Source organism: Orbicella faveolata, unplaced genomic scaffold, assembly GCF_042242905.1.
Source record: "Orbicella faveolata isolate gen_17 unplaced genomic scaffold, um_ofav_v1 contig_25, whole genome shotgun sequence".
In the NCBI taxonomy this organism is placed as follows: domain Eukaryota; kingdom Metazoa; phylum Cnidaria; class Anthozoa; order Scleractinia; family Merulinidae; genus Orbicella; species Orbicella faveolata.
The window spans coordinates 29945971-30072500 of NW_028301553.1; the positions used below are offsets into that span (position 1 = coordinate 29945971).

The 126530-nt window shown below is 40.3% G+C and overlaps 11 protein-coding genes, 2 long non-coding RNA genes and 2 pseudogenes across 21 annotated transcripts; 7 read left to right on the forward strand and 8 right to left on the reverse strand.

The window, feature by feature from the left end:
• Window positions 1-1370: 1370 nt before the first annotated feature.
• LOC110059290 (uncharacterized) lies at window positions 1371-8155 on the reverse strand. Its single transcript, XM_089294088.1, has 4 exons — window positions 8020-8155; window positions 4768-5605; window positions 2467-3585; window positions 1371-1862 (listed from the first exon to the last, which is right to left on the reverse strand). Exons 2-4 carry the CDS (start codon window positions 5578-5580, stop codon window positions 1602-1604), a joined length of 2193 nt encoding a protein of 730 aa, XP_089150214.1. The 5' UTR covers window positions 5581-5605; window positions 8020-8155; the 3' UTR covers window positions 1371-1601.
• A 1426-nt stretch (window positions 8156-9581) lies between these two features.
• Window positions 9582-27403, reverse strand: LOC110059256 (serine/threonine-protein kinase SIK3-like). The gene is made up of 9 exons (XM_020765958.2): window positions 27208-27403; window positions 26845-26961; window positions 22489-22552; window positions 21190-21305; window positions 19988-20033; window positions 18384-18508; window positions 15638-15761; window positions 13635-13846; window positions 9582-13105 (listed from the first exon to the last, which is right to left on the reverse strand). Exons 1-9 carry the CDS (start codon window positions 27343-27345, stop codon window positions 10535-10537), a joined length of 3513 nt encoding a protein of 1170 aa, XP_020621617.1. The 5' UTR covers window positions 27346-27403; the 3' UTR covers window positions 9582-10534.
• A 5511-nt stretch (window positions 27404-32914) lies between these two features.
• On the reverse strand, window positions 32915-35931 carry LOC149109826 (uncharacterized). The gene is made up of 2 exons (XR_016208871.1): window positions 35517-35931; window positions 32915-34854 (listed from the first exon to the last, which is right to left on the reverse strand). It is a non-coding gene; the product is annotated as an uncharacterized LOC149109826 (long non-coding RNA).
• A 4121-nt stretch (window positions 35932-40052) lies between these two features.
• Window positions 40053-44796, reverse strand: LOC110059185 (uncharacterized). Its single transcript, XM_020765884.2, has 2 exons — window positions 44328-44796; window positions 40053-43385 (listed from the first exon to the last, which is right to left on the reverse strand). The coding sequence occupies exon 2, from the start codon at window positions 43351-43353 to the stop codon at window positions 41950-41952; it is 1404 nt and encodes a 467-aa protein (XP_020621543.2). The 5' UTR covers window positions 43354-43385; window positions 44328-44796; the 3' UTR covers window positions 40053-41949.
• Window positions 44797-44854: 58 nt separating this feature from the next.
• LOC110059283 (uncharacterized) lies at window positions 44855-48318 on the forward strand (annotated as a pseudogene). The gene is made up of 2 exons (XR_016208870.1): window positions 44855-44960; window positions 46342-48318. The product of XR_016208870.1 is annotated as an uncharacterized LOC110059283 (transcript).
• Window positions 48319-48419: 101 nt separating this feature from the next.
• On the forward strand, window positions 48420-51223 carry LOC149109827 (uncharacterized; annotated as a pseudogene).
• Window positions 51224-55162: 3939 nt separating this feature from the next.
• Window positions 55163-57988, reverse strand: LOC110059286 (uncharacterized). Its single transcript, XM_020765986.2, has 2 exons — window positions 57682-57988; window positions 55163-56768 (listed from the first exon to the last, which is right to left on the reverse strand). The coding sequence occupies exon 2, from the start codon at window positions 56734-56736 to the stop codon at window positions 56002-56004; it is 735 nt and encodes a 244-aa protein (XP_020621645.2). The 5' UTR covers window positions 56737-56768; window positions 57682-57988; the 3' UTR covers window positions 55163-56001.
• Window positions 57989-65174: 7186 nt separating this feature from the next.
• On the forward strand, window positions 65175-66772 carry LOC149109828 (uncharacterized). Its single transcript, XM_089295054.1, has one exon. The coding sequence runs from the start codon at window positions 65376-65378 to the stop codon at window positions 66384-66386; it is 1011 nt and encodes a 336-aa protein (XP_089151180.1). The 5' UTR covers window positions 65175-65375; the 3' UTR covers window positions 66387-66772.
• A 184-nt stretch (window positions 66773-66956) lies between these two features.
• Window positions 66957-68143, forward strand: LOC110059287 (uncharacterized). Its single transcript, XM_020765987.2, has one exon. The coding sequence runs from the start codon at window positions 67007-67009 to the stop codon at window positions 67610-67612; it is 606 nt and encodes a 201-aa protein (XP_020621646.2). The 5' UTR covers window positions 66957-67006; the 3' UTR covers window positions 67613-68143.
• Window positions 68144-72495: 4352 nt separating this feature from the next.
• LOC110059186 (uncharacterized) lies at window positions 72496-77303 on the reverse strand. Of its 2 annotated transcripts, none has more exons than XM_089295051.1 (2): window positions 76933-77303; window positions 72496-75363 (listed from the first exon to the last, which is right to left on the reverse strand). In XM_089295051.1, the coding sequence occupies exons 1-2, from the start codon at window positions 77006-77008 to the stop codon at window positions 73979-73981; spliced, it is 1461 nt and encodes a 486-aa protein (XP_089151177.1). In that variant the 5' UTR covers window positions 77009-77303; the 3' UTR covers window positions 72496-73978. The 2 variants fall into 2 exon arrangements, with proteins under 2 accessions (XP_089151177.1, XP_089151178.1); XM_089295052.1 differs by having other exon boundaries at window positions 72496-75394; window positions 76933-77298.
• Window positions 77304-79817: 2514 nt separating this feature from the next.
• LOC110059282 (uncharacterized) lies at window positions 79818-83580 on the forward strand. Its single transcript, XM_020765982.2, has one exon. It carries the CDS (start codon window positions 79960-79962, stop codon window positions 82561-82563), a length of 2604 nt encoding a protein of 867 aa, XP_020621641.2. The 5' UTR covers window positions 79818-79959; the 3' UTR covers window positions 82564-83580.
• Window positions 83581-85085: 1505 nt separating this feature from the next.
• On the reverse strand, window positions 85086-90498 carry LOC110059284 (uncharacterized). 2 transcript variants are annotated; one of them, XM_020765985.2, is made up of 5 exons: window positions 90321-90495; window positions 88063-88374; window positions 87077-87268; window positions 85687-85775; window positions 85086-85255 (listed from the first exon to the last, which is right to left on the reverse strand). In XM_020765985.2, exons 1-5 carry the CDS (start codon window positions 90441-90443, stop codon window positions 85213-85215), a joined length of 759 nt encoding a protein of 252 aa, XP_020621644.1. In that variant the 5' UTR covers window positions 90444-90495; the 3' UTR covers window positions 85086-85212. The 2 variants fall into 2 exon arrangements, with proteins under 2 accessions (XP_020621644.1, XP_020621643.1); XM_020765984.2 differs by lacking the exon at window positions 85086-85255 and having other exon boundaries at window positions 85718-87268; window positions 90321-90498.
• Window positions 90499-90519: 21 nt separating this feature from the next.
• On the forward strand, window positions 90520-95854 carry LOC110059288 (large ribosomal subunit protein mL41A-like). Its single transcript, XM_020765988.2, has 4 exons — window positions 90520-90704; window positions 92235-92273; window positions 92777-92841; window positions 94008-95854. Exons 1-4 carry the CDS (start codon window positions 90617-90619, stop codon window positions 94125-94127), a joined length of 312 nt encoding a protein of 103 aa, XP_020621647.1. The 5' UTR covers window positions 90520-90616; the 3' UTR covers window positions 94128-95854.
• A 3939-nt stretch (window positions 95855-99793) lies between these two features.
• On the forward strand, window positions 99794-124094 carry LOC110059158 (serine/threonine-protein kinase SIK1-like). 6 transcript variants are annotated; one of them, XM_020765847.2, is made up of 10 exons: window positions 99794-99811; window positions 116985-117132; window positions 117292-117408; window positions 117616-117679; window positions 119323-119435; window positions 119994-120039; window positions 120680-120804; window positions 120959-121082; window positions 121658-121884; window positions 122235-124094. In XM_020765847.2, exons 2-10 carry the CDS (start codon window positions 117013-117015, stop codon window positions 123558-123560), a joined length of 2262 nt encoding a protein of 753 aa, XP_020621506.2. In that variant the 5' UTR covers window positions 99794-99811; window positions 116985-117012; the 3' UTR covers window positions 123561-124094. The 6 variants fall into 6 exon arrangements, with proteins under 6 accessions (XP_020621506.2, XP_020621507.2, XP_020621511.2 ...); XM_020765848.2 differs by lacking the exon at window positions 99794-99811 and adding an exon at window positions 109788-109951; XM_020765852.2 differs by lacking the exon at window positions 99794-99811 and adding an exon at window positions 111135-111507.
• LOC149109829 (uncharacterized) lies at window positions 106970-114665 on the reverse strand. Its single transcript, XR_016208433.1, has 2 exons — window positions 114558-114665; window positions 106970-107195 (listed from the first exon to the last, which is right to left on the reverse strand). It is a non-coding gene; the product is annotated as an uncharacterized LOC149109829 (long non-coding RNA).
• Window positions 124095-126530: the final 2436 nt, after the last annotated feature.

Here is a 126530-nt window from a genome sequence, read left to right on the forward strand (position 1 = left end):
AACAAAAAACTCAATACTCAATGCTAGACCAGGGTCAGTTAAAAATTTCGGGTACCGTTCATATTTCATCTCCAACTGACCAACACTACACAATAATTGCCTGTCTTTAAACAAACAATCCCTTGTTTGTTGACTTTTTTCGACTTTCACTTTTGCCATGTAACTTAAGTTGCGAATGAGTGATATATCCTCCACAATTTCTCCACAATTTTGTTGTGAGGATGTATATAATTATTACCCAGGTACTAATTGTTGGATATACCTTTGTCCAAGTCAAGAAACGTCGAGTTATTCTACTTTATAGCGAGATCTTTGAAAATGAGTAGAGTACACAAGTAATTGATTATTCTTTACAAATAAAAAAAATTGCTTTATAATCTTTCCATCAGTAGGCTTCATTCGGAGAGCACATCTGGATGTAAAACGTTCACATTTTCAAATAACGCACGCATGAATCTGCGTTTTTGATTTTAATTAATTTAAATTGTGCTCTGTTTTGTCCACTGCAGTTTTGTTGTTTTACTGTGGTTATCATTGCACTTTGAGGTTGAATCTCAGGGAATCAGTTAGTTCCCGTTTCCAATGATTTTCTCTTCTGCTTCAAGTGTGCTGAGGGAGCTTACGGAAAAGAGTCGGAAAACGAACTCACGGTTTTCCTTGGTGCTACTGTACTCGACATATATCGGAGGTAAAAAAGATGTAATATATCAAACATGAAAGACCTTGTTTGACCACATTTCCAAACACCGAGAAAAGAGTTGAAATTACGCCGCGCAGCGAAGTATTTTTGACGAAGTTCGAGGTGTTTGGAAATGCGGTCAAACACTGTCTTGAGTGTTTGACATATCTTCTCAATCGAAACTAAAACAAAGGAGAAAACGGAGAAATAAAATCGTAAAACTCTATGCTAATTAAGATCAGATATCCAAACACTCAGTGTCACTGTCATGATTTCCCTTGTTTAAACTTGATGAATTATTAAACTTGATGAATTAATGAGTTTGAGAAATATGTTTACAAATTTGGGCAAACGTGAAGGTAAAAAGCTGTTCTTTTTTAATAGGGATTTGAACGGAAGGCACATAAGAGGTGTGTTTTTTATATGAACGACCTTTGGTAATCCAACATTGTTTGCTCAGTCTTTTAATTTTCTTACCTACGCATTTCACTTCAAAAAGGTTAACAGTTAAAAGCAAATATTCAAGATGGCAACACGTGGAATAATCAGTCCTGATACGTTTTCACTTAGACTTGTCTTGGAGCAAAATTAAATCGCGCAGCTCTGGAAAACGTCTATCGGTCGGAACCAACGAGTGACAAATAAAAATTGTATAAATTTGAGTAAGCCAACTATGAAAAACACGTAAACGTTTCAATCAATGATTTGTTTTAATTTAGCATTTCCAGTTCCCCAAAGAAAGTGAAATTTACCTTGTACTTTTATATCTAAAAATTGCTTCTTAATATAGAAAACAACTTATTCTCTACACTGTTAGAAATTCACGGTACAATCATAAAATTAATACAGTCATTCAATATTAAGGACATCAACGTTTCGTTCAAAACATCTTTTGTCTGTTTCCTCCTGTTGTCGACGTTTCTCACCACTCCGTTTGAAATGACCATACGTCTCCTATGTAAGTAGTTTCATCGTCAATTTCAGCATCCACCCGCCAGTAATAGATGGAACCTGGTTCGAGACTTCCGGAAAGGTAATACACGTTACCATCGCTGCTGATTTTCTCGCGGTATTCGGGTGACATCGGTGTTGCTTCGGCAACTGTCGCCTGGTTCATGCCAAAATATACGTGATGAGTCGAGGCACCGAAGGCGTTTAACCACATGACAGCGTCTCTATCAGACTTTGAGAGAAAATAACAAGGGAAAGTTGCTGAGAAATTATCCTCGGTATAAAGGTTGTGATGTGTGGGGGAGGAACGTTCGCTGTTCTCCCCTTTTAATCATGGACCAGTCATTAAATGCCACACATTTTAATTGCCGCCATAGCTTTAAGCAGATTTTCAATTTTTTTGCAGGGATGGTTCAGATCTATTGAACGTTTGAGGACTCAATTTGAGGACTAAGATAGAATGAATATTACGTGAAAATTTGATTACAGTTCTGCTCGCAAAATACGCAAATGTTGTATAGAAGTATGCACCGCAATTAACATCAATGAACGTTACGGTAACCCATATATTTGGTGTGTGGTTTCCCCACAGTGCGCTCATAATACTATCAAATGTTGCTATGCAAGGTCCGAGTCCCGTTGGATGTTCCATATTACAATTCCGTTTGTTTTCAAAGTTCGTTCAGGCCCTCTCCTTAGCGAGCTAAACAATAGCATGACTCAAAAGTTCCGGCAACTTAATGAGCCACCCCTATCAGTCATTAAATCTCTTTTTCAGTAAATATCGGCCCTGTATCACCTCCCCCTAGAATACAAATCATTTCAGTCGATTTTACCTTAACGGTGGTACTACCATCCGGGGGAACAGGAGTGCTGGACTTATAAAGCTGCCTTCCAGGAATCCAATAATATCTGCTGTAAGGATTGTAAAGGTAAGGTCCAACATTATGCTTGTTGTACTTGGAGCCTTCCCGGGGCCGGAAGTCCAAATTGTCCGCATCCATGACTTCTTTCCGCACATCACCGATCACGTTAAACTTGACCCGCCGCCCCGGGAAAGGATATCTAACCCGTTTAATCTTGCCACTGCTTGCAACGTCCGCGGCGTTCCTCAGAACCACAGACTCACGGTTCATCGCAACCGCCTTTTGAGGAAAGCGCCCAAGAACACACAAAGTGCAGCCACCAACCGTTTTATCTCCACTGTAATCGTTTCTTTTGTCGAAGGCGAGATTGTTGACCACTGTCTGGAAATTGCCTTTAACCATAATCCCGCCACATTTCCATACCACGTTTGCCTTCAATGTGCCGTTATGTCCGAAGTGTGGGGGCTTCCCTGCGTCAAAGCGGAGACCAAGCTTAGGGCTTGAGTGGACCCAGTTGTTTTGCGAAAGACCATTCGTCTGTGCGTTTCTCTGGAACTGAACACCGGCTCCGTCATGCTGTAAAACTCCCCAACACTGATGGTGGATGTGGTTCAGTTTGACAACGGGATTAGGTCCATTGGGACGGAATGCATTGATGGCGCCGTTGAAACGCAACGTGTTTCGAATAAACCGGTCGTTTATGCCGTTCGATATCACAGTTCCTAACCCACCATTCGGCCTTTGCATGAGGGCCACAGACCAATCATTGTACTCAAACAGATTGTTCTGTATCAGCACTCCGTTTCCTTGGTACTCCAGCGCGACCCCGTCGGTTCCGAAGAAGGTGCTGTTTATTAACTGGAAGCTATTACGGCGGTTTGGCCGGATGACTGTCCATAACGGAGGAGCGGTATCACCAAGCATGCGCTTGGAATAAGAGGGAAAGTTAAAACTGATCGAGTGGAAGGAGAGGCCATGTATCACATCTCGTCTACGTTTTGGTTGCGCTTTTAAGGTGGTGCCAAAGAAAGTCAACTGCTTGAAATGCAGATGCTGACAATTGGAAATGGTGAAAGCATACGTCTGTACCTGTAACGTTGAAAGGATTATATTAAGAAGCAATCACTGGATGGTAATGAGAAAAATATTGTTTATAATTTGTTGGAGGTCAGTTGTCTTTTTCTTGGCAAAGATAAAGATAAGATAAGATAAGAACTTTATTAACGTGTCGAAGTCACTAGCATACAATGTATACTAATTGGGGACACCTAACTACGATTACTTATCTAATGAGTAATAAAATATGAATTACATGAACGTATGTAAGTGTTTTAAAATATATATATAAAACAGTGAGTCATGCAGTAAGATCAATTGTTAGTTGTTACATAAAAAACAGTCTCTGCAAGTACTGTCCAGCAGGCTAATGAAATCAACCAATTTAATGCGCTTTTTAAAAGTGTGCAATGATTCAGAAGATCGAATAGATTTGTCGAGTTTGGACCAAATGACAGGGCCAAATGTCGGGCCTGAATGCATGAAAGCCGTTACAACCTGCTCATGTACCCTACCATTTGCGGTGCAGGTGAGTGCAGTAATATTCGACGGATGCCTAATACCAGCTACCCTAGTGCATTAAGAGGAAAAAGAAAAGAAATACTTGTTTTCGGCTGCATCTTCAAAGTACAGAAAAAAAAATTTCAATATAAACTCACCAATCAAACAGTTGTTGAAATTATCGTGTCTCCAAAATCAAGTAATTTCCTTTATGTTGCCAGTGGGATTGACGCTTTAAAGAAGGGGTAATTGGAGCCATTGGAGGATATATATATGGTTTCACAAGGTTTTTCCAGATTAGTTTTCATGCTAAATACAGTTTGAATAAAGGGGGATTAAGCCTTGAAAAGGCTGGAAAATGCTAAGGTAGGTAAGTAAATTCTGCATAAGAGCCAAGTAGCCTATCAGGTCGGAGCATATTCTTTTTCTGTAACATGACTAGGAGTATTTCTACTCTCCCCTGGATGGGATGCTAGTCCATCGCAGAGTTACCCCCCAGCATTAAATTCGTTGGTACCCGTTTACACACTTGGGTGGAGAGAGGCACAGTGAGAGTAAAGTGTCTTGCCCAAAAACGCAACACAATGTCCCCGACTAGGAGCCGAACCCGGGACGCTCGATCCGGAGTCGGGCGCACTAACCATGAGGCCACCGCACCTCTACAAGAAAACAATGAGAAAATGCTCAAGAAAAGGAGTGATTGCCTTTGTTTACCTTTCCACGTATCCTTCCTTCAGGACTTTTTCCATCCAGCGTTTTCACGTAAACAGTTTTTGTGTTCTTGTTGTAGAACCATTCACCAGCTTTATTAAGAAATTCTAGTTTATCTTCCAGGAAATACTGATTCTGGAACGGCTTGAAGTCGATCTTACCAAACGTGTCGTGGTAAGTGAAAAAGTTCTGCCCGGTTGTGTGGCTTTTTACGATAGCAGTGAAAGTATTGAAGCTACCGATGTTTAGAATAGCCATGGCTCCTGTCGCGTTTAAGCCACTTCCAGCTAAGTTCTGCTCGCCATTATCGATCATTTTTCCACGCCTTGATCTCTTGGCAGACTTTCCCCAGAATTTGTTCAAGAAAATAGTTTTGTCCGACCACAGAGAGTCTGGCCATCGAGCGTTGGTCATCATTTTACCATCCACGAACAGCTGCCAGATATCCCGCTCTATTTGGGCGCTGTAAATCCCATCTTCTCCAAGTTCCCAACCAGCTTCAGGCGTCAGCGGGATTGTTCCATCGATAACTGGAATCTCGTTCTGATAGCCACGAATGAGCATGGGTTGATCTGCACTGCCATGTTTACCAGAAATCTGGAATTCTGATTGATGGTAGCGGCCACTCCGAATGTGGCATTCGTCACCAGGATTCGTCAGAGCGTCAATGCAAGGCTTGATGCTTGCGAATGCAGAGGAAATGCCTTCCCCGTCATTTAAGTCGTCGCCGTTATTTTCATCGGCATAGTAGATGGTGCCACTGACGCACAGCGGTAACAGAATGAGTATTACAGTCAAAACAATAATTTTCTTCATTTTTAAGGACGCAAATTACAGTTGTCTGTAATGCAAAAAAAATATATAAATACAAATATTTATTACATGACTTGTGTTTGTAGCCGATCTAACACCCGCTCTGATTGGCTAACTGCAGGACATCATTCTCCCGTAATACCCACGGGCCGAATACGGGCCTGTAAAGACAGAGCAAAAAGCCCTAAAATAAGCTACTTATTAACTTCGAACGTTCGGCCTTTACGGGAAAAATCTCAAACCCCAACCTTGACGTACGTTAGCCTCGCTATCACTCGGTCAATAAGACTTGGTCTCGGTTTGCGATTTTCCCTCAAAGACCTCATCATGATCATTAGTTCTGGCCCGCCTTTGGGAGAATAGGGCCATCCTTTAAGACCTCACTTTTGCTTAATAAGTAGTTAATGAGTACTACTTAATTATGCAACGCTTTCGAGTGGCATACCAAGGAACATCCGACGAGTAAACTTGTGTTCTCTCCGTATACACACAGGCCTTTAGGTGAGTGTGTATACCAAGATACAGGTGACAAATGTGATATTGCATGGCATACCACAAGAGAGCATCGCATAACTATTTTATACCATGCCATAGAAAATACAGTGACCAACACGATCGATGCGACGTACGCGCTGCGCATGATGGGAAGGTTAGGTGTAATACCGTCGATTATAATCTATCAAATATTTTCGCCCGCGTGTGATTGGTCTAAACGCGTCACGTGACTGAAATTCCCGGCGAAAACTGGGGAATATCCGAGTGATATTCTACGATTTTCAAAATCGCACGTGTTGCGAAAAATGTTTGAAGCATGAGAATAATAAACACAATAGCCTCTATTTGGCGCGAAAATATGCTCGGATATTTGTCCTTGGACATTATCTGTTCCTCAAAGCTCACAGTTTTCCACGAGCCACGCTCTCGAAAAACTGTTTACCTCTCGGAACAGATAATGTCCGCAGACAAATATCCGAGCATATTTTCGCGCCAAATGGAGGCTATTTAACAATTAGATCCGTAGCCCGCAAGGGCTACGGATCAATAGCCCATGAGGCGAAGTCGAATGGGCTATAGACCCGTGGCCCTTAAGGGCGAAGGGTCTAATTATTTTAGTATCACCCAACTAGTCGGACAGAAAAGGCAATAATAAAGTTAGCAGATGCAAGAAATATTTATTTGGGAATAAAACGAATGAAAGCGTCACGCTCGATTGCGCCAATTTCGCTACTCGAGGACTCTTACTAATAGTCCTCTAGTAGCGTAGCCAATCAAAATGCAGGATTTGCATTAATCTACTAGTTGGGTGATACTAATATTTATATATACGTACAGCGGCGTTCTGTATTCTTATTGGCTGTATTTTCTAAGGCATGCTATAAACATATATATGTCGAACCCGCTATGTCTTCAAGATCTTTTTTCCTCTGATATTTCTCAGTATTAAAAAGCAAAAAGCAACAAAAACAGCAATAGCCGTATGTTTGATGCTAATAATTTTCTAATACCCTTTCTAGTCACATTGCATTACATTGGAAACAATACAGGTGAAATGTCGTGAAAGTCAAATTTAGCAAAGTAAAACCAAAACTTCGCCACTGTTTCCAGTCGCGAAATACGAAGTCAAAGTCAAAACACAAGAAAGATTGGAAAGAAATAAAAATTGGAGAAGAGAGAAGTCACGCTTTCAACCGAGTGTCACGACATGTTATATCTACTTAATGACGTGACGAATCAGGTGACTTTTCATCCTTCCTTCCGGCAAAATTCAGAAAGGTCGATCGGTACAGAAATTTAAATAACTTGTTTTATATCACAAGAGGTTAGTTCGTTCACAATCTCCGCGTCTAAGCATAACTCTTTACAGTGCACATGAATCTAAAGCTCCAAAAGAGGTTAGGTTCATGCGTGCTTGTAAGCAAAGGTTCTATTCCGCAGTGAGTCCAGAATCTTCCCGGAACCGATTTGATTTTTTCCGCTTTGGTGGGATGTTATTTTTATTGTTGATAATTTCGCTTTGATTTCAAGCCAAGTTTCTTCGTCGCAATACGTTGGTGCCGTAACACTGCTTATCCTACACGTACAAAATTGACCGTGAGAAGCACGCTACCAAATGTCCGTGATGGTCCGGGATGTACGCTACAAGACCCCGAAATTCCGACAGTCGTGAAAAATGTGGAAAATTACAAAGAGGAATCACCTTTGAATGGTGGTTTTGGACGGATATATAATTCATCTTCGGTGCAATAAAAGAACCTTTTCACTTCATGAACACTTGATCACCTTAACACCCTAGAAAGATCTAGAAATGCCACATTCACACTGGGAACATTAAGATTAAGGCAACCAGCACAAGCCTTGGAAAACTGAAACTGTACTCTGGTTTTCCTAAAACGAATTTGCGCACTTCATAAAGCAAAAAGGCTAAAAGAAAAAAATACTCACGATTCTATGTATCCACGCTGTTTTTTCCTAGTATAGGAACCCTCTGAAACCCAGACTAGACAAGTATTGAGAAGAAAATTTGTTCACTACTTAACAGCTTAACTGTTATTTTTAGTCAGTTGTCTCGTGTTAGCCTCGTGACCAGGGTTAACTTGTCAACCGAGGTTCTCAGTTTCCTCACTCCTTTTGTCTAGAAGGTTTAGTTTTCGTGGTTACTGGCTTAAAGCCAGTAACGCACTATTTTGTAATTAGTAATTAACATTTCGGAAGCACGAAGTACAACCGACAGCGTACCGATAGCGTACCGATAGCGTACCGAAATGGCTCGAGGTGTTATAGAGTTCTTTCAATCCCTTTTTACAACTAAATACAAATGAACATATTTTCAATAGTTATGAACTGTTAGGATTTCCGGAACTTGCCTTGATGCAATGTTTGTTTTATTTTTAGAAATACTTGTTCCTATTAGAGATGGAGATTTAAAGCTAAAAAAACATCTGAACCAGGTCGATAAGATCTTTCGTATAATTTCATCATTCGGAATTCTGGATTCCGTTATAAACACTGACAGCCGAGATGTTTGCTTCACTTATATAAAATAGAATAAATTCAGCGTCGTCTCTTTTGTTCACCTTAATACACAGGATAAGATTTCTACCTTCTCTAACGGGTGTCATTAATTTTGTGGAGCTTTTACAAAGCTCAAGTTATCGACGTTACCGTCCTATATGAAAATGTCGAAAATACACATCTTAAACGTTTTGTCTTTGGCGACATGACGGGACTAGCGAGAGTTTCCCGCGTCTATGCCGTTCCTGTCCTGGCCTTCCCGCCCTGGTTACATATCACAACCAATCAGTGCGCACCATCCATGATCAAAGTTTTGTAATAAATAATCGCGCGGTAAGCCCGCGTGTTTAAGGTCAGCAGTGACCGAACACCTTGTCAAACTTTATTTTGCGCATGCGTCTAGGCTCGATATTAGTTTATAGGGCAACCTCCGTGATTACTGCGGGCTCACCTTTCGGTTTCGCCCAGGTCTCGATTCTTGCCGCTGAACGAAAGCATCGTGGACTCTGGGAACGAGTTTGCTGCCAGGGCCAGCACAGCGGTCATCATGACGTCAGCGTTTCGGAAAGAATCGCCAACGCTTTTTCTCTAATACATTTTCAAATCGCATCAAAAAGTACGTCTTTACGAATAAAAATGCACCAGTGTGAAGAGGGCATCAAAGACCAGTCCACGCTACGCCTTAGAAATTTGAAAACGCAGCTATATTTCTACGGTCAAGCCTACCGCCCACAATAATCCGTCTCGAAGACGAAGCTTTACGAAAACGTTGTTCAAACCGGAAGAATTTGAAAACGCCGGCTTTGAGTTTTAGCGTGGACGGAAAATTTTTTAAAAAAGGAGCTTTTTGAAAACGATGACGTCACGATAATCACGTGATTTCCTTGCCCGAGTTGTCTTCAAACATAAATCCAAAATGGCCGGTGATTGTTGCGTTTTCAAACTTCTCCGGCGTAATGTGGACGGAAACTAAAACAATCACTACACAAGACTATGGAGACACATCGATATTCTTTACTGTACAAAGATTCTATGGTTGAGAGATACAATTCTTTACCTCGATGATATTCTTCGAGGCGAAAATATATTACATTATTTTACTTGGGCAAGCAAGAGATTTCATTACTGTACAAATATCTATACACTGCACAGACCTCCCACACTTCGTGTCTAATCGCAAGAACACGAGAAGATACGAAAACTGCCGAACATTTGCCGAGTCACTTTCCACAGCTTCTCGACTTCGTAATTTGAGAGTGATCGCCCTTTATAAGGCCAACTCAAACTTTCGTTCAGGCATGCGCATGCGATTAAATCAAAGTCAGATTAATTACATTTCTGAGGAATACTATACTTTTAGAAAATTCCATCACATTTAGAAGTGGTGACATGGAAAACAATAAAGGTGAAATGTCGTGAACGTCAACTTTTGCAAAATAAAAGCAAAACAGTTGTCGAATGCTCGTAATTTACGCTACAACTCCGACATTTTGTCGTGAAAAATGTGGAAAACACCTTTGAATGTTTTTGAACGGAAATATAATTCATCTTCGGTACAATAAAAGAACCTTGTCACTTCATGAGTACTTCACCACAACAGAAATGCCACATTCACGTTGCGAACATTAAGATTACGGCAACTGCACATGGAAAGTTGAATCTGTACTCTGGTTTTCCTAGAACGAATTTGCGCAATTCACGAAGCAAAACGACTAAGAGGAGAGAAAACTCACGATTCTAACACGCTTTTCTTCCTGGTTTAGGAATTACCTTTGCCCTCTGAAACCAAGACTAGACAAAGGAATAAATTCGCATAACGAAGCAACTAAGATTGAGGTCACGCAAGTGAGAGATGCATAAAGTCACGCTAGCACAACTGTCACGCAATTTTTATCTACTAAACCAAAAAGAATTTCTTAATTCAGTCCACTCAGCTCTGCTTCAGTCACAAATTCATTCCGGTCAATACCTCATTACAGAGTCTCTTGTACTGCCATGGGTTGCCGCTAACACGTCGCAGGCGTAGTCCGTTGAGATTCCCCTGGAGTGGGCACACCTCAATTTCAGCGCACACACCCCCCTGTTGAAGGGTGAATGTTTGATCCGACTGTTCGTACGCTATCTTGGCGGATCTCTGATCTAGCGATCGCCTTATTTCACTGATAATATCGGGGATACATTTGTTAGAAGTCATATTAACAGAGAACGCCATGCGTAGCGTGTTCGCTTGGGTCAAGTCCGGCGCCACGTCTCCTTTATTTGGAGATTTGAGAAAAGAGTCCTGATGGATCGTCCCGTTGGGAGAAAGAGTTCTATACAACAGACCGTCCCTAACCCCAAGCCCTTCTTCCAAATTGATATTGTTGTTTAACATATCTCTGGCGTGGTTTTGCGACAAGACGTTGTTCGCCGTCGCTCTTCTCAACAAGTCCATGGAATTCCACGCATCCTGCGCGGACGGTACCGTGTGATGTCGACGGTGATGCACGGGGGACCTCTGACCGACGTTACCCACGAGAAGCGCGGCCGCGGGATTTGTCCCAAACGTCCCAAGAAGCGTTGTCGGACTTAGCGGAAGCGTTCCCGCACCCAGTCCCCATCTAGCTCTCGCCAATTCTTCGAGATCATTTTCATTTATGATCGCATTACCCATCACAACGCCCGGCATATTGGCGGGTATTTGCGGGATATTGCCCGTTTCCGGCCCAGTTTCCACTAAACTTCCGTTCGATGAGGTCCTCGCAGCGGTGGTGATGTTAGGAATGGGGTACCGCTGACTCAGAGGTACCGCGGATATGAGAGGAGATGGCGGCGGAGAGGGAACTGGGGAAGACAATACGCCGCCGTCGGGTAAAAACGAGGACGTGTTGGCCTGCGATGATAAAATATTCTGAGACAGAAAGTTCGACGTATCTGTGGAAGAAACGGGCGACGAATCCTCGATAACAATGCTGTTTCTTGGTGAGTTTGACGCGAGGTTTGACGCGAGAGAGGACAAAGCGGCCCCGTCCGGGCCGATTCCTCCAGAAGACGAGTGGATAATGCCGGCAGAGTCAAAAGGGGATGGCGCGCAATGTTCAATGTTCAAGCGCTGCATCTCCTGATGAAGGACATCTTGGTGCTCCATCGTTGGCTGGGTGTGCGTTTCCTCTAAATCTTCCACATCCGACCTTTGACCTTCCAGGTCCAACTCCTGGCTTGTGTGGGCGGGCGTGTACTGTTGCTGGAACTGTGCTAGCGTGGCAGCTAACGAGTCGGCCCCGTCTGACGCCCTTCTGCTGTAAAACTGCTGCTGTAAGTGTTGCACATGCTGCTCCTGTTGCCTTCGTTGTTGTTCCGCTTCCGCTACTCGGCCATACTGTTGCTGCAGTTGCAAGCATTCCTCTTGTAGCTCACGCAGGCTGTTGCGTTTGGACCCGCTGCCACCGATGCGCTCTAAATGCTGCTTGTAAGCAAGCACCGACGCTGCACCGTCCGAGGCTCGCCTTGACGTGTTATATCGCATTCCTGTTGGGGTAGGGATGAATGTCCCTTCTCGCCCTGCAGCTCCTCTGCCAGGAGGAAACACAGTCCGTCTCGTTTTTAGTGGTACCTGCAGTAGCCGAAGTTGTAGCTCGTCCGGCATTTCATTCGGTGACGTGTGACGTTGCCGCGATCCACGGCAAGCCATGTAACGCGCAATGGCGTCCTGGTCAGGCTCTTGATCCGACCCGCTGTCGTTTGCTCCTTCGCTTATTTGCGGGCTCGAGGGTCCTGGTGACACTGAAAAGGGTGACTGACTTACGATAGGATTGCAACTGTTTAACGGCGAACCACTCAGCGAGCCGGTATTACCTTGACTGTCGTCCGCATACCCGGCCATAGCACGAAGCGCATGGAACTGTGCGATCCCAGCCGCTAAACTCGTTGGTCCGTCGGAAGCTCTTCTGTCCATGGGCGGTCTCAGTTGGAACACCGTAGGCACTTGCAGAATTTGCTCCTTGTAGGCCAGAGAGAGGTCTAACGTGGGGGAATAAGGAGGAAGAGTGGGGTTCAATCCTAGAGTAGCTCCAGAGAATGCATCCTCGGTAGCCTGACCCAGGGGACTTAACGGCCGCTGAACGAACTGCTGAGAGAACACCTCACGGAGCTCTGGTGATATCTCCATCAACGGGTCCACCGCAGTGAGGGTGTGTCGGCGCTTTTCCAGGTAAGACTTCAAACTGGGAAGGATGTCGTCTGGCATCTTATCATCTTCCTCGTCTCCCTCTTGGGTCAGATCCCACTGGTCCTGCTGGGGTTTGACTCGTCTCGTGGGCGAGTCAGGAGTCACCTGTACGGTAGGGACTGTCATGGATGGCTTCTCGGAGCCAGCTCCTTCCACATCCGTCTCCATCATTTCCGAATCAGCCGTGGTACCCGGTGTGGAAGTAATATTGGCGCATGGGTCGTGCGATGAGCTGGCAGATTTCTTGACCTTTTCCAGAAGTGTGTAATAAATCCCGGCAAACTGGTCGTAATCTTTTTGGCAGAGAGACTGCAAAGAACAATAAGGACACTACTGTCAGACTGTACATCCAATAGTCCCCTACAAAAACGTTCTATAGGTTCGTCGCGCAGTCCTCTTCCACCTCGTCATCCAGTGGCAAGTGAGCAAGTGGTAAGGAAGAAAGACTGCGAGACGAGACCACAGATCGCCTATATCGGAGGCTGTTCACTTTGGAGCGGACCACACTTTTTTTTGAGAGGGAGGGGGTTTATGCAATTTCAAAATAATGAAATTCCTGCAGAGCAAAAACTCGTGCAATGGAAGCCATAGGGAGAAAAATCTAGCAAGTGCTTTCTTCTATTCTGGTTATGTTTTTGCGTTAACAAAATTCTTGCACAAGGTATTACCCCCCCCCCCCCAAAAAAAAAAAAATCATGCAAAACCTATGGTGAGAAAAGCATTTGACGCCCCTGAAAATTGCCACCCCCTCCTTCCGCTTAAGAGCAAGATAATCTTCCACAGCGTCATATTTGCATTCATTAGAGTCGCAATTAATTATTGGACAGAAAATCAGCACCTGAATGGTCTTTTCTCGATCAATTCCTCTAGCAAGCATCATCGTCAACACTTCTTCACTGAACTCTGAATCAGGCAGCGTGTCGGTGAGGAGTGCGCTCGCCTTGTCTTCTTCGTCCATCTCATTTATCCACTTGTGGTTCATGATCTGTACCATGGTGTACCTCTTTGCCACGTCACGGACCAGCATGTGACGAATGAGGTGCTCACATTCTAAAGAAGAATTAAAATGTTACAGGCAATTGAGCGAGAAGCGCGTTTTACAAAGGCTAACGTGTCAAAAATCCCCACTATTTATCTAACCAATAACAACAAAGACAACTTGTTTTCAGCCAATCATTTGCAGAACTAAAATCGAACTTTCATGCTTTTTCTGCGCTTTTCAACCGTTTCCTTCTTCTTTTTTTTTTTCTCTTTTTGTTTAGTTATATTTTTTCTCACGGCTCGGCCACTTATGTGTTTCCTTGGTTTTATTGTAAGTTAAATGATTCCAGCTAGGGTTACGGTTGGTTTACTGCAATTTTTTTTCAACAGGAGACGGGCATGGAATTCTGAACATTACCATTTTTTTCTCTCTGAAGGCGGTCGTTAAAAAGAAAATCACGCTAAAACTCATATTAATGCAGATTGAATAGTGCAACCACCTAAAACTTCACGCATAAAAATAAATATTTTTTTTTTTTTACGGTCTTGTCAGAAACCACTGAATACATTTGAATAAACAGCATCTATGGAAACGTTTCGTCGAGGGAGAACATGACGTTCTGATGTGACTTAAGAGAACCACGATAAACAACGTTCTCACGCGTGAAAAATACATCGACCATAAATTTCACGAGGTCATGGTGCGAGTGGACGAGTTCTCACGCAAATTTTCGCGTGTACGTCCCACGATCCGCGAGGCGAGTTTGCCTGGCTTCAGCGGTCTACTAGACTGGAACTGATCGGCGTTATTCAATTAAAATACTTTCCCAATCTATAAAAAATCAGCTGATTGCTTTCGAGTTGACCCTCGGACAGCAAGGGCAGTTTGATCGCAGGGTTTCGCGTGCGTTGAGCGGCTCACTGAAGTGTGAACAGCGGAACTTTGTGTGACTACCCGCCTAATAACTAAAATATGAATCCGTGAAACAAACTGTTTTACACTCTAACTCGAAGAAAGCAGACATGGGAATGATGTTGAGAAAGGTGATGATTTTAATATCAGAAATTCACCAGTGCACAGGAATGGAGCTGTTCTAACAGCAATTAAATCTAAACATAGATCACCTGATTTTCAATTGGGATTTTTTTTTTTTTTTTTCATCTTTTTGTTATTTTGACCATTGCTTTACCAATCTAGACTTTAATTAGACTGCAAGAAGTCAACTTTAACAAGACCCGATGCATGCATGTTGCAGGTACTGCTTGCCGGCACACTAATTAACAACAGTGGTACAAAGAAAATGAAAGCTATGGAACAGTTCTTTCATGTGGTACTGTTTATTATGCTGTGCAAGGTGGTTCTAACTTTTAATTCTGTGGATGAAACCCTAGTGTATGACCATTCAAATGAGAGCAATTGAGCAGTACTTTCATGTGGTACTGTTTATTATCCTTTAAAAGGTGGTTGTAACTTTAACGTCTGTGGATGAAACCCTAGTGTGTGACCATTCAAATGAAAGCTATTGAGCAGTACTTTCATGCGGTACTGTTTATTATGCTGTATAAGGTGGTTCTAACTTTTAAGTCTGTGGATGAAACCCCTGTGTGTAACCATTCAAGTGAAAACTATTGAACAGTAATTTCATGTGGTATTGTTTGTTATGTTGTCCAAGGTGAATGTAGCTCAACTCTGTGGATGGAACGACATTTAGTCGTACAGGATTTTCAATTAAAGGGTTGAGATATCGTTTATCCCAGGAAATTTTGCTCCCGAACCAGCGAGCTTTGGGAAGAAAGCGTTCACGAGTTCTTCCTAATGACAATGGCGGTAGCAAAACGTTAACTAAAACATTCACTGACCTGTGGACATGAAGAAAGGAATTCTGAATCGACCGTCCAAGACGCGTGAACGCAAACTTTGCAATGTACTCCCGTCAAACGGCAAAGCACCACACACCAGCACGTAGAGTACTACTCCCAAACTCTGCAAAAATACAAGCTCGTCAGTCTACAGTTTCTCCCAACTAGCCCTTTACATTTCGTTTGGTACGTATTTTGAGAATTGCTTCAAATATCGACTGAAGACAATTTATCTTTGCTGATCACTGTCTTGATTCTTATATTCCCAAAACTGAATTTTGTATGGACGCTGTTTGGAGAAGTAAGCTCTACATCATATGTAGGTGTCTACCTTAGAGCCGTCCGACTGAGAAAGGTCTGCATCAAAGGTGTGGCTGCCTAAAAAGGCAAGGGCCTCTGAGTTACAGGTGTCTGGCTTAGAGAGGTCTGCCTTAGAGGTGTGCGTCTTAAAGAGATGTCTTTCTTATAGAGACACCAGCTTCAAAGAGGTGTCTACTTAAAAAAAAAAGTCTGCTTATAAGCAGTTTGTCTCAGAGGGGTGTTCACTTAGGACAAGTGTCCGCCTTCCCGAAATGTCCCACATAGAGAGACGCGTCCCTTAGAAATTTATGTCTTACAGACGTATCTACTTAGAGGGATGTACAGCTGTATGCCTTAAAAATCAGTTCACCTTGCAGGCTGAAGCACAAAAGGCACATAGTCTACGTTTGAGCTTTAATTACCAAAGTGATCGTTATTCAAAGTTGGTTGGACCAGACATTGGCAAACAAATGACTACTTTTCACTGCGTCAATGCCATGCAACAGTAAGTAAGAACACATGGCTAGTGTATCAAGCGGGACACCTGGTGATGTCTAATATGACTGTTTATGCATGACGGCCTCTCGCTGCCTTCAACAACTTGCGGAGTTAGAGGACGTTGTTCTTGTTTCACAATTTACAAACTTGACGAAAATCAGCAAAGTCTTCAAGTACTATTCACCTAAAGCAAACCCAACTTCCTTAGCTAAATGTTTCCAACGCACGCTGTGGTGTGAACAAATCTTTCCATGCATTGTCGTTTTACGGGCCGCCGTCGGGTCCCGGTTCACTTGTTTCTTAACAGCCTGAAGGTATTTCACAGCAGGGACGCTAATTTGAGCGTCGGAAAAAACAGCCGCAATGAACCTATCGACGTACAACTGAGGGCGTTTTAAAGTGCCATATCCACGAGCTCTTCTGCAACTTCTCCCTGAGTCCCGTAAATAGTACATGATTGATAAAATCCTCAAATTTGGTTCCTTGCACGAGAAAAATGCAAACACTGGCACGCGAATACATGGCAGACAAAAACGCGCGCGTCGCGTGGGGACGCGCGTGAGAGTCCGTTTAAACTGAAAACGCGCGAGAAAGCCCACTCCAAAGCTCTCCGTTTTGTACAGGTAGCATTTGAACAGCATCTGGTAAATGCAAAAGGTGCGACATATAATACCAGCCAAAAGGAGTGACTTATACCAACGGAAACACTGGCGGAGTGGGAGTTAAAGAAATTAAATTTCACGCCCCTCACGTCCATTGCCCTTGACGAGAAAACTCACAGCAAACAAACACACGCAGAACAAAAGATCAATGGAAACTTAATTTTCTCCGACAGAGGCGCTTCCAGTCATTAACCTTAAGTGACCTGCTCACGTTCAGTGATTTTACTTCCAAAATCAATTACTATGCACACTTGTTTGAATCAATCTCTCAAGTCTATGGATGAAACCCTAGTGTGTGATCATTCAAATGAAAGCTACAGAGCAGTACTTTCATGTGGTTCCATTACTTTTGCAGTGCAAGCTACCTCACGGTACTTTCAAGTGGTGCTGTTTGTTTTTCAATATATTGCAAATGATTTTTTTTTCTTTCAACTTTGACCTTCAGCACCCCAGGAAATAACAGAAATTCACACTCCGAGTTCTTAAAAAATCGCAAGGAATCTTAGCATAAGCAAAGAGCACAAAATCCCAATGGGTTTTCTTCGTTTTTCCCTCCAAGGAAGTTGTAGACTACGTGATGTGTGGGCAAACACAGTGCACTATGTTTCTACGCCTACTCAAAAGGGGCGTTTTATGACTATCACATGAAGTCTCTTCCGGACACACATGAACGTTCCTATCATCAGCCGCTGAACCCATAGCCCCTCAATATTTCAAGATCAAGATAAAAAAAATTCTCATAAACTTGCCAATATGCGGACTTTTCGTAACACCAGCTATAATTTCTTCATCTGTTTGGGCGAATTCTTTTGCAAAGAGTCATGAGTCAAGACCAGAACGGAAGAACCCGAACGGCCGCCCTTGTTATCAAGGTTGACAACCAGCTGCGTTTTTTTCCTTTATTTGTTCGCTGATGAACCACAAGCTTCATCAGAAACTGACAAGATCAGAAAGCAACATATTTTTTTCAGAATATCAATTGTTATAATCCATCAATTGGAAATATTTTCGCTCGCGCGCCACTGGTATAAACGCACCACGTTACAGAATATATTTCCCAACTTTCAAAACTGCGCGTGTTGCAAAAATTATTTGAAGGATAATAAACACAATAACCTACATTTGGCGCGAGAATATGCTCGGATATTCGTCCTGGGACATTATCTGTTCCTCAAAGCTCGGAGATATTATCCGCGGCAAATATCCAAGCATATTTTCGCACCAAGTGGAGGCCAATATATCTTTTAACCAGCGAGTTTGCAGGGCATACGTTACGTAACACCTACCCAAATGTCCACTTCCGGTCCACAATACGCCTTTCCTTCAAAGAGCTCCGGCGCTGCATAAGGCGGACTGCCGCACCAAGTCTTGAGATGTTTTCCTTCTTGGAATATGTTACTGAATCCAAAATCTGTGAAAATGAAGCAATAACTATAATATAGATGATCGAAGGTCCATGAAGTTGAAAAAAAAAAAAAAGAATCTTGAACGAGACCGACTTTATCACGAGACCTAATACATGAATAACTTTCCCCAACTGGGACCGACTAATTAAACAAACTTCTTGATATCCTACTAATATTAAATTGGTTCTTTCACATTCTATGATAAACGGGACATGGATTCTCCGCATTTGCGCGGGACAATAAAAAGCACTTTGGAGCTTGCTTTCCTAGACGTTTAACTAAAAATTGTCTCCCAGAAGTAACTGAAATAGGTTTTTCTTATAGAAAACAGTTTCCTTTAGAGCAACACTTTATCACGGCAGATCGGTGCAAATAACTCACGCGCATTCCGTATTGCTTTACATAGGGACTACTTAAGTTTCTTTCACTCCCCTATGAGTCAATGTATTATTATAATATTAATTATGATAAATAACATCAGTGCGTTTTAAGCCAATGCCTATTTTAACTATTCGAGACAATGTTCATGACAATCTTTTCCTTTTTCTCTTTTTTTTTTTGAGTCTTCTATGCAACTGGGCATACATTTTCTGATTTTGCAGTTTTTATTGCAGAGAGCAACATTACAAGCTAGTTTTGTTTCCCCTCAATATTCAATATTCAAGTGGAAATCACTCTTTGTACTTTGTCTGAAGTCTGCCAAAGAACAAAGAGCGCTTTTCACTTGAATGTTGAAAGTAATTCTTGTTTGTTCTAGTTTTGCATTGTTACGGGATGTCATTGGGATGTCGTTGTTACGGGATGTCAAAGCTCACAGTTTTCCACGAGCTACGCTCTCGGAAAACTGTTCACTTCTCGGAAAAGATAATCTCCGCGGACAAATATCCGAGCACATTTCCGCGTTAAGAGCTGTAAATAAACTTGTAGCTTAGGAGTATACCCCAACTACAGGAGAAGATTTTAACATTTTTCTTTTTCGTTTTCAGTTTAAGCTGTGACTTGCTCTATGCTTCTCAAACTTATTAATAATTCAGCAATTTTAAACAAAGGAAATCAAGACCGTGACGGTGTTTGGATGTCTGATCTTAATTAGCATAGAGTTTAAGATTATATTTTTCCATTTTCTCCTTCGTTTTAGTTTCGATTGAGCAGATATATCAAACACTCAAGACAGTGTTTGACCACATTTCCAAACACCTCGAAGTTCGTCGAAAATACTCCGCTGCGCTTCGTATTTTCAACCCTTTTCCTGGTGTTTGGAAATGTGGTCAAACACGGTCTTTCGTGTTTGATGTATTACATGCAGGACTATTGATATGATATGGTATTCCACAAACAATGCCTTTCAACTGGTATATAATATGTGTGGTCTTAGGGTCTGAAATATTGCCATTTCACAAATATTCCCCCAAGAGTGAAAGGTATAACTCTTTTATGGTGTCTATGTACAGTGCAAAGTACTCTTTACATAGATATATTCTCACCTGCTATTTTAATATTAAAATTCTCATCTAATAAAAGATTCTCTGCCTGAAAAGGGAATAAAATGCCAAGTATTAACACCAATCTTTACTGAGGATGCATTCATGTATGTCGCATGAAAACTGGAAAGTTGAAACTAGTTATTAACAGCAATTTCATGATTAATCAAGAAAAATGTTATGGAAAGCTTCCAGTGAGCATGTCTTAAAGCTACAAATGATGTCTTACACATTTAAGCATTCAAGCGTATACCCAGCATATTCTCAGCACATAAATAATATTGCATCATTCTGGGAAGCGTCTCGCATGGGTACCCTCATCTCAGATGTGCTTTCCCTGTTTGAAATTATTCTCTTTTCTTTTGTTTTTATTTGTTTTGTTTGTTTTTTTTTTTGTGTATTTTTACTATTTTAGATAAATTTGTACATATACATTCCCAAATAAAGCTGATTTAAAAAACTTCCGATCCGATTTTAACAACAAGGAATGCAAGTCTTGCCATTGCAGTCAGAGGAGTTTAGATCTGCGCATGAGCCAGGATTCCACGTGTTCTTGAGCCACAAGGCATTCAAGTAGTTTTACATTTTCAGCGTTTTCCTTGAGCATGTGAGTCTCAAGTGCAGGGGACTGTGTTCAGAGGTTGTTTCCCCTCCCCTGTCCCTCCCTTCTCTTTCCACTGTTTTATCAGTACAACAGGTGCCCACTTTCTCCCTTTCGCGTGGGAGCTTAAGCCTGGGTTGCCAGGATTTGCCAGCCATGGGAGCAGTCTCCATCTAGGAGCTGGCTGCCAATATCAGAAGCTCCTGGATGCCTCGTGTGCCCAACCTCCATTTTGCAAGGCAGTTGTTAAGCTTGGGAATGATCACAGATTGAACATGCCATAAATAAAGGCAGCTAACCATTTTCTAAATAGTCAAATCTTAAAATTTGAGCAGAACTCTTACCTGTACATGTATTTTGAAGCAAGAGAAGAGACTCTACTTTTCTCTGGCTTTTGTTTTTTTGTTTAACTAAAGCTAAACACTACTTGGGGTAGAAAAGAATTGTCTTCAGAAGTTGATTATTTTAACATATAAACTTGGCCAGCTTTGTAAAAGAGCGCATTTTTGTGAAATGGACACCATGCATAAATAAAGATTTTTATCATTTATTTCGTACAAATATTATTTCAAATTATATTTATTTATTTATTTCGTAGACTCACTTTCAAGTCTCTGTGAACAACATTCTTTTTGTGGCAGTTCTCAACAGCTGATGCAATTTGTATAAACTTCTTTCTAGCTTCCTTTTCAGTCATTCTACCGTGGGCTACCAAATGATCTAACACAGGATTAAAAAGACAATATGAACATGCTGAGGGTTTGAATCAGCACACATCAAAGCAAGGGAAAACCCACATTTACCCCTCCCCCTACACTTTCATTTGATTATGCAATAAGACTTGGTTCACACAAGTGACCTACTGTAAACACCAGCAGATGAGCCGCATTTGCAGATAAGCTGCACCCTGAGTTTAGCAACTCAAATTTTGAGAAAGATTCTTACCATGTACATTTCTTGATTTATTGAATGTAAACACTAACATTTAAAACAGACAATACTTCAAACTGAAACCCCTACATGTACCTAAAATTTGAGTTCTGCAATAGTATGGACATGATGTCTACCAACTTTGACATGTGTTAGATCTTTCTCTGGTATTTTTCATTCCTGTCAGTTTTTGCAATAGAATTTTACATACAATAACAAGAACTCTTTCATTCATTTGTTCATAGCTTAGCAGCCAGGCATTTCACCAGGAGATGGAGTACTCGACACAAACAGCTTTCAATTTCTTTGATCACAGCAATCACAGCTGACTTTGTGCCAGAATGGAGATTCCCTGCTGTGCGATGTTTAGGTGCTTACAGTAGCCTTAAAGTAGCTAAAATGAAGGTTTGATGCATGCTGTTTAACAGCAAGAAATGTAAGCTTATGCTTATGAACAAAAACCGGCTGTTTCAGGAGCCACCAAACTTGTAAGAACAATGATCGGTGTGTAGACTGATATTAAATTAGTTTTCTGAAGTGAGTATTAGTTTGCTTTACACTTATAAATTTTCAAATAAAAGCATCAATTTATGCAAATTTATGGCACATTGTCCAGATGTTCTTGCAAAAAAGCCTCTTCCCCAGTGCGACTTCTCCACCAGTGTTTGTGGTAATTGCTTATGTCGGTAATGTGAACTTCCACATAAAGACAAAGGAAAAGATCAGTATTTTCCTCATGTTGTTATGTTCATGCTGTTATGTTGCTATTATGTCATTATGTCAGGATGTTCACACTACAAACATGACATACATGCAACATTCTGCTTACATGTATGTCATCATATTTATGTGATTATGTCGATGTTTGTCATTATGGCACTAGTATGAAGTACATTTAACAGAAATCTTACACAGTAATCGTACAACAACTAAATTCAGGTTGATTATTTAAGAGCATTTTTCAATCTCTTACCAAAAATTTCTCCTTTACTGGCATACTCTGTTACTAGGTACAACATCCTGTCTGTTTCCATCACCTGTTGCAAAACAAACAAAAACATACAGTACATGTACGGGCCTACAAACCACGCCACACCACCCATGGCTGTAATCAATGTCATCTGTCCCCTCCCATCTCCAGACACTTCCTTCCCACCCCACAATTTGGTTGTTGTTTAAACATCTTCAAGCCTGATGCCTTTTGTAGACAGCCTGGAGATGGTCATCCGTCACAAAGTTATTAAATGAACCACCTTGAATTGCACTATGACATCAAAAAACACAGCAAAACTAGATAAAAATTTATTTCTAAATATTATGCCTGTAACAATGAAAAAATTAGAAATATGTACATGAACAAACAGGGCAAATGCATATCACACTATTACCACTACAATATCAAGAATCCTAGACATTACAGTTCCCATATCAAGTTCCTCATACCAGGGGATGAATGAGAAGATATGTAAATAATTATTCCAGAATCAAACCCCTTTCGAAAATCCCAAAACCATAACCTCAATAAGGGTGGTATCTATTTCCAAACATACATGTACTCTCTTCAGCATAATTGCCTCATATTCTGATCACAGAAACAATATCCAAATATATCCAGTCCCAAGAAATTTGTACCCAACATATTTGATACTTTTTGTCTGGCAAGTTTAAAAAATTAAATTTACAAAGAATATGTGTGTATAGGCCTATCAAATACTGCTTTTGCCCCTCAGGAATTTTTGCCATTTTTTAAAGTCACTGTATCATTCAATACTACAACCAAAAAGCTACAAATTTAGTATGTTCTTCAATAAGCTCTTTCAATGTTATTGTTAAACTATAGCCCGAGCATTTCAATTTGTCTCAAGATATTCAGCTGAACCCACCTTGAGAAACAAGTATGGCTGACAATGAGGGAAGTCTGGTCAAAAAACTTGTGTTCATTCTGAGCCAGGAGTTAATTACACATGGGTATTCTTCATGAGCACTGAAAGGGCATCTATGCCAGCTAACATAGATTTATCTAGGAGACTCCCAGAGTGAAGCAGTCTATTGTACTGCAGCAGTCTATTGCGTGGGTCACCAAATCAACCAAAGGATCTTGGGATCCTGTCATTATGTATGACCAAATTCTCAAAGCCAGGCTAGAGTAAATGACGTAATGCAAATAAAAGAGGAGAGGTTATAATAACTGGTATTTTCTGCTTGGCACTGGATTGGTTGAGCGGTCGCCATATCGTGCAATTTACACAGTTTGTCATTGATGTGAAGAAAAAGTTCATGACCCATAATTGGCTCTTAGCAATGCAATTTATTTTCAAATCTCACTATTTTTGTTCTCTTAACGGCATCTTTTTTCCCAGCCAATGAGAATGGAACACTAAACCAACCAATCAGATTTCCAGGCTAGAAATCAAATTATAGGAACTTCAATTTATTCACGAATCACAATATTTTGTGCCCTAAATTGCATCTTTTTCTTTTTTGCATACAAAGTGAGATGTAAGAGTGTTTCTGGTTCTGCTTTCAACACACCATCTACTGAATCAATAAAATATTGGTACTGACCAAGGCGATTAAAAATGGATGCAATAAAGTGCCAATTGAACTTCATGTCATGCAATTTTGGTCTAAATTTATATAAATACTTTAAATTTCAAATCAAACTCATGCTGCATGCTAATTCAATTCTGAAATCATGTGTATGATTTCAGACCAAATTGCACTCCACTCAGTTCAATTACCATGATTATAAATTACAAATGCTGCACACACATATGATTTTAAAACAAAATTATAGAAAACCCAGAATTTCAGAGGCTGGATGGGATCCAAACCAAATCAATAATATTCTTTTTTTTTACACTGTTTTTTCCCCCTCATTTCCAAGAATTTAAAAGCCCAAAACAGACTAGAGTACAATTTACCAAATCATGTCTAAGTTATCATGGCATTTATTATGTTATCATCATACTCTAAATCACTTGAAGATTTTTGATGAAATCTCTGTTTTTGATGAAAACAACTCAAATTCCGTACCCAGAAACATACACGTAGTGACAGCATTGACGTCTACTGAAGGTAGAAAAAAATTAATATACCCTCCCCACCCCCACCCCCACCCCCACCCGTCAACTGCCCCGTAAAAATATAGCAGTCAATAAATAAATAAATAAATAAATAAATAAACAAAAGAACTTGAGTACTATAGAATGTAATTGTCAAGGAATTATGAAAAGGAATGTTTTTGTTGTGAAGCACTTACATGTAACAAAAATGACATTGAATAAAATAATAATATATTGATTTATTAAGAAGCCAAATCTGAAAAAATTAGAAACAAACTTATATGGTTTAATGCTTCATCTGTGAATGCACTTAATTAGGTCTTAAAGACCTTAATTAAATGCATCGAAGACTGCAGCAAAAACATGTTATTTAGTAAGAAAACAAAACACAACAACACAAAAAAATGGTGGCTTCATGTCTACAGATACAGTATATGAATTAAACAAATAGTAATTTTGTCATTATTATATTTATCCAAAAAACTATTCAATTACATGCATTCAACTATTTGAGACTACACATTTTCTAACCAATGAAGAACCTAAAGATTTCCCTTCTGCTCTTGAAACACAAGTTACACATCATCGAAAGGTAAGACCCAGAGATTTAAAGTCAAAGGAATTTGCATCCACTTCAACTTAAATATTTACAATGCCTGTTGATGTTGCCAACATATCTGGAGATCATTTTATTGTTTGGTCACACACTGACTTAAACTTCTTGAAAGCACTTCAAAGGACTTCACTGTTGTCTGTTTCGGATGATAAACACATTCATTGCAAGAATTTTAAACCCCTTCAAAATATATAAAGAACTACAATTTTGTCTTTGCTCATGCTCAAATGTTGCGATGCAGGTAACATGTAAGATATGATCTGTGTGAAAATTATAAAGATACATTGTAGACTTTTGTGAAGTCTCACAGCTGTGAGAGAAACGTTGTGATAACCTTTGCAAGAAATTAAACCGTTTCACATGGTCTCATGGATTAACTTTATTAGAACTGGTCCAATAACCCATACAACACTGATTCGTCAAACAATTGGGTTTTAAATGCAAATCAGAGCTGTATGGTAAATTTTGAGGATTAAAGCTTAGTTACAAATCCAACTGCTTAGCGTTGTGTTTTGCCAAAACACTTGGGTTGAATAGAAATTTTAGAAGCATTCAAGTGTGGCGAACGCACGTCTGTGACAGCCGGGCAAATATGAGGTGATCTAAACAGATGCCTCCAAAAAACAGCACTCTCAATTAAAAAAGAGAAGGCATTGCTACTAAACAACAAAAAGCGAACGAAATGGAATAATTATTAAGCTGAATAAGCCTACAGTTGATCCAGTAAAATCAAGAATTCAAAATGTCACCCATTGCAATTTCTAAACCATCGTGTTTCCGCGACATCTAAGGTTCAGACCTCCAACGAAATGAAAGTATTTACTTGTAAAGTAACTTAACAGCAAGTTCGTAACGTCGGTTGAGTTAATTTCATACGATGGATGTCAAACAACCGCAGTTGCAAATTTGTAAACAAAAACATCGCGAGGGAAAAAAAGCGATATTTACTATTTTACAGCAGCTCCTTGCAGAGATGAATAATATTTCAAGCGTAAGAGGGAAAATTTCTCTTGAGAATTGTACATCGAGATTGTACCCAATATGAGTCCATTGTCCTCTAAAGCGAAAATTAGAGTATTTGTCAAGGATCATTCGGTGGTGGTGGAATCTTACATGAAACCAACAACATAAGATGTTTATTTCAAGTCAAATCGGTTACATTATATGCACGATTGTAGAGGGATGAAATTTTTCCGAGTGATTTCGCTTCCATGCAGATCCCGAAAGGCCTAAAACCGTGCCGATATCGAAAGAAACAGGACGTGACACGGGCACTTGAAAAACATAGCCGATATGACGCTAGTCTTGTCTTGCCGGCAAGCAATCTGTGTGTATACACGTATTGTGTTTTCTTCCACGCTAGCTGTCACGAACTGTAGGAAAAAAGAATTGTAGTCATTCTTTTCCCTCAAAGCTTTGTTGATGCTTCTCAATCAAACTGAGAGCAGAATAAAATTTCCGGTAGTTTCATATTCAATTGTCGCTGCGAATCGAAGACAGCGGCCAGAGATGAAGAGATGGTGCACATCTGCGAGTGGACATGTCATGTAAGCCGACGGCCTTTGACGACGAAAGTGCCAACTCAACCACAAGCAGCGAGAGAAAGAAAATATAAATATACAACATATAGATAATACTCACAACTTACCTGATAAAGTTTAATAATGTGCGGGTGATCCAGCATTTTCATGACCTGTACTTCGCGAAAAATTTTCTTCAAGTTGTCTTGATCCAATTGACTTTTGTCGATAATTTTAACGGCAACCTGGTCGGGAAAGAAGCAAACGGAAAAATAAAGTGCTCGGAAACGAACGAAGATAACCCAAAATAAACGTGGTGAATATTTCGACCAAAAGTTTGATTAGAAGTAAGCTCTCGGTCCTTTCGACGCAGTAGTTACATAGTATAAAGTTGTGTTGTAATAGACGCTAATCGCACGAGCTTGCTATCGCTGCGAACTCAAGTCACAAACAACATAAGATGAAGTCGCATATTTAGACACACGAAGTACCTTGGCCTTAGTGATGCAGTGTGTAGCAAGCTTGACCACTGCAAAATTTCCCTTTCCGATAGTCTTCTCGATATTGTAGTAACCAATTCGTACCACACTACCATGGCGATTATGCTGCCCTCGCGATTTATCCGCCATTTTCGCATGATTACATGTTCCCAAGACGCAAACTGCGCATGCTGGAACAACACGCGCGAGCTCCGCGCGTGGAATACCAGACCGGAAATTGTAAAAAAATACGCGCTCTTTTCTACGTGTTCATCGTTGCCGATAAAATGAAGATTCCCAGCTGCTCCGAAACTGCTAGAAAACACGCATTTCCTCTACTTTTTAGACATCCGTTACTTGGCTTGAGAAATCTGTCGCCAGTAAGTTGTTTAGAAATGATGTATCTGCATGGATTTTTTCTGCTTTTTTTTTCTCTTCTTTTTTTCTCAGTAGTGGATCTGAATAATAATGCAAAAGGTGGCAGCTGAATTGTAACGAAGGAGGAAATAAAGCAGTGTTTACGTCATGGTTCGTTCAAATAGGAGAGAATGGTAGAAAAAGCTTAATCTATCATAGGACAGCGAGACCTTTGAATCAATATGACAGGGTCATAAAGGGAAGCCAGACCATGCGATACGAAGAAAGCGAAATTAAAATGCTTGGACTGTCATCAGTGTTTAATTAAGTCACGGGTTTAATGAGATCCTACAAAACCGGTCTTTTTTTTCGGTTCCATTCTGCAAGCGTGCTGTAAGGTCTTTCCTGATGCACGCGAATTCATCTAATTTAACCCGGCGGATCTCTTCTAGCTTCGCGAGAAATTTTTTAAAAAAAATACGAGATTTTCATTGCGATAAACCATATTGCGCGCGCGAATATATGCAGTTGCGTTATAAAGAAAGGAAGACAAAACACACACACACACGCAAAAAAAAAAAAAAAAAACAGTGCGGAAGTGAAATTCGACAGCGCTAAAACTTGAAAAAGTACCAATTTACAAATAAAGCTGTGAATATTATTACTGAGAAAGACTGGTCGTGTCTGATAAAATATAAGAGGGTATGTACGCGTTAGACAAATTCGATAGGACATGGTATTCTTGACACATCCGTAAGTAAAGGCTAACAACGCTATTTCGCTTCTAAGCATGTTGCAACTGATTTGCATTTACTCTTGACAGCTACTTTGACACTATCCTCTTGGCTTTCCAAATTCTTCAAACGTTCAAAGAGACGACAGGGGCGCACGTGTGGAACTTAAACTCACTGGCCTTTACTTAAAGTTCTCTCTTGCTGGGTTTTCGTTGGGTAACCAACGTACAGATGAAAAAAAGAAAAATAACGACTGGAAAAAATTCATGATCAAGCAACTAGCGTACTACAGCCTGCCGTATTAACCAGCGACTACTCTGCCGAGCCGGTTTGGGAGTTTTGCTGTCCGGTTTCCTTTTTTCTTTTTTTCTTTTTCTTTTTTTAAATTTTTTAATATTATTATAATTTCTTTTTTTGTTTGAATACGGTCGATAGTGCATACAAGGCAGGGAAACCTAAGAATGATTCGAGAAAAGTTGTATTTCCACCATGTCTAGTAATTTTCTAGCGACATTCACGTATATATGGTGACGGGTCTGTATTCAATTGCGCCTCAGTTATCGGTTTGTAAAATAAAATAGATAAAATCTAAAAAGGCTGGATTTCACCAGCGAATAAACATAAGCCACATGATGATACGTAGACACAGCGAGATGTTGATCAGTAATTATCACCTGTTGCCAAGAAATTTCCCGAGAAAAAGGTTTCACTTTACAATACCTTACTGCGCCTGCGCATACAGCTTAGGCAATTGCTTATTACTGGCGCTAATGTAGTGGAAACCAGCGTTGAGCTATCGACAATTTGTTCTGTTTTTATTTTTGTTTCTTGGCTTTTCGTTAATTCCACATGTTCTACCGGGCAAAAAACCGTTCTTTCCGTATTTTGCAAATTTTGCGCACGAAAACCAGTCAAGTCTGTGTACAGCTGCCCCCTCCCCTCCCCGATTTTTTTGAGGGGAGGGGCTGGCTGAACACAGGCTAAAACCAGTCATAGTTGATTTATTTGGACTTGAAATTCACGTTTCGGGCCCCTCCACATCTGCACTTCGCCGGAGAAATTTAAAAGTGGTGTTTCACCTCTGAAAACGTATCAAATGTTTCCTATCCACAATGCGTCAGAGAAACTTGAAAACGCAGCAGTCACCGGTCATTTTAGATTTGCGGTAGAGGAAAACTCGGATATGCCGGGAAATCACATAATTCTCGTGACGCCATCGTTTTCGAAAAGCTCCGTTTTTAAAATGTTTTCCGTCTACACCAACTCGCGGAATGCAGGGCTTTTTAAATTCCTCCGGTTTGGCTTCGAAAAGCTTAGTTTTCGTGACGGATTAGTGTGGACGATAGGCCTAACCGTGCAAATAAAGCTGCGTTTAAAAATTTCTCCGACCCGAGTGTGGACGGGGTCTTAGATCAACGTAAACGTGAAGTAATTTAAACCTGATCCGGATAGACGTATGTGGAATTCATCCAACTTGAAAAGCGGAAAACATGAAGAAATCTTGCCATAGCCATTGAAATGAAAAGCAGACAAGACTTGCCTGTGATGTTAATAAGATCTCAAGCGAGAAGCAAGCGTGCAATGCCTCAGCGAATACCCCTTAGACGTACTGGGGATGTATGCCATCCTTCAGAGCTTCAGAATTTTGATAAGAGGATTTACTCTTCAATGCTGAAATTCGCCGAGATTTTGACCTCTCGCCTGAGCTGTATATCTCCATGTCATTCGACATAACCACATTCTGACATGCAGGTCAAGCCAAATTTTAACCTTCTTTGATAGGATTCTCATGGTTTCTTTTTTCAGTTTTTCAGAGCAACATTGGAAAACCGGTAACGTTTGACTCTCTTTTATCATTTTGGATAATGTTCCCGTCAATTCGGTTTTTGCTGACTTTCTGAGAAAATTGTGAAATCCAAAATGGTGGACATAATAACGTCATATGACGTCATATGACGTCGTATGACGTCCTGACCAACAAGGGAAAAAAAAAAAAAAAAGAAACATATACGTCATCTTGTGAGCCGAGGCGCTATACGAGCAATATAGAAAAAGTAACAAAACCTATTCGATTTTGTTTTGCAAGGTTCCGCTTACAAAACATGGGCGTAATTTCCATCCCGGAATGTTTCTCTCGCTTTCGAGTGGATCATTAATTTATCGGCCTTTCGCAACAAGGCAAGTTTGAAATAGCGCACGAAAATATCTCTCACCTAGGGAACACATCTCATGCACAGTGAAAACTAAGATGTAGACCAACGGATAGGGCTCTGAATTCTTGAAAACTTGCGCATGCCGCTCTGATTTTTAGTTTCTGAGAGTCGAGGGAAACTGGGTTGAGTATGTTAAGAAGCCGTCTTCAGTCAGTCAGTTATGTAACGCCAGCGTTCAATTCCAAATGAAAATACGAAAACTTCAAGATACTCAGAACTTAGCCGTTTCACGTTTTTGTTTTGCAGAGGACGGCAAAGACATGTACAAAGATTTATAACGCACGTGCACAGCTATTGTTCCACTCATTAAACCTTTCGTTTGGTGAAGTTTCCGTTCCCGTAGCCTTCGTGGTTTGCTTAAGCTCTCCACTAACTAACTGAACGTCCCTATAATTAACAGCCTCCAGTAACCACAAAAAAATCAGAGCCAAATTTTCAAATATACTCAGGGGCACCCAACGGATGGTTTCGGTAAATTATCTGTTCGGAAGTCCTTTAATCCCCTCTGATTTTCTGAAGAGAATTGCCACCTTGAACTTTCGTGATATGAGAAATTTAATGTCTGTTGTTTTCGGATCGTAAAAAAATGCTGTTTTGGGTACCGAAAAAAGGTCAGCTATCATTTTCGGAAAGGCGATAAGACCTAAGGTTTTCGGGGAATGGACAAAAAAGCCCTAATAAATTCGACAATACCCAAGTTCCCCTAGAATAACCGAACAGATAAAATTTTTTTAGCGCAACCTAAAATTAACCTGCAGAGCTTTAAAAGTACTCCAGATAGCTTAAAACAGCGTTTAAAAGCATTTGAGAGAAAACGGTCGTTGGGTGCCCCTGATACACTGTCTTAATTCTTGGAAAAATCAGATTGAAATTTACTGATTTCTCATGAATTTTCATTTGACTACTTAAACTCAGTGTTTGATGAATGATATATTGTTTCATAGCCAAAATTCACGCCCAACATCCGATGCTGATAAATATCATTAAAAGCGATGACTGACCAACACTTGATTTTATCTACTTCGAGTTGACGAGATACTTTTAAGCGTACGAACTAGACGAGATTTCAAGAGTAAGATACGTTCTTAGAGTAAGAAGATCTATTATCTCCCAGAAGGAACTGGCGTTTAAAACGTGCGGCTGCAAAACCTCTTGACAATGGCGGTGATCTACGTTCTTATTTGAGAATTTCCGCTTACGTGCCAAAGTTGGGCAGTTTCTGTAGAAACCAGCTTCACAAATAAGAGTAAACAGTAATAACCGTGTTAGTAGAGGTAATATCGGCCCGTACACAATTTAAGTGAATGTTCTAGATGGGTGATAAGACCTTTGGAGGGAAAAGTACAACATTATTTCTACATGCAATCGACTTTTTGGTCTATGTTGAAAATTTGAAATCTCTTCTGTCTCTTCAACAGACTATCATACATTTACTTCAGTATTAATTCGGAGAAGTTTAAAAAACATCAACAAATCTTGGGTTTTCGTGGCGTTGCTACTGTTACGATTTAGATAAATTGAATGTTTCAATTGTGCGGAACAAAAACGGTTTGGATTAAAATCCCAATCTTTTCAATCGAAGGGAGTATTTCACAATTGAAATCAACTCTCTCGTGGTATGAATTCAATAACAATGTGTTTCTTTTATATAATGACTGAAATTTCAAAAGACTGCCCCGCAAAAGTGTGGATATAACTTGAGGAAATTTCAAGCGAAACATATCGCACTTTTCAAACGGGAATTAACATAACTATACCAGTATAGAAAGTATACGGAAGGGATATTGGGCAAGTCTCAGGCTTTCACACACAGCAATCGGAAATGTAGTTTGTATTGTTCGTGGCGAAAAACGCAGAATTAGTTTGTGTTTTGAAGTCTGCGTGGCCGGATGTTATCGAAACATGCTTTTGCACGCGAGTTTTTCAAGTTGAAACTCTCGAAACTCTTCTGACAACGAACCGTGAAATCGAGTCAATACTGTCCTTTGAAGGAAGCCGGAAAAATGGCGTCCTTAAAACCAAAAAATGTTTATAGTGGTCGGCGCGCCTAATTACCACTAGCTAGTTCTCAGGCATGTCACTTTTAACTGAAAGAAAGGAATGTTTCAAATAAACATAATAGATCCCAACTGGCGGGAGACAGATCAGTTGGCTATTTACAAGCATGACCGGGGAGTTGAACTAGGGTCTACCGAGAAACAACTCCAGTTAAGTGGTCAGAGCGGGACTTGAACCCACCGACGGGGGCCCCAAAGTTCGGTCTTGTATGGCTTTTGTTTGGGTACAAGGGACCGCCGAGGGTTTGAAATCCTGACCCTGTTTAGGAAAAAAAAGCTCTAAACATTTTACCCTGTCTAGGACAACCACCTTTAGTTTCTAACCCTGTTTGGGACAAGAGACAAAATACAATTTCCCTTGTTTTAAAGAAACTTTATTTATTTATTTATTTATTTATTTACGTGCAAAGGCGCAAAGATACAGCAAAGTGGAATCAAAGAGTTCGAAAAAGTAACGCAAGCTATCGTATCAGCAATGCCGACAGTTACTCTTCAATAAAAGCTCATTGTTCCTGTTTTATTTAGCAAGTTTGGAGTTAAATATACTGCGATCAAAACACTCGTAACAAAACTTTCACAGAAAAATATCCCGGAACAATATCTGAACATACTTGTGATTGTTTTTACTGAATGTTTTGTGTCAATCTCCACCAAATAAAAACGCTAAATGCCAAGATATCGTATAAAGAAATACAGAGTCAAGTTCGTTTTCTCGTTTTTTATAGAAAGGACTCTCCTCAAAACTAGCCTTCAAGCCAGGCTACAAAGGATCATGGTCTCATGTAAACGGGATGGGGAGGGGGGGGGGGGGGGTAGCGGAGGGAGCGGAGGGACTCCGAACGGGAGGTTCGTCGTCTCGCTTTGGGGCGCAACTCACGAACTTTTTTCTCACTTAAGGTGTTCAGGACGAACTCCTAACATTTTAACCGTCAAGCTATCTTCAGTTTGAGTTTCACGAAAAATGTAAGGACAAAAAGACGCTATCATGCTGATTTTTTGGTTAATTACTAAGTCAAATAAACCCTTTGCATAAAATGGCGCTAGCCTCCTGCGCAGACGCTCTTTGGGCTTGTCACGCAATCTCCCTGATTGCGTGACGAGCCCAAAGAATGTCTACAAAGGAGGCTAAAATAGCGCCAGAATTTGAATAACAATACATTGTACACCCTTGGCCACGTACATGTATTTATGTAACGATGTGTCACATGAATATGAAAATACATAAGATTGTTATTCAAATATCCGTGCCATTTATGCAAAAAACATACAGAGAGGAAATCAGTTTTAATGTGATCAAAACTTAACCGTTTTGTCTTTGCCATCATTAGAATCATATCTGTTTAAGGACGCTGTCATCAGTTTCCAGCACTTTTCTAACAGCAAGCCTTTAAAGGATGAATACTACCACTGTTTAACAAGTGATGCTACAATAATCGTATCATACAAATTCCCAATCATTGGTAAACAAGTTGCGGTCATCCCTTTTATATACCAGGTTACCATAGCAACACTATGACATGCTAAAAATCCTTAATTTTAGCTTTAAGCACTTATAATTCAAAAACAAGCGAGGCAACTCCCATTTTTTATTATTAAATTTTTGAAAATTTAAGGTGGCTCTGAACCCACTTTATAGAATTTTCTTAAACTACAAAAAGTTGCATCTTATTATGCTTATCACAACTAAGCAATAAAATAATGGGGGTCACCGAGCTCATTTTTGAGTTACAAGTACTTAAGGCTAAATTTAAGGATGCTTTTAGAGGGTAATATTGTTGCTATGGTAACCTATTTTGCCCCAAAATTGACAGCAACATGTTTATCAATGATTGGGCAGGTTTTTGATACCATGATTTGGCATCAACTGATATAGAATGGTTATCATGACCCATTAAAATCTATGTCTTGGAAAGTGCTGGAAAGTGTATCGAGCCACCTTAACGTGGTATCTGTTTTAGGTCAACTAAAGCTCACGCCATGCCTGGGTTTGACACTCTTGCAGAAGTTTGATTTAAAATTTCAGACATACAGCTGTTTCAGTTAAGGTTGTTAGATTAACAATAAATCGACAGGCCCATGCAACAAGACTGTATGGTGGTCTGGCTATTCAGTGGAATTTTGCATGTCATTCCAGAGGAAATCTACAAATTTGTATTTTTTACATGTGAAGTATTGGCAAGGAAATATACATTAGATTTTTCTCTCATAGTCAAGAGGCTTTTCTTTCACTGTTACATGACTTTTAACTGAAATTTCCTCTTACATTCGGGGTGGCAAAAAAACTTTGTTTCCACAAGTCTGAAAGAAAAGAAAATGTTTGTCATGTTGAATCCAATGAGTGTTCAGCACATACAGCAAAGTCTCTACTTTTACCCATACTAACTTTCAGTCTTGTCTTGTCTCACCCCTATACAGCTATCTGTATAGGGGTGCCCCACCCCCTTCTCACTCCAGGGGAGGAACTCCTGAGTAAAAAGGACAGGGTGCTAGTCATAACTTTTAGTGGTTTAAAAAAGCAATTTTGCTACCTTTTAGAGTGTTAAGCAACGAAAAGTCCACAGTGAGAGCTTTTGCGGTACCTCTTAGAGTGCTGAGCCAAAAAAAAGTACGACAGATATTTGATAATCAACTTTATAAGTTGAAGGAATTCAAAGCAATCATCTTTATCACTACCAAAAAGAATGAAAGTGTCAGTTAATGTGTTGTCTATGAATTGTTCCTCTGAGGGGTCAAAAATTCAAGCCGCACCCACAAAACAAGATCTTGGTACCTCTTAGGGGTTCTTCAATAAAATTTCTGACGAGCACCCCCTTTTTTTATAAGCGAACCCCCCACTGGCTCTTAACAGGCTCATTCACTTAGTAGTGTACTTTGTGTTGGTCAAGTTTTCACTAAGCTGAAAAAGTTTGACACATTTCCTGTGATTAAAAAAACTAACTTAACCTTCATGTAATATTTACCTCTAAAGTACATGTTCTTCATATAAACTAGGCTCTTGTTTTGTCAGACACACTTCACTTCAAACCTGAATTGTTTCTTTTCAAGCTGAGAATCCTTAATACCATGTTTGTACATATGATAAAGAATTCCACAACAGTAGTGAGAAACATCACTTCACATCCAGCAGGTGAATTTCTCCCGATCTTCTAAGAAAAGCTCCTAACACATGTGTCTCTTCAATCCACTGGCATCTTTAAAGCCTTTGCTACATTGGCTAACCAGGCAAAACACTGTGAAATGACTTATTGCAATACAAGAGGCTTCCATTTAGAATTCACGAACCCCTTTCACACCAGGTACATTTGAAGGGTTTCTTGCAACTGTGAATCCCCATGTCAGTACTCAAATTCCATGCAGTTCTAAAGCTTTCATTAAGTACATTTGAAGGGTTTGTCACCACTGTGCATCATCATGTGACGTCTTAAACTCCCTGAATGACTAAAGCACCTGTCACATTGGGTACACTTCAAGGGTCTCCCACCACTGTGAATTTGCATGTGAGTATTCAAACATCCCAAGGTACTAAAGCTTTTGTCACATTGAGTACATTTGTAAGGTCTTTCATCATTGTGAATTCTATGGTGACCTTGCAGATCTCCTGCCGTTTCAAAATGTTTTTTGCACTGGACACATTTGTAAGGTTTTTCACTGTTGTGAATGCTGCCATTACATATACTTGCCATGTTCACATCTGTTCAAAACCTCAGTTTCAACACTGAAATGGAATATAATGCTATACTCAAATTTTTAACTATTACAGAACTAAGAGTTGTTTATTCGTATCTAGGTAATTGCGAGACAGTGCAATTAAGAATTTACACTAAAAGTTATATTTAAAAATTATCTCAAAATTGCAAGAGCCTTAAAGATGATTTCCAGTCTGTACTGCACACTCTCAAGAGTTTGAATACATTTTTTGTTTACTAGTCATTTAAGACGTCACAAAATGTAACATTTTGCAACTACTTACATACATTGTAAAGGAAATTCAAAGCGTCAACTGCCATTATGGATTCAAAGCTTTATGCTTCATTCTTTCTGATATAAGTAAATGAAACAACTTCATAGCTGTAAAAATCAAAGAAACTGTTTTAAAAAGAATTTAAAATGCCTCGGGGATAAGGTAAGTGGTTCATAACAAATAACATCGATTCTGTCCAGTGAGGAGGAGGAGGATAATAATAATAATAATAATAACAATAATAATAATAACAATAATAATAATAATGATGATAATAATAATAATAATCAAATATTTCCCCAGGATAACCCCTCAGTACAAAGTACTGTTATCAATGGGGTCCTGCTCACTAAGAATTAAAAACTAACAAAGCAGTTTGATTTTGATTGTGTTGCATGTTTATGATCACAAACTCACAAACATTGGGGTGCTGAGAGTGTGCAATACAGACTGGTAATCAACTTCAGGACCTGTGCAATTTGAAAGGATATTAAGGACGGTGCCTACTAAATACAAACATTTTTGCACCAGATTAGGACCACGCAGAAAAAGGAGATCTTTGCAAACAAACGGCAATAACTGAAAAATCAATGACTGTCAGTCAAAAAAAATTAGAGTGTCTCTCTTGAAAATCACAATGTTCCATATCGCCTCTTTCTGTTCTACACTGACGGAAACATTCTCCAAATTGGTACCACTTGAGATCTGAAACAAAGATTTCTTGAATCCTGCCTCGACGGCTGCCATTGACAATCCCATACAGTATATAGAAACATAACGATTACTTAAATGAAGACCTGAAGTCCTTGAATCTGGGACTGGGGGATCCTTTGTCTCCAGAGCCTTTTGTTTCCTGCGCTAAGGCCACGCCAGCTAAGAGAAGCGAAAAGGGCTATGGGAACGAGAATGGGTTGAATTCAGTAGTTGTATTCATGCTCAACTAAATGGAAACACGCCATTGAGAACAAAACCTGCTGCTATAAACCGCGATAACTGAAGATTAAATTTAATCCGAAAGCCCCATATGTTCCAGTTCCGAATTTTCAAAATGGCGGGGCATTACTTTATTATCCTCTGAGTGATCGAAGGTAATGTTTGCTTCTCATTCAACATCAAAAACCACAATAAATCTAATTCAAAGGCATGTCCTCACCAGGGATATAAGCTTTAAAGATAGCGATTAAATTCTCAACTGCACTGCGCTGAACCAAATCGCTCGAACAGATATCACGCGACAATCACAGAAATCACACGAGAGCCGAGCGAGATTCCATCATTGAATTAAGCTTACTAGCAAACAACCAAGGGGATATAGCCGTAAAACGTTTCTTAAGTATTATGGTTATCAGTTTAAAGTGCTACGGAAATTTGATGCTTACCTCCTTGGCAGGAAAAGAAGAAAATTTGACACAGAACACAGCTGAAGCCTCGAACTAGCGAACAGAACCGAACAGTAGCAGACCATTGTAACCACGTGACGCTTGAGTGTTCGAACCCTACCAACAGGGGATCGGCAGTGCGCTCTGCCAGTCTCACTTGGTCCTTTTGAATCAAGAAGTTAAATTTCCAAAAGAGAAGCAGGCGAAGTCAAGCTACCAAGTTTATTTATTGAAGGGAACGCACAACTGGAAAATACTGAATCGGTCTTTAATATACGGGAGTTCCCGCCCCTCCCTCCCCGTGGGAGGGGCTAAGAATGGGTCCTTTACAGTCAAGAGAAAATTAATGATCCGGAACAGGGGCCCGTTTCTCGAAAGCCCCGGAAAGCCATTTTTAGTCCGTCTGTATCTGAAAAACGAAAAGTGTATACGCCTGAAACTTCTTGTATGAAGGGAACTTCTCTTCATATTGAGAATATGTGAATAAAATAGCTTAGTAACCGTAAAGTTCGAGATTTTGCTTTGGCTTTGCGGGCCGGAAAAGTTTCCGCGGCTTTCGAGAAACGGGGCCCAGGATCAGTAATCCGAGATCACTAAGTCGGATCATAGTGCCTCAAGGGAACTGATGAATTCTTGTCCAGAGTGTTAAAATATATTTTTGAAACTCATTTGTTTGACTCTGATTATCTTGTTATTTACGTTAACTACAACTCCAGGCTATGAGCTAGTGTATCCTTGACCAGGGCCCAAGGGTAACTCAATATCTTCCGACAAGCTTTACACTAAAGTACACGACAAGCGAACAACAATATATGATAGGCTAAGCTTTGGCTAAACACAACTAGTTCTTGAAACGCTGCCTCCGAAGAAGCAGTGTGTTGTATTTAGAGACTGTCCAAACTGAGAGCGATAAGATCGATGAAGCGATAATTGTATGGTTGCTAGTATGCCCCTGTTCTGATATCATGAAAAAAACGCCGGATGGCTGTGAGTATCGATTTCTGTATCAATTGATCGATAATCAAGAATCAAGAATTATCGATCGTTATCGATTTATCGAGCGGTTCTTCGATATAGATTTTTATCGATTGAACACGTCGGGTTTAACACACCAAACAGCTCAAAATAATGTCAAAACTAAACCTTCTTAAAGATGACATCCATGTACGCTCGATCTTAAATTTTGGTAAACGTTCCCATTCACTGTCCTTAGCTTCGTTCCCATTCTAGTGACGACTTCTCTTTCAACTGGCGAGGCCTTGGTACCGCACCGCTATTTTGAAGCACGTTTGGTAGGCAAACCTTTACTGAAAAGCTAGTTTCACAATTTGCGTTGCAGTAATAATTTCTTTGTTCCTGAAACTGTCAGCGATCAGCTATTGATTACGACTGCTTTTTGTTAAGGGGGTGTACTTCGTCTATGACTGGGTATACACTGGGCCGGGGCGCAGCCAGAGGTTTGAGACCATGACCCTGTAAAAGACAAAGAAAACGTTGCCCATGCAGAATACTGAACCAACTTTATTCTAGAACGTTGTTTGAGACAAAGGACCGGAGAACGTAGAGAGATTTGGAGCATACTAGCAACCATACAATTATTGACCTGTCCTAAAAGATATATGATGTAGCCGTGCTGATCTGCCAAATATGGGCAGAAATCTCCGATACCAGATTGCCGAGTACTGTATAAAAAGGAATCATGCAGCCATACCCTGGCTAAGACAGGTTCAGGCCCTTTTTAGGGCAGTCTTAAAGGAATTATATACCTTGTTTAGGGCTGTGAGACTAAAACATGATACCCTCTCCTCGCGGCACGTCCCCATATTCGCAATATGAGAGAGAACCCCACCCCATCCCTGAATCGATACTATTCAGGGACCACTTCAGAAAAAAAAGTAAAATCTATTCCCGTTTTGCGCTCAATTACCAGAGAAACATACTTGATACTTAGGGTGTTGCGCGAGCATTAGCAAGAGCCAAAGTGTTTCAAAACTAAACTTGTCGGCAACTAGACAAATGAAGCCCTGCCTCCTCTCTTGGCGCTGTTGTATTTTGACGGTGAAAGGCGGGAAACAAGAACAACAGCCTTTCAGCTGAACAGTTCTTCCAGGGTCGGTCTCCCGAAGAACAGACACGCGCAGGACAGACTGGGATCGTTTACTTAAAAGAAAAGGGAGCTTTATTACCTCGACATAATTAACGTTATATTATAGCATATGTTTTTATCGATATAAAATGTTCTACCTTGTTCCGTTAGTTTATTGTTTCTAAGCTTTTGCCAATAAACTTGTCATCATACCACCATGCTAATATGTTTATCTGCATATCGTATACAGGGAAGCCTTCTTCTCCGAAACAAAATCTAACTCTGTAGACATCGCTGCTTCTACATGAAATACAACAGTGAAATTAAAACTAAAATACGTGATAGCTAATTACTGCAATGGCATCAGCTTTGCATTGTTTAAAAGTCTAAATAGAGGTTTTTGAAGACCGCGCTGTAAATCAATCGAAGCCGAGTGAGAAAAGTGTCCACATGCTTTTGATAACTTTTGAGATATCCTCACAAATAAGCATACAGCGCAAACGGTAACCTCGTTTCCAGGCTCTCTCTCCTCTGCCTCCCTTGCCGTTGGGAGAAAGACCATGGTTGCAGCTGATCACGTGACCACCCAGAATCTGGGTTGTCAAAAAATGTGTTGAGCGGGAAGGGGAGGAGTGCCCGCTCCATCGGGATCGAAGTCGAGTATGCTACATTATTTCTGCCCTCTCCAAAATACAAATTTTCGTTCACAAAGAAATTGGAGCAAAAAAACTTTGACGGTTAGCACATGTAACATGTCACGAACCGAATCGAGGTGAAACCTGTGGATCAGTTTCTTGAATCTTTGATTTCGGAGTTAATTTATTTTCTTCTTTGTGCGTTACTTTGTCACACGGCCGATTAGCCGAGTATTGACTTGCATTTAATTTACAGCAGTTCAAAATGATTTACAGTTTTGTTAACATGTATAAGCCCGCACTTATATTTCATCTGCATCAGGTTTATGTAAGTTCATATTCAGACAGATGTTGAAACACGGTTCCTTAAAGCCAAGGATTTATCATATTTGGCAGAGTGGTCGAGGTTCATTCAGGCAACATAAAACAGCGAAACAGTTTTACATCTCTAATAGTACATCGACCGGCTGGAATTGAAATCAAAGTGATACTTCAATAAGCTGGATATATATAAATATATTTCGTTTTACCTTAGCTTAGAATAAGACCGTAGAATTTCAAAGGTGTGTTTGCCCGTATGGTTAATATAGCGATGACCAACAATCGCCTTTCTGATCAACAAAATTTATTCGTTGACTCTTCCCCGGAGGAAAAGTTTGTGTCACAGGCGGTCACGTGACCAGCCGCAACCGGGGTCTTTCTCCCAACAAGGAGCAAAAGAGAGAGAACCTGGGAACGAGGTTGTGCAAGCGCCTGTTTCCAGTCGCGGGACATGAGGATCACGGGCGCACCGAAACATCCACCGCTGGAAATTGAGCCTAACAGCTAGCGCACGAATTGCTTCTCCCACATTTTGCATCAACCGTTCCTTTTTGCGTCTGAAAATTCTCAATACCAACCCACCAACGGTTTAACCACAACAGGACGCCACCAGTTTATTCTTTTCGAAATTTATATGTGTACATATGATGAAGAATTCCGCAACAGTTGTCAAAAAGTTCACCGAACGTCCAAAAAGCGAATTTCTCCCGATCTTCCAAGGAAAGCTCTGTAGACGTGAGTCTCTTCAAACCTCTGTCATCTTTGAAAACTTTGCCACATTGCCTAACCATGCAAATCACTGTGAAATGATTTATAATGAGACAGAAGACTTTTCTTCCGAGTTTTTGTAACATGATCTCCCTAACGTGGAGTACATTTGAAGGGTTTCTCACCACTGTGAAACTAGCCTACGAACAGGCTCCCGGCGAGGACGGAAAAAAATTTCGGCGCGCGCAAAACAGAAGAATTCGGAGAGCGAAGCGGTCGGGGCGGGGACAGCTTCGTTCGGGCTCACCGGGAGGGTGTTCGCAGGCTACTGTGAAACCGAACGTGAGAATTAAGATTCCCCAAAGTCCTAAAGCTTTTGTCGCATTGAGAACATTCGAAGGGTTTCACACCACTGTGAATGCGAACGTGAGCATTCAAATGTGCCGGCCTTCTAAAGCTTTTGTCACATTGAGTACATTTGAAGGGTTTCTCTCCACTGTGTATCATCATGTGACGTTGCAAATGGCCTGACTGCCTAAAACATCTGTCACATTGAGCACATTTGAAGGGTTTCAAGCCACTGTGAATTTTCAGGTGTCTATTCAAACTTCCCACAGTACTAAAGCTTTTCTCACACTGAGTACATTTGAAGGGTTTCTCACAACTCTGAAATCGAACGTGAGTATTCAAATTCTCCAAAGTCCTAAAGCTTTTGTCACATAGAGTACATTTGAAGGGCTTCTCACCACTGTGTACCATCATGTGCTGTTGCAAATTGCCTGACTGATTAAAACACCTGTCACATTGAGTACACTTGAAGGGTTTCTCGCCACTGTGAATTTGCAGGTGTCTATTCAAACTTCCCTCAGTACTAAAGCTTTTGTCACACTGAGTACACTTGAAGGATTTCTCGACACTGTGACTTCGCACGTGAGTATTCAAATGTCCCACAGTTCTAAAGCTCTTGTCACACTGATTACATTTGAAGGGTTTCACACCACTGTGTACCATCATGTGATATTGCAAATTGCCTGCCTGACTAAAAGATCTGTCACATCGAGTACATTTGTAGGGTTTTGCACCACTGTGAATTCGCATGTGAGTATTCAAACTTCCCACAGTACTAAAGCTTTTGTCACATTGGGTACATTTGAAGGGTTTCTCTCCACTGTGACTTCGCATGTGAGTATTCAAATGTGTCGCCGTGATAAAGCTTTTGTCACATTGAGTACATTCGAAGGGTCTCTCACTACCGTGAATTCGCACGTGAGCATTCAAACTTCCCACATAACCAAAGCTTTTGTCACATTGAGTACATTTGAAGGGTTTCTGGCCACTGTGAATTCGCTGCAAGTGATGCTTTAAATTTGCCGCAGTACTAAAGCATTTGTCGCATTGAGTACAGTTGAAGGGTTTCTCGCCATTGTGAGTCTTTAAGTGTGCATATAAACCTGCTGGTTGCTTAAAGCATTTTCCACACTGAGTACATTTGAAGGGTCTTTCGTCACTGTGAATTCGCACATGATTATTCAGTTTCTTTCTAGTATTAAAACTTTTGTCACATTGAGTACAGTTGTAGGGTCTTTCATCACTGTGAATTCTAAAGGGACCTTGTAGATCTCCTACCGTTTTAAAACGTTTTTCGCAGTGAACACATTTGTAAGGTTTTTCACCACTGTGAATGATGCCATAACATATACTTGCCATGTTCACATCTGTTCAAAACCTCAGTTTCAACACTGAAATGAAATACAATGTTCTAGTCAAATTTTAAACTATTACAGAACTAAGAGTTATTCATTTGTATACAGTACTGGGTAATTGTGTGTGCAATTAAGAATTCACCTTTGCCTACCCATCAGGATTGCGTCGAAAACTGTGATAAGGTCTATTAGTGCAAAATACAGCAGTGAACCCAACAATCACATAATTTTGAGGAAAGTGTAATTATTGTTATGAGTAGTTAGGTAATTGGCATGTATAAATGGGTACTGGAGAAATTATTGCTGGGGGGAGGTACAACCAGATGAACTAGCATCCCATCCAAGGAAGGGTGAAAATACTCCTTGTCACTTCAATGTGCAGAAAGGTGGGATAAGCTCCAGAGGTGTGGACAACTTGACCCAACACAGATTTAAGTTTTTCTCAGGAAATTAGGAAACTCTATTCAACTGATCTGTAACAGGGTGGAGTGGGACTGGGAACATAGCTGGATTGAATTCAGAGGTTGTACTCATGCTCAACTGAATGAAAATATGCCATTGAGAATAAAACCTGCTGCTATAATCCATGATCTTTGAAGGTTAAATTTAATCCGGAAGCCGCGGACGCATCCGTTCCAGTTCCTCGTTTTCAAGATGGCCGGGCATTACATTATTATCCTCTGAGTGCTCAAAGGAAATGTTTGCTTCTCATTCAACATCAGAAACCACAATACATCTAATTCAAAGGCATGTTCTCATCAGGGATATATAAGCTATAAAGACGGCGATTAAATTCTTAACTTCACTGAATTGAAACAAATCGCCCGAACAGACATGCTAAATATCACACGACAGCCGAGCCGGATTCCATGATTGAATTAAGCTTACTAGTAAACAGTCAGGGGGGATATAAACCGTCAAACAGTTCTTTAGTATTATGGTTATTGGTTTAAAGTGTTACGGATATTTGATGCTTACCCTCTTGGCAGGAAAAGAGGAGAATTTGACACCGGGACCACACTTCAATCACAAACAAAAACAGAAGCTGACAGAGCGTGGAACAAAGTGATCACGTGACGCTTGAGTATTCGGACCCTACCAAGAGGGGAAGGGTAGTTTACTTCTCCAGTCCCTCTGGGTTTCAGCCACCATCATCGCTCAGTTAGAACCATGAAACATCCAAATCAAAAGAGAAGCTGGCTAAGTCAAGCTACCAAGTTTGTTGAAGGGAAAACACCACTGGATAACATTGAATCAGGATAAGAAATATAAGAAATATAAGAAAGGGAAGGTTGGGAAATCGAACCTTCCCAAAACACCGATATCACCAATTTCTCATCCTGATTCAGTGTTTTCCACTGGTGTTTCCCCCTACAATAAACTTGATAGCTTGACTTTGCCAGCTTCTCTTTCGATTTGGATGTTTCTTGAATTGATTCGAACTGATCAATGGCCGGGACTGACACCTAGAGAGACTGGAAAAAGCGCACTACCCATCCCCACTTGGTAGGTTCGAAAACTCTAGAGTCACGTGATAATTATGTTCTGTGTTTGTTTGCTTGAGGGTTTGAATTGTTGTGTGTCAAATTTCCTTCTTTTCCTGCCAAGAAGGTAGGCATGAAGTATTTGTAGCACTTTAAACTGATAACCATAATACTAAAGAACTGTTTTACGATTTATGTTCCCCGTGACTGTTCACTAGTTAGCTTAATTCAATCGTGGAATCTCGCTTGGCTGTCGTGTGATTTTCCGGTGATTTCGACAGATTTGTTTCAGTACCGTGAAATTAAGATTGTAATCGCTGTCCTTTTAGCTTATATCCTTGATGAAAACATCCCTTTGAATTTAATTTACTGTGGTTTCTGATGTTGAATGAGAAGCAAACATTACCTTCGATCAATCAGAGGATAATAATGTAATGCCCCGCCATCTTGAAAATTAGGAACTGATACACATGGCGCCGGGGCTTCCGCATTAAATTCAATCTTCAATTATCGCGGATTATAGCAGCAGGATTTATTTTCAATGGCTTGTTTTCATTGAACATGAGTACAATTTGTTTATTGCATCCAGCTTTGTTCCTTCTCCCACTCTACCCTGTTGGTGATCAGTTGAAAGAGGTTCCTAATTCCCTGTGGGAATGTAAAGTCTATATAGGGCCAAGCACTCAATACTGCTGGGACCTTTTCTACTTTTCCATGATATGAAGCAACAAGGAGTATTTCTACTCTCTCCTGGATGTGATGCTAGTCCATCACCGGGTTACGCCTTGAAATTTAGTGCTACTCATTTATACACCTGGATGGGCAGAAGCGCTGTGAGATAAATACATCTTGTCCTTGAAAAAATCACTATTACACCAGTCAGGGCTTGAACCCAGATCACTCATTACAGAGTCCAATGTACAAGCCATTAAGCCACCTTGCCTTTATTTCCTGCATTCAACTCCACACCTTCACCACACCTCCATTTTTCTGAGTTATCATTTAAAATTATCCCAGAGATTCCTGATATATGAAAATATAGGATACAGTCATCTTAAGATAAGAGGTCTGACACCTAGACTGACAGAAATGATCTGCTATATCTGGTTCAAACAGCAGAAATTGGTGATTCATACATTCATTAGTGTAACCTTTAGCTTACAGTACACACAACAAAAAGCCTAACTCATTACATGACTGAGAAAATTACTTCAATATTATTACTGAGAGCAGGTAAATTTATCATTCATTTTTAATTTGAACTCCACTTGTTGGACAGGTTCCTAATTTTCTTAGTCATAGAATAAATGAGTTGTGTATGAAGGATCAAGTAATTAAGGATCTACACTACTCTACACTAATTTGAAGAGGATTCTTAAACATGACTTGTAAATCCTAAGCTGTGGTTGCATTCAAACAATTCTCTTTGCTAAGAAATAAGTCTTAGTTCTGTTATAGTTTAATATTTTGCTGTAACAGTATGTTATTATGGTTTTTGTGTTGAAAAGGTTTTCAGGACAAGAACAAATGTGCACATGACAAGTTTACATAATGGCAGCATTCACAGTGGTGAAAAACCTTACAAATGTGTTCACTGCGCCAAAAGTTTTAAGTGGGCAGGAAGATTGCTTCATCATCTAAAAATTCACACTAATGAGCGACCATACAAATGTACTCAGTGTGATAAATGCTTTAAGCAATCAACAGGTTTATATTCACACTCAAAGACTCACAGTGGTACCCATAAGAAACTGTTTAAATGCCCTCAGTGTGGGAATTATTTCTATCAGGCAAGTAATTTGAAATGTCACCTAAGAACTCACAGTGGTGAGAAACCCTTCAAATGTACTCAATGTGACAAGTGTTTTAATCGGTCAACCAATTTGCAACGCCACATGATGATACACAATGGTACCCAAAAGAAACTGTTTAAATGCACTCAGTGTGGGAAGTGTTTCTACCAGGCAAGTAATTTGAAATCTCATCTAAGAATTCACAGTGGTGAGAAACCCTTCAAATGTACTCAATGTGACAAAAGCTTTAGTACTGTGGGAAATATGAATACTCACGTGCGAATTCACAGTGGTGAGAAACCCTTCAAGTGTACTCAGTGTGACAGATGTTTTGGCCAGTTAGCCTATCTTCGACGTCACATGATGATACACAGTGGTGAGAAACCCTTCAGTTGCACTCAATGTGACAGGTGTTTCAGTCATTCAGCTGATTTGCAGCGTCACATGATGATACACAGTGGTGTGAAACCCTTCAAATGTACTCAATGCGACAAGTGCTTTAGAACAACTGGAAATTTGAATACTCACTTGCGAATTCACAGTGGCGAGAAACCCTTCAAATGTACTCAATGTGACAAGAGCTTTAGAGCTGCGGGACATTTGAATAGTCACGTGAGAATTCACAGTGGCGAGAAACCCTTCAAGTGTATCCGTTGTGAGAAGTACTTTACTCGCAAGGAAAGTCTTTCGTCTCATAATAGATCATTTCACAGTGATTTACCTGGTTAGCCAGTGTAGGAAGAGCTTTAACCAGTGGATTGAAGAGACACGTGTGTAAGGAGCTTTCTGTAGAAGATCAGGAGAAATTCACCTGTTGGATGTGCGGTGAATTATGCCACAACTCTTTTGGAACTCTTTATCGTATGTACAATCATGGAATGCGAAAAAAGAGTAAACTGGTGATGTCCTGCTATAGTAAAACCGTTGGTGCTATTGAAACGATTCTGTTTTAAAGTTAAGCATGCTGATAAATCTAGAATCAAGGTTATTTGAAACCCATACGTGTATAGCTTATGTTAGTGTAATAAATTTCACGCAACAGAGAGGTTTGTTTAATCATAGAGATTCTGTCAAACTATGTCAGTCGTAGTGAAAATTTGTCCTGGTAAATGAGCCTGGTTGGTAGGCAGGGCACTCCCATATGTTGGAAATTTTAAAATTAAGTCCAATCAGGGAGTGCTTTGAGATGCCACTTCAAACAACCAAAACGTAAAAGCTGCCATGATTTTAACGATTGCAAAGACATTACGATGGTTACGTTTTGATGACAAGATCACAAAATAAGCAAAATAAGCGCGCAACCCTAAAAGATACCTTGACAGGAAAATGTTTGGGTTTTCGTCCTCAACGTCCTAAGAGGGACTAAGTTGGTTAGTTGTTCCCCTAAGAGAGACGACGAACATTCCGTCCGTTTCAAATGGGAGTCTCTCCTCCCTCCCTACCACCACGGTTAAACGAGATCGTGATCCTTTGTAGCCTGACTTGAGAATTAATTATGAAGAGAAGTTTAGTGTTTTTATTTGGTGAAGATTGACAGAAATACTGAGTAAAAAAATTACAAGGGTGCTCTATACTATTTTAGTATTAAAAAGTCTTTTTAAGTTTATGGAGTAGGATTACAGCGTGGATTTAGGCTTTGTTTTGTTAACGTTAAATGATATTAGAGTTATATGAAACCTTCATTGCAGCAAATTATGCTTGGGTTTGTTGAATCATTCAGTTCAACATGCTTAAAATGTTTCTGTGAAAAGAGGGACGGTCATTTCAGACATGAGAGAGTGGAAATAATTGACTTGCCCCTAAAACACATTTTTGTTGGATGATATTACTAAAAACCGCCACCGATTCCTCCAATGAAGGCTATTTTCCGCTAAATGTCACGTGACACGTCACGTGACCTATCAGAACCATAATTATACTTTAAAATGTTCAGAACACGATGTCCTGTTACCAATTAATCAAAACTATGACAAAATTCGAGAAACGAACAAACCATCGATTGATCGCTGAACGATTAAACGTCGTTATGAATGCTGAAAAACACAGCAGTTTACTCGACAAGGTGCACCGCAACAGCAAGCGCAAAATGACGCGTACTGTCCAATTACAAGCATGACGCGTACACTGTCCAATTAATGCTCAAATCGGGCTGCTGATAGCCAGTCACGTTCGAGAATTTTGTTATAGTTTTGGTTAATAATGGTAATAGGGCTGAGTGGAGTCCAATTCTGTGTGTAATCATACGAGTGATTAACAAAATCGGACGACCGCGACTCGATCACGAGTATGATTACAGACTGAATTGGACGACACGATGTCCTGTTACCAATTAATCAAAACTATGACAAAATTCGAGAAACGAACAAACCTTCGATTGATCGCTGAACGATTAAACGTCGTTGTGAATGCTGGAAAACACAGTTTACTCAACAAAGTGCACCGCAACAGCGCGCGCAAAATGACGCGTACTGTCCAGTTACAAGCATGACGCGTATACACTGTCCAATTAATGCTCAAATCGGGCTGCTGATAGCCAATCACGCACGAGAGTTTTGTTATAGTTTTGATTAATTGGTAACAGGGCTTCGCGTCGTCCAATTCCGTCATAATGGTGATTAACTGGTGATTTTGTTAATCACTCGTATGATTACAGACCGAATTGGACTCCACTCAGTCCCATTACCATTATTAATTCAGTTACGAGGCAGCCGGCAGCGTGGCCGAGTGGTTAGGGAGCCGCACTTGAGTTGTTTCACGATAGGCCTGAGTTCAACACCTCGGTCATGTTTGTTATTAGCCAACTGGTTCGCTTCCTGCCAATTGTTTTTTTTAGATAAACATTGATCCCACCTTAGACAACAGTGATTCCACCTTAGGCAACAGAATTTGAGACAAAAGAACGGTACAATAGACAGGTGTTGACCCTTAATCACACTGCATATCGTTGTCGATAACCTTCGAACGTTGCCTAACGATGTGGAAGGCCGCCATATCAGTGGAGATGTGTCAGAATGATGCACCGCGATCGTACGCCCCATACCACCTGCCCAGTGCCCATCGCCTTGAAGTTGAAAAAGCGAACGTGACGATCCTAACTTTGATATCCACGCATATATAATATTAACATCGCCGGACTAGAAACATATTTCATACTAAGAGCTTTCGGCCTTCCTTGTATGAGCCTTTTCGTGTAGAGCTCAGTTACCATTTTTGTCCTGCCCACGTTAATTCTGTTGAAATACGGATTAGTCATAACAAGCACTTCCATCAGCCTTGAGCTAATGACAGTTACCGTCACAGAATCAGAACCGCTGGCTGTACAAGTTATGATGATGTTTTGTGGTAAATAGGGATCTAGCCTGGTTTGTCATGATGTCTTCTAAAAACGTTGTCACTATTGGAAGGCTCATTCAGAAGTGCTTAAAGGAAGTTTGTTTACTTCCACAAACACCGTCGTCGAATTCCAAGGAATACAGATTCTTGAACGATAGAAAATACTGGGTGTATGACAGTTCGCCTTCTCCTCTGTACTATGATCGTCTCTTGTCGCCATTTCGTCATCTTCCCGCAGCGGGGAATGAAATTCCAATTATCACGGAGTGTAAACCAGAATCTTACCTAAAACAGCATTGGAAACAATGGCTTCCGGCTTTCCCTCCCGTAATTATCAAGTCACTGGACGAAGGACTGCAGGATGATGTCCCAGTCGTGACAACAGCGGCGTTCCAAGACATCCCAAAGTACAAACACAGCGTAAATCCGGATGTTTTGTACGAGGTACAACTCAAAAGCTCGATTCCTGACATTAAAGCACCAATGCCAAGACACATGGACGAAAACGCCATTTCTTATCCTTGTATGGTTTAAGTCAACATGAGCAGCGGCGGCCTTAGAAACTGGCTCGTTATGAATGAGGGCGAATTGTCCGCCACTTTGCAAAAACTCAGAGAGGTATGTGGCTGGAAGGGAAAGATTGTGTTCCAAGAATTTATCCCTGGGGTCAAAGAAGTGCCCAGTTTTCAAAATTATCTGCAAAAATAGGGGTAACTCTTCTGGGTCGGCACAACGACTGGCGGATTTTGTGGGTTTTCCTGGGAAAGCGGAGCGGTGGACTGGGGCAAACAAGAGATGCATGAACACCTTGCGTACGAAGAGTTCACTTTACCAATTAAGAATTACCTTCAAGAACGAGGCTACTTTGGTCTGGTCACCTTTGAGGTTTTAATTACAGATCACGGAAAGTACCTAGTCGACTTAAACCCACGAATTGGCGGCGACACCACACATTTACTACTGGCTCGTCATATGGCTTTAGATTTTGGCTCGAGACATTCAGCTATTTTCTGCTACAACAAGCACAAAACCACAGCGAAAAAGTTGGTGGAGAAGGCAAATGGCATCAACAAAAAAGGCGAAGGAATAATTATTGTACTATTTGTTGTTGATGCGGACTTAGGATGCGAGTCTTACTTGTCTATTTTTGCTAAGACGTCGGAAAAGGTGCGAAATCTCTTTCTTAACTTGAACAACTGATATCAGTATGGGTGGATTTTTTTTAAAATGACATAATAGTGGTATCAGCTTAAAAATTGAAGGTTTTTTGGTAGTAAACTACCCCAACCAAACTGGACATGTTATATCATATCGCAAACAGTGTTTCCTTTTCAATATGGTGACCGTTACAAAGGATAGAGTAATTTCGTGAGTAGAAGGTGAAGGGTTGAATGAATAACGTTTTTTTCAGTCATCTCCTCGGCGAGCTTTTATTAGCTAACTGAAAGAAAAAAAAAACATTATTCATTCACACCTTTACTTACTACTTATTTGATATAACGCGAGTCACGCGATTTTTTTTTTTTTTTCGCCACACGCACTACAAAATTTCTATTGAAACAAATGTGGTATATAAGTTAGCGAGAAACGAGGAGAATCTGTTATACACAAAGCATTGCTGAATCAATCCGAAGATCAATCGCGAAGATGTTGGTTGATCATCAACCAACATCTTCGCGAAGAACTGACACTCCGAGAAGAGGAGATTAAGGAAGACGGCGAAAAAAATGCCCTTCTATTAACGGTAAGACGTTTAAAAAGTCACCAAGTGTGTGGTTTTTTAAAGATTATCTTTGTGAAGCTTGGGGCAAAACGTTTGCGCAATGCCACACTCTTCACACGCTCAAAAAAATACCATTGTAAAATGTTAGAAACATAAAATACCTCGTCAGTAGGGCCAGTTGATTGTTGATACTAAGTATATTTCAATGATTTCTCCTGTTTCTGGATTGTATTTAATTGCTGTTCGAGAGGATTGTATGGGCGGTGTAATTGTGCTCGGGTAAAGTCCAACCTCTTTTTGGGGCAGGGAGCTTTCCAATCGCTGAATGAATGTCAAAGCCCGCGCCATCTAGATCTGCTCTATCAGTCTTATCAGTCTATAAGGCTAAAATGCTCTGAAAAGTGTCAAATTTGTTCTGATAAACTGAACGTTTCGGGCTTAGCCCTTCTTCAACAAGCCACAATGAAAGCACTATAACAAAGTCCCATTGGTATTAACGTATAATCCATTCAACGTCGGCACCAGACGGATCTTGCTTGACAATTTCAACATCTTGTCCTCCAACCCAAGGCACGCAGGATTTTCCCCGAACCTCCGCTGGTATCATATCGGCGTGAGCTATACCTCGGTGATATCCTCGTACACTCCGCTGATGCCTCGCCGTCTCCCACTGATGCCGGTTCACAGCGCTACCGACAGTCTCGATGCCAGACGTGCAAGCACATAACTTCTCAGACTTTTCTATACATCGGAGAGACTGGAAAGCGACTAGGGAACGTTTCAGCGATCACCTTCGCAGCATTCGAAACCGATCGCGCGGGTTTCCCGTAGCTGAACATTTCAACTCCGCCTCCCACTCTCTGGATGACATCATGGTCTGTGGCTTGAAACAGTGCTCTGGCAGTAACATCAGCCGCAAGCAGCATAAAATGAGATTAATCTTCAAGCTGGGCACGCTTCGACCGAACGGAGTAAACATTAACTTCGATAGGTCAATTCCGTTATATTAAAATTCTAACTTAAAAGAAATTAATTATTCATCCCTCGTCCTCGATGCGATTTCTTTTGTTTTATTCCCCTAAGCCTCGGAACCAAGTTGTTTTGTATGGCGTGGCTAAATCCACCTACCGAAGAAGGGCTAAGCCCGAAACGTTTACTTTATCAGGACAAATTTGACACTTTTCAGAGCATTTTAGCCTTATATACAACTTTTCGGCAGTGTCACGAATCGTATGCGTTTTTTGCTCATTCCTACTGAATTTCTACCAGTCTTATACCGTTTGTTTGGCCTGACTTTTGTAGAAAGTTGGTCAGTAATCAGTTCACACCCAACTTTTTCAATCGTAGGCCGGGTAACTCCTTCCAGCCCCAAAGGACGAAACATTTTCTAGCCGTGGCTAAAAAGTGCACGTGGCTGTTGTACAATAGGGACGCCAATTTCATGCATTGTAAAATCTGTACGAAAATTTTCAAAATACTGCGCTCTTTCGTCTTCCCTGGTCTTCAAGGACACCAAATGGCCACCTTGTGTCTACATCCTATTTGTCCCTATGGGTACCGGACACATGTTCATAGATCTGGGAATCACACTCTTGGGCCTAGGACTCGTAGTTTGCTGGCTGTGTGAGTCCAGAACTCACTACAGCCTTTTTCTGGGTGGATGACTGTTCCATAGGTAGCGAGGCAAAAGGCTGAATGTGAAAGGTTTACGGTCAAGCTTTTTAGAATTTACGGACATGACCTAAAGATGCAAAAGTAAAGGAAAAGAATATTATTTTTATATGGCTTTGTATTATTGTTAAGAAAAAGTAGCAAAATCAATAGTGAACAAAGCGAAGCTGTTCTTCAGGCACTTCTAAGCTAGCTAGAAAAGGCAGTATGGCAATTCACTAGGCTGGAAGAGAAAGTTAACATGTTGCGACCTATCAACATTCATAAACAACGGCCTTTCAGCTGAAAAGTTCCAACAAGTCAAATGAAGTCAAGTCATCTTTATTTAGGCAGGGTAGCCCCATCAGCCATTGGCTGATATCAAAGACTAAGACTACATGATAAAAAAAATTCAGAATTTAAAAATTACCGCAAAGTTATGTACATGCAAGGAGTGTAAAATTTGAACCAGGTTCGGTCTTCTGAAGAACAGAAATCGGGGTCAATATACAATACTTTACAACACTTGCTTCAGGACTAACTGGAATCGTTTACTTTGTAGAAAAGGGAGCTTTATTACCTCAACACAATTAACGCTGTATGGTGGCATATTACGTTATAAAATCGATAAAATGTTATGCCTTGTTCCGTCAGTCGTTTATACTAAGCTTTTGCCAATATTTAAAGCGGCTGTGATATCACCATACTAATCTGTTTATCTGTATATCGCACATTGGGAAGTAACCTTCCTCTTCGAAACAGAACCCAACTCCGTAGACAACGCTGCTTCTGCATAAAATACATCAGTGAGATCAAGACTGAAACACAAGATGGCTAATAACTACAATGGCATTAGCTTTGTCGAGGAAATACACTACTATATATTGTAGAAATATGACATCCTGAAACCTAACAAAGATACATCAGTACACAAGACAATTTAAACATGTTGAAATGAACGATTCAACGAACCCAAGCATTGCTCCGATGAAGGTTTTAGAAAAATATAATATCGATCATTTAACGTTAACAAAACAAACCCTAAATCTACACTGTTATCCTACTCCATAAACTAAACCGCGTCAATCTCCAAAAAATAAAACGCTAAACGTCAAAATATCGTATAAAGAAATCCAAAGAGTCGAGTTAGTTTTCTCCTTTCCTATAGAGTCTTTCTTTTCTTAAAGAAAGGACTTTCCTCACAATTGATCTCAAGGCTAGAAAGGATCAAGGTCTCATTTAACCGGTGGGCGGTGGGGGGGGGGGGCTCCCATGTGTAGGGGACGGGACGTTCGTCGTCTCGCTTAGGGGTGCAACTCACGAACTTTGGTCTCACTTACGGTGTTAAGGACGAACTCCAACTCCATCCACCAGGCTCATTTACTAAGTTTTCACTCTGCTGACATAGTTTGACAGATTAAATTCCCTATGATTGACAAAACTTCTCTGTTTGTGGGAACGCCATCACACTAAAGTATTAAAGTACATACTCTTCAAATAACCTTGATTCTTGGTTTGTCAGACACAATAGTTCCTTTTAGTCCTTTTACACCTAGAAATTCTCAATTTAACTTAGTAAATGAGCCTGATGGATGGGCGGGGCACTCCCATATGTCAGACAGGAAGAAGTCCAACTGGGCGTGGCTGAAGAAGTAGTTGATCTAAGAAAGATGCCACTTTAAAGAATGAGAAAAGTAAAAGCTGCCATGATTTTGATGATGACAAAGGCAGAAAGATGGTTCAGTTTTCATTGCATTGCAACTGATCTCCTTTTTACTCGACTAAGACCACAAAATTACCAACGGTTTTACTGTAGCAGGACATCACCAGTTATTTTCACATTCCATGTTATACTTTATACACATGGTAAAGAATTCAACAACAGTTCTGACAAAATTCCCTGCACATTTAACAATGAAAGCTCATTACGGCTGTCTCTTCATTCCACTGCCATCTTTGAAGCCTTTGCAACATTAGGTGTCCAGGCAAATCATTGTGAAGTGACAAGACGAGAGATTTTCAAGTAAAAGACTCGTCATATTGGGTACATTTCAAAGGTTTCTCACCCTGGAGGAGAGCCTTCCAAATACAAAGAATAGGGGTGCTCCTCGGAAATTTTGAAACGAACACCTAGGAGGTACCAAAATCTTGTTTTGTGTGAGTGGCTTAGAATTTTTTTCTCCCCTAAGAGGTACCAATTCTAAAATAACACTTGGTCACCTGTAATATTTTTTGGGCTCAAACCCAAAAGGATACTGCAAAAGCTCTCACTGTGGACCTTCTGAGGCTAAACACCCTAAAATGTATGGCGAGCACCCCCATAAGGGAGTTCCCCACCTGGGTTTCTTATATACCGCGGTCAATTCACATGTGACTATTCAAATCTCCCACAGTTCTAAAACTAAAACACTTGTCACACTGAGAAAGCTTTAAGGGTTTCTTGCCACGTCATGTGTATTCGCAGCTGCCTATTCAAATCTCGGGCAGTTTTAAAGCTTTTGTCACATTAAATACATTTGAATGCTTTCTCACCACTGTAAATTCACACGTGAGCATTCCTATTTCCCACTTTACTAAAGCTTTTGTCCCATTGTGTACATTTGAAGGGTTCCACACCACTGTGTCATCAAGTAGTGTTGCAAATTGGCAGATCAACTAAAACATCTGTCTCACTGAGAACATCTGAAGGGTTTCACGCCACTGTGAATTCGCATGTGAGTATTCAAATTTCCCACAGTTCTAAAGCTTTTGTCACATTGAGTACATTTGAAGGGTTTCTCGCCACTGTGAATTCTCAGATGAGTATTCAAATGTCCCGACTTTCTAAAGCTTTTGTCACATTGAGTACATCTGAAGGGTTTCTCACCACTGTGTATCATCATGTGATATTTTAAACTGCCAGACTGACTAAAACATCTGTCACATTGAGTGCATTTGAAGGGTTTCTCACCACTGTGCTTTCGCAGATGAGTATTTAAATTTCCCACAGAACTAAAGCTTTTGTCGCATTGAGTACATTTGAAGGGTTTCTGGCCACTGTGACTTCGCACGTGAGTATTCAAATTTCCCGCAGTCCTAAAGCATTTGTCACATTGAGTACAGTTGAAGGGTTTCTGGCCATTGTGAGTCTTTAAGTGTGAACATAAACCTGCTGATTGCTTAAAGCATTTTCCACACTGAGTACATTTGAAGGGTCTCTCGTCACTGTGAATTTGCACATGATTATTCAGTTTCTTTCTAGTACTAAAGCTTTTGTCACATTGAGTACAGTTGTAGGGTCTTTCATCACTGTGAATTCTAAAGTGACCTTGTAGATCTCCTGCCGTTTGAAAACGTTTTTCGCAGTGAACACATTTGTAAGGTTTTTCACCACTGTGAATGATGCCATTACATATACTTGCCATGTTCACATCTGTTCAAAACCTCAGTTTCAACACTGAAATGAAATATAATGCTCTAGTCAAATTTTAAACTATTACAGAACTAAGAGTTATTCATTTGTATACAGTATTGGGTAATTGTGAGTGCAATTAAGAATTCACCTTTGCCTACCCATCAGGATGGCATAGAAAACTGTGATAAGGTCTATTAGTGCAAAATACAGCAGTGAACCCAACAATCACATAATTTTGAGGAAAGTGTAATTGTTATGATTAGTTAGGTAATTGGCATGTATAAATGGGTACTGGAGAAATTATTGCTGGGGGGAGGTACAACCAGATGAACTAGCATCCCATCCAAGGAAGAGTAAAAATACTCCTTGTTGCTTCAATGTGCTGAAAGGTGGGATAAGCTCCAGAAGTGTGGACCACTTGACCCAACACAGATTTAAGTTTTCCTCAGGAAATTAGGAAACTCTATTCAACTGATCTGTAACAGGGTAGAGTAGGACTGGGAACATAGCTGGATTGAATTCCGAGGTTGTACTCATGCTCAACTGAATGAAAACACGCCATTAAGAATAAAACCTGCTGCCATAATCCGTGATCTTTGAAGATTAAATTTAATCCGGAAGCCCGTGGACGCATCCGTTCCCGTTCCTGACTTTCAAGATGGCGGGGCATTACATTACTATCCTCTGAGTGATCGAAGGAAATGTTTGCTTCTCATTCAACAACAGAAACCACAATACATCTAATTCAAAGGCATGCTCTCATCAGGGTCAGCGATTAAATTCTTAACTGCACTGCACTGAAACAAATCGCCGGACAGACATGCTGAAAATCACTCGACAGCGGAGCAAGATTCATCATTGAATCACTTGCAAACAGTCAGTGGGGATATAACCGTAAAACAGTTCTTCAGTATTATGCTATGAGTTTAAAGTGCTACAGATATTTAATGCTCACCTTCTTCTTCTTGTGAAGACGTTTTGGAAACGTCGAGGTTTTGAATTGTCTGCTTCACTCTAATAAGAGGATCCGGCGGAAATCAAACCTTTCCAGACACCGATATCACCAATTTCTTATCCTGATTCAGTGTTATCCAATGGTGTTTTCCCTTTAATAAACTTGGTAGCTTGACTTTGCCTGCTTCTCCTTTGACCTGGATGTTTCAAACTTACTGATCGATGGTGGGATTCAGCCCAGAGAAACTGGAAAAGTGCACTACCCATCCCCTCTTGGTAGGGTTCTAGCACTCAAGCGTCACGTGTTAAGAATGGCTGACTGTTAGGATCGAGAACCGCCGGTCAACGACCCATTGGGCAAATCGCTCATATTTTGCCCAAAGATACCCTTAGGTGACCTAATTCTAAAAATCATATTTCAAGGTTCCAGCGAATTTTTATTTTTCAGAAATTCGCGAAAATTTGAAAGCGCGGTCAAAGTGCGGTTTTTCGTGTAATAAAATGACCGAAATAAGGTGCGAGGACGAAGCGCTGGTAAAGTCTTAAAATAAATTCAATTGACTTCAAACTTCACACAAATGTGGAACAACCACTCTAATTTATTCCTCGTTTTAAACTAATCTCAGAGATGTTGATATAGTGGTTTTCCGAACCATTTTAAAAACACCTATGAAGCGTGTGAAAAATAACGGCAAAATATAGGTCATGTTTAACAGCGTAAAAATGCATCTGGTACCTCACTTTCCGATTATTTTACTCTACAGCCTAGAAATATCATTATTAAACATATATCATGCCAAGTTTCATGCTCGAACTCGCAGTATTTCCCTTTGAGAAAAACGAAAATCTATGTCAATGTGTTGGGCGCAAATAACACAATAATTATACACGAACAAGAGACAAATCAGTTTCAACGGCGAAAGTAAAAGGCCATCATTCATTAAAATCCCGTCAATTCACTGCTATCAGTAGAAACATAATGTCCACTACATAGAAACTGTTTTTAGACGTTTTCGAAACATTGCGCGTTAACTTTGTTTAATTTCCTGTCCGCCGTCATGTCTAGTCTGTCATCGCGTGTATTTCATTAATGTAAACAACACTCTGAATGGTTTTCACGACAAACGCAAGAGATTTCCTGTAACCTTAATGTTTTCGGTTCACCAAAACGCTTTAAGTTCGTTATGACACAATAATGGGTCAACTTGGAATGCTGTTTAGCATTAAGGACGTTAAAGGACTGTAAATTAATCGAGTTGAAATATCTTGAAGCAAATCAAAATCGCGCCCTTATTCTAATTTGGCAAACAGCCGACCTCCGTTCAAGTTCAAGAAGTCGAGAGGTTAATTCGGCAATGTATTACCGGTACAACAACAAAATCAAACCGCGGTCATCAAAAGTGTAAGTTTAAAAGTGTAGTGGCAAGTCCCAAATAAATTTCGCCTTTCTAAAATGGAAACAAGAAGTGAAACGCTCTGACCCGAAACAAATAAACAAAATATTAATACGACTAATTTAATCCGAAAATGTTACAGGAAACATACCTAAAAGCCGTCGATTCCCATCAATACCACTCCACACTGCCTTAAAGAGCCCAAGCTTTCTGCTGTAAGAATCAGGGGCCTCAGGAATCTGTTTTTATCATATCGGCAACCATGCTGCGTGGCTGATATTCGAGACTCAGTAAAAGTTGTCACACAACCGTACGAGCAGCCCAGTCACGCTTTCACTGCTCTTGCGCAAATGCTCCACATTTCGCAATTTACATAAACCGATTACAAGTTTAAAGTAGTGACAGTAGATTGAAATGCGCTTCTTAAAGCTGACCTATCCAGGAGCAATTATTTCTCGTTCTTGAATGGCTCTTAGTTGTAGCTACAGTCGGAAGGGGAGGGGGGGGGGGGGGGGGGGGGGGGAGGGGGGTACTCCTGGAAATTTCGGATATCTGTACGCCGTGGAAGATTAAGTGGTCTCCAGCTCTTAACGCCAACACTGACACACCAGATGATTCTCGAAGTATCACAGGGATCACTAAGCTAAATAATTTTGAGTTTAGCTCCGCTGAGTCAATTACCTGTTGGCGCGCATATTGCATTGACCGTGGACAGGTGGAAAAACAGTTAAACAGGAAAAGCCTGGTGCACATTGTAATTTAGCGTTGTTCAACACGCAATCGGTCAGGTTGTAATGCTAATCGTATTTGACAGAATCTCAAGTTTTCTTTCGACACATACTGGGGTGACATACTCCTAGATGGGTGTGACCGGGAGCCATGAGTCAAGTCAGTCAACTCGCAAAGCTTAACAGAAGAGTGATAGTGAACCACTGGTGGAAGGACTGCAGATTGTCCCTACGCTTTACCCTGATAGGCCTCTGTTTTATTCTAATGAACTGATGCTGTGACAATGATGCCATTTAGCTTTATGAACATGCTAATGGTCAAGGGTTTCTTTTGCAGTATAAAATAATCATAAATAAGTAGTTCTTTGTGAAAAACTATTTTCAGGAAAGTAAGCTGTTTGGGAGATCTATGTTTTCAGATTTTCTAGAGTGATTAGTTTGTTAAGGCACTGTTGCGCTGCATCTACGCGCAGTGTCGGAAACAAAATGCATTAGATCATCTAATTTTAAGTCGATAAAGGTAAATTAATCGTTGCAGCGAATTTGGAAAGGGTGACTCAAATCAAAAGGGTGATTCAAACCTCGTTCCTAGAGTCTCTCATCTTACCACCCGACTGGAGTACGCTCCAGGGTGCGGTAAGATGAGAGACCCTGGGAACGAGGTTGAGACGATTCGGCCATGAGTTTTTCCTCTAAAGGGTCTTCCTCCTCTACTCCCTCTCCCTCTCTACAAAAATTTAACGATCCTCCCCGCCCCTAAAAACTAGCACCTGAAAAAGACGAATATTATAAGGATCCTGGGCTCTGCGCATTTCCCGCGCCACCATTTCGGCGTCAAGCTTTCGGCCTGTCGTTTGACCAGTGCGGAATTTTGCCATAAGATACGAGTGCTGCTTGTCACTGACAGCCCTGAGAGCCCAACCCTCTTTTGAAACAACAAGGGCTTCTTGGTGACCTATTGTGGCTTTGAGTAACGCGCCAACGCTTGCTCCAAGCAGGGTTTGTAGCACATTTTGGCTAAGTCCATAAGGGAATGTCTCTCCAGTGACTGAGTATATTTCTCCAGAGACAAGTGCCTCTCTAAAGTGGACAGGCTATGAAAGACACGAATGCAGCTGCCTTGAAGACATTAATACACCCCTGCCATGCATGGTTACTATCCATGGAAGCATCACCAGACGCTTTCTCGGTCACACCCGTTGATAATGGCACCGATGTTGGGGTCGCAGTGCCTTTTTAGAAAATGACCTGAAGTCTCCTTTAGAGAATGATGTTTCCAGCAGAAATAAAGAAAGAGCGATGTCTGACTACATTGCAAAAGAAACCCTTGACAATTAGTATGTTCGTAAAGCTAAATAGTATTATTGTCACAGCATCAGTTCATTAGAATAAAACAGAGGCCTATCAGGGTAAAGCGTAGGGACAATCTGCAGTCCTTCCACCAGTGGTTCACTATCACTCTTCTGTTAAGCTTTGCGAGTTGACTGACTTGACTCATGGCTCCCGGTCACACCCATCTAGGAGTATGTCACCCCAGTATGTGTCGAAAGAAAACTTGAGATTCTGTCAAATACGATTAGCATTACAACCTGACCGATTGCGTGTTGAACAACGCTAAATTACAATGTGCACCAGGCTTTTCCTGTTTAACTGTTTTTCCACCTGTCCACGGTCAATGCAATATGCGCGCCAACAGGTAATTGACTCAGCGGAGCTAAACTCAAAATTATTTAGCTTAGTGATCCCTGTGATACTTCGAGAATCATCTGGTGTGTCAGTGTTGGCGTTAAGAGCTGGAGACCACTTAATCTTCCACGGCGTACAGATATCCGAAATTTCCAGGAGTACCCCCTCCCCCCCCCCCCCCCCCACCCCCCTCCCCTTCCGACTGTAGCTACAACTAAGAGCCATTCAAGAGCGAGAAATAATTGCTCCTGGATAGGTCAGCTTTAAGAAGCGCATTTCAATCTACTGTCACTACTTTAAACTTGTAATCGGTTTATGTAAATTGCGAAATGTGGAGCATTTGCGCAAGAGCAGTGAAAGCGTGACTGGGCTGCTCGTACGGTTGTGTGACAACTTTTACTGAGTCTCGAATATCAGCCACGCAGCATGGTTGCCGATATGATAAAAACAGATTCCTGAGGCCCCTGATTCTTACAGCAGAAAGCTTGGGCTCTTTAAGGCAGTGTGGAGTGGTATTGATGGGAATCGACGGCTTTTAGGTATGTTTCCTGTAACATTTTCGGATTAAATTAGTCGTATTAATATTTTGTTTATTTGTTTCGGGTCAGAGCGTTTCACTTCTTGTTTCCATTTTAGAAAGGCGAAATTTATTTGGGACTTGCCACTACACTTTTAAACTTACACTTTTGATGACCGCGGTTTGATTTTGTTGTTGTACCGGTAATACATTGCCGAATTAACCTCTCGACTTCTTGAACTTGAACGGAGGTCGGCTGTTTGCCAAATTAGAATAAGGGCGCGATTTTGATTTGCTTCAAGATATTTCAACTCGATTAATTTACAGTCCTTTAACGTCCTTAATGCTAAACAGCATTCCAAGTTGACCCATTATTGTGTCATAACGAACTTAAAGCGTTTTGGTGAACCGAAAACATTAAGGTTACAGGAAATCTCTTGCGTTTGTCGTGAAAACCATTCAGAGTGTTGTTTACATTAATGAAATACACGCGATGACAGACTAGACATGACGGCGGACAGGAAATTAAACAAAGTTAACGCGCAATGTTTCGAAAACGTCTAAAAACAGTTTCTATGTAGTGGACATTATGTTTCTACTGATAGCAGTGAATTGACGGGATTTTAATGAATGATGGCCTTTTACTTTCGCCGTTGAAACTGATTTGTCTCTTGTTCGTGTATAATTATTGTGTTATTTGCGCCCGACACATTGACATAGATTTTCGTTTTTCTCAAAGGGAAATACTGCGAGTTCGAGCATGAAACTTGGCATGATATATGTTTAATAATGATATTTCTAGGCTGTAGAGTAAAATAATCGGAAAGTGAGGTACCAGATGCATTTTTACGCTGTTAAACATGACCTATATTTTGCCGTTATTTTTCACACGCTTCATAGGTGTTTTTAAAATGGTTCGGAAAACCACTATATCAACATCTCTGAGATTAGTTTAAAACGAGGAATAAATTAGAGTGGTTGTTCCACATTTGTGTGAAGTTTGAAGTCAATTGAATTTATTTTAAGACTTTACCAGCGCTTCGTCCTCGCACCTTATTTCGGTCATTTTATTACACGAAAAACCGCACTTTGACCGCGCTTTCAAATTTTCGCGAATTTCTGAAAAATAAAAATTCGCTGGAACCTTGAAATATGATTTTTAGAATTAGGTCACCTAAGGGTATCTTTGGGCAAAATATGAGCGATTTGCCAAATGGGTCGTTGACCGGCGGTTCTCGATCCTAACAGTCAGCCGTTCTTAAGTATGTTCTGTGGCCGTTTGCTCGACTGGGGTTGAATTGTCAAGTTCTGTGTCAAATTCTCTTCTTTTCCTGCCAAGAAGGTAAACTTCACAATATCCGTAGCACTTTGAACTGATAACCATAATACTTAAGGACCGTTTTACGGCTATATCCCCACTGACTGTTTACTAGTAATTCAATGATGAATCTCGTTCCGCTGTCGTGCAATTTTTAGCAAGTCTGTTCGAGCGATTTGTTTCAGTGCAGTGAAGTTAAGAATTTAATCGCTGTCTTTATAGTTTATATCCCTGATGAAAACATGCCTTTGAATGAGATTTATTGTGGTTTCTGATGTTGAATGAGAAGCAAACATTACCTTCGATCACTCAGAGGATAATAAAGTAATACCGCGCCATTTTGAAAATTCGGAACTGGAACACATCGGGCTTTCGGATTAAATTTAATCTTCAATTATCGCGGATTATAGCAGCAGGTTTTGTTCTCTGTGGCATGTTTTCTTTCAGAGATTGAACATGAGTACAATTTGTTTATTGCATCCAGCTTTGTTCCCTGTGCTACTCTACCCTGTTGGTGAAGGAGGCTCCTAATTTCCTGAGGGAATGTTAAGTCTATGTAGGGCCAAGTGGTCAATAATGCTGGGGCTTATTCCACTTTTCCATAATATGAAGCAACAAGGAGTATTTCCACTCTCCCCTGGATGTGACGCTAGTCCATCACAGAGTCACCCCTTAGCATGAAATTTAGTGCTACCCTCTTATACACCTGGATGGAAAGAGGCACTGTGAGATAAATGTATCTTGTCCATGAATACACCATAATTACTCCGACCAGGGCTGGAACCCAGATCACTCGTTGTGGAGTCCAATGCGGAAACCATTAGGCCACATGATGCCTTCAATTAATTCCTACATCCAACTCCACACCTTCACCACACCACCATTTTTCTGAGTAATCAGTCAATATTTTCCCAGAGATTCCTGTTGTAGGAAAATACAGGATACAGTCATCTAAAAACAGTGGAACCCTGTTAATATGACCACCTTCGGGCCATGAGAAATTGGTCGTAATGGGGTGGTCATATTAACGAGGTAGGGTCACATTATGATGCAACACTCTTTAAATAGTACTGATTATATGAATACCTTTTACAGTTATTCTTCAACTTTACAACACCAATTCATTGCAACTGAACACAGCTCAGTACCTATTTATGAGATTGTTTCTCTCTTCATTCAGTTTCCTCACCAGTCAATTTAACTGGTCATATTAACAGGGTAATTCTACAAAGAAAATAAGGACTGAGCACTCCAAAATGTGGTTGTTGGTTGTAATAATGGGGTGGTCGGATTAACAAAGTTTTCAGGTAAGAGAATGTAGAAGTCATAATAAAGGGGTGGTCATTTTATCGGGTTGGTCATATGGCAGGGTTCCACTGTATAAGAGTTCTGAAACCTAGATTGACAAAAATGATCTGAGCTATGATTGGTTTAAACAGCAGCAATTGGTGATTCATTAACTTTTAGTATAACCTTTAGCTTACAGGACAAACAACAACATGCGTAACTTATTATATGACTGAGAAAACTACTTCAATATTATTGGCTGAGAGCAGGTAAATTTATCATTCATTTGTAATTTGCACTCCAGTTCAAACTCATATGGGCAGGTTCCTAATTTTCTTAGTCATATAATAAATGAGCAATGTATGAAAATTCTTATAAGTAGTTTTTTTGAAAAACATTTCAGAATAAAAACTAGCGGTAAAAAACGACGTTTCGATCTCTCTGAGATCATTTTCAGGTTGAAGAAAAAAAAGAATGAAATATACATATATAAGTACAAATTAGGGCGTGAGAATGTCAAACGATGTGGAAGTTGACGATCACAGTATCCTTGTTTCATATGACGTAACTTCGCTCTTTACCAATGTCCCTGTTGATGAGACGATACAAATTCTAGCTGAAAAGGCATTTAAGGACGACTGGTTCAATAAACAGCATAATCTCAACATTACAAAATCAGACTTGGTAGAGTTGCTAAATATTGCCACCAAGAACCAGCCTTTTCAGTTCGAGGGGAGTTTGTATGAACAAACCGATGGTGTTGTCATGGGTTCGCCACTTGGACCCCTAATGGCCAACGTATTTATGTGCAGTATCGAAGATCGACTTCAGGACCAAGGCAAGTTACCCGAGTTCTACAAACGCTATGTGGATGACACATTGAGCATAATGCCTGACACCGAAACAGCTGAAGCATTCGTGTCCTCTCTAAATGAGAGTCATCCATCTGTCAGCTTCACCATGGAACTTGGCGAACACGGTAAACTTCCTTTCCTGGGAACGCACATCAGGAAATGCAGTGGTCGCCTGGAGACAAGGGTGTACAGAAAACCAACTGACACCGGATTATTACTACATTACAAGAGCCACGTCGACGTTAGATACAAGAAGTCAATGCTGAAAACAATGCTGGATCGTGCCTTTAAACTCTCATCTACCTGGCAACTGTTCCACCTGGAATGTGATCGTCTCACACAGACGTTCTCCCGACTTCAGTACCCAGCGCAATTGATACAATCGACCATCAGTAATTTTGTCACCAAGAAAGTTTCTGGCGATCCAATTTCTACTCGAGCACGTAACGTGGATGAAGCGCCTGTCAGAATAGTGTTACCTTTCAAGGATCAGGTATCGGCCAATTCCACGCGAAGGCAACTTGGGGAACTAGGCCGAAAAATTGGAATTGATATTCGTCCCGTGTATACAAGCCGCAAGATCGGACACGGGGTCAAACCAAAAGAAAAGAAGCCGCCTATCATTAACCAGCAACGCGTTGTTTACTACTACAAGTGTGGTTTGTGTGATGCAAACTATGTCGGGTACACGTGCCGACACCTCTATCAACGCGTTGAGGAACACAAAGGATCGTCTTCAATAGGGAATCACATCAAAGAGCAGCATGGAACGGTCCCAAGTGACATATATCGTGACTTTAAGATCTTGAGAAAGTGCCAAAGTAAATTCGACTGCCTGGTCTACGAAATGTTCTTTATAAAGGAGCTTAAGCCAACCTTGAACAAACAGTCAGATTCAATCCGTGCAAAGTTATTTATATAGGTTTTTTTTTGTAGTATTTTATTTTATTATTTTAACACTTACATTTTAGCGCTTGTATTTACATCATTTATCGTTTGACATTCTCACGCCCTAATTTGTACTTATATATGTATATTTCATTCCGTTTTTTCTTCAACTTGAAAATGATCTCAGAGAGATCGAAACGTCGTTTTTTACCGCTAGTTTTTATTCTGAAATGTATGAAAACTTGAGCAATTAAGGATTTACGCTGCTCGTAATTTGGAGAGAGTTCTTAAATATGACTTGTAAAATCCTTAACTTCAGTTGCATTCAAACAATTCCTTTTGTTAATAAATAACTCTTACTTCTGTTATAGTTAACATTTTGCTGCAACAATATGTTATTACTTTTTTGTGTTTGAAAGGTTTTCAGGACTCAGGAACAGATGTGAATGTGGCAAGTATATATATGCAACATTCACAGTGGTGAAAAACCTCACAAATGTGTTCACCTTGCCAAACGTTTTACTGAGTGGGCAAGAAATTTGTGGAGTCACCTTAAAATTATAGGAACGAGAGACTGTGCAAATGCACTCAATGTGACAAATGCTTTAAGCAAGTTTAGCAGGTTTATATTCACACTTGAAGATTCACTGTGTTATGAAACCCTTCAAGTGTTCTCAATGCGACAGGTGTTTTAGCCAGGCAAGCAATTTGCAACGTCACCTGATGATACACAGTGATGAGAAAGCCTTCAAGTGTACTCAGTGTGATAGGTGTTTTAGCCAGTCAGGCAATTTGCAACGTCACATGATGATACACCGTGGTGAGAAACCCTTTAAATGTACCCAATGTGACAAAAGCTTTAATACTGTGGGAAATTTGAATACACACATGCGAATTCACAGTGGCGTGAAACCCTTCAAATGTACTCAATGTGACAGGTGTTTTATTCAGTCAGGCAGTTTGCAATATCACATGATGATACACAGTGGTGTGAAACCCTTCAAATGTACTCAGTGTGACAAAAGCTTTAGAACTGCAGGAAATTTGAATAGTCACGTGCCAATTCACAGTGGCTTGAAACCCTTCAAATGTACTCAATGTGACAAAAGCTTTAGAAGGGCGGGAAATTTGAATAATCACGTGCGAATTCACAGTGGCGTGAAACCCTTCAGGTGTACCAAGTGCGACAAGTGCTTCACTCGTATGGAAAGTCTCTTACATCATAACAGATCATTTCACAGTGATTTGCCGCACAAGTGAAGACAATTTAGCGAAAGTTTCAAAGATGGCAATGGATTGAAGAGACACGTGTGTAAGGAGCTTTCCTTAGAAGATCGGAAGAAATTCACCCGTTGAATGTGCGGGGAGTTTTTACACAACTGTTGTGGTATTCTTTACCATATGTAAAAACATGGGATGCGAAAAAACTACACTTGAGATGTTCTGCTAAATTAGTAAAACCGTTGGTGGATTGTCATTGAGAATTGTTAGCCATAAAAGACTAAGAGTGAAATGTGCTGGCAAATCAAGAATCAAGTTTATTTGAAGAGCATGTAGTCACGCAGCAGAGAAGTTCGTTTAATCCTAGGGAATCTGTCCAACATTATCAGGGTAGTGAGCCCGGTGGAGGGGTGGGGCACTCCCATATGTCAGAGGGGAAGGAGCCCAGTCTGGGTGTGGCCGGAGAAGTATTTGATCTAAAAAACAATCAGGAAAGTAAAAGCTGCCATGATTTTAATGATGTTAAAGAATTAATTCAGTAAAGATGGTTCAGTTTTGATGACATTGCAACTGATCTCCTTTGTATTCAGCGAAGACCACAAAATCAGCATGATGGCATTTTGTTTTGTTTATTTTTTCCGAATATGTTGAGCGCAACCCTGAAAGATACCTCGAAAGCTAAGTGAGACCAAGGTCGTGAGTTGCACTCCTAAGCGAGACGATGAACGTCCCGTTTCCTTTCTTATGGGAGTCCTTGACCCCCACCCCCCCCCCCCCCTCACCCCCCAACAGCTCCACCCCGGTTAAAAGAGTCCTTGCTACAAGAAAGGAAGGACTCTATAAGACTTCACCTTTTTTATTTCTTTTTACGATGTTTTAATGCGTTCAGCATTTTTATTTAATGGAGATTAGCACAACACGTTTCAAGGGTGGTCTATCTTTTAGTATTAACGAAAGAGTTGTTTCCATTTAAGAAATAGAAAACGTGCACCGTGTTTCTATCGAGTTTTAGTATAAATCTACTAACGTTCTATCACGAATGCTATTCTGTGATAGATACCGAGTAGCGTAGCAGTGTGCCATTGTTAAGAAAATGACGGCCGCTTGGCGTTTTCGAAGTGTCTGTGAAGAGGATTTGAATAAAGTTTTGAACGACTAGGAGATTTATACTAGAAAAATCATATTATTCGCTCTCGATTTCTATGCGTGATAGTTGACTCGGGCTGCGCCCTCGTTAACTATTACGCGATAGAAATCTCGAGCTCATGATCTAATTGTTTAATAGACACACGATTTTAGCCAATCAGCGCGCGTATTTTCTTAGGACTGTTTCCTAAATAGTTTATGCAATATGATTACAGTGCAGATTTAGGTTTTGCTTTGTTAACGTTAAATCATATTAGATTTATCTAAAACCTTGATCACAGCAATGCTTGGACACGTGAAATAATTCAGTTTAACATGTTTACAATGTAAAATTGTTTTTTGTACGGAGATATCTTTGTTAGGTCTCAGGATGTTACATTCCCACAATATACAGTACGGCCGTTTCCCCGACAAAGCTGATGCCATAGTGTTAAGTAAACTATCTTGTGTTGCAGTGTTGATCTCACTGCTGTATTCTATCCAGAAGCAGCGTTGTCTACGGAGTTAGGTTTTGTTTCGGACAGAAAGGTTACTTCCCAATATACGATACGCAGATAAACATATTAGCATGGTGATATGACGACAAGTTTATTACGAAAGCTTATAAACGATAATAAACTGACAGAAACAATGTAGGACAATATTTATTGATTTCAAAAAATATGCCATAATATCGCGTTAATTGTGTTGAGCTAATAAAGTTCCATTTTCTACAAAGTAAAGAAAAGTAAATGATCACAGTTTGTCCTGTAACAAGTGTTATCAAGTTGTACTATGCTAACCCTGATGTCTCTCATTTGGAGGACCGACCCTGGTAGAACTGTTCAAATCGTACTGTTCAGCTCAAAGGCTGTTGTTCAAGAACATTGTTGGTAAATCGCACTATGTTAGTGGCCGAGTGGACTGCTATACCGCTTTTCCCAGTCAGCTTAGAAGTGCATGAACAACAGCTTCGTTTTGTTCACTCGTGATTGTGCTGCACTCATGACTTCTCTGCCTCGTTCCAAAGCGTCCTCGTTCCTAAGCCTTAAAACGCAGTACCATGCGGCACCGTGCTTCCTGTTTTCCGCCTTTCACCCTAAAAATACAACAGCGCCAAGGGAGGAGGCAGGGCTTCATATGTCTGGTTGCCGTCAAGTATACTCCCAAACTCCCATATAAAAAGGACGGGGATGCTCGTCGGAAATCTTGAGAAGAATCCCTAAGGGACCATTCATTATTTATGCCTGGGTGGGGGCTGTCAAAAACGAGCTCGAGGAGGGGGCCCGTTTTAAAATTTTCTTGAACTTTTCGTGCAAAGAAGAATTAACTGTTCTTTTATAAGTTTCTGATTTTACTAGGCTATCAATCAAGGTCATACAGAGTATGTGAGGTTTCAAAATACTATTTTTGGAATGATGACAGTTTCATAAGACGTGAGAATTGTGAGCGCGTCTGTTTCCCACTGCGATTTGAGTGCGTTTGAACAACACTCACGCTTTCGGGCATTGTGTACTTTTTACAGGCAATAAGGTCACTCCCCTCCACCCCCACCAAGTCCGAAGGTGCCTGTACGCCTATTTTTGCACTTTCCGTTCCGAACCGCCCGATTCTAGAGGTGCTGCCATGATATTCAATACTTACAGGGGTGTACCTGGCTTATGACTGGGTATTGGGGCGCAGGCAGAGGTTTGAATCCATGCCCCTCTAACGGACAAAGAAAATGTATGCCCATGCAGAAGAACCACCTTTATTCTACAAACCTGTTGGAGACGAAGAACCTCAGAACTAGGTGAAATTAGGCCATACTAGCAACCATACAATTACTGTCGTGTCCTAAAAGTTATCTGATGTGGCCGTGATGGTCTGCCAAGTATGAGCAGACACCTCCGACACCAGATTGCTGAGTACTGTATAAAAAGCAGTCATGCAATCATGAGGTTGAAACCCTGTTTAGGACAATCTTACATGAATTACTACGATTATCAGTTGAGTAAGGCGGGACGAAAGTCTGGTCACCAAGTTTTAACGTAAAACTCGTGCTATTGTCACGAGCAACTGGCTCCGTATCCATTGGCAACTTGTCGGCCTTTGACGTCATTGGCAGCAAAGCGCGCGAAATTGTAGGCGACGCGACAGGCGACCAACGGCTGTTGATATTGTTACCAACGGAAACGAGGTAAGTTGCCCGTGACAACACCATAATTTTAAGGCCAAAACTTCGTAACCAAACTTCCCTCGTGCCTTACTCAACTGATAATCGTAGTATATACCTTGCCCAGGGCTGAGGCCAAAAACTGATACCCTTTCCTCGCGGCACGTCCACGTATGCGCCCTACCATATGAGAGAGCCGAGGGAGTCAGGGAAGAAAACCACGACGGCAAAGGCAACGGCAACGTCGCTAAACAAAAAGATGTAATGAGCAGGACAATAGCTGTGCACGTACGTTATAATTCTTGGTTCATTACTTTGCTGTCCTCTGCAAAACAACGTGAAATGACTATTTTTTTAAATTTCTATTTCGAAATTAACGCTGTGTTCCATATCCAGCCTTGACACTGAGAAACAAACTAAATGACTTTTAAGTATCGCGAGATTCGTGGGTAAAATATAAGTTTATTTTTTTAATCGCCGTTGTCCTGGCGTCGCCTTCGTGGTTTCTTAAACTCCCTACTATTAACCCCAATAAAGACAACGTCAGACGAAACAAGTAAAATTTATTCCCATTCAAAGAAACACGGTTCCCGTTTTGCGTTCAATGATCAAAGATAAGTACTAGATACTTAGAGTGTTACGCCAGCATTAGAACGAGCGAGTATCGCATAACGTAACAGTAACAGCAACCAGACATTTGAAGCCCTGCCTCCTCCCTTGGCGCTGTTTTATTTTGATGGTGAAAGGCGGTAAACAGGAAGCGCGGTGCTTCATGGTACCGCGGTTTAAGGCCTGGAAATTAGCACGCCTAGGAACGAGGCAGTCAAGTGACGTGTGCAGCAAAATCACGAGTGGACGAAACGAAGCTGTTCTTTATGCACTTCTCAGGTGGCTGGGAAGAGAAGTATTGCAATCCTCTCGTTTTAGGACAGAATGGAATCATCTTCATCATCATCATAAACTTTATCTAAGTGTCGGGGTTATTTAGCTCCCCGGGGGGTACTCCCTTATATGGGCTATATAGGTATGTGTGGTCCCAAAGGGTAGGGTTTTTCAGCCGTTTTAGCCATAAATAAGGTATCGATTTTGGTCATAAATAGGGTACGGTTTTCTTGCACTCTGGCCTTGAATTAAGTATGTTTATCAGAAGAAGCTTACTTTTTCATCATTATCGATAAGACCATCAACAAAAGCCCTTCATAAATTATGGTTAGAGCAACTGTGCCAGCCGCAACGGCCATAAATAGTGTATCGGAATTTTGGTCAGGTCGTAAATAAGGTAGGGAAAATCGCAGATTTTGGTCATAAATGGGGTTAGGGTTTTAGGAAGCGGGCCGCACAGCCCCCACCCAATTTTTCCGGGAGTCCCCCCCCCCCCCGGGTATTTAGCTAGGAGGCTAACTGGAGACACTGTTCTAGATAAACATATACAAAAGCAACATGCACCGTCCAGCGGGCTCTGCACATCAAGAGTACGCACAGCCTTTTTGAACGTCTGTAGAGGGGCCTCATCGCGTGGTTCTGATCTTAACCTGTTTTACAGGAAGGTGTCTAAATATCTGATGCCATGTTTACCGTGTTTAACAGTATTGTATCTAGGAATTTACTTTATATACAAGAGAACTTTATTACCTCAACACAATTAACGCTGTGTGCTGGCATATTTTATTATAAATCGATAAAAATGTTACTCCTTGTTCCTGTCAGTTTGTTATCGTTTCTACTGAACCCGTGGTCATATCATCATGGCAATATGTTTATCTGTATATCGCATAACGGGAAGTAACCTTCCCCTCCGAAACAAAACCTAACTCCGTAGACAACTCTGCTTCTGCATGAAATACAACCGAGGGAAAATCTGAAACCCTACTCAATATGATAGTTGATTACTACTAACAATGGCATCAGCTTTGCAGAGGAAATACAGTACTATATATTATGGAAATGTAGCATCCTAAAACCTAACAAAGATACATCTGTACACAAAACAATTTAATCATGTACAAGTAAATGATTCAACGAACCCGAGCATTGCTGCGATAAGGTTTTAGATAAATCTAATAACAAAACAAACCTAAACCTACACTGCAATCCCACTCCATAACCTATATCAAAACAACACTAAAAAAGGATACAATATACTTTTAACTTTTTTGCTTAATCATGTTTTTGTGTTAATCTACGCCAGATACAAACGCTAAAAGTCAAAATATAAGTCAAGTTAGTTTTCTCATTTCTTATAGAGTCTTTCTTTTCTTAAAGAAAGGACTCTACTCATAAACAATCTTTAAGTCAGTCTTTAAGTATCAAGGTCTTAGTTAGCTGGGGTGGTGAAGGGGATCTCGATGGATTGGGGGGGGGTTGGTACTCTCATATCTAAGAGACATTAGTTTGTCGTCTTGCTTAATGGGTGCAACTTAGAAACGTATGGTCTCACTTAAGGCGTTTAGGACAAAACTCCAAACATTTTAGCATTTAAAAAGTAAAGAAGCGCCACCATGCTTAAATTGCTTATTTTGTGGTCTTGCCATCAAAAAGTAACCATCGTCACGCCTTTGGCATCATCGAAATCATGGCAGCTTTTATCATTTTTGCTTGTTTAAAGTGGCATCTATTTTAAGGTCAACAACTGCTACAACAACGACCAGATTAGACTACTTTAGGTGATTAATTTTAACATTTCCGACATATGGAAGTGCCCCGCCCATCCACCAGGCTCATTTACTAAGACAGGTTTTCACTACGCTGACAATGTTTGACAGATTCCCTATGATTACACAAACTTCGCTGTTGCATGAAGTTTATCACACTCGTATACCGAAGAACACGCTCTTCAAATAAACGTGATTCTTGATTTGTCAGCACACTTCACTTTAAAACTAAATCGTTCCTTTTACAGCTGAGAGTTCTCATTACTAATCCACCAACGTTTTTACCACAGCAGAACATCACCAGTTTACTCTTTTCGGATTCCATGTTTGTACAAATGATAACGACTTTCTCAACAGTTGTGACAATCGTCCCCGCACATCTAACGAGTACATTTCTCCCGATCTTCTAAGAAAAGCTCCTTACACTTGTGTCTTTTCAAACAACTGTCATCTTTAAAGCTTTTGCCAGATTGGCTAATTAGGTAAATCACTGTGAAATGATTTACCATGAGACAAGAGATGTTCCTTTCGAGTGAAGCACTTCTCACAATGGGTACATATGAAGGCTTTGTCGTCACTGTGAGTGCGCAGATGTCTATTCAAATCTCCCACAGCTATAAAGCCTTTGTCACATTGAGTACATATGAAGGGTTTCACACCACTGTGAATTCGCAGGTGTCTAGTCAAATCTCCCACAGTTACAAAGCTTTTGACACATTGAGTACATTTAAAGGGTCTTACACCACTGTGTATCATCATGTGATATTTCAAATGGGCAGACCGACCAAAACAGCTGTCACATTGCGTGCATTTGAAGGGTTTCAAGCCACTGTGAATTTGCAGGTGTCTATTCAAACATCCCACAGTAGTAAAGTTTTTGTCACATTGAGTACATCTGAAGGGTTTCTCTCCACTGTGCATCATCATGTGACGTTGCAAACTGCCTGACTGAATAAAACACCTATCACATTGAGAACATTTGAAGGGTTTCTCGCCACTGTGAATTTTCAGGTGTCTATTCAAACTTCCCTCAGTACTTAAGCTTTTGCCACATTGAGTACATTTGAAGGATTTCAAACCACTGTGACTTCGCACGTGAGTATTCAAATTTCCCCCAGTACTAAAGCTTTTGTCACATTGAGTACATTTGAAGGGTTTCTCACCACTGTGTATCATCATGTGACGTTGCAAATTGCCTGACCGCCTAAAAAAACTGTCACAATGACAACACTTTATCATCTTGTGACCTTGCAAACTGGCTGAGTGACTAAAACGCCTGTCACATGGGGTACACTTGAAGAGTTTCTTACTGTGAATTCGCAGGTGACTATTCAAATTTCCCACAGTTCTAAAGCTTCTGTCACATTGAGTACATTTAAAGGGTTTCTCACCACTGTGAATTCTTAGGTGATATCTCAAATTACCTGCATGGTGGAAACACTTCCCACACTGAGTGCATTTAAACAGTTTCTTATGGGTACCACTGTGAGTCTTTAAGTGTGAATATAAACCTGCTGGTTGCTTGAAGCATTTGTCGCACTGAGTACATTTGTAGGGTTTCTTACCACTGTGTATCATCATGTGTTGTCTCAAACTGGATGACCGACTAAAACACCTGTCACACTGAGTACATTTATAGGGTTTCACACCACTGTGAATCTTCAAGTGTAAATATAAACCTGCTGATTGCCTAAAGCCTTTGTCACATTGAGTACATTTGTAGGGTCTCTCATCACTGTGAATCTTAAGGTGTTCTTGCAAATAGTCTGCCTTTTTAAAACGTTTGGTACAGTGAACACATTTGTAAGGTTTTCCACCACTGTCTATGCTGCCATTGTGCATTCTTTCCATATTCACATCTGTTCGTGAGTTCAGAAAACCTTTTCAACACTAAAAAAATATATATATATCATACTATTACAGCAAAATGTTAAACTATAACAGAACAAAGAATTGTTATTGACAAAGGGAATAGTTTTCTTACAATTGCAATCAAGGATTTCCAAGTGACATTTAAAAATTCTCTCAAAATTATGAGTAGTGTAAATCCATAACTGCTCATGTTTTCATACATTACTCATTGTAATATAACTGAGGAAATAAAGCACATGCCTAAATTAATCAGAAAAATGGTTGTGTCGTGAAGACAGTGGAGGTGGATGCAGGAGATAAAGGTATGGTGCCCTCCGGATTGAGTGGTCCAGGTTGAAGCCCTGGTCGGAGCAATAGTCATGTATTCATGTGCAAGATACATTTATCTCAAAGTGCCTCTCTCCATCTAGGTGTATAAATGGGTAGCACAAAATTAAACGCTGTTGGATAACCCTGTGATGGACTAGCATCCCATCCCGGGGTAGGGTTTTTCAGCCGTTTTGGTCATAAATAGGGTATCAATTTTGGCCATTTTGGTCAGAAATAGGGTATGGTTTTTGCACTCTGGTCTCAATTTGTTTTTTAGAGGAAGCTACTTTTTTATCATTATCAATTAGACTGTCAACAAAAGCCCTTCAGAGATTATGTTTAGAGCAACTGTGCTAGCTGCGATGGCTATAAATAGGGTATCAAATTTTGGTCAATCCATAAATAGGGTAGGGAAAATTGCCAATTTTGATCATAAATAGGGTAGGGGTTTTGGGAAGTGGGCTGCATACCACCACTCAATTTTTCTGGCAGTCCCCCCCCCCCCCGCCCCTGTCCCCCCTGGATCCCATTCAAGGGCAGTAGAAATACTGCTTGTTGCTTCATGCTGCAGGAAATGGGATAAGCTCCAGTAGTTTGGGCCATTTGACCTGAAACAGACTTAAATTTCCCTCAGGATATTGGGGATCTCTATTCACCTGATCAGCAACAGGGTAGAGTGGGACTGGGAAAATGGCTGGATTGAATTCAGAAGTTGTACTCATGCTCAATCTCTGAATGAGAGCACATCATTGAGAATAAAACCTGCTCTATAATCCGTGATAATTGAAGATTAAATTTAATCCGGAAGCCGTGGAGCCATGTGTTCCAGCTCCAAATTTTCAAGATGGCGGCGCATTGCATTATCATCTTCTGAGTGATCAAAGCCTGCAGAACAGGCGGGCTAGCGCGATACACGAGCGCGCGCGCGAAGCGGAAGGCGAGGAATTTGATGCCTCGAACTTCGCGCGCGCGTTCGTGTATCGCGCTAACCCGCTAATACGCCTGTTTACCACGATAAATCTACTTTGAAGGCATGTTCCCATCAGGGATATAAGCTATAAAGACAGCGATTAAATTCTTAACCGCACTGAACTGAAACAAATCGCTCGAAAATCACACGACAGCCGAGCGAGATTCCATCATTGAATCAAGCTTACTAGTAAACAGTCAGGGGAGATATAAACCGTAAAACGGTTCTTTAGTATAATGGTTATCAGTTTAAAGTGTTACGGATATTTGATGCTTACCTTCTTGGCAGGAAAAGAACAAAATTTGAAACACGACACAGCTGAACCTTCGAACGAGGGAACAGGCGCAGAACATAGTTATCACGTGACGGTTGAGTGTTCGAGCGCTACCAAGGGGGATTGGTAGTGCGAGTTGGTTCCAGTCCCGACCACTTGTGTTTTGTGAAGAAATCCTTGGAAGAATCACGCGTTAAACGTTCATCTTACATACAAAGATGTCGATCGTTTTTCGGAACGGGTCGGTCCACGAAAGCCTGCCATATTAATAAGCAATGTTCATGTGAGGTTCGTACAGGGGTATTCTCGTGATGCGTAATTAGCTGATTTTATTTTCCGGGAAACGTAAATTTAGGAAATATTCTTCGTGACTCGTGACCTAAACGTTTTGCGTGACTCGTGAAGAACCTGAATTACTAACCGATATTCGCGATTTTACCACTCTATTCTACGGGATTTTATGACGCAAGTCCTGCGAATGGTTAGAGTCGTCTATCAAGAGTGACTTAGGTATGCGATTTGCAAAATGGAGCCTGGACTTTGCCATTCGCGATTTTACTTTCTTCAAACACAGCTTCTACTATGAGAACAGGTCATCAAAAAGAGTATCTTACTTGCTTATTTTCGTGATTCAGGGAAACGAAATTTTTATATCCGTGATCCGTGATCCTCTATTTTTTCCGTTCGTGAACCGTGCCAGAGACCCCCCTGTACGACTCTCAAGTGAGCCATGTACGAGTTCAAACTACAACACTGTTAAAAATCTATGACTACTGAGACAAACACCTCAGATGTTGAAAAAAGCAAGAATCGTCGCAAATAGAACTTGAAGATGACCGCGGAAAAGCGATTACGTGACATTTGGTAAGTTTTATCCGACATGTTATCAGGTATCGAGGAAAAGGTTGTTGTTGTTCATCGTGGTAGATGCAATAATAAAATGTATTATCGTTTGTCACATGATGTAGTCACTTTAGATGTAGATCGCGACGTTTCGACTGCTTACTGCTAGTCTTCTCTAGGCGATGAAGAAGCCTGAAGAAGACTAGCAGTAAGCAGTCGAAACGTCGCGATCTACATCTTAAGTGACTACAACGTGTGACAAACGATAATACATTTTATTAATGTTATCAGGTATTTGATAAACAGTCTTTGTTCTCAGTCTGCGTTTTTGTACTTAGTCTGCAGTCTGCAATTTGTGTGGAAAAGTGAAACCTTGAAGCCGAATGGCTCGTAGCTGCCGGAGCTTATCCCGGTTTCTGTAGCATGAATCGGCTAGGAGTATTACTACTCCCCCTGGACGGGATGCAAGTCCATCGCAGGTCACTCCCCCGCAATTTGTTAGGTTTCCCTAACAATTCGCCGGTACCCATTTATATTCCTGGGTGGAGAGAGGCACTGTGGGAGTTAAGTGTCTTGCCCAAGAACACAACACAATGTCCCCGGCCAGGGCTCGAACCCGGACCACTCGATCCGGGAACGAACGCACTAACCATGAGGCCACCGCGCCTCCCAATTTGTACCTGGTCTGCATTTTGTACTCGGTCTGCAGTCTGCAGTCTGCTTTTTGTACTGACCTTTTTTTTTAACTCAAAAGCTGGGCCGGGATAATTATAGTACAAAGCACTTGCTTGATTTTTGTCCCCATGGCTACCCGTGCACGATCTTGTTTTCGGTCGTTTTTTCTCCGCAGGAAATTGTTTTTGAACATTGCTTAAAATCCCTACCCCCCACCCCCTTCCTTTACCCCTTCCTCCTCGAGAAAAACAATAATGGTCCGTCCCTTAGTTGTTAAAAGGTTGTAACAATGATGACGTGTATGTCACGTCATACTAATGTACAGTACCAATCAGATTTTTAAGGTCGGCACACAGTTCTGTCCATTTCACTCTCCAAGTTAAGTTGTTTAAATACGTTGTTATCTATCACCAAAAAGAACCAAATCCACTTCGGTTCTTTTCAGGTATTTATTTCTTTAGAAGCATTTTCCTTGAAGAAAATGTAGATCAAGATTAAATTAAAAGCAAACTGCAGAGAAGCCACTGAAAAAAATGGTTTATTCACTCTTTTTGGTTTTGTAAAGTGTTGGGTTTGGGAACCCTATAATGAGCGGAACGTGCCAACCTGTTTGTGTCTACTGAAGACTTGACAAGTCCATCATGCAATCCGACTCATATCCTGACGCTCCGCTCAAACGGAGGTCAGAGCAGCGGTAAATAAATTTCAACATAGCTTTGTAGGTCACCTCGAAATAGACAGCCTAGCCTAGCCACAAAATGTTTGTCTAATGATTAACCAATCCAAAGACTTTATGGTTTTCAGTGTCACGCCATTCAAGATCAAAATAAAAATCAAAACCGTTCAATAGATAAAGTCTAGAATCTGGGAAATGAAAGAGGGTAAATATGCAAAGACTGGTATCCGTATGGGCACCAACATGGCGGCCGGAAACCAACAGAAACATCTGTCACAGAGTTTTGCGACAAAAGCGTGAATTTATCCCTCGAGGAACTCTAAAACACAAAAATAATACTTTTTCTAAGACATGAACTGTTCAGATAGCCAAATTTCCCGAAATAAGTCACTTTTTAAAGCATCATGACAGCTCTCTAGGCCGTCGTGTAAATGCCGCGTCACGCAAAAGCTTAGAAATTCAAGCGTAGTGTATCACAAAACCAAGAACCCATTCGGAGCGAAAATTTGTATGAATATTAGTTTTCAGCTGCTCTTATACATCATTAAAGGAAAATCTCAGGAAGATCAATAGTTTTGTAGTTTGAATTTTAGTGACGTCATGTGAAAACCAACTATTGCTCCATCACTCCATTTTACAGAGTGACGACAGGCACAGAACTTGGTTTTACGTATTTTGATTGGGTAAACATTTTGTGGCGTACCGCGTAATTGCCAAAAATAGCACATCCGCAATTTCCCCGAAACCATAGCTACCTTTCTTAAACGGGAGTATCCGAAATAAACATCGACATTACGCAGAACTGCTTGGTTTTTAGGCATTGCAAGGGAGTTATCATGTCCGAAGGCAATGATCAAACGAGACTGCTTGACGAATTTTTCAAGTCTTTAGGAGAAGTTGACGAGGAAAGTCAGAAATGGAAGGAATACCATGAAAGTGTCAACAAAATGATGCAACTGTTGTTTGACTTCATGGCTAGCAGAACCGGGGATATCGCGAAAATCCAGCTTTATGGCAGCTCGGCCGAAAACTTAAAAAATTATTCCTTTGATGACGTTGGAGATCTCGACTTACTGTTAGTTCTTGGTAACGATTATGCTGTCGATGAAGCCAGCTTGGAATACTTACCCACAAATCCAGCATTTGTGAAGATAAAAGGAACTGGGCATCCACTGCTGCAGTCATTTCAAGCTGAAGACACAGAATACATATCTGCTGCAGATGTAAAGGAGTTGAATCCCTTTGTTGATGTCGCTTTGTTCAGTCTTACTTTCTTTCCTCGATTATTTAAAGCCGTGACGTCTCATTTTCCTGCGCCACCGTTTAACTCCACTTTGCGCGAAAGGGACACTTTTAGCCCTGCTTTGACAATGGACTTCTCCGCAATAATGGAGTCTCCCAACATTTTGTCTCGACGTCTTGAACAATTGAAAGAGCTGGACATTGAGAATGTCGATCCCAGGGAACTAGAGATACTACCTGCATCGCTGTGCTCGATAAGGAATGTAGATTATACTTCTCATCATGCAGAATTGTTCGACGAATTTTTGCAACATTTTAAGGATTCGGTGCAATCGCTCCGTAACAATCCAATGGGTATTCTTCCAGGAATTCCCAACTTCGCTCGCGATATTTGCTTTAGTGAGAAAGCAAAAGAGATAAGAAAACGATTTTACCACATCGAAAATCACTCGAGAATCAAAAGCAGAAGTAAAGCGGAGAGCAGCGCCTCAATGGTCGTCACGCCAGAAGTTGAGGTCGTCGATGACATTCAAAACAAATCGTGTATGTGCAAACAAGTTGACAAGGCAGTTTCATGCAGAGATTGCGCAGATAAAGCGAATTCAAAACAGGTAATAGGTGAGGAAGGAGTGGTAGGCTGTGTTGGCGCGACCCGGGAAATTAACAGCTATGACAACTCTATAAACGCCGAGCTACAATCTCAAGATGACGTCCATGTTGTAACTGAACCAGACATTCAAAAGACTCGCGAAGGTCCGAAAGACGGCTTTTTTAGTCAAACATTTCAAAGCCTTTCGGAAGAAGATATGGCCGCATTCCTGGAGTGGTTGGTGGAGGAAAAGGCAGAGGATTTCTTCAATTTCATTGACACGGTTGAACCAGTAAAAGAGCTACAATCCCCCTTTACAAAGGAATCAGAAAAATGTACCCAGGCGTTGTCATTTGACATTGTTCCAGCCCTCCAAGCTCGAGGATGGCCCAAGGTTGCTCGAGAGTGGATCAAACGAAAACGAGCATGGCCACCCCCTGACACCATACACAGAATTATTCAAGAGGGTTTCCACCTAGTGGTTAAACCTCCCAAAAGCGGCGGATGCCCTGAAACTGACTTCAGACTGTCTTTTTCGCACGCGGAGTATCTGTTAAGTCGAGAACTGAACGACATGCAACGCCAATGTTACCGTGCTCTCAAGAAATATTATAGCCTGTATCTTCGAACAGAGCCGAAGTGCTTGGTGACGTACCATCTCAAGACACTTTTCTTGCAAACTTGCGAGAACTCTGGAGAAGGGATGTGGACGGAAGACAACAGGACTGCCTGCATGATGAAGCTGCTGAAGAACCTTCACTACGCTCTGACAGAAAAATGCCTGAGACATTTCTTCATCACAGATTGCAATTTGTTCGATATGGAAAATATCGAAACTCCGCATGTTTCAGATTCACTTGCCGAGAAAGTTGAACAGTTCATGAGAAACCCAACAGAATGTTTGCCAGAGCTTATCCCGGGAACAAGACCACTTGATGTGCTTTCCAAATGTAATGAAGAAGGGACGACAAAACTGCTGGAAGACCCTGGGGCTTCCTCGAAAGATACCTTAGCAAGAAGTGACACAGAACAGCGTGGACAGCTTGTAACAAAGAACCAGGAGAACACGTACAGTTCATCTCAAAACATGTCTTCAATGACAATGTCACATACAAGTACTGATGAAGACACGATCAGAAAGAACAATTCCGGAGAAGTGGCAACGAATATTTGGCAGGGCGCTCGATTCCACGATTTGAAAGATCAGTACAATCACATCTGTCTTAACCTGCTCACAAAAGCGGCTGAAGATGGTAACATGGAGGAACTCGATCCACTTGAAAGATCTTTGGTGGAAGACATCAGAGAGCTTACCAACGTGTACAATTTTCACCCTCAGAGGCTATTGGAACAGTTCGAGAAACGGTGGCAAAGCACATACGCATGGATGTTTGCAAGCTGCGAGTTCTACACGAAGCAGTCTATGTTGGCTGGCATTAAAAACAATGTGAAACTGATCAAGCACATGGTTTTGCAGGATGGGTTGATCGGCTCTCCCAGGGATTATAGTCTGGTATTTCCCGTTGATACCTTTGTGAACAGCTATAGAAGAATGCAAAGAATCCTAAAGAGTACGAAGCCAAAGGAAGATGACATTCCATTGGACTAGCTAGTAGTTCTTGTTGGCTCTCGAAATAGTAACAAAGAGAAACCCTTTAAGAGAAATTGTTCCTCAAAATCCATGCCACGATTCCTGCTATATCGGAAACAGTTCTCATAACCTACCAAAATAGTATAATTAATAATAATTATGTAGTTAAAAGGGAAATCCTGGCTATCTGTTAATAAGTGCTCAGATAGCAATGCTTGTTTCCAATAGCTTTGCCACTGATTTTACATGTTCTAGAAGAATGAAGAACACAAGCAGTGTAGAGAACCAAGCCAGCCCATGGCCAAAATAGATCACAGCATTAAGCTTACAGTGCTCATAACCTATCAAAATAGTATAATTAAGAGTAACCATTTAGTCACCTTTTTGAGGGAAATTCGGACTATATACTAAAAGGTGCTCAAAAACTAATCACAATTAGCCAAATTTCATGATGTAGGATGGCAACGTTCGTCAGAGATTTTAAAAGGGAACTCCTAATTGACACCAAAACAATGGGGTTTTTCCTTGCGGCGCGCTCTTCCAATCTTTGGGAACGAGATTGATTCGTGACGAATCTTACTTGATACGTCGAAATGTCCTAACATGGTACAAGCAACCTCGTTCCCTCTCAATGTCGCATATATATGCAGTGTTTCAGCTAGAAAATTTTACTTGAGGACCAAAGTGGCCCCTGAAGATCTTTTTTAGGGGCCAATTTTTTTAAGAAAGGGGCCAATAAACTGAAAGCTACAGAAGGAAAAAATGTATCAGGGTACCAAGGAAAATAAAGCAGTTTATTAGGATCTATGATAAAATTTAATAGTAAGTGCTTTTAAAAGGGTTTCTACTCAATAAAGTTTCTTTTGAATCAGATACTAGTATGAAGGATCCGTGCATTACAAGAGAACAATCCTTACGCATACATGACGTAGTCAATGATCAAGGGTTTGCAATGCATTATAGGGCGATTTCAAACTCGGTCAGCCATTTGGAAGTTTTCCGATATGAGAGAATCAATACAGCAAAGCAAAAGGACGGATTGACTTCTTTTCTTATGTTGAATGTTTTAGAAACAAAGATCTTTCAATATGATTTTCTAGAAGGACATAATGTGTGACAAAATAACCGTTACTGATCATCAACACAGAGAAATGTAGTCGCCATTATGCCGTATTATGGCGACTAAACCAGAATTTTTGGTCACCAAGGATGAAATGCTTGTTGCATTGACAACCGTATCGATCACAATTTCCAGCCCTGGGATGGCTTTTAAAATATTATGCCTGTGTTAAGCCTGCAGTCTTGTAAAAGGAAAGGGCCAAATTGACCCTTTTTTCGTTTTTCTGGGGGCCATTTCTGATTGTAACGCGGGATTCCCGCAATGGTGCGCTCTTGCGTAAACACTGTATATGTCTTCCAAGAAAGGGCCGGGGGGAGTGTGGGGGGGGGGGGGGGGCGCAGGGAAGAGCATGATCACATTGCTGTAAATATAAGTAAAAAAGGTTATTATATGCCGCTGTCATGTACTACTAGAACTAGAAATGTAACTCAAGTGGGATAACTTTTGTTGTAGTCAGGCTGAGATTCGACAATAAGTGGTAGACAAATTCAAAATTATGGCTAACGTATACTGCATGGAACTGCCGGCGTATATCACGCTGAATTAGTCAAAGAAAAGTGTGATTGAGAAATTACAACCAAGTTTAGATGCATAAAAAAATATTGTAGGCTTAGGATTTTACTGTACTCACGATCGTAGGAAAATAAATGTTCCAAAAGAAGACCTGAGAAATCTCAGCAGAATTACAGCTTAAAATGTGAGATCACATCTATAGTCTAGATTGTGCTACCAATCAGATTTAAACGCAGGTTATTTAATAATGTCTCAGTCTTTGGAAGATAGCTAAGATTGTAAGAGTTAAAACGTGAATCGTTTGTACAATCGTAATCTCTTCCGTTCTTTTAGACTACTGAGAGAATAATCCTTCGAAAAACCAGCCTTGCACATTCATCGTATTTACTAGTAAGTGCAAAGTCCGTTGAGGGCCACATAACACCTAATGACGACTCAACAAGCATGAATATTGCACGGTATCTACTTCACCAGATTCGGTAGCACACTAGAAGTCACTGTCAGTAAAAAGTTCCCAAAACCTGAACTCCACCGAGAGGGGCCTTTGTCAGAGAGAAAAAAAAAATGACCTTGAATGCAGGATAAAAGCTGTGTGGGAAATCAAACGCAACGTGTAGAAAACTATTGTTCTTTGATATTCAACAAACGGTGCAGCCGGCGTACCGACGGTGTAGGCTTCCTATATTGTAGGCTAGTCCCCGAGAAACCCGTCCTTTTCATTCACACTGCGCGAGTTTCCTCAAGCTCCTAGCTAACACGAACGTTAGGTCTCCAGCTGGTTCTGACTTTCTAGCTCCGTTAAAGTTGCTGTTGTTTTTGCTGCTTCTATTGTTGTTGTGGTCGTTGTTTGTTGTTGTTGCTGTTGTTGTTCCTCCTGCTGCTGCTGCTGTTGATGTTGTTGATCTTCCTTTTTCCTCTCTTTAGCTCTCGTGGAAATCTCCGAAGCTGTTCAGAGTCTGGTACCATATACCTTCTCACACCTGGAACTGCCTTGCTAAGCAACGGGATTATACCTCATGAATAACAACTCCGCGTCAGCTCATTCCAGACTTTTCTTTATCTACAAGCATGCCTTTCCTGTAGAATTAACAAAGATAAATGTATACGGACCGTTACAAAACTTAGAGGTCTCTCTTTCAAGAGCCAAGTGAGATGAAACCACAGAACGAATGCAATAGCAAGGTCGAACTCTATACATGTACCTTACGGGCTAAGCGTAATGATAAAGGTTTTACTCTATAGTGCGGTACTCAATGGGGAACGCATATTAGAAAGAGGAGGAAGGGCGCTAAAACAAATCATAAAAGTAATTGCACTTTGAAATCCGTTGTATTAGTTATATATAAAACTAATTACTCTCTTGTAACGTTCCTATCTTGCTGGAAACAAAGTGTACTAAGTTTACCACTGCCTAACACTGCTTTACACAATTCATTCCTTGTTTTCCTCTCAACTTTACCATTGAAAACAATTAAAGCTGCCAGAAAAAACAAGAAACCTAAGCTTACAGCAAGTCATTAGCTCTTTGCAGTTCTTCAATTTTCTGTTCAGTTTGTGCCATCCATTTCTGGTACTTTTCACCCCAGGATGTCTTAATCTACAAGCAAAATGTAGAAAATGCGATATTTCATTATAAGTCACATAAAGGAAAAGTATCCAACCAACCAACCATCAACCAAACAAACAAACAAACAAACAAACAAACGAAAAACATGAATTCCACGCAGCCTGCCCGGAACGGTTGAGTACTTGCCTAAGTTTACTTTTTGGCTTGAAATCACAATTTGGTCAGCAAACACGTGTCAGCATACGTTGGATGGGACTTGATTTGAGCCCTGGATCCCACTTCATAGGCCGATAGGGGGAATCTGTCATAGGGTGGGGATGGGTCGTAAGCTGTGAGTCTAAAGGGATGAACCATCTGACTCTACCGATCCCTCATAAAAGACAACTTGGCTTGACAGGGGAGAAGGGAAAGGTGTCATCGTGAGTCGTGAATTTACGTATTTTGGGGACGTGAAATGTTGAATGACAGGTTTGTTCGTCGTTAAAAGGGACCTGCTAAGAAGCGCGTAAGGCACAACGTAGTTACCGCCGGCGAAATAAACCTCGCCAATTATGGTGAAAATCAATAAAATAGCTCTCAGACGCGCTAGAAAAACGTACGCCACATAAACCGACTCAAACTTTACTGTAGCTTTTAAAGGAAAAGTAGAGAGACAGAGTGACGTTTTTTGATCAAGTTTCCGACAATAACAAGCCGTAGTGTTACGCTTTGATTAGCTGTGCACGGATCGGTGAAATTTACCGCACATCAGAGAGTACGAATCAAGCCGAAAGTAACTGAAGGCTGTTTTAAGGACTACAACAAACTGCCACAAAACTTTAGCGAAACAAAAAACATTTAATTAGCAGATAACATTCTGAACGGTTGAAAAATATAGAACCGAAAGATTGTTTCCTCAAGCCAATGAATCCAACTATGTTGAAAATAGATGATTGGCACAACTTAACTGTCAGCTGCAATCAACTGAAACCGAAACTGAAAAGAAATGCTCCATTGTAGAAGTCTATAGTCCTGGGGGGTGACTCCCATATAAAAAGCACAGGGGTGCTCGTCATACCTTTTGGGGGTTAAAAAAGCGGTTTTGGTACGTCTTTGGCTGTTCAGCCTCAAAAGGTCCACAGCAGGAGCTTTTAAGGTACCTTTCAGGGCATTGAGCCCCCAAAAATATCAAAGTATGTGTTGTTCTAGAATTGGTACCTCTTAGGGGTGAAAGAAATTACAAGACACGCCCACAAAGCAGGATCTTGGCACCTCTTGGGGTTCTTTTCAAAATTCCTAACGAGCACCCGTTTCCTTTTAATATTGGAGTCCCCCAAGGGTCTAAAGCTTACCTCTAACATAAGCTTTTCTTCTTTTGAACACCATTCAGCTTCCTTCCTGCTCAGTTCCTCTAACAAATCATCAATTTGCAACTGAAGATCTATTCCCTTCGAATGCAGCAATTTGTTTTCTTCTTGAAGTTCCTTGTTTTGTTGTTTTACTTTTTCTAGTTCAGCTGCAAGAGTTGAGTCTGACTCTTTGGCCTGTGAGTTTTCAAAGAAGCAGAGTTAATGTACAGTAATCCCTGGGGTAAACTCATTCTACGAAATAGCTGGTTGGACAACATTTACTAGTACTTGACTGAATTTAGGACAAATGGCCATTGCTATAGCTTTGCTTGGATTTAACGATCTTGGACGTTCGGTGACCCCTACTTATTCTTTACACAAACAGATTATATTTACAATTATTTCCACATAATTTACATGAACAAAAAAATCAATGTGGGAAGTTACTTCACTTCAAGTTAAAAAAAAAAATCAAGACTTTTGTCCACAGGACATTGAATCCTTCCATCTTGCGGCTGCAAGGCGCGTGAAACTAAGGGCGCTAAATCCAAACTTGTTCTGTAACGAACCTCACCAGTTGACTAAATTCACTTAATAGGTCCACTTAAACAACATTTGGTATAAAACACTTCACTTCAAAGATCTTAGAATTGCAATATTTTGGGGCTTATAGACACTGTGGCCTTTAATTCGCTAACGAAGCCCGATTTTTTCAGATTTAGGGTGTTCTTCCGGGCATGTTCTCACCAAAACGAAGTCTGTGACTCCCCACATTTCTGACATAACTAACGCGTCATCTTACAGTCCGTGGTAAAAGTCTCAGAAAAAAATCAATGTTGGAAATTTTTCATGCAAACGTCCTTAAGAGTTCAAGACGGCAGCATCTGTTATTAGCTAGCATTACAAGCAGGTAGTGAGTGCACAGGAGAAGCTGAACCTCCCATGTAGCCCTTTGCATACATTTGATTACAGGCTTGGGTAATAAATACCTGTTTCTCAACTTCCCTTTTAAGTTCTTCCAGCTCCACTTTGTGCAGTTCCTTTAAGGCTGCAATATTTTCATGCAATGTATTTACTTGCTGGTTGCTTTCTTGCATCTTGCTTTGAAGGTCTACATCCAAAGACCTGGTTCTCTCTTTACGGTGTTCAGGGAGGTCTGGCGATCCAGTGGATGTACTCTCACCAACAGCATGTGGTGTACCAGTGGTTATATATTCTTTGTTCTTTTTAATGATTGTAGTGTTCTTGGCTTTGCGTAGCTCATCGAGGCGTCTCTTTAGATCTGAAACTTGATGCTCAAGCTGAAATGAGATAAGTAGACTACTGCTAAGGTACTAGCATAAATGAGTTAGATTGAAATAATTAAAATTGACTATTTAATTTACATAACAATGAAGCAAGGTTGATAACTATGTAGAAAACTTAACGGGACAACAACATGATAGAGTCCAAATTGGAAGCCAGGAATTGCAGCTGTAGACAGCTGTTTCCACCTAGTTGGGTCTCATCAGCATGGTGTAGCAGCAACCAGTAGAACAACCAGCTTGTGGACCCATCGTCTTGTACATGTAAATGTACGTGGTAATGACCTCAGATGTTATGTACAGTATCTGAAAACATCTGTACTTATGTACAGTATCTGAAAACAATAGAAATTTAAATTTGGCTAATTAATTCCTACTTAGCTTTTTGCTTTTTTCTATGACGTTATATTGCAATTAGGTGTATCAACCTTGCTTCATTGTTATGTTTCTATTTTTGTCTGATCAGATCTTTTACAGATCCTACAGTACGTATACCAGCAGCATTGTCATTTGCAGTCCCTTGTATCATTGTATTTACTATTTTACAGTTCTTTGAAATGTAGCCAAGCCTCTGAAATTTACCAGGCCTCTGCATGAAAGTGAGAATTGGCATGACCAGTTTAGTGGCTAGCAGACAAAAGAATAAATTACAGAGTAGCTAGGTTTGTATCAAAAAAAGTCAACTCTAGCCTTGATTCTGCACAGTAGGCCTGATCACTAAAGCAAAGAACTGTAAAATGGAAAATTACTTAGCTTGGTTAAAATGTAGTCCTCAGGAATAAATTAGTCTGTAATAATTAGTTATTGGAATAAATTAGCCAAAAATGAATGGCCTTTTGGGACAAATTGTAATTAGACTGTGTAATGAAAAAGCATCTAGTCAAGTGCTTTAGTTAGTCCTCAGGAATAAATCAGTCTTGGGAATAGACTAGTCATCAAACAGGTCACACACTATCAGCCAATCTTTTGCCAGCACACACCTCCCATATGAGAACACTTCCTCAAGGTCCCACTTGCCTGTGAGCAGGTTCTCATGCACTGCGGCAGGAGCATCCACAAAGCCACAAGAGACAAGCTAGCATGTCGGCTCTTTTACTGGCTTGCTTGCTCTCCAGCTTGTCTCTTGTGGCTTCAGTGCCCTGCACTGCTGCACGAGCAGCGGCAAAGCCACAAGAGACGAGCTAGCATGCCAGGTCTTTTACTGGCTTGCTTGCTCTCCAGCTTGTCTCTTGTGGCTTCACTGCCCTGCTGTAGTGCATGAGAGTGCCTGGTCCCAGTGACCTACATATGCCTCCTTTTTCCCTCCCAAAGCCAGGTACCTCTTGTAAGGATGCAAGACTCATTTTTAGAACTCAAGTATGGGAGGACTCCTCAAAAAAGCTGTGGAATCAACCACCTACAGTTTATAACCCTCACCTTGTTTCTCATTAGAACATTCCCTTTTTAAATCTGCACCCCCCTTCCTAATCCCCCCCCCCCCCCCCCCCCGTCAATGGAGGGCAACCTCTGGCACAGGGCCTCACTGCTGCAATATTTCTTTTTTTTATTAAGTAGCTGCAAACTTTAAAGGTGCTGACACAACAACCAGGGTGTCAGCATCTGTGGAGGAAAGGGGGAGGGGAGGGGAGGGGTGCGGATGCAAAATGGAATGTCCCACTCTTCCAAACATCCATTCGTGTTTCTAAGCTTATATAAGTTAATTCCATAAACACGGAAAGTGTTTTCTATTTCTTCAGGAGTGCGCTTTTGACATGAACAAAGCGATTGACCTGACCTGCCACGGAGATGCAGGTTTCCACAATTTAAGTTTTTACAAAAACTTACAACTTGTAATCAATTTATGAAAAGACTGCACAGTATGAACTTGTATGCTCATGTAAGCAGTCTTTGTTTTATGTCAAATTTTAATTGTAAACATTTGCAGTCTTGCAGTTTTTCCTTACCTCTTTGATTCGTGCCTGAGAGAAAGAATCCACAGAAACTCCCTCGCTTGTTTTTCGAGTTCCACTCGCTGTTCCAAAAGTTTTGCCCCTTCCACTAGACGTTGAATTCTTCCGAGTTGCCATTTTACCAAGCTAACGTGATCTTGTCACGCTCGGCTGGGATCTGGACCGAAGGTTACCGAGCAAACAGGCGTGGATGCTAAGCGCTTCTCCGCCATTTTGGGAAAAAACATTCAGCCACGATGGAACTTTTATAGTAGAGTTAAATTTGATTTGACAGCGATCGAAGGACAAAAATGCCACTAAATATTCTTCGAGGCCTCTTTAGAGGTGCCACACGAGGCGTGATGACGGGAAAGAGGGGGAACAAGAACTTTTACAAAGGTATTTTCTTTTGGCATCATTGAATTCGAGCGATATAGTGCAGTGAAGTCGGCAATGTTGATTATTTTCATGGGTTGGTTGTCTTTGTACACTCTGTAGAGGGTGGTAAAGGGGGGAGGGGGGGTCAAGATCACGTTTCACGGAAATGAATTGGTCCTTTCACAATTCATTTATTCATACATTCAATTTACGGGAAATAAAATCGACATTTCACGTTTCACTAAAACAAAATGGCATTTTTTGACACGAACTTACGTAATTTATGATATTTGAAAGTTACGCCCAAGTACAGTCTTGTTAGATGTCTTTATCATCCGTTTGCTTCTTGTTCTGTGCGCAGCAAAAAGAAATCCGATCAAGGACACGAAGAGGGATGATTGTCCGGTCACGGTTACGCAATATTGTTAATTAACGTCGAAAGTAAGAGCTAGAAGACACAACCAGAATCCCGGTTCAAACGAATTAAATACTTCTTTCTCATTTCACGGAGAATTAGTTTGGAAAATCACGGTTCATGGCTTCTAATTAAATCACGATTCACGAGAAAAATTTAAGCCATTTCACATTTCATGAGAAAAAAATTAGGCCAATCACAAATCACGAAAATACCCTTTACCACCCTCTCTGTAGGGGAAGGTTGGTGCAGTAAGGGTGTTTTATTTTTAATTATATAAAATCGTAATAATTAAAAAATAATAATAACTAGCAAATTTCGAATTACTCTCCCATTTTGATTGGTTCTTACTTGTAATGTGTTGGAGGACAGACGCATAGATGACGTCATTGGCTTTGTTTCCTTATTATATCAAACAAGTTGATTCCATGTTGCCGAGTATCTGTTCAATAATAGATCACAGAAGACATCAATATGTGGTGAGAACATCAGTGACACAATCTCCTAACAGCTTGTTTGCCACTTTTTTGTTCTTACCGCATTTTGACATCATCCATGATCTTTTACTAAACAGATGCACAGCAACATGGAATCTATTTATTAAACTAAGCTTGTATAGGCATTTGTTGCCAGAAAGGGCTCACTCCTTTCAGTATTTTTGTCGAAAGCAAGAAATGTACAAATTTTGAATCTCTTCATTAGGAGACCTCCATAATTTATTCATAAAAAATATCAAGTATCAAATGGTAAAATGAGAGCTTTCCAACCCACTGGTGTGAGTGAATATGTGCTGTTTGTGGACCAGTAATCAGGGCTGTCATCAAGTTTTGATTCACCTGTAGCCTTGCTCTCCACACCCTTTGACAAAATTGTTACTATGTTGGTGAATTCTATCAACAACAGGCAATTTCACTGGTTGCATCAAGGGAAAATAAATCATACTCAGCCATAACAGGCATTACAGGTTACCACCCGTAATGAAAGCCCCAGTGAGGTCTTCTGCTGGTCTTTGCTCAAGCTCCCAAATATTCTTTGATGCAGATGTACATGTACTGAACACTGTTTTAACAGTGTTTTAACTACCCTCAATGTTTAAAAACATTGCAGGTAGTTAAATTGCCAAATTTTCATTGCAGGACGTGGAGTCAGAAACCCAGGTTTCCACACAAGAAAAGGTAAATATAACATAAGATAAGATATCTTTTTGTCACATTAACAGAATTTTTGGGGGGATAGCAAGTTTTCTTTTAGTACTCTATACATGTAGTTGTGGTTACAGCACCTCAGGCAACAGACCCCAGCCTAAAAAAAAAAAGATATATTATGCCACATAGTGGCTAACTCAGCAAACAAGTGTCTAGCATTAACTATACTTTGCACAACCCAGCAAGATGTCTGTGCCATGGAATCTTGTGGCAAAAAGTAATAAAATTTTATTATTCTTAGTTGGTGTCAATTTTAGCATGCAAGTCTATACTTCTGTGTATGGTGGGGACCCACAATAAAATGGCAGTGGCCAGAATTCGGAAAAGTGCCTGAATGGGAGTATTTTCACTATTTTGGCTTAACTTTTAACTTGGCAAATCAATATAATTAACAAGAGCAAACACATACAGTCATGTATTTTAAAATATTTAACTCAATTTTGAAGCAAAATTGGCTGGCTCTCTCTCTATAGGTGGTTATATGATAGTTCGGAAGAAAGTAGCAGAGTTCATTGTTCCAGATTTGACTGGCTTTGAGGTATTAAATCCATAATTAAAGAAATCTCTGGAGTAAGATGTAATGATAGACAAGGGTCTATTTGCTGCCTACACAGTCAAGCTATAAAGGTCACACATCAATTGAAACAGTATCACTGAGTTCTCGGTAACAGGCAGTTTTTTTTGCGGTATGGATTTTCAGAATGTATCCTACTTCTCTTCTGTTGTACAGCATAATTATCTGTGCTGTAAGAACTGCTTCCGTTCTTCAGATTCTGTTATTCACATGTTTTTCAAAATTTTTGTTATGGTGATTAGAAAAAGGGTAATTGTGTCATGTTTGTTTGTGAGACTTATGTGTCACTGCACCTCCACCTCACTGTAAACAGGTTCTGGTGAACTGTTTGCGAGAAAAACCTGACAGAATGCTGTATAGGGAACCTGCTGTGCACTATCTTTCCATCCAGGGGGGATTAGTAAATATTATTATATGCCTAGTTATTTCATTCTGCAAAAACCAGAATTACCTCTGTTGGTGAGGGTGACTTTGTATGCATTACCTTAATTAGTCTAAGAGGTGTTATTTTAAGCAATGCTAAGCGGTGCTATTTTTAGTGTCTTGCTCACTCTACACCTGAGTTTTGCAGCCGAACAGACCAGCACTTATTACCCATTACAACGGCATTAAATAGCAAGGAGTATTTTTTGTCTCCCACCCCATTGGAATGGGATGCTTGTCCATTGCATGTTTACCTTGAGTAACTCAGGGGTTTCATTCATTTTTTGGGCAAACTTACTGGCTGTGAGGATGATGTTGTCTGGTTGGTTTAACCATCTAGAGTAAAGATTTTCATATAAAGAGGCTTAATTCAAAAAGTTTTTCCTGCCTGTGAAAACCAGTTGCCCTCCTGTTGAAAAGTTAATGAAACCCGTGGTGGTACCCGTTTATACATCTACGAGAAGGGTTGCACCACGAGAATTTAATATGCCCAAGAAGACAACAGAGTGACCCCAGCCATTGCTCAACCCCAGACTGCTGATTTCGGATTCTAGCATGCAACCATTACCTTGCCACACCTCCCCCACTACTTCACATTCATAGATAATCCCAATATAGCCATTGCATCTTTTCAATAAGAATATAACTGTCACTCTGAATGAAAAACAGGACTACTATAATTAATATATATTTTTCTTTCTTGCCAGTTGAAGCCATACGTCTCTTACAAGGCTCCAAAAACTGCCATACGAGAGCCAACACCTGAAGGCCTCTTGGCAAGCATCAAGGAGAAAATTCATTTACTCAAGTACAGAGAAACGCCATAAAGACAACATATGGACAATTACAAATTTATAACTTTTCTTTACCGTTTCGTGTACTACTCTAATGAGGCGGGCTTAGAGAATTTACCTGCAACACTTGTAGAGAATTGAAGAAGAAGAGTAAGAACCCACGTGTAAGAACCTAGTAAGTGGTTTAACCCTTTAACCCCCAAATTTTCACCATAAAATGCCGTTTTTAACCGTTAAATCAACTTTTTGGCTGCCATAACGCTAAATGGGCCTTAGTTTTGCTGAAAAAACTATTTTTGTTACCAAAAAGATAGATTTCCCGAAGATTAGGCACAAAAACGTAAAAAATTTTAATTTGGCACCTGCGCATAAACCAATTTTGTTTTTCTTTTACAATTGCCCGTTCCGATTTTTTTTCTAGCCCCTTTTCTTTGCTTTTTCTCGGCCATTTTACTCTCGTTACCTTTTGCGTTTCATATTCGTTCTGGCTGCCGTAAAAAGTTGCTTGCTTGCTCTTCTGGGAAGTGGATCCCCTGTGGTGCGAAAAGCAACTCCCGGGAGCCGTTGCTAGGGGAGTATTTTGAATATGACGTTTTTTCCGTCTGCTTTTTTGACGTCATTCATGTCACGGCCTCACCCAGAGCCTTACTCTGGACAAAAAGATATTGAAAACAACCGGCGAAATATAACTGATCAGTATTTCGCCGAAGCAACGGGCTCTTGTGGAGCATTTCTCCCGGCTTCGTGGAACGGATGTATTTAAAGACCATTAGAGAGCTTGATGAGGTCTTCGACAGTACCGGAACGACAGGAAAAATTCCATTACGGTACGTAAAAAAGCAACACAACTGATTGAATCATTTTGTTTGCTGGTCGCGGTAGCGACTGGTTAGTTAATCGTCATAATGCAAGAATGAAAACAAAAAAAAAAAAAGAAAAGAAAGAAAAAAGAAAGGATTTTACTTTCCATGTCACTGTGCAGCAGTTAGGCTGGACTACTCTACTTGCCAGCAGAACTCGTGAAAGCTACCTGTTCTGTTTGCACACAGCTATAGATCCTTTTCAAAAACAATGATAGAAAGATGCTAAATAACTTACTTTCTATAATTCTACTTTTCATAAACGGCTGTAAATTCAGTTGAAATTCTTTTGTATGCGTTTTAAAATCTGCCTTACAAAACTCGTCTGAGGGTAAAAATTCTTTCGAATAAATCAACTAAAAAACATTTAATACTTACAAAATAATTTATGAGTGGCATTCATTCATGAAAAATGGTATATTCTGCTTTTTAAAATACTAGATTTGTTCTCCCTCTCTACAAGAATTACACTAGCAAGAATGTTGTTATACTGTTTACGAGACCATGTTGTAATTAAGATTATTTCTTGAGCACAACGCTAATCACTTAAAAGAAGATTAGATTTGATTAGATGTGTAGACTTGCGAAAAACGTCATTAAAAATTACTAGGGCCCAGTCTCCCGTAAAGCTCTTGGTGATTTATTTTAGCTATTTAGTAGCTTCTGTATTGTTCGAGTGTCACATGTGATGGTTAACGAAACAGTAGTTAGCCGCAAAAGAAAAAAAAAACAAACAAAAAAAAAGTGCGGCAAGATGCACCCTCCAAACTGCAGTAAGCTACAAACTGTAGCAAGCCACCATAAATTCTTCTCTTGATATATGGCACTGTCCTTTTGTAATTAAGCATGGCTATATCGAGATAAAGAAAAAAGAAAAGAACAGCAAAAAAGATGACAAAATATACGGTGTTTTTACTTGTCACAATTTTCTCTCGATTATTTTAAGATATGCACATCTAAAAGCAACTATGACATCTTGTGGATATAACAGATCATCTACCCTCCTTCATCAAAACATTGACGAGAACCAACGAAACGTGACAAACCTGCGTCGCCAGTGAGACCGTGTTTGACCACATTTCCAAACACCCTGGAGAGAGTTAAAAATACGACGCGCAGCGCAGTATTTTTGACGCGCTTCCAGGTGTAATATGTGGTAAAAGACTTGATGATATCTCTCAGTTAGTACGCGCGCTGATTGGTCAGTTTAGCGGGCCGTATTCTACTGTACGGCCCGCCCGCTAAAATTTAAAGCTGTTTTTGTTGCCAAATGTTTCGTGATTTATCGCCAAGTGTTCTTAACTTAACGTTTTCTCGGTCCGTACTGTAAGTTATGGATCCTCGATTTAAGGATACTGTAAGTTATGGAGTCTCCCCATCGACTTACGGCCCAAGCACTTCGCGATTGGGCCATAAGTCGATGGGGAAAAAAAACTCCTCTGTAAACAATGACGCAAGCTATGATACTGTAAGTTATGGAGTCTCCCCATCGACTTACGGCCCAAGCACTTCGCGATTGTGCCATAAGTCGATGGGAAAAAAAAACTCCTCTGTAAACAATGACGCAAGCTATGATCTCCCTATACGTTCGAAGTCCTTGTTGAAAAAAACTGTAAATTTTAGGTGTACTGTTTAATTAAATAAATTCAAATCTATTTTCAAATGTTGTTTTAAAAATGATTCTCGCCCTTTTAACCTTGTATGAACTTTCGCAACACCTCTGTGAAATAAGCACAATATCGAAATTAGTCTCTATTTGCGGCTGCGCAGAAGCATGCTTTATCATGTGATTGACAACAAAGTTTTGGTCTTGGCAAGTTAGTGCAAAGACCTCTGCCTCGCTGCATACGATGCTAACACCATGGAGGAAAAAACTACGGATTGTTGTGCACTTTCAAGGCTAGCCATGAGATAAAGGTTCAGTGTTGCAACTCGTGAGGGAAAGCTCATGAAGTTAAACCTCGTTCCTGTTTTGCGCTGAGTGAGTGCTTTTGTTCACTTATGAAGCGAACAGGTGATATTTTTATTAATTGCGTTTCAGTGAACATAAGAAGGGATGTCTCTGGCTGTCTGAACGAACAATAACATTGACGTTTTTACAGCAATTAAACGTTTCCTATGACACTCAAGTTTCCTTCGATCGACTTGCAAATTCAACAAGCCGTAACGTATTTCTTCAAGTAAAAATAAAATACGATATGGTGGAGAATCTGGTTTATTTTACGAAAGGCCACCTCAGCAATTGATTAAGTTGAGCCAAAATTTTGCTTTCAGAGCAAAGACGAAGCCACCTCTCAAAAGTACTTGTTAGCTTTCACTGCTTTCCAACAATTTTAACACCGTTCATCTTTGTTCAACCCATGTTAGCGAAGAACATATTAAAACAACTCTGTAGGTTACAAGATTTGGTTGTGGTCAAAAATCAGAAACTCAACTACACGAGGAACGTTGTAAAGAATAATATCGATTGCGCTATCATAGTTTAGTTACTAGCTGTTTTTTTCTCTTGGCAATTACTGGCTGACAAACGTCATTGAGAATTATTTCAGTGTGTTGCGTGGGTGTAGAAGACTAAAACGCTTGGAATAATTATTCTGGACAAACTTCATTGTGATGCGTTGCGAAGTCGCGCAGCGATTAAAATAAAAGCTCTCTTCTGGATGGCATTTAGCTGTTGAAGAGGCAAAGCTAACGATTTTAGTGGTTAATAGCGGCCGCTACTGAATCTCTGGTCTAGTGTTGCAAGGGGAATGAGCGAGTGAAGGCTGGTGTTATGGAGTGGCAAAACGAGTTCGGTGAGCTGTATCGTACGGAAAGGTAACTGAGAACTCTTTCACTTCCTATGATGTCTCAAAATTTGCTGTTTATAGGTTTCACAATGTCGTTGTTTTCGTTCCAGTCTTGCAGGGAATTTGTTACTTGTAACATGTGTATCTAAAAGCAAGGTGCTCGTGATAATTAAATATGCTTGCTGCAAAGCCGGTTTGATGGTTTTAGCGCGGGGAGATAGATCATCGCTACACGAAACTTAAGATTTTCAACGTTGTGGCAATGCAATGTTGTCTTTAATAGCGGGCATCTTTAGAAAATGAATGGATATTTAAAACGTCAATGAAGATCGATGCTCAAAAGAGTGAATGCAGTGGGTTATTTCATTTGCGAAGGAGGTTTGTCACTGTTGTCTTGGGAAGTAAATTCATATTGATTGCACTTTTCATCTCGCGACTAAATTGATTCTGTTAATTGTTGCCACATAGAATGCTAATGGATAGCTTGATGTTTTTATCGTTCTTTTATTGCGAGTGGCGGTCTTAAACGTATACCTTACTGCTTGTGCTATTTCTGAGACAAACACAGCTGATTGGACAATTTATTTACTGAATCAATACTGAAAGTCGGATTCTGAATAACCACATTGACCGACAGAAGACCAGAATAAGTAGTTATTGCACGCACGTGAAAACGTTTGCGCGTGCGCAGTATAGCGCGTATCTACTCATGGGGTATTTTGTTGTGCCGTTAATATCGATTGAAGGCTACACAGAGTAAAAAAAAGTACATGATACTTTAATATTTTTACGAGGTTTTTTGTGAAGTATGGTAAATTAGTCTAAAAGGGACTGACCAAAAGCTATGCATGACAACCTTCTAATAAATACCGCACCGACCGCGTCAAACTCTTCCAAAGGTACCTTCAGGTATTTGTTATTATCCAATAATGCATGCAATAAATCGCTTATTTACCGTACAATTATATACGCAGCAAATATCGAAGATGGTTGCCAAAGTGAACAAATTAAACTTCCCATCCGAGGTATGAAATCGAGTACCTCATTCCAACCATTTTATCTTCAATGCTCATTCACTTATAAATCCTTTATCAGTTGAACCGCTTAGAAAGATAAACTATTTACTACCTTCATTGCTATTCTTATTTTCCTACATATAGATCATACAGTTTTAATCATACTAATGTCGCTGCCGATATGGAAACGTATAAGATATACAACATGCATGAAGTCTCAACTACCTCGGCAACTGAAGTCTCCAGCACCTAAGGAGACACTTTCATGGGGATTTTTCCGTATTTTTTGGTCAAAACAGCGCTCTAATGAGGACTGAAAAACTTATATCGTACACTAAGTGCTTTTAGAACGCTATGATAGAGAATCTTGACGGAAGAACAAATTGCAATCACTTTTTATAGCCATGCACATTTCCAACACATGACAAAGTTTGAAAGAGTCTGTTAGACTTTTTCAATTTTACGTCATCACACAAGCTAGTACATGCGCAACTCATTACAACAACCAATTCATGGCTTCAGTGCGCTTTTTTGAAGTAATTTTTAAAAAGACTAGACCAATATTTTAAGATGTTCATTAATGACCATAGTTCTTCTGGTTCTTGAGTCATTCCCATTATAGTGCCCTTGTACCATGAATTTTATTCCTGCGCCAGCATTCTTTTTTCTGCGATGGATAGCTTAGTGCAGGCTTTCAAGTAGCTACCGATTCAAATACACCATGCAAGTTATTCCCCTGGGTTGAAAGAGACTGAGAGAGGACAAAACCCATATTCTGGATCTTAAAGTGATCTTCTTTTCTCTAGTCAACCGTGGCTCAGTATATGCGCTTTAGTTGGGATCGACAACAAGTAATTAATCTATAAAAATTAGATGCATGAAGGGAATACAATGGACCAACGTATTGTCATGATATTGAGTCGAGTGCCTCTATCAGTTACACATACCAGTCGCACAACACCGAAAATTAAACTCAGCCGTATTTCAGTGAAGTTGCAAACAAAAAGCCAAAAGACATATTTGGAACGTAGAGGCTTACACCAGTTTCACAGGTAGGGCAAATTTGGTGAACCTTTTTTTAAAGTTGAACAAGTGATGTAGAAAAAAAAGAGCGTAGTTCCATTGAATAATTGTATCTTAGTCCACTTTGAAATAGAACGTCTTTGCATGCAATGGTATATTAAAATTTATTCTGGGAGTAAAAATTCGCATTCTTCAAGTTCGTTCAGGCTTTCAACTACCACTCTAACGAAAGCTTTTGAACAGTAGTTTTTGTTAATTTGGAACTTTTTACTGCGCTGCACAAGGTGGTTTTAATGTAGCTGCAATGATGTTATAGGTAAGAGCTGTTTATCACACTGCCTAAAGGAGATCGAACTCATATATAAGCCTGTGAAACCTTTGCTTGTCATTATTCAAATGAGAGCGGATGATAGAGCAGCAATGCTTCGTATGACGTTGATATCGATTGTGTTTTGTCAAGATTTGGCAAAACTGAATTTGGATTTTTTTCGTGCATGTCTTAACAATTTTAAAGCTGGCCATTTTGGGAAGTGAATTTCATCATTATGAGATCGATTGGAACACACACAAAATATTTTAAATTCTTGCGACTAAGAATTTTATATTTCTGTTCGTATCATGCCAACTAATCAACATGCTCTTTGCCGCTCAGTTACATAAGGAACATAATAATTTGATATCGCCATGGCAACGTTGTAAACACCGTCTAAGCACTTGAATGTCAAGGACCAGGGTTCGTCATAACTACCAAAAATATACCTTTCTCCACCCCTCACAGTACTTTTTTGTACGTTATTTATCGTTGTCTTCGTGTGAAACATGAAAAGGATTTTCCGCAAATTTCAAAAGTTCATTTTTGATTGTACTACGTGGGTATAAACGAGGAACGGTCCTATTGCATGCATTCATAGAGAAAATTCATACACAATTTCTTTTGAATTCGCTTCTTACAGCAAATTGTAGAAACTGAAGTAAGACTGAAATGTTGGTTTTCGCAGAGAGACAGGAACAGGCAGGCTGATATAATTCCCCTCAAATACATAACCGAGTGGAGAACTGTGACTATATAGCAAATTACACAACTAATATTCTGATTTAGCTAACCCAGATACAAGGCCCGCAAATTTCATCAGGCACGTTTGGATTTCAGTCCGGCTTTTGCTATGGCAATTTCAAAACAAATAACAACGTAACGGCAACAACGCTGTTATGCAACCGGTAAGTCACTTGAGACGTAGTGTTAAAATGTCAAAAGATATAGACATGATTCAACAACCAACCTCTTACGAGTCATCTGGAAGCTAAATGACTAGTAAAAGGACAAACAAAGTTTAAAGACAGTGGTTTGATCATTTGCCATCAGAATCGTCAAAAGTAAGTGCTTAACACAGTTGATTTTCGCAGAAAACCGATTAGCGCTGTGTATGTAGTCCGCCTATGTTCCGTAGAAAAGTGAACGCGCAGATAGGTTGTGTTGTGACAAAGATCCCGTCAGTCGATGTACATTTTTCTTTGTTGGGACCGAATGAACAAGAACCACTCTTGTACGAGAAGCGATTTGTTGACCTCCGGAAATAGATCTTCAGTCTCCATACAGACTGGGCAGCCAGGTCAAACCACAATAACCGGGTCTCAGATGCAGATCAGGAATCGTAAATTTACGGCACTACCGGTTACCCAACAAGCAAAAGAATGATCTACATCGTACATGGTTGCGTAAGTTGCAATGAGTGTTCAAAACAAATCGGTACTAATTAAAGAGCACATTATGAAGGCCGTAAAGTCTTCTAAGTCAATCCACAGGTTGAAAGTGTGGGAGATTCAAACTCTTTGAATCTGAACATGACTTCAACTTTGATTTAAACTTCGAGTTCAATTTTGCTATCAGTATTAATTGGGTTAATTGACTTTAGGAATGATTTTAGTAGTATTTTTGACTATGACTGTTTGATTTTGACAGTAACTTAATCACTGTGGGTGACCTACCTCTGGCCACGATTTTGATCAAGCCTTGACTTTAACTTTGTTTAGACGTTTTAAGCCTTGACTTTGACTTTGGTTATGAGTTTTAAGCCTTGACTTTGGTTATAAGTTTTAAGCCTTGACTTCGACTGTAGCTGTGGGTTCTAAGCCTCGACTTTGGTTACCGGTTTTAGCCATATCTTCAGTTTTGAGTTTCAAACCGTGACTTTGATTACGCTTTTTAAGCCTTGACTTTAGTTAGTTAAACCCTTGCCTTTAACCCAGGTTGTGAATTTTCAGCTTTGACTTAAACATTAGTTATGATCACATACTCGGCATGATTTCAACTTTGCTCATAATTTTGTCTAGGATAATGCATTTAACTCGACTTTGACTCTAGACAAATGACTCGAGTTATGATGTTCACTTGCATGGTTGTGCATTTAACCTCGCCGGCTTGTTGTTGTTGTTTTTTTTTTAGGTGTGACTTTGACTCTGGTTAAGAGCATACCTGATAATCACGCGTTATTTGACATTTTCTTTGCCGAGAACAATTGAGGTAGCTTATGTTAAGGCGAGGATCTACCTGAATTTAAGTGAAGTTTTAGGAAATTAAAGAGGGATTAATAGGAAAAAAAGAGTTTTGACAGTTGAACGCCCCCTGAAAGGGCACCCCAGGTTGGTGGGCAACTGTTTGTTGTACGTCTACCAATTTTTAGCTTCAAATTCTAATTTTAAAACAACATCAAATCTTCAAAATTTCCCGATTTCCATAAATTTTACTAATCCTTTGAGAAAAACTATTTATTCCCAAATATACCAAAAATCCACCAAAAAGGTTACAAAACAGCCCGAAACAGCCCAAAACATAGATATGTTGGATGAGCAAAGAGATTTTTGACTGCTTGAGACGTGAACGAGATATTTGCGTTAAAACCATAATACCCAACCAAAATACGGTCTTCATGTTAACCCCCGCCTTATGGTATGTCACACTTTTACACCTGTTAATCGCGGCGTCTGTGCATCGTCTTTAGAGAAGCTGTAGTTGCACCGTCAGCACAAAATAAATGAGAGCTGTTTACTCCCAGCGGGCTCCCATGTAAAAAGGACCGGGGTGCTCGTCGAGAATTTTGAAAAGAACCCTTAAGAGCTACCAAAATCCTGCTTTGTGGGCGTGGCTTGAAATCGTTTTCATCCCTAAGGGGTACCAATTCTAAAACAACACATTACTGTGTCTTATTACATGGCTTGGTCCGTGAGCGGGCAAGATGAATCAAGTCCTGCGCTGTGATTGGCTACCCGAGCGGGCAAGATGGAGCTATCCTGCCCGCTCGGGACTACCTGCCGTGTCCCGAAAGAAAAATTTCCGCGAAAGCCATATAATAAATCCTTTATTGACCAAGCTTGTTCGGTCAAGATGGCTGGATATTGGCCTCGTTCTTTTTCTGCGAGTTTATGGACCTCGACTCCGTCTCGGTCCATAAACACGCAAAAAAAAAAAAGAACTTGGCTAATATCCAGCCATCTTGACCTCACACTCGGTCAATAACCCATATTTATTATATGGAGAAGAGTGTTTTACTGGGAACTAAACCACTCGTAGATTCCATACGCCACTTCATCCGGGACCCGAGTGGCGTATTTTCCGTATGTCACCTTTGTGAGTGTCGTATCGTTTAATGACGTCACGATTCCCGCCTTTTGCTTTTGTTGAATTGGTTTCTCCATATAATAAAAAGAACATTACACGTTGGCTCGAAGATATGAATTTTATGTTCTCGTGGCAAGAACAATATGAGATATTGTTCTTGCCACTCGAACATAAAATTCATATCTTCTCGCCACCGTGTAATATCCTCTATATATTTTTATTGGCTCAATACCCTAAAAAGTACCGCAAAAGCTTCCCCTGTGACACCTTTTGTGGCTGAACACCAGAAGAAATACCAAAACTGCTTTTTTTTAACCCTCACAAAGTGCGAGGAGCATCCTGGTCCTTTTTATTAGCGAGTCTCTCCCACCCTCCGGGCTGTTACACCCAGGCTGACAAATACAAAAGACCGTTTATCACATTGTGGGACATTTTTGTTACACAAACTTGGCGGTTGTATCGCAACAACATTGCAAAGATGGTTGCTGAAAACATCGTTTTATAACCGAACACTTACAAATGTGTCAAAATTTTTACTGGCTTATCATGCCTAGACTTCAATATCCTTGCTCATGATTACTAGCATATGGACACTTTTGTAACCAACTTTAAACTGACCTGCTGACATGTAAACCTCCTCTTCCATACCCTTTACGATAACGGCGCCTCCAAACAGTACCAAGCATAAACTACAGCGGGCAAAGCTGTGGAAAACTGCTATTAATAGTGGCAAATTAACAAGTATCTAAGACATTACCGATCAGTTCAAACTGGAACCGCTTGCCAAATGGAGCTTGTGGCAGCTGTAACTAATTCGTGTACATTACAACGCATGCAAGTAAACGAACCATGTATTAGATAACTGCTGTCAACTTGCAAGTTCCGTTTCTAAACTGAGCCAGTAGAAACACGTTCTGCAACCACTACCTTCACATAAGCAAGGAACCGCAGATTCCATAATGACCCTTTCGTCGCCAGCAGGGAAGAGGGGGTGATTGTTTTCAAGTTTAGCCAGGAGGCCGTAACTGTCCAAACTAACAAGCTAAGGAGAAGCTACGAAGGACAACGATGCAATATTTGGCGCAGCTCTCAGGTCAATCATGTCGCTGAGGTTATTAAAACAGAGTGAGATTTATTTAACCGGCTATTCACACTTCCCTCCGAAAAAAAATAAAAATTGACATTGTGAATCAAACGTGTTCGCGACCGGGACGTTACATGAAAGTCCCTCGGGATTTCGGGACATTTAATAGTGGGTTTGAGATCTGACCATAAAATACTGTCTCGATCGTTGGACTTTTCCAGTCAGCCGAGAAATTAAAATTCCTCGGCTGGAAAAGTGCAGATTTGTTTGTTTGTTATTTTTTGTACGTGCAGGGTGGTTAGATTCAGCTGTTATCATAATATCAGTTGGTTGTCTATACTCTTAGAGATTTAGGCTAGAAACAAATTCTACGTCAGCGTTGTGAAATTTCCTGTACTCTAATTTTTTAGTGACGTCTATAAATTTTTTACTGATTGCTACAAAGCTTTTACGCTTTGCAATTTCCTACACTCTCTGCAGTAATATTTATTTAGAGGCCATGCCTGTGAACACCTTCCATGTGTCAAATGACAATTTCTTGACATTGTTTCACCAATAAAATGTTTATACTCCCGAGGAATATTTTCCAACGATTTATACGAGTTTTTTTTTCTGTTTCCTTTCCCTTATACAAGCAATAAACTCAGTTGAAACTACTAAACGAACAAGCAAAACAGGAACTTGAAATTGAAACCTTTAAAAATGGCATTATTTTGTCGAGCTCGTGTTAAGAATTTTTCGACTTCGTGTTACGAATTTTTCCAGTTCGTCTTAAAACGCAATATTGCCTGACCGCAATTTCGTGCCCGATATGGTGTGCAAAAATAAATTTTATAGCAATATATAGATCTAAAAATACCTTCAGATACCGCGGTAGTAATCTCGGTTTAATGGACGCTAAACCCATCGCTTAATATATATTTTAAATAACAAAAGTTCATAAGCTCGTTACAGCCATTGTCGGCGATGCATTTTACACTCACGATTAGCCTTAACTGATTGGCACGAGTTAGGAAAACAAATTTGGACGTTTCCTGTTCAGCCATGTAACTATACAACGTTCTCCGCAACAACAATACAATAACGACTACGCGTTCCGGCTGCGACAAACTTAGTGGCGCGTGCCAAACCACGATTCAGAAAAATTTGGCGAGGTTAAATCAAAACATTTTAATTGGGATTCACAGTAGCACTTTTCATGTATTTCCAGTTTACTATGACTTAGTTCAGATAGCGTGACCAAACGATCAATATTTGAGCAGAGGCGTGAATTAGGCCCGAAAATAGACCGATATTATGCTTACGATTTTTATAAATAACTTCCTTTTAAAGACATTAGAGGATCTGAGTGGGCGTTGGGGGGCTGGACAGGTGGATTGGGTCTTCGGAAATGTCATTTTAGTGAATCAGACATATCCGTAAACCTTAAAAAAATTTGGTTAACGGTGTTCGTCTCAGTGTAATATAGGTAATGTCGCTCGAAATACATCTGTTGGACACCTCCATCATTATTCAAGAGTGAATGGACCCCGGCCGCAACTTAGTAAGACAACCTAAGAAAAATGGGAGATAGTGGAACGGAGTAGAGGTAGTTAACCTACGACGAGAGACTAGCATCATATATTTTCTTTTTTGTGTGGATGGGCTGGAAGGGCCTGCAAAATTGGGTGTAAACGTAGCAGTGCTGTAGTCGCTTCTTGTCGCGAAAACTTAACCGAGTCTCGCCTGATACAGCTACCTTGGGCATTGCGTCAAGACAGGTAAAGGCTTTGTCTTTATGTTTAACGCTTACATGTACTTCTTTATCGCGCTTTTCCTTTATCCTTCTTGCATCATATTCTTCCAGCTTTGTGTCAGGGAATTTCTTATTGCGATACTCATTGGACAATTTTTATCTGCCTGAATCAGTTCTCCTAACACTTCACCCACGCTCCTAATTCATCCCACCTCCACTAACATTTGCTAACTAAAAGCCATCCGTGTAGGAGGTCAAGACATGAAATTTTCTTTCCCTTACAACAGTTAGTAACCTACAAAGGATGCTTTTTATATGTGCATATATACACCGCTCACATCACCAAATGAAAGAAACCGGCACTTGCTAATCCGAACCAAATTTTTTTCTGGAAAGCAGAACGATGGGTCATCTGGTTCCGCCGCTCCTCACGGCTTTTATTTATTTGTCGTTCAACTGATTCTACGCATCATTGTGATTTCAAACAATCACTTGTTTTTATATCAAAGCTCTCATTGTTGTAAACGTCGAGAGGAGGCGAGATGGGGTGGATTAAAAACAAAATACAAAAACAAAAACAAAAACATTTTAACTCGGTATTACCGTCCGCTAATGCCTGAAAATTTTGGACGCAGGAGAATCTTGAAGAAAACTCGGGCCGTGTGTAATTTTAGCCTGGTGTGTTTTCAAAGTTTTTCTGCTGCAGCAGCAGCATCAAAAAGGTCGTTGTCAATCGTAAACATAAAGGTCCATTTTTATGCTTCTATGTTTTAATTTTGCAAACGTTGTGAATGGCATACATTAATTCTACAACTAAGCTAAGGTGGGGGGCGGGGGGCGGGGGCGGGGGCGGGGGGCTTACCCCTCCCCCAAGAAGACTTTAAAATTCAATGTGTTTTGAAATGCCCTTACCAGCATTTCAACAATTGACGGTCAGTTTGACGTCATTTCACTTTACTGCATCAGTAAACAATATACCTGAAAAGAGAAAGATACATTTAAATTCCGCATAACGACTTCCTGTTTTCAACTCATGTCGTCAGTAGTAAAGAAAGAAAATCAATTTAACTCTCCAAATAGAGGTTGTGTTTTCCCGTAAGTCGTAAAAGTAACTAAAACTATACCACAAGACTAACAGGAAAGCAAAGTCGTTTGGGAGAGTCGTCTGCTTATTGGAAAGGTGACAGTAGAAAACAAATTCTCATGAATTATGGCGAAGTACTACGAATTGCTTAACTGGCTGGTATTCTAGGGAAAAATTGACTGACTGTAATTAGCTCTTTTTGATCTGATGGAACAGTGACAAAAATAAAACGTGCATTTGTTTGTTTCTTATATTTAGCCATACTATGAGAAAAAAACGTGAAAAGAACTATAGGGTTTAAAATGTTTGGCTTCCTCGTTACAATGACCAGGTAACATTACTCGGGAACTTAAGACTCTATGGTTATCTATAAAGGGCTGCAGATTTGAATTTCATGGATGTAGAGAATTTTATATTGGTCTAAAGGTTGCTACAGAAACGGTAGGATAGACTGAGCTCACGATATCGTCAGGAAGACTATTAGTGGTCCTTGATATCTTGCACAAAGTGTCTGGTTCGATCAGGAGGTTTTTTCATTAGGGCCAGAATTCAACTGCACGCGCGTGCAAAGTCCTTGCGTATTTCTTTACACATGTGATGGTCTCCTCTACTTAACTATCAGCTGAAGCTTGCTCTGAATACGTAAAACATGAATGAACTGACTTGCCTAACCAAAATCATGATTAGTCATCCGGTTTCCCTCCTGCTTGCACTCGTTAGAAGTGGGTGGTATGCGATTGGTATATATCGATCTTTCTTAGTTTACTCCAAAAAATTCGCGATGCTCTCAGAACTGATGGTTTTACGCTGATGAAACATGTAATGCATGAAACGGCACATACCGAAAAAAAAAACACTCATTAGGTCTTAACACAATTTTATCCATAACAAGGGTTAAAACTGTCGGAAAAAAGGATCAAATTATGAGTTTTTAAACTCGTCATCATCCGTTCGTTATTTTGTTCACTTTGTTTTGCTTCCAAACCGTTTGAGCATGAAATGCGAAATGTGAAGGTACCTGTTTGTCGGGCGATGTTTCAGTAAAATATAAAATAGGGAGACAGACTAGTAAACTGAATTTTAATGATGATACACACATTAGAAGAATGAGTAAGGTTATGTATACCCAAGATAAGGGTTGACATTTCATGTACTTTCAATTTCTCCCAAACTTGCATCTGACTGTGTAAACAATACACAATAACCATATGCGTCACAATCGTGTGTCCACAGCCTCAAGCAAAACAAGTAAACAAGAAATCACAATGCTCGTTGTAAAGTGAAACATTTATAACTAAATAAAGATAATGACTGTCCCAAACGGTTTACGAACAGTTTGCAATTTTATTTTCCGGTGCTGACATAGTTGCGTGGAGTCATGGTTTCCAAGAATCTGAAGTTCCTTTGCGGAAAAAGTTTACAACCATATTACGTCCGGTTATTACACCCGGATTCTTCTTATGTTTCCTTGCGTTACAGCTTTACTTTCGATTGGCGAAATCGTTCCTGAAAATTAAGACGCAGTCTACACCACACCGGAGAAATTTGAAACGGCGTTTTCACTCTGAAAACGCATCAAATGTTTTCCGTCCACGCTACACCGGAGAAGTCTGAAAACGCAGCAATCGCCGCTCATTTTGGATTTGTATTTGAGGAAGACCATGGCAAGGAAATCACATGAATATCGTAATGTCATCGCTTTCTAAATACTGCGTTTTCAAAATGTTTTCCGTCCACACAGGAATGCCGAGGAATCATGACAGAAATGTTTGACTTGGTTGAAATCTGACAGTTAACCTTCCTTCAATGTCAGTGGGATAGTTTTCTGTTATGGCTCTTACAAATTCAGAAGAGTAGAGTATAATTTATGATAATAATTTGCAATATTTGAGATAAGCAGCTCAGCATCCCAGTTAATAAGACGCTACAAGCTCGCCCGGTGACGACGTTTTTCTGAAGTCAATGAATTTACTAGCAACTCCATCAAAAATTCAAAAGAGAGATGTCAGGGGAAGATAACCTTTGAGAGGAAGTCAATTTAATCGATTTGTTTCTAGGGTTATCGGTTAGCGTATGAACTTTTCGACGCCTTCCTGTTTGAGTAACTGTTTAGATGGATTTTATTACGTTTTGTCATTTCATAAAAAAAGATAACATAAATAAAAATATCGAGATAAGGAGATCTAATCTTACAAATTACTTTGGTGACATGGATATCGCTTATCACGTGATCGGTATTACGCGGGCGAGAGCACTCAAAAACGCCGACCTTCGCGCGGTAACACGCAAAAGTTTTTTCTTCCCTCTTACTAAATTTTGCATTCGGAGTACTTTTAATCACCCAATATGTGTCTTAGCTGATGAAAATGTCATTGCGCAACGTTGAAAAGTACTCGAAGATTTTACAGCGGAAAGCATGGATTTTGACTCAAGTTTACATGACGTAGTGAGAAGTGGATGACGTCAGCTTTTGTTTTGAATGACGTGGGACCGGATTATAGTCTTTGATGAACAGAAAACTGTATTTTGCATATGGTGAACGACAGCTAAACGTTGGAAGAAATACAACAGTGAAGGTCGCGTTTGCGTCGTCTAATGCAACCATGGTCGTGGCTGAGACTCAGGAACTTATGGACACAAGTCCCTATTTGTGAGTACGAAATAATTTTCAATCTGCTTCATGATCAATAGCGCGTAAGCGTTCTCTAAATCTTTCTTCATGGTAACACTTTCTATGTGGGAATCTAGACAAACCATTTGTCAAAAGCGCTGATACGGTGTACGTGCTTTGTTACAAAGCTAAAATTTTTTCAGCTTTTAGAGGAGAGAAAAATATTGAAAACGCTTCATTCATATTGTACATAAACAGTAGGCAACCGTCCAGGAGATACCAGACGTAAATTTTGTTTAAAATCGCCCTTGTGGTGAATTTTATATAAATAAAGAGGTTGATCAATCGAATTTGGCGACGCCGTTGCTATCGGCTTTGTACACAGTTTCCACATTTCCGATTCACTCTATTTTTTCGATACATTCTGAATCAACTGCGAAGAAAAAACGATGTAAAAAATACCAAGAAAAAAGGTGCAAAATTTTTTTGGATATATATTTTCATCAGGCGCCAGCTCCTGTCTTATTTTCAAAAAAAAAAATAAAATAAAATAAAATAAATGTTTTGATTCCGTTTACGTAAAGGAAACCCACATCTGCGCTCGATATTGCTGTTTATTTTCAAGCACAATATTTCATCGGTAACAAGCGATCCGAAAATGTGGAGCAAGCAGTGTAAATAGGCATTTCGCAATGCTTAATACTTTTTGCCATATCTACTTTTCTGCTCTTTTTTATCATTGTTCTCAGCACTGTGAAAAAAAAATTTGCATTTTCTGACGTTGCTGGAAAACTAATTGTTTCCGTGTCTGTAATGTTTTCTGCGTAATCTGCTGTGAAGAAAATCTTACTGACTTAGCGCGGAAGCTTGATAAGTAAAATCACTCAAGGGCTACCTCGGAGCATCGACTTTATCACTTAAAATTAATTTGAATCTATCGAATCAATATAGCGTAAATTTTATTCAGTCTCGTACAGTAACTGTCTGGAGGCGCAAAAAATTTATCATGTGTATATATTTATACATTTTTTTTATTTAGTATTTTCTACGACGACTCGGACGAGTAGTTTAATACACAGCATGTAATGGTAACATTTATTTCGAATAGCAGTCGGGCACGTTTCAATTTAGGAGTACAATAATAAATTGCTGTACCATACAGGAGACAGGTCTCGAGAGATTGCGAAAACCTGATCTTTGCACCTCCTATACAATCTTGTAATCACTTTTTCTGTCATCGTTAAGCTTTGCATGAGGAGAACGTGCGCTCGTTCAGTGATAACCAATAAGAATTTAGAGCGCGGAGGCTGCCGTTACGTCAACTGGCTTACCCTGTTACGCGTTAAGGCGCTAAATATTAATCAATCGCAAGAGCTGGAAGAAAAAGACTCCTTGCAAACGTCATTACCGAATGAATGCAGGGCACTGTTGGAGGTGTTATACACGTTATAGCTTTTAAAAACGCTGAAACACTTTCATTGTTATCAAAATAACATTGCGTACATCTCAAGCAATGATTTACCTGTTTCCCTTTTTTATCGGAAAAAGCCACAAGAAAAAGAAAAAGAAAATACGATATTTTTTCGACGCAAAAGGTAGGAAAAAAATATCTAAAACAGTATGGAGATTTTTCAGAAACGTAGACAGTTAATATCATCTTGTACTGAAATAATTTTCAATTGCTTTTTTCCACCTTTTCTTCAACCACACAAACCAAATGTAAACAAATAAGCAAATTGACAAAAACATAATAATTTGTAAAATTTGCAATGCGTTAAGTGACTTAATCAAGAGCTTTGTTATAACAACGATAAATATTCGACCATCACATCAATTACACAGCTATCGTGTTGGAGAGAAATTGAAATTTGCATAGAAATAATTTGTCAAAATATTATGATAAAATGATAGAAAAAAATTTCAATTTTGCGCGGCGAACAGGTTCCAAGAAGTTTTACTTCTACAGGAAGTCAAGAGATGATAGTCTCAGGCTTGAGGAAGTAATATATCAAATTCGGAAGAAATTGTCAGCGTTTCAAAAACAACTTCCTATATTTTTGTTTCTTTTATTATTCAAAAGGCATTCTGCGTCGCTAAATAGTTTTTCTTGTTCAAAATACCTCCAGAATCCTGAAACCGTGTTTCATCTAAAGGTTAAACCTGCTTAAAACGGTACGCTGTGGCAAAATACATTCAGCTAAACATGATTTGTACAAATTCGTGAGTAGTTTTGGAAATTTCGCCGAATTCAAATTAGGTTGCGTAAGTGAAAACATGTCAAGCTGAGAGTGAGACGATTGAAGTGATCTAATGCGTCACGGAACATCACGCACGTAACTCGTTCGTGCCTTGTCCATCTGTTCGGGAGAGTTCGGAAAGCTTTCGTAATACTATCGTGACCTTCCGTGCATGAAGTAAAGAGCTTATGACGTGACTAAGAGCACACGTGCGTGACAGAGAGGCCATCCATGCGAGATCATCCATTCATCCTCTGGCTAGCTATTTATAAATATAGCTACAGGCACGAATATTAACCACTTGAAATCGAAAGCATGTAAAGTTCGGTAAATTCGAAGCATTTCCGAAGCAAATTTGCCGATATAAAGTAAATAATTACCAAAGTTTTCAGTTTCCTTAAATTTTAGTCATAGTTGCTCTGTTTACAAAGAGTTAGTTACAGTGAGTATGTTAGTCCTGTAGTTCGCAGTCTAAACACGTTTTGGTCCTTCAGGGTGTAATTATATTGTGTGTGATTTTTTATACATATTTCTATGAAAAAAGTCTGTTGACATATAAGGATCCTTTTAGTCAGGTTTTTCATTCGTTTGCTTTGTAAAAGCGAACCTTGCAGAGCAATGAATGCTTTGGAAAATCACGACATTTGTCAGTTCTTTCCCAACAGGTGTAAAATCGAGATGAAAAACCGCCCAAGCAACATAGTATCATCAAAATCTATACTCTCCCCACGTTATGAGAATAAAGGAAATCACCAAGCTTAAAATTCTTAGAGCTATCACGGACAAAAAATTAAGGCAATCACTACAAAGCATGTTATTAAATAAATAGAGCGTTTTTCATTTCCCTTTTCTATATATTTCAATATAAAAACTGCGATAAAATATTTCTAAACATACGAAGAAACAAAGTGTTAAAAAGCGACGGACGTTTGAAGGTTCAGCTAACATCATTATAAAGTCAAATTTGTTTCTATAAATGTAGCATTTCTAGACATACGAATATGACTTAATTGCTCAAAACCCGCTGTAATGAGGAAAGGCAAAAAATCAACCAAACGAAAATGAATAGGGCTTTTAGATCTATGCGGAAGTTTATGCCAAAACATCAAGTGGATTTTGTCTTATCTAGCTCATGACTTGCCGGTAAATTTCCTTTGCTGTGAACACAGAGTGTTCCGTTTTCCTGTTGAAGTCAGCGCTCGTTCTGACGGTTTCACAAGAAAAACAATCAGCCGTTATCGGGGTTTTCCCAGAAAATGTTGCACTAACTCGACGTGATGAAATGAAAAGTAGCTTCCGCCAAGACTCTTTTTTTCTTTTTCCTGGGGAAATAGGGCCACACAAAACCCACAGTCGATTAATCCTTCTTAATGTTTTGACGTCTTCGAAAACCAAGGAGGCGTAGGTATTTTTCTTGGCAAGAAACACAGTCGATTGCTTTTAGCGCTTGCAACCTATTCCTGTGGCACATGTATTAATCATCAACCCTGTTGGATTCGATTCAAAGTCGCCCACGGTTAAAGGACAGATGAAAGAAAATAGATCCCTTTTGTGGAAAAAGCTGGACTTATCGTAATCAAAGGAAACCTTAAAATAACAGCTTTGCAAGGTACGTAAACAACAGCAAAGTTAGAAACAAGTAGGACTGAGAGAGATTGACGCGGATTACGTAGAGCGACTGAACTCGAAAAATTCCGCTGCCTCATTTAGCTTCATTTCTTACAGCCAATTTTATTTATTGAATATAAAAACAGAATGAATCGAATGAATTGAATTGAATTTGTCGTTTTATCCCTTTTCAAACAAGATATAAAACTCAGTTCCAAACAGAGCACACCAACAGACGTATTTACTCGCGCGATGAATTCTGCGAGGAAGCCACGCGTGAAACACGGATAGTGAACTGACGTACCGGTTCCTGTCGAAGACGTGAGCACTTGTACTGAGGCAGCCACGCAATGCGATCAAGAAGAGGACGAAATATTGATTCATGGCCGTTTAAAACAAGTTATAGTCAATTAACACTAAAATCAGTTAGCCTGTGTGGGATATCACGTGCATTTACATCATGTTGGAGTCAGGTGCCCATTATAAACGGTGCGTGGTCGGTGCTAACTTCAACACGTCCCTGTTGCAATGACTTGGAGATTTCAAATACAAATACCAAAAGCATAGAATTCGATTTCTAGGATTCGCATAACGTGAAGGAAATCTTTCTGTCTGGAAACGCAACTGATTGTAGGCTCGATTACCAGCCGCTGTTCGGGAAAGAAGCCCGCTCTCCTCACCGAATTCTTTTCTCGGAGAGGACGGTAGAGCAGACATGGGAGAGCAGCGCAAATCGAGCGTAGACTGTTTGATAATTCACAATTGCACGAACGAGGTCCGCTTGAAAAAACGTGACTCACCGCAAATTAGTGTGGGAGGTTTTCGGCGAATACGCTTCAAATCACACCGCAGCTTGTCTTGATATGGCCAGTCACCCGTGTTGAGAGCAAGTTGACCTTTCTAACAAACTGAGAACTAAAAATAGCGTACGTAAGTGTATATTTACAACGCACAGGCACCGCTTGGTTTCGAAATAAATGACCCGGACATCACCTGCCCAGTCACAGTCTGCTATGTTCCGCAGTCGAGGGACAAATTGAACAGAGCTCTCTAAATGTTGACCTTCTTTTACACAGAAAACGCTGCGAGAAGCAACAGATTTAGAAGGTTCCTAAGTACGAGGTAAATCAAAATTTCAAAGTGATATTTCATAGCGATTTTTTTGCAACTGTTTTCCGCTCTTGCAGCCGCAATTTGGAGTATACTCGCACCCTTCTTGAAAAGAATCAGAGCCAATCACGAAATGTTGACGCGCTGACGGATAACAAGATTGGAGTTTGGAACACTTGATACTTGTTGACTCTTAATTCCAAACAGCTGGGGAAGGTGATAAATTAATAAAGATGGAGAAGGTTGTTTATAACTGAGCAGTTTATCACCTTCCGAACCGTGTTCAACAGTAGTCGGTAATAATTTGGCGACACACGAAGAACAAATTCTGCACAAGTTCGATGGTTTTCTTGATTCCCAATTTCTTGCTGACAGTGTCTTCGAACTGCACAGGAGAAATTCCGCTTTGTAACTTACGGTACCCCGCCGAAATATTTCGTAATAAAATTTAATTTATTACGCCCTTTTTTGCAATTCAAAATATCTGAAAGTTATTGCGCCCGTCGATCGTTAATGGAGACGATGTTTATTTTGCCACAGTCTGGCAGCAATTTCTAAGCTGGAAATTTATTTCACAACCGCTTTGCACGTTATGTAACAAATCGTGAACGCGCAGTTGGCCTTATGGATCTTTCCACAAGACGCCAGAACCTTCACCGTGACGTCATCAAGTCTTCGGATGTGACTGTGTTTTAGCGATTTGTTGTTTTAAATTAAAATGCAAAATTTCGACGTTGCAAACCCAACAGGGAACAGTAGCGAGCTCATTCAGTCCCATAGTTCGTTGAAACGCATTTTGCATCGAGCTTTGCGAAAAAGCCGTCAAGATTGTGCAAAACGAAACCTTCAGGTGAGCTTGAGGCAATATTTGATGTAGTGTGACTTTTTAATGGATTTTCGCGCGCGATCTTATAATTTCATGGCCTTTTTCTTGCATCGATCGTTGAAAAGGCAGAGTCGCATTTCTTAAAATTGGTAAGACGTGCCAAGTTATCGGAAATCGGTGGCCTTATTCTTGAACGTAGCTGTTCAACTTTATCAGGTTTAAAACAGCGAAAACAAACCAGTATTGGCAGCGCTGACCTCGCTAGCAGGCTTTCATCTTAATGCAAAAACACAAAACTATCATAAAATTACAAACATATGACGACATAGAGGAAAATCGAAGTCGTCTTCAGCTTGTTCTGTGGCCATATTTCGACAGTTATTTAAAAAATCTGTATCCCTCAAGCTCACCCGACATATCTTTTCATCAGCTTGCCTGCCTTTTCCTGTTTACAACGTAAATTCGCTTGAATTACCGCACATTTTTCCTATAAATATATTTTTGTCCGGAAAAACCCTTGTGATCGCAATTTACGTGCGGTTTCGGCTCTTGTTAGCTTGAATAGATTAAGCTGACCGCTTTGAGGGACTGTTCAACAAAGCACTCTTAAAAGTTTTTTCTTAATTTTTTGTTTTCCCTTAAACACAAACATTTGGAGCTTTTGACACTTTCTTCGGTATGTAATGTTAGTGCACTGCCTAACACACCGCTCGCCACGCAGTTCTGCTCCGCATAACAATAGGAAATTTCAATTTTTCTAATGTTTAGCAAGGCCTTAGGTTAGCAAGTAACAAAGTACTGTGACATCTAACATTTAATTTCAGCCATTTTCGGGACTCAATCTGACAGATTGAAAATCCTGAAAATCGACCTGTTTGGTCATTTATGTATCGGGATCAAAAGGGATCGGCTCGGACAGTTTCCGCACAGAAAACCGCTTTAGTCTCGCGCTGGTTTCTCACAGCAAAATAGCAAGAAAACATCGATTAAGTTTGTAATTAAAGCGAATTGTGCGGTCAGTTTCACTAACAAACGAGGGAGATCAAACCTCGAAAGGTTCTTTGTCAGAGTACAACAACTTTGACGTCACCTTTCCTTTGTGCTCGCTGACCCGTCCTATCCCCATGCCAACCTTACGCGTTCGTGGCATCAATTACGTCCGATGACGTCATTGGCTACGTCTTGCATATGAAAAGCATGCATAGACTGGAGGCGAAATGTCTTTGTCAAATGAATAACGCGTTTCCTTGTGAATCTTGTCGCTCAAACGCATTGTATTTCGCCTTCACAGGCGCATCTCTTCGGATGCAGGGCCTAAAATGGCGACGGAATGCACAAAGAGGGCGATTAAAGTTGGATTCTACGACATCGAGAAGACCATCGGCAAAGGCAACTTCGCGGTGGTGAAGCTAGCAAGACACCGCGTCACAAAAAGCCAGGTGAGCGAATCGAAGCTGTTTTTGTGCACCGTGAAAGAGATCGATCGAACAATGTTACTCGTTGATGTTCGATGCTGCGTTCGTGCGAAAGCCGAACATGGTGCACTTGGCGAACGCAAATTTCACTGAAATCTTTTGCCTTTCTCTCCGTTTGCCCAGGTCGCCATTAAGATCATCGACAAAACTCAGTTGGATGAAACGAACCTCAAGAAAGTACATCGCGAAATACAGATAATGAAACTACTTCACCATCCGCATATCGTCAAACTATACCAGGTAAGCCAACACAATGCACTCGCTGTATTCTATAACAGAAGTGCCTTTAGCAGCGCTTGAATGCATCGGCAAACTTCACCGCTGCATTGTATTAGTAACAGCCAAGGCCTCATTTGTGACATAGCTTCAAGCCCTTTGATGTCATGCTTATTTCACCGACTCATCTTGCAAAGCTAATTTTCCTCTTTGTGTTTTTCTCCTCGAAAGGTGATGGAAACGAAAAGTATGTTGTATCTTGTCACGGAATACGCCAGCAACGGAGAAATGTTTAGTAAGTGTCATGTTTTTAAAGACCCCCTTATGCTAATATCGCTAGTGATTTCTAATTTGTAGGAAAGCGTGATTGTATCCCGTCCGTTATGTTATTCCTTGTTCCTTGGCGATTGATCATTCTGTTGAACGATACTCTTTACGTTCTTCAGCTTTAGGAGTGTTCTCTGAAATCAATGCTACGAATACAGGCTTCGGAATTCGGCGAAACATCGAAAGGCCGTGTGTTTTCCGGTGAATTCGAGTTCTGCTATGTGGCGGCTCAGTCAATATTCACCCATATCTTGGTATGCGTGACGTATTAGTTTGGGTACACTATGAAATATCACATTTATCATCACGTCTTGTTTTCTTATTCGTTTTTATCGATTTTCAAATCGATCAATGTTTTGCTTTTGGGTTTCGTTTCGTGCCAGCTGCCACCATAAAGCTTAAAATATTCCATCTTGCCAACATGGCGCCTATTCGCCGGTAATGCATTGAAGCGAGAAAATACAAGTGACAGCAGTTCTAATGAAAACAAACGTTGGTTACTTAGTCAAAGAGTCTTTGAATGAAACGTCCTTCAAATTTTCAAGATTCTGGTTCTATTGGATGTGTTTCTAGTTTTCAATGGGTTTAAGTTCCGGAGGCCCTCATAAAGGTCTCTGATCCATGGTATATCTGTTCCTTTAGGGTTTTGTTGTTGTCATCTGAACTAAGCTCAGTTCCTTTGAATTTTTGCATTTTGCGAATTATTTTAATGGAAAATAGGGGACAAACTCATTATGTAGTTAAGTACAATTTCCATGGAAAATTCTTGTACATTTCAAGAGAAGCCACAGTGCACGATTCTTTTCTGATTATTTTTGAAGTATTTTTACCAATTCAAGTAACTTTTCTCTTTGCATCCAGTATGAAATTGTTGTGATGAATCACAAAGATGGAACACAATCGACTCTGATAAAACTAGAGAGGTCAATGTTAAGAGGAAGTCTGATTATCTTCCTCAAAAAACTATCACATTATCACAGTTGGAGGGTGTCAAAAACTGCTTTGCGTTCATTAAATTTGTTTAAAAGTTTTTTTAATTGGCTGTTTATTTAAGTATTTTTTCATTGCTTTTAAATGTTAAACGTTGCTGTGATAACATAATTTTCATTGTGCCTTGGGAAATGCAAATAATCACTCAGTGATGAAAATATGTAAACCTTGTCTTTTTATTTGATTGTGAAGAAGAGTGTTTGCCAGTCAATGTAAATATGCAAAAACGTTTATTTGAAATCATTTTGCTAAAAAATTCAGTTTATTGTAAGTTGTCATCTGGAAACTGGAAATAGTGGCAGCCAGTGAAATATGTGTACACAGTCCATAGAAAAATTGAACTTCATCTTATCCACAGAACTTACATGTACATCTACAAATAAGTTTATGTGCATATGCAATATTACTGACAGCTACATGTATAGGAGTTACGTGCATCTCTTTCGATTTTTTTTTAAGCTCTTGATGCAGAAGAAATCTAGATTCAGATTAACTGTATAAAGACTTTTCTATTTTTCTTCACTGTCCAGTTTTAGGTTGAAAAAATATTAGATGTCTGTTCATAGGTCAGATCCAGACATGTGGTCAAATAAATAATCAATCTGTATGCTTGACTCACAGATTATTTGTCACATGGTGCTCTGCCTGAGAAAGAGGCACGGAAAAAGTTTGCGCAGATTTTAAGTGCAGTGGAGTATTGCCACAAAAGGCATGTGGTGCATCGCGACTTAAAGGTAAATTGTTGTTGTTAAAGCAAAACATACTTACTAATTTAGAGTTAAATTGTTTTTTATAGTGTATGTGTCCATTTCCAGAATGCAATTCATTAATAGCACAATAATTTACATTTTAAGGGGCACTTACATGTTCACCAAATCTTTGCTTAAATGAAAACAGCTTGGATTTTTCTTTCACTGTCTGATTAAATCTCACTTGTCAAAATGGATTCTCCCTTCCTCTGTGTCGTTGGCCTCAAAGCTTAAATGATGTCTTTTTGTTTGTTAGTTTGCTTTGCTTGGATTCAAACTACACATACCTTATGTATGGTAGATTCAATTGTGATCTCTGCAATACACCTCTGGACGTACAGTACTATTTTCGTAGTGTTCAAAACATGTTTCTATGGGATGCTGTCTTGACCGCACAAACATTAAAATTGGGTTGAAATCAATCAGTTTGCATGTACATATCTTGTTACCTTGCCAAACATGTTCTCCAAAGTTGTACATGTGATAGTAAAATAAAAGCCATACAAATGAGTACCTAATTATCTTGTTTCATTTTTGTTTTAGGCTGAAAATCTTCTTCTAGACCAGAGTTTAAACATAAAAATCGCAGGTAAGATGGCTGGAGAAGTTGGGGTGAAAGAATAGCACAAAATTACGTAGCTTTTAGTTGTAGCAGTCATGCCACCCTGGTGGTGAAGCAAAGTTAGCTTTGTCCTAGTAACCTGGCTAGAGTGTTCATATTGGAAAGATTTCCAGCCCAGTTACTGAATTCTCAACGTAGGTGACCCAAGTGTAACGTAAGAGTTTGTACGGAGATTTGGAGGTGAAATTGAAATCGATAAACGTACGAGTAATTCACCAAATAAAGATGTTTAGACATTGTTTGGTGTCCGTCCTTCTCATCCTGGGATCTTTAAACAAGATTTGAGCGAATTTTGTTAATGTAAGCCATGGTGTTATAATAAGACACAGTAGGTGACTTTTTCAGTTCCTTATCCCTATACAAACTTTTACATGTATATTATGCTTAGGCTGTCTATGATTTTGGTTGAAAATTTAACTTCTTAGTTACGACTAGGTAGCCTGTCTTCTCATATGGATGTAACAAAATTTTTGCAACAAAACTGAGTGACCATGCAAGATCTTTGAAATAGACCAGTCTAATATCAACTAACTACTCAATAGCACTATACTGCTTGTATAGGTTTCTAGGGAAATAGTATTAATTGTCTGTGACCTTTGCCTTTCAGACTTTGGTTTTGGCAACTACTACACCCCTGGGAGTCCTTTAAACACGTGGTGTGGCAGTCCCCCTTATGCTGCCCCAGAGGTCTTTGAAGGAAAACTCTACCATGGTCCACAGTTGGACATTTGGGTAGGTGTTACAAGAAGTAGTGACATAGCTTGAACCATAAATGATAAGTTTCTTAAATTGTCAACACTGTTGTGTTTGAGTTTGTTTCAGTATTAAGTGGAGATTGTTGAAAATTATCATAAACTAAACAATCCGACCGTATTGATTTTGACAGAGTTTGGGTGTTGTTCTGTACGTACTTATCTGCCGTGCGTTGCCGTTTGATGGTGGAACTCTCCCAGCCCTTCGAGACAGAGTGTTGGAAGGCCGATTCAGGATCCCTTTCTTTATGTCCACGGGTAAGCTTAACTGGAATTGGACAAATTTGTTTCATTTTACAAAAGTTTTTTGAGATCGCGTCTCGTTTTTTACAGAAATCGTGGATCGTGTTGAAAAACAAAATGGATCGAGACGGTCCACTAGTCAAACTTACCTGTTTTCGCTGTTACACTGTTACTAACAGCAACCAGTTGAATTAAAACTTCAGGACGAACGGCAGAATACTCACAGAGCGTGAAATTATGGCAAATTGCGAACAAAAAAGACCTCGCAAAACGTCGCAGCGACCCAAGCATGTTCAAACAGTCCTTTTCGATCCCACGTGTGTTTTGTTGCTGAGCAACCCAGTGACATGCTGCTGAGTGCTCGCTCTATTTTGTGATTGGATGTTAAAGTTCGGATTCACTTCGGGCGCTACGAAGATTTCTCCTCGTCTTCGTATCGGTTGCTATTGTTATTCTTTTTTTGCCCTTTCTATGTTATGTCCACATAAAGGTAGTTACTTGGAGTTTCCAGCTTTATCAAATTTGCAGTAGCCGCAAATCTCATGTTTAGCTTGGACAATTTTAATGTCCAGTTCTCATTTCCTCCACAGAATGCGAACACTTGATTCGACACATGCTTGTCAAAGACCCAAACCAGCGTTACACTATCGAACAGATCAAGAAACACAAATGGATGCAAGCAGATCCTGCTGTAAAAACCATCCTCTCCTACAATGACGAAGAAAATTTGGAGGGAGAGAAAATTCTGGATGAGTACAACGAACAAGCTCTCGAACTCATGCACGGACTGGGCATCGATATCGAAAGAACGAAAACGGTACTAACACTTCCTAATCTTTCCCCATGGGAGAAACCTTCACGCTAAGAGCGCGTCATGTGGGACGGGAATCCCGTCCCGAGTGACGGGACAGGGACAGTCATGACATGGGAAACTAGACAAGAACCTGTTTTTGAGGCATAGAACCATTTGAGTGCTAATGCCTTATACAAATTAAGAAATTTATTATGATTTTTCCCAATTGTGTAGTGGACGAATCGTGTGGAAATGAAGGGAGAAGTCTCATTTAGTTTGAACCCCTGCGCTGCTCTAGTGTGTTCTGAAAAGAGATGATTTGAAGATAGATGGTTTCAACGGACTCTAACTGAGACATTGTCTTTCCTTTCCAGGCTCTAGCTGAAAACGCGTATGACCATCACACTGCTATTTATTTCTTACTTGTGGATCGGTTGCGGCAGCACAGGGCTAGTTACCCACTACAAACTCAACTAGAGACCAGACTTCGTCGGCCAAGTGGCATCGCGGAGGCCGCTGTTGTACGAGGGAGTAGGAATAATGTTGTTGTGGTACCCAGTCGCGCAGCGCAGCGCACGGTCCCGGCACAACCAGCTCGACCTTATATTCCTTTACAATACGCCATCAACGAACTGCATGAGCGCATTCCAACGCCGCCTGAGATAAGGCGGGAAATCGCCACGGAGTGCGTAAAAGAACTGTCACCGATACGCGAGCCCGGACTCAAGGCGCGGTCGATCTCGCCGCGTCAAATGATAGGGCCGGCGCTATCATTAGACAACAGTGTTAGTAGAGAAACGGACTCTTCTGCGGTAGAAAACATGGAAAGCGAGGACACTGACCAAGAAAAGCCCAAAGTTAGGCGGCATACTGTTCATACTATGCCCAAGGAACCGTTAGTTGTACCCGCGCACCATCCACTGTGGTTGGCGCGCGGTAGTTCAGAGGAAGTGCTTGAAGAATCGAACATGCCCACGTTTCAAATGAAACCAGCTATTGTGGTTTCACACTGCGGACCAACTAATGGCTCCTCGGCTTCCAGTTCACAATTCATGTTACATAGAGGTTCTGGAGTACACCTACACGATCCCAGGTCAAATTTTCACGTGCCACTCGGTCGGCGTGCGTCGGACGGTAATGCCGTAGCGCTTGCGTTTCAACAGAACTTACGGGTGGCAACAACGCACAATAGAATAAGAAAACTGCAACAGGAGCATCAGAAACTGCAAGAACAGTACCAAAAATCTCTGTCGCCCTCTGAACTTACGGACCAGCAGGCGGTTCACTCCGAATACAAACAACACTTTGTCTACGAGCAAATGCGGGAAGAGCTACAAAAACACTATGAGGAACTCATGGCTGTCAATGAACAGGAAAGAACTGGCAGGAGAATGGAGTCGGTTGTGGAACAAAAAACTAGTTTTCAACCGGATAATCAGGCTCCGTATCCTCTTCCTTTGCATCATCAACTCCAACAACTTCACATCGACGCGAGACACAATCCGCTGCGGCGTACTCCATCTTACAAACAAAATCCACATAAACAAGTCTTTCGAACATCTTCTTATAAACGCGCTCAGATATGCGGAATGTTGCCTCCATTAGAAAGCGGCCTGCCCACTGAGTCCCTTGAAAACACGGAACCTCTTGTTCAGGCCGACACTCAAAATGTTGGAAGATATTCCATTATTTCACTTTGAGATGTTACACGCGGGCGCAGTGTGTGTTCTCAGATGCAAAACTAAAGTTCTCTTTTGACGGGGCGGTTTTCAGAAGACTTGCAAACCACGAAACTGGTTAAACAAGTTATCGCTTAACCACCACGAACCTAGTTAAACAAGTTAGGAGGGCTCAACAGTCAAAGAACTCGCGATAGTTTCCAAGTCAAATTGATTAGTTTTTGTTCTTTTTTAAGACCAATCAGAGCTTGAGAAATGATAAGCAGTCATTTTAAAACCGCCCCGTTCAGAAGCGCTTGCTAAATTTATATATTCTTTATAAATATATTTCTAACGAGAGAGAAAGAGAGAATGTAGGTTTTTTACGGTCCCTTTGGAAGTGAAAGTAGATTTCTAAAAAATAACGAATCAGTGTGTATAGTTAGAAAAGTAAATGAAAAAATTGTAAATAACTTTTCCCTTTCTCGCCTGTAGGCTTTGAGCTTGTTAGACGCGACTGGAGTACGAGCTGTAGAAATACAGTACATTTCTATTAAAAAAAAAAAATCAAATACAGTTAATGTTTCTTGCATTGTACTCGTTTAGAAGGGGTGGCGGGGGAAGGGAGGGGAGAATTTACCCGCAGTGATTTCAATCTTTTCTGACCAAGGGCCCCTTCATATATATGAACTCGGTAACCGGGACAAATTTTGTTGTCTGTTCATATAGGAAATTTCAACCCGGTCGACCGGGATGAAATTCAAGAAACAACACCAAAATGGAAGCTACAAATTGTCAAATTTAAAAAAGAAAGTTTGTCCCGGTCACCCCGGCTGGTGTGTTCATATGGGAAAATTTTCATCCCGGTTGCCGAGATCTCGGTGTCTCGGTGACCGGGCTGGACTGCCTTTTCATATCAAGACATCGAAATTTTTATAAAGGAAATAGGAATGAAGCAAGATCTCAGTCACCGCGCCAGCCCGGTCAACCGGGCTGATATTAGCAGGCCCTAACAGCACTGACAAACAGTTCGCGCCTTTTCCTAGGGGACATCAGGAGATATACCAGTTTGTATATTTTTTCTTATACGGCTTGTCATTATCAGTGACTCCAGTAACTGCAGTTTGAGGTTAGACGTTTGCCATTCGCCGTTCGCCTTTCACCGTTTTTAGATTAGAGCATGAATGGAAAACATCCTAAAAATAAAACCAATTTAGAGACAATTTCAGCATTTGTAGTAAGGTAAGGTTTAAATTCTGCATACGAGCTAAGTGGTCCATCAGGCCGGAGCTTATCCCGGTTCTCGTAACATGAAACTTTAGGAGCATCTCTACCCCTTCCCCCCTTCCCCCCTTCCCCCCTTCCCCCCCCGATGGGATGTTAGTCCATTGCAGAGTCATTTATATACCTGGGTGGAGAGAGGCACTGTGAGAGTAAAGTGTCTTGCCCAAGAACACGGGGGATAGATATGAAGAGTTGAAGACATGATTGATCATCGCAGTTACACACACAACTTGAGCAGTTGTGAAATCAACTGCTTAAGTTGTGTGTATAACTACGATGATTACTCATGTTTTCATTATAGTGCAACCCTTATTAACAAGTATGTAGATTATGAGTGAGATTTCTAGAGCGCTGCAGGACAAAGGACCTTTTTATATCACTCAGTTTCGTTATGGAATGATTTAGACAATACTTTTAAAGTTATGTGAATCTGTTTTTTATTTTCCAAAAAAAATTAGGAAATAAACTCTTAGGTAAATTTTTAAGTTCTTAAGTTATTGCAATTTTTTATTGTATTTTATTGTAATTTCATAGTGATTGTATTTTAATTTAATCTTGTGTATATAAATTTCAGATAATTAACACGAAATCTCGGTCATAATTCCAGAGGGTACTCCTAGACAAATTACACGCAAGTGGGGGTGTGTGGCCCGCTTCCGAAAACCCTTACCCTATTTAGACCAAACTCTGTGATTTTCCCTTCCCTATTTATGACCTGGCCAAAAATTCGATACCCTTTTTAAGACCTGATCCTTAAATTGACATCATGTTTGAAACCTGCCTTATAATTAGTTTCCTAATTCATTCAAAGGTATTGTGAAGGGCTTTTGATGATGGTCTGATAGCTAATGACGAAAAGCCGGTAGCTTCTTCCAAAAAGCATACCCAATCTGACCCAATTCAAAAACCATATCCTATTTGAGAACAAACTGAACAAAACTGATACCCTATTTTTGACCAAAACGGCTAAAAAGCCATACCCTTTGGGCCCGCTCTTATCTATATAGCCCATGTTAGGGAGTAACCTCCCCGGGCTCATAATCTAACTGTTAAAGAGAGTGTTTTACAATTAGTCAAATTTAGGAAAGGATATATAGAGGTCAAAGCCATAAATTAGCCAAGAAACCTCACGAAGAACAAGGAAACAGGCCCCTGCAGGCTGGTGACCATTTTCCCCATACAAATCCTTGTAGTTTGATTGTTGCGTTACCTCAGTTCTAATCCCAGGGGGGCGGGGGGGGGGGAGTACTCCCTTATGTGAGCTGTATAGGTATATGCGGCACCAAAGGGTAGGGTTTTTCAGCCGTTTTGATCATAAATAGGGTATCGATTTTGACCATTGTGGTCTTAAATAGGGTATGGTTTTAGCATTCTGGTCTTGAATTGGGTATGTTTCTTAGAAGAAGCTACTTTTTCATCATTATCAATAAGACCGTCAACAAAAGCCCTTGATAGCCTTATATTTAGGGCAACTGTGCCAGCCGCAACGGTCGTACGCGGGGTGGCGAAAATCGCATATTTTGGTCATAAATAGGGTAAAGGTTTTAGGAAGTGGGCCGCACACCCCCGTCCAACTTTTCTGAGAGTACCCCCGCGGGATTCTAATGCATGTTTCAAGTCAGTATACAAGCCAAGTGGCCCATCAGGCCAGAGCTTATCCCGGTTTCTGCAGCATGAAGGGACCTGGAGTATTTCTACTCCCCCCTGGATGGGATGCTAGCCCATCAC

Bases quoted from the DNA above. Each gene is read 5' to 3' on its own strand.
- LOC110059286 (XM_020765986.2), bottom strand. From the start codon at position 56,736: ATGGCAAGTATATGTAATGGCATCATTCACAGTGGTGAAAAACCTTAC.
- LOC110059185 (XM_020765884.2), bottom strand. From the start codon at position 43,353: ATGGCAAGTATATGTTATGGCATCATTCACAGTGGTGAAAAACCTTAC.
- LOC149109828 (XM_089295054.1), top strand. From the start codon at position 65,376: ATGGGTTCGCCACTTGGACCCCTAATGGCCAACGTATTTATGTGCAGT.
- LOC110059288 (XM_020765988.2), top strand. From the start codon at position 90,617: ATGCCACTAAATATTCTTCGAGGCCTCTTTAGAGGTGCCACACGAGGC. The intron at 90,705-92,234 runs GTATTTTCTTTT...TTTTCATTGCAG, and splicing joins GAACAAGAACTTTTACAAAG to GACGTGGAGTCAGAAACCCA. The intron at 92,842-94,007 runs GTATTAAATCCA...CTTTCTTGCCAG, and splicing joins CAGATTTGACTGGCTTTGAG to TTGAAGCCATACGTCTCTTA.
- LOC110059287 (XM_020765987.2), top strand. From the start codon at position 67,007: ATGAAACCCTTCAAGTGTTCTCAATGCGACAGGTGTTTTAGCCAGGCA.
- LOC110059186 (XM_089295051.1), bottom strand. From the start codon at position 77,008: ATGTTCTGCGCCTGTTCCCTCGTTCGAAGGTTCAGCTGTGTCGTGTTT. The intron at 75,364-76,932 runs GTAAGCATCAAA...ACTCACGAACAG, and splicing joins GTTCTTTTCCTGCCAAGAAG to ATGTGAATATGGAAAGAATG.
- LOC110059290 (XM_089294088.1), bottom strand. From the start codon at position 5,580: ATGAAGAAAATTATTGTTTTGACTGTAATACTCATTCTGTTACCGCTG. The intron at 3,586-4,767 runs GTAAACAAAGGC...TCAACGTTACAG, and splicing joins AAGGAAGGATACGTGGAAAG to GTACAGACGTATGCTTTCAC. The intron at 1,863-2,466 runs GTAAAATCGACT...TTTCTCTCAAAG, and splicing joins ATGGTAGTACCACCGTTAAG to TCTGATAGAGACGCTGTCAT.
- LOC110059158 (XM_020765848.2), top strand. From the start codon at position 109,809: ATGAACAGAAAACTGTATTTTGCATATGGTGAACGACAGCTAAACGTT. The intron at 120,040-120,679 runs GTAAGATGGCTG...TTTGCCTTTCAG, and splicing joins TTTAAACATAAAAATCGCAG to ACTTTGGTTTTGGCAACTAC. The intron at 121,083-121,657 runs GTAAGCTTAACT...TTTCCTCCACAG, and splicing joins CCCTTTCTTTATGTCCACGG to AATGCGAACACTTGATTCGA.
- LOC110059282 (XM_020765982.2), top strand. From the start codon at position 79,960: ATGTCCGAAGGCAATGATCAAACGAGACTGCTTGACGAATTTTTCAAG.
- LOC110059256 (XM_020765958.2), bottom strand. From the start codon at position 27,345: ATGGCGGATAAATCGCGAGGGCAGCATAATCGCCATGGTAGTGTGGTA. The intron at 26,962-27,207 runs GTACTTCGTGTG...TTTCCCGACCAG, and splicing joins ACTGCATCACTAAGGCCAAG to GTTGCCGTTAAAATTATCGA. The intron at 20,034-21,189 runs GTGAGTCTACGA...TTCCCTTTTCAG, and splicing joins TTGTTCACAGAGACTTGAAA to GCAGAGAATCTTTTATTAGA.
- LOC110059284 (XM_020765984.2), bottom strand. From the start codon at position 90,443: ATGGCAACTCGGAAGAATTCAACGTCTAGTGGAAGGGGCAAAACTTTT. The intron at 88,375-90,320 runs GTAAGGAAAAAC...ATCTCATTTCAG, and splicing joins CTCAGGCACGAATCAAAGAG to CTTGAGCATCAAGTTTCAGA. The intron at 87,269-88,062 runs GTATTTATTACC...GAAAACTCACAG, and splicing joins AAAGGGAAGTTGAGAAACAG to GCCAAAGAGTCAGACTCAAC.